This window comes from Phocoena sinus, chromosome 6 (assembly GCF_008692025.1).
Source record: "Phocoena sinus isolate mPhoSin1 chromosome 6, mPhoSin1.pri, whole genome shotgun sequence".
NCBI classification, from domain to species: Eukaryota; Metazoa; Chordata; class Mammalia; order Artiodactyla; family Phocoenidae; genus Phocoena; species Phocoena sinus.
In genome coordinates this window covers 22,223,015-22,348,559 of record NC_045768.1, presented here as the reverse complement: position 1 = coordinate 22,348,559, position 125,545 = coordinate 22,223,015, and the positions used below count along the sequence as shown (strand labels likewise).

The window sequence follows — 125,545 nt, the reverse complement described above, 5'->3', positions numbered from 1 at the left end:
CCTTTATCAAAGACAAGGTGACTATATGTGTGTGGGTTTATCTCTGTGCTTTATATCCTGGTCCATTGATCTCTATTTCTGTTTTTGTGCCACTACCATACTGTCTTGATTACTGCAGCTTTGTAGTATAGTCTGAATTCAGGAAGCCTGATTCCTCCAGCTCCGTTTTTCTTTCTCAAGATTGCTTTAACTATTCAGGGTCGTTTGTGTTTCCATACAAATTGTGAAATTTTTTGTTCTAGTTCTGTGAAAAATGCCATTGGTAGTTTGATAGGGATTGCATTGAATCTGTAGATTGCTTTGGGTAGTATAGTCATTTTCACAATGTTGATTCTTCCAATCCAAGAACATGGTATATCTCTCCACCTGTTTGTATCATCTTTAATTACTTTCAGCAGTGTCTTATAGTTTTCTGCATACTGCATAGGTCTTTTGTCTCCTTAGGTAGGTTTATTCCTAGGTATTTTATTCCTTTTGCAATGGTAAATGGGAGTGTTTCCTTAATTTCTCTTTCAGATTTTTCATCATTAGTGTATAGGAATGCAAGAGATTTCTGTGCATTAATTTTGTATCTTGCTACTTTACCAAATTCATTGATTAGCTCTAGTAGTTTTCTGGTAGCATCTTTAGGATTCTCTATGTATAGTATCATGTCATATGCAAACAGTGACAGTTTTACTTCTTCTTTTTCGATTTGGGATCCTTCTGTTTCTTTTTCTTCTCTGATTGCTGTGGCTAAACTTCCAAAACTATGTTGAATAAGAGTGGTGAGAGTGGGCAACCTTGTCTTGTTCCTGATCTTAGTGGAAATGGTTTCAGTTTTTCACCCTTGAAAACAATGTTGGATGTGGGTTTGTCATATATGGCCTTTATTATGTTGAGGTAAGTTCCCTCTATGCCTACTTCCTGAGAGTCTTTATCATAAAAGGTGTTGAATTTTGTTGAAAGCTTTTTCTGCATCTATTGAGATGATCATATGGTTTTTATCCTTCAATTTGTTAATATGGTGTATCACATTGATTGATTTGTGTATACTGAAGAATCCTTGCATTTAAACCCCACTTGATCATGGGGTATGATCCTTTTAATATGCTGTTGGATTCTGTTTGCTAGTATTTTGTTGAGGATTTTTGCATCTATGTTCTTCAGTGATATTGACCTGTAGTTTTCCTTTTTTGTGACATCTTTGGTTTTGGTACCAGGGTGATGGTGGCCTCATAGAATGAGTTTGGGAGTGTTCCTCCCTCTGCTATATTTTGGAAGAGTTTGAGAAGGATAGGTGTTAGCTCTTCTCTAAATGTTTGATAGAATTTGCCTGTGAAGCCATCTGGTCCTGGGCTTTTGTTTGTTGCAAGATTTTTAATCACAGTCTCAATTTCAGTGCCTGTGATTGGTCTGTTTATATTTTCTGTTTCTTCCTGGTTCAGTCTTGGAAGGTTGTGTTTTTCTAAGAATTTGTCCATTTCTTCCAGGTTGTCCATTTTATTGGCATATAGCTGCTTGTAGTAATCTCTCATGATCCTCTGTATTTATGCAGTGTCAGTTGTTACCTCTCCTTTTTCATTTCTAATTCTATTGATTTGAGTCTTCTCCCTTTTTTTCTTGATGAGTCTGGCTAATGATTTATCAACTTTGTTTATCTTCTCAAAGAACCAGCTTTTAGTTTTATTGATCTTTGCTATCATTTCCTTCATTTCTTTTTCATTACTTCTGATCTGATCTTTAAGATTTCTTTCCGTCTGCTAACTTTGGGGTTTTTTTGTTCTTCTTTCTCTAATTGTTTTAGGTGTAAGGTTAGCTTGCTTATTTGAGATTTTTCTTGTTTCTTAAGGTAGGATTGTATTGCTATAAATGTCCCTCTTAGAACTGCTTTTGCTGCATCCCATAGGTTTTGTGTCATAATGTTTTCATTGTCATTTGTTTCTAGGTACTTTTTTATTTCCTCCTTGATTTCTTCAGTGATCTTTTGGTTATTTAGTAGCATATTGTTTAGCCTCCATGTGTTTCTATCTTTTACAGATGTTTTCCTGTAATTGATATCTAGTCTCATAGCGTTGTGGTAAGAAAAGATACTTGATACAATTTCAATTTTCTTAAATTTACCAAGGCTTGATTTGTGACCCAAGATATGATCTATCCTGGAGAATGTTCCATGAGCACTTGAGAAGAAAGTGTATTCTGTTGTTTTTGGATGGAATGTCCTGTAAATATCAAATAAATCCATCTTGTTTAATGTCATTTAAACCTTGTGTTTCCTTATTTATTTTCATTTTGGTTGATCTGTTCATTGGTGAAAGTGGGGTGTAAGAGTCACCTAGTGGGGCTTCCCTGGTGGCGCAGTGGTTGAGAGTCTGCCTGCCAATGCAGGGGACGCAGGTTCGTGCCCCGGTCTGGGAAGATTCCACATGCCGCAGAGCGGCTGGGCCCGTGAGCCATGGCTGCTGAGCCTGCGCGTCTGGAGCCTGTGCTCCACAACAGGAGAGGCCACAACAGTGAGAGGCCCGCGTACCGCAAAAAAAAAAAAAAGTCACCTACTATTGGGCTTCCCTGGTGGCGCAGTGGTTGAGAGTCCACCTTCCGATGCAGGGGACACGGGTTCGTGCCCCAGTCTGGGAAGATGCCACAAGCCGCGGAGCGGCTTGGCCCGTGAGCCGTGGCTGCTGAGCTTGCATGTCTGGAGCCAGTGCTCCACAACGGGAGAGGCCACAACAGTGAGAGGCCCGTGTATCGCAAAAAAAAAAAAAAAAAAGTCACCTACTATTATTTTGTTATTGTCTTGCTAATTGTTTGGCATAGGGTGTCCAGCACTGGAGCTTGCTGGTCATTGAGTGGAGCTGGGTCTTAGCAATGAGATGGAGATATCTGGGAGAGCTCTCACTGATTGATATTACGTGGGGCCGGGAGGTCTCTGGTGGTCCAATGTCCTGAACTCAGCTCTCCCACCTCAGAGGCTCAAGCCTGACAGCTGGCCAGAGCACCAAGACCCTGTCAGCCACACAGCTTTTGGGAAGTCTGAGGTTTTCTGACAGTGTTCACTAGGTGTTCTGTAGGAGTTGTTCTACATGTAAACGCATTTTTGATGTATTTGTGGGGGAGGAAGGTGATCTCCACGTCTTACTCCTCCACCATCCTGAAGGTCCTCTCTCTTCACACCTCTTGTTGCTAGAGGATCCACACTTCTTCTGGAAAGGACATAAATCTGGCAGTCTGACTTCAAGCCTAGCCCATTACCTTTTTTCCCTTTGTGTTTAGTCTGTTTCACTTGCTCATAGCGGGCCCCATGCAGAAGCCTTGCCCCCTGCCCTTCAGACCAGAGTTCCTCGTGAAACGGCTGAGCCAACACCTTAGCTTGGGACGTGCGCTGAAGCTCTTCACAGGACACTCCCACAATTTTTTTAGAATGAAAAATCAGCCCCGTTGCCTGCAACTTGATATTTTCCACTGTTTAGAAATAGTAGCCAAGAAAAATTCAATTCCCTGTCACAAATTCCAATTAAAATATTGTTTATGATATATTTCATAAAGTTAGCTATGTGCAAGAAAGAATGAATGCATCCATGTTAAAAATGTTAAACATAGTACATGAAAGTCAACAATGCAATTCATTTTTTTCAAAAATATTGACTATTGGGCTTCCCTGGTGGCACAGTGGTTGGGAGTCCGCCTGCCGATGCAAGGGACATGGGTTTGTGCCCCAGTCCGGGAGGATCCCACATGCCGCGGAGCGGCTGGGTCCACGAGACATGGCCGCTGAGCCTGTGCGTCCGGAGCCTGTGCTCCGCAACGGGAGAGGCCACAGCAGTGAGAGGCCTGCGTATCGCAAAAAAAAAAAAAAAAAAAAAGTATTGACTGTTACCTCAGTAACTAAAAATACCAAAGTATAACAACTGAAATACTATGTAAATTTAAATCATCTGTTGTTTTGGGGAAACACCTGTTCTCCCTGAACAATTAACAGTTCAGCAGCTATAATACGCACAGGTTTGAAACTTCAGCTCCTTCAGGGATAATGTCCCAAAGATCCAATTATATCAAACTTTTAAAAATTGAGACAGAGTGAACCACAGTTCCCCCAAAATAATTTCAAAGAACTCATAAAAACAGAGTCTTCTACTCCTCCCTGTCCAAGCTAGCTATATCAAGAATTTTTTTCTTGAAAGATTACAGTGTAGAATACTTAACAGTATATAGAGAAAAGGTATCCTTAGAATTCTAAGACATGTATTTTTTTCATTTGTGAAACTACATGTATTTTTTTTTTCATTTGTGAAACCGCTCTCTAGTTTTCAGAGACTAAAGGAAGCAAGTTTACTCGTTAAGTCACTTGTCCCAACAAGTGATCAGAACTTTTATTCAATTACACATATTGAGAGGGCCTTTAAGCAATGGAACACCTCCACCCACACCTTGGTTTCTAAATGAATGCAATTCTCAACTAATAGGAAACATATCGTAGCTCCTTAGAGAAATGGCTGATGCCAAGGCTAGAGCAGGAACAGGACAAGATTAGCTGGGAGTACCTTATTGCACTAGAACATAAGAAAGTATGCAAAGAACAACTGGGATATTTCAAAAGGCTATAGGAGCCCACTTGATGAGGCTCCCATTGGCCAGGTCTGGGAGAGATTATTTCAAGCATCAAAATAAATAATGGTAAAAATGGATTATAGTCCATAGAATGAAATAAGAATGCATGAATTCTTTTAGAAGGAAGGAAGGGAGGGAGGAAAAGAGGGAGGGGAGGGGAGGGAAAGGAGGGGTCTGCCTTACAGTAGCATGCCAAAATATAAACATAGAAGAATGATATAGTTAGAAAATCATCAATCAAGGTTTAGGTTGTTATAGTAATAGATTATCGTAGGTAAAATATTACAGTAGGTAGATGTAAATATCATAGTTGCATAGGTAAAAGCTGGATGAGAGACAGGATATTTACATAATGTCAAAGTATCTCACCACAAACTACTTATTAATTTCAAAAACAAGATGATAATAGCTTTACAGCAGAGAGCCACCTTAACATCACCAATAATGGGACATATTGACTCCACATGCCTCCACTAAGGACACAGTATCACTTCTGTGGGATTCCTCTCAAAAACACATAACCTGAATCTAATCATGAGGGAAAACCAGACAAAATTAAATTGAGGGATACTCTGCAAAATAACCAGCCTATACTTTTCAAAAATGTCAAGGTCGAGAAACAGAAAAACAAAAGGGCTAAGGAAATATTCCAGGAGACTGAAGAGACATGACAGCTAAAGGCAATGCATGACCCAGCATTGAATATTAGACCAGGAAAAACTTAGCTCTAAAGGACATTATTAGGACAATGGACAAAATTGGTATATGGGCTGTGAATTAGATAACAGTATGGTATCAGAGTTAAATTTCTTTTTCTTTGAGTTAAATTTTTTTTTTTTAATTTATTTTTGGCTATGTTGGATCTTAGTTGTGGCATGCAGGATCTTCACTGAGGCATGCAGGATCTTTTGTTGTGGCGTGCAGGCTTTTCTCTAGTTGTGGCATGCGGGTTTTCTCTCTCCAGCTGTGGCGTGTGGGCTCCAGAGCACATGGGCTCTGTAGTTTGTGGAACGTGGGCTCTCTCCTTGAGGCACGCGAGCTCAGTAGTTGTGGCACGTGTGCTTAGCTGCCCCGCGGCATGTGGGATCTTAGTTCCCTGACCAGGGATTGAACCCACATCCTCTGCATTGTAAGGCAGATTGTTTACCACTGCACCACCAGGGAAGTCCCTAAGGTAAATTTCTTGATCTTCATAACTGCACTGTGGTTATGTAAGACAACGTTCTTGTTGTTAAATACTGAAGTATTTGTTATTAAAGTGGCGACTTACCCTCCAACTTATCCTTAAATAGTTCATTAAAAAATATGTTTTCTAACTAAGAATAGAGTTGCCATATGAGTCAGCAATCCCATTACTGGGCATATAGCCCAACAAAACTGTAATTCAGAAAGATACATGTACCCCTATGTTCATAGCAGCACAATTCACAATAGCCAATTCATGTAAACAACCTAAATGTCCACTGACAGATGAATGGATAAAGAAGATGTGGTACATATATACCATGGAATACTACTCAGCCATAAAAAAGAAGGAAATAACACCATTTTCAGCAACATGGATGGGCCTAGAAATTATCATACTAAGTGAAGTAAGTCACAAAGAGAAAGACAAATACCATATATCACTTACATGTGGAATGTAAAATATGATACAAATGAACTTATCTAAGAAACAGAAACACACTCACAGACACAGAGAACGAACTTGTGGTTGCCAAGGGGAAGGAGGGTGGGGAGGGATGGATTGGGAGTTTCAGATCAGCAGATGCAAACTATTATTATATAAACTGGATAAACAACAAGGTCCTACTGTAGAGCACAGGGAACTATATTCAATATCCTGCAATAAACCAAAATGGAAATACAAAAAAGAATATATATATATATATATCTGAATCACTTTCTCGTATAGCAGAAATTAACACAACATTGTAAGTCAACTATACTTCAATAAAATAAAAAAATTTTTAATTTTTTTTACTAAGGTATTTTATTTTTCTTACAGAAATATTAAACTTTTTAGTCACTGAATTATCAATGGCTGCAAGAATCTCCACAATATTTTTATATTTGGGGCACCTAAAATGCCTAATCATAAATATGTTTTTACAAGTTCACTCCGGAGGGGCTTCACCTGTGTGTCACGCCCCCTGTGCCTTGCCAGGAAAACGGAGGTGGAGCGTGGGGACCGGCTAGGCCTCCCAGCGGCTCAGACGCAGCTAAGTCCGCAGAGGCGGGGTGGCAGGGTTCTCAGGAGCGGGTTCCTGGTCCCCACAGGCGCCCTAGCGGCTGGATCGCAGTTTGCATCACCTTCCCCACCGGGAACATGATGACGAAGGTGCAGCCCTACGCGCGTTCGCACAGCCGGGTCCCTGGGCACTGGGACTGAGTATGGCAGGAGGTCGGCCGTCCTGGTGCCCCGGGCTGCACCGAGGCCTCCTCCCCGCTCTACGTCTCCTGCCCCAAAGCAGCCATCACATCCAGGATGGTCGCATCCCTCAGCACCCACGCGCAGGATGCCCAGGGGCCGCTGGACAGCACGTGGGCTGCTGTGTGGCCTGGCGTCCGCGAGGCCGAGGCCGTGGTGGTCGTGCGCCCAGGGAGACCATCGAGGTGAAATTCATACACGACCAGATCTCCCCTAAACCCACAGTACAGAGGATTCCTCCACGGGGGTCAGGGAGATTGTTCGGGAACAAGGGCTGAAGAAGACTTACCAGGGCCGCCAGCCGGCAGATCCCAGCAGGCCGTCCGTTTCTTGGTCAGAAGCTGCCTGCACAACTGGTACTCAGGGCCCAACTCCGGCAAGCCCGGCAAACTGCTGATCACGGGGTTTTCAAGCTATCGCGAGCGCAGCCAGCGTCTTTGGGAACACGCCTCTGGACTAGGTCAAGACCGGATGCAGGGCCGGGAGGCGGAGCAACACCAAACACGGACGGGTGCTCGGACGTCCTGAGGGATGAGGAGCTCAAAGCGTTCTGCAGTGGCATCGTCCCCCTACGGGGCCGAACCTGCCTGGACGTGGCCCTCGTGTTCATCATCTACGATGAGGTAGTGACGCTGCTCAACAAAGGGTGGAAGACGGACTGAGCCCTGAGGGTCTGGGTGGGAAGACTAAGGATCTATAAAAATAGTGATAGGGGCTTCCCTGGTGGCGCAGTGGTTGAGAGTCCGCCTGCCAATGCAAGGGACACGGGTACCTGCCCTGGTCTGGGAAGATCCCACATGCCGCGGAGCGGCTGGGCCCGTGAGCCATGGCTGCTGAGCCTGTGCGTCCGGAGCCTGTGCTCTGCAACGGGAGAGGCCACAACAGTGAGAGCCCCACGTACCGCAAAACAAAAAAAAAAAAAAAAAAAAGTGATAGCTCAAATTGAATTATAGGTTGTTGGCTGGTCTTAGCTATTCTCTATTATTATTCTTGGATAATTGAGCTTTGGCTAATGGGGGAACAGGAGTGGCTGCCAGAATGGGGAGCTTCTTGGTGCAGTGTATTCAAGGAAATCTCTGTCCAGTCATTAGCTGACCATTCAGCTGAGTAGAGACTTCATTGGTCAGGTCCAATAAAGAATTGAGACTTTACAGAATTAGTTCAGGAAATCACTAAAAATAGAACACACCAACAGCAACAAATTCTGGAATGGGAAGGGAATCTGATTTCGATTTGCCACAAATATTATTTTTAATGTCCAGTTTTCAACAACAACAAAATATGATGTATGCAAAGAAACAGGAAAATATGGGCCATATTTAGTAATGATAGAAAGGTCAACCCATCAAGAAGACACAACAATTATAAATATATATGTGGGGACTTCCCTGGTGGCAGTGGTTAAGAATCCACCTGCCAATGCAGGGGACACGGGTTCGAGCCCTGGTCCAGGAAAATCCCACTTGCCGCGGAGCAACTAAGCCCGTGCACCACAACTACTGAGCCTGCGCTCTAGAGCCCACGAGCCACAACTACTGAAGCCCGCACGCCTACAGCCCGTGCTCCACAAGAGAGGCCACGGCAATGAGAAGCCCATGCACCGCAACAAAGAGTAGCCCCTGCTTGCCACAACTAGAGGCCGCAAGTAGAGAAAGCCTGCACACAGCAACGAAGACCCAATGCAGCCAAAAACAAATAAGTAAATAAATTTAAAAATAATAAAATAAATTTTTTAAAGCCTAAATAAAATAAATATATATATGCACCTGAAAAGAAGAGCCCCAAAACACTCAGAACAGAAACTGACAGAATAAGAGGGAGAACTAGACAATTCAACAGTAATAGTTGAAGACTTTAATACTGAACTCTCAATAATTGGTTAAAATAAAAAACTAAATAGGATGCCAACAAGGATACAGGAGGCTGGCACAACACTATAAACCAACCAGATTTCACACGATCTGTAGAACACCTGCCCAACAAAATATACAAATACACATACACATTTTTCTCGAGGACACACAGAACAGTACCTGCTGATTTTATGCCATCAGATTATGCATTGTGGTATGTTTGGCTTCCTTCCCTCCACAGTATGCTTGCAAGATCTACGTTGATGTGGCTGCAGTTTGTCCATTTTTTATTACTATATGATAGTCCATTTTATGATCATAACATACTTTATCCACTGTTCTGTTGTTAGACATTTTAATTGGCTCGCTCCACCTTTTGGCTACTTCAACTAATGTTGTTACGAACCTGCACGTGTACCTTTTGGTTCATGTCTGTGCATGAGTATATACTTAGGAGTGAAAGCAATAAGTGATAGAACACGCTTAAGTCACCTTTAGTAGATTTTTTTTTAATACTTACTCTAGCTTTTATATATTTATTTATTTATTTATGGCTGCATTGGGTCTTCATTGCTATGCACGGGCTTTAATTGCGAGTGGGGGCTACTCTTCGTTGCAGTGCGCAGGCCTCTCATTAAGGTGGCTTCTCTTGTTGCAGAGCACAGGCTCTAGGTGCACGGGCTTCAGTAGTTGCGGCACGCAGGCTCAGTAGCTGTGGCTCACGGGCTCTAGAGCACAGGCTCAGTAGTTGTGGCGCACGGGCTTAGTTGTTCCGCAGCATGTGGGATCTTCCTGGACCAGGGCTCAAATCCATGTCCCCTGCATTGGCAGGTGGATTCTTAACCACTGCACCACCAGGGAAGCCCACCTTTAGTAGATTTTAAGTGATTTCCCAACATGGTATGAAAATTTACTATCAGAAGTATCAGTTTCCTGTTGCTACATAACAAAGTAACCAAAACTTATTGCCGTAAAACAATTGCCATTTTCTCATATCCCATGGAGTCTGGGTCAGGAATTCAGACTATTTAAGGGTAATATTTGTGAGAGACTGTGTAGTGTGAACTTGGTAAGGATTTTGGATTTGAGACTTTCTTTCCTTTAGGCAGGAGTTTATTCAAGCTGCGGTCAGAACTGGTGAGCTGATCTCAGACTAAAAATCTTCGGTAAAACCAATTAAAAGATAGGATACATTCTGTGAGTAAATATTCTTTAGGGATTCAAAGAGAAAGTTATTTTGTCAAGAAATTTAAAGTGTAATATTGGGAGCTACATATAAAAAAGAACACCTAAAAGCACTCAGATTGTATACATTTCATGACGGAATTATGTGAGCAGAAATGTACAGAGGGCCCATGGAGGCTTCTCCCCAGATGACTCAAAAAAGATTCCAAGCACACACTGGAATTGTTGGTGAACAAGGAGGTCTCAAGAAGCCTGATTTTCTAAACACAGAACTTCTAGATTAGCACACTCTTGCATCTGAAAGTTGTTTTGATTAGCCAAAGTCAGGCAGAAGCATAAACTTACAAGTTGTTAAGACTAGGCAGTAAGAACATCATAAATGGGTTTTTTGTTTGTTTTTTTTGTTGTTTTTTTTTTTGCGTTACGCGGGCCTCTCACTGTTGTGGCCTCTCCCGTTGCGGAGCACAGGCTCCGGACGCGCAGGCTCAGCAGCCATGGCTCACCAGCCCAGCCGCTCCGCGTCATGTGGGATCTTCCCGGACCAGGGCACGAACCTGTGTCCCCTGCATCGGCAGGCGGACTCTCAACCACTGCGCCACCAGGGAAGCCCCATAAATGGTTTTTATGCCAGACTAAGTAGGTTAAATTTAATTTTGTGGACAATGGGGAGCTGTTTTAAATAAGTGAGAGCCATAATTTGTTTTATGGCCATAATCAAGGTATAGAATATTACCAACAACTAAGAAGTTCTCTTGTGCCCATTTGCAGTCAGTCTCCCCTGAGCTCATGCCTGAAACTACTGATCTGATTTCTGTCACTATAGTTTTCCTTTTCTAGAATTTCCTATAAATAGAATTATATAATATACAGCCTTGTCACTTAGCAAAATGTTTTATATTTGTATTGGTCATTTCTTTTCATTACTGAGTAGTATTCCACTGTATAAATCTGTCACAATGGTTTATTCACTAGTTGATAGACATTTGGATTGTTTTCAATTCTGAGCTATTATGAATAATTTATGCTCTTCACTTACAAGTTTTTGTGCAAACATAGGTTTTTATTTTATTACTCCTGGGTAAATACTGTGGAGTAAGATATCTGGGTCATAATGCAAGTATATGCTTAACTTCATATGATATACCAAAATGTTTCTTAAAGATGCTGTACCAGGGGGCTTCCCTGGTGGCACAGTGGTTAAGAATGCGCCTGTCAATGCAGGGGACACGGGTTCGAGCCCTGGTCCAGGAAGATCCCACATGCCACGGAGTAACTAAGCCCGTGTGCCACAACTACTGAGCCTGCACCAGAGCCCGTGAGCCACAAATGCTGAGCCCGCATGCCACAACCACTGAAGCCCACACGCCTAGAGCCCGTGCTCCGCAACAGGGGAGGCCACCACAATGAGAAGCCTGTACACTGCAATGAAGAGTAGCCCCCACTCGCCTCAACTAGAGAAAGCCCAATGCAGCAACGAGGACCCACTGCAGGCAAAAATAAATAAATTTATATTTTTAAAAGGATGCTGTACCATTTTGAAACTGCATTAGTAATATATGACAATTCTGTTACTCTATTATATCTGTGCCAATGCTTGGTATTGTAGCTCTTTTTGATTTTAGCCATTTCAATGGGTATCTAGAGGTATCTTGTGCTTCATTGTGTTAGGGAACACAATTTATTAACGTATTTTAACAAATAGTGTGTATGGAAAAATAATCAATACATGTTTCATTATCTATAACTTACAAATACTCTAAAATGCCCCGGTTACAATGGATTGTCTTTTTTTTAAAACAACTTTACTAAGATATAATTCATATACCATACAATTGCCCCCATTTAAATTGTACAATTCAATGGGTTTTTTTTAGTGTGTTCACAGAGTCATGCAAATATCAGCACAATCAATCCTAGAACATTTCACCATCTATTAAAAAAAATTCAACACTGAGAAAGGAGAACCCTGTGCACTGTTGGTGGGAATATAAACTGGTACAGTCACCATGGAAAACAGTATGAAGTTTCCTCAAGAAATTAAAAATAGAACTACCATATGATCCAGCAATCCCTCTCCTGGGAACATATCCAAAGAAAACCAAATGACTATCTCAAAGAGATATATGCACTTCCATGTTCATTGCAACATTATTTACAAGAGCCAAGATATGGAAGCAACCTAAGTCCCCATCAACAGATGGATAAAGAAGTTGTGATATGTATATATACGTATATGTGTGTATATGTATATATATACATATATATACACACATATATACATATAAATACAATGGAATATTAGTCTTAAAAAATAATGAGGGCTTCCCTGGTGGCGCAGTGGTTGGGAGTCCGCCTGCCGATGCAGGGGACACAGGTTCATGCCCCGGTCCGGGAAGATCCCACATGCCACGGAGCGGCTGGGCCCGTGAGCCATGGCCGCTGAGCCTGCGTGTCCGGAGCCTATGCTCCGCAACAGGAGAGGCCCGCGTACCACAAAAAAAAAAAAAAAAAAAATAATGAAATCTTGCCATCTGCAACACCATGGATGGACCTTGAGGACATGATGCTAAGTGAAATAATTCAGACAGAAAAAGACATACACTGTATGATTTCACTTACATGTGGAATTTAAAAAACAAAGCAACTGAACAAACAGAGCAAAAACAGAGTCACAGATATAGAGAACAAAGAGGTGGTTACCAGAGGGGACGGGAGTTGGATGCATGAGAGAAACAGGTAAGGGAGATTAAGAGGTATAGACTTTCAGCTACAAAATAAATGAGTCATGGGCATAAAATGTACAGTGTGGGGAATAAGTCAATAGTAATATAACATCTTTGTACAGTGACAGATAGTAACTAGACTTATCATGGTGATCATTTCGTAATGTACAGAAATACCAAATCATTATGCCGTGCACCAGGAACTAACATAGTGTTGTAGGTCAATTTTACTTCAAAGACAAACAAACTCACAGAAAAAGAGATTAGATATGTAGTTACCAGAGGTGGGGGCTGGGAGGTAGGAAAATTGAATGAAGGTACAAACTGACAGTTATGAGTTAAATAAGTACTGGGAATATAAAGTACAACATATAAATATAATTAACACTGCTGTACGTTATATATGAAAATTATTAAGTGGGGTGTTAAAATCCCCTGCTCTTATTGTGTTACTCTTGATTTCTCCCTTTATATCTATTAAGATTTACTTTATGTATTTAGGTGTTCCTATGTTAGGTGTTTTAGGTGTATGTTATGTATTAGGTGTTCCTTTATGTATTGAGGTGCTCCTATGTTGGGTGCATATATATTTACAATTGTTCTATCTCCTCTTGGATTGATCCCTTGATCCTTATTGTAATGTCCTTGTTTCTTGTCACAGTCTGTTTTAAAGTCAATTTTTCTGATGTAACTATTGCTACTCCAGTTTTCTTTTCGTTTCCACATGCATGGAATACCTCATTCCATTCCCTCATTTTCAATCTGTGTGCATCTTTAGATCTGGCGTCTCTTGTAGGCAACATATATATGGGTCTTGTTTTTGTATCCACTCAGCCACTGTGTCTTCCAGTTGGATCATTTAGTCCATTTAAAGTAATTATTGATGGGTATGTACTTTTGACATTTTGTTTGGGGGTTGTCTTTGTAGCTTTCTTGTTCCTTTTTCTTTTGCTCTCTTCCCTTGTGATTTGATGACTATCTTTAGTATTATGCCTGGATTTCTTTCTCTTTTCTGTGTATCTATTACAGATTTTTGGTTTGTGGTTATTATGAGGTTTATATATAGCAACCTGTATATATATATATGTGATTAAGTTGCAGGTCCCTTAAGTTTGAATGCATTTTAACATCCTTGCATTTTTACCTGCCTCCACGTTTACTTTTTTTTTTAACATCTTTATTGGAGTATAATTGCTTTACAATGGTGTGTTAGATTCTGCTTTATAATAAAGATGCTACGAGAAAACTATTAGAGCTAATCACGTTTACTATTTTTGACATATTTTACAGTTTTGTGTATCCCTCAACTTATTGTGGATATAGATGATTTTACGACTTTTATCTTTTAATGCTCATACTAGCTTTATATGTGGTTGATTTACTATCTTCACTGTATATTTGCCTTTACCAGTAAGATTTTTCCTTTAGTGATTTTCATATTTCTAGTTGTGGGTTTTCCACTCTTTAAAAACCAACTGTTATTCTAATCAAATAATCTGGTACTAGCTTGAAGGGAAAAAGGAGGAAAAGCATAGAAGGGAGTAGCTTAGGCTTTTTAGCTGCTATGAGAGAAAAAGCAAGGTATCTCTCACCTTCAAGCATATCTTCCACAGACTAAAAATATTTTTTTTATTTAATAAAGTTTTATTTTTCAAAATATACAGTTGGTGGGACCTGTTCACGCGTCTTCATCAGCTGCTGGAGCATCTCCACCCTTGGTATTTCTGGTGTAAATTACTTGAGCTCTGTGCTTTGAAACCAGTTTAGTAAGTCCTTTACTAAGGAGCTCCTGAAGGGCTGCCCTGGCCAGGGAACCACAAATCTTCAGTATCTCAGGGACAACAGCTGGAGTTATAACCTTATAGTTGGGTACTTCTTTAGAGTCTGTCTTATGTTGCTTTGTCAAACAAGACTAGGTTATTGAGCTTGTCCCGAACTTTGCCTTTGGACCACTTCTTCTTTTTGGCCTTGCCCCCAGATTTGTTCACTGGGTCTTTGTCTTTCTTGGCTGACTTTCCGGCATCCTCCTTCTTCTTGTCGTCCTTGGGCGACACAGCGAAGCCGGGAGAGCAGCTGCTACCACTGCGCCTCGCTGGGATGTCGGACAAAAAGCCACAGCCTAAAATCTGTTTGGCTATTTACAACATAGGATGTACCTATAGCTCTGATGTTTTATGTGCATAGCCATGTATGTTAATCTTAACCAAAAGCAGAACTGCTTGTTGTTTCTATGTGTTCATCAGGGATTACCTATATCAAAAAATCCAATCTTTCAATGATTGCTTCTCTCCAAGCATTTAACAGTAATTATTCAGGTGCCTTGCCTCTGTTTGTGTTTTGCCTTGGAACTCCCAGACACTTAAGCCAACAATTTCTGCTTGGTAGAAGTAGCTCAGAATACTGCACGCAGTAGGGCTTTTTTTTTTGGTCTTTAAAGTATAACCAGGCAATGCCTTGGAAGTTAACTATTTTCCCAGAGAACCAGTAAAAATTAATGCACCACTTCAAAGCACTGATCATGCAGCTTTTATTTACCACTTAATATCTTCTTGGGCATGGGAAGGATTTTTCCTTTCAAGACTACCACATGCTTAGCTAGCTTAGTACATATTGCAGCGGATTCTATGAAGACTTTGCATATAAAATACAAAAATCTGTTACATATACATCCATTTAACAACAGTTTGTACATTACAATGAGTGCCAATGTCAAAATAACTCCCTGTACTTCGCAAGCAGCATGAATATATTGTGGCAGCAGCAGATAGAAACTTCCCCCAACGGGCAGTGTTCATACAGGCAAATGCTACTAGAGCACAGACCAACAAGGTCACATCTTTTTTTCTTTTCTCTTCTCATTAGTGAACACACAAGTAAAAGACGGAAGGGTAAAGCAATGGGGATTTGGTGGCAATCAGTTTTACTGTGCAGGTACACTGTATTACAGGCAGACACACCGGCAATTGTAAATTAGACACAAACATTAATTAAAGAAGTGGCTGCTCTTTATCACCAAAAAGACAATTTGATACTTTGTTTTGATTTCCAATTGCCAAATTTCAGGTACCTCCTTTTCACATATCAATAGATTTGTGACGATATATATTCCAGGAATAAGGAATTCAGCAGACTCTCTAAATCAGTTGCCTATATGACAAGTAGCACTGAATATTCCTAGGGAAAAAAAATAATAAAAATCTGTTCCACGTAGCTTTGGAAAATGAAGGCCAAAGATATAAATGTTCACGGGTCCTTTTGCCATCTGTTCACTAATATCAACATTCCACAATGACAAACTCTCAGTTATTAACTCTTTTAAATAAATACGTGTGCCCATGCACACCAACACAAGCTGCATTGGGAGACCATAGTTAACGTTACTAGTTGTACAAATGACTTGGCTGGTCAAGATGAAGGCAGTTAAGTGTAAAACTTAGAAATGTGCTTAGAAAACTAAAACAAATTAATTCAACAGCACTAAGCACTAAGGTTCAAGTATCTTAGCACCTCTCTCAGCACCATGGGAAATTCCCAATATTGAATAACAAAAAGTTTAAAAAGCATAAAATCTGATGAGGTTTTAAACTTGATACAGGCCAAGAGCACAATTCTTGCCCCTGCACTCTTACCTTCCAACAATACCTGACCTACATGGCACTCTTGCCTAGGAAGAGTATCCCAGGTACTGTAAATGAAAGTCAGAGAGCACTTCACGGATGGGGAAATACAGATCTGGAAAACACCAAGTCCTATGAGGACGCAAGCTTTCTGAAAAACACCCAGAGTTGATTTTTTATCCCCAAGCAAACACCACTCTCAAGTGGAAGTCCACGATAGTTTACTTAAAATTCATGATGCTACTAAAACTCACAATTATGTTTAGTACCAGCTAAGAGGATGTTTTGGTAATAAACACTTAAATTTTCATTTGTAAACCCCTTTTCCAAACAGAAGCAACCCCAGAACACAGCATATGCAGCTAGGTTTAGGTACTATCTATGGCAGTGTTTTTCAAACTGAATAACAACCCATTTATGAGTCAGGAAATGAATTTAGTGGGTCTGAAAGAGCATTCAAAACGGTGGTGGGGAGTTGGCGGGGAGGGATCAAAGCAGATCACACATAGGAATGTACCATTTCACAAAACATTTTATTTCAGTTAAAGATTTTATATTCGTTCTTTGTTTCTCTCTCCCTCCCTCCCTCCCCTCCACCCCACACACATTGCTCTGGGTCATGATGAAAAAAGTTAGTTTTACTATGGGTCACAGTCAAGAAAATTTTAAATACTTTGGTTAATAGAGACCACAAAAAATAATAACACGGAGTTTCCACCCTGGTGTTAATGTCAGTAAGGGGTCAGTATTGAGTGTAAGCCAATTTTGTGCTTGTAATCCAAGGTGAGCTAGAGAGTTCTCCTTTTACTTGAATAAACACTTGTGTTAAATTTGTTTTTTCCCCTTACCCCACATCCTCAGGCAGGGGCCTGAGCAGCATAAGGAAAAGAAGAAACCCTATAGCTGCAGTTATTTACTTTGAATGGTATCAGGTTATTCCCAGATAGCTAATTAAAATGCTTTCCTTTCTATCCCATAGTCGTGACCGTAAGCATAAAAGTGGGTAGAAAATTTTAATTTGTCTTTACAGTTTTGAGATTATAAATGGTCTAAACCAAGCAGTCACGATTTCGTTGTTGGCTTGTGTTTTGCAAAATACGTAAGAGACAAAATGAACAATCTTGTCCTCATCTACCTTCATCTGCTTATAAAAGGAGGACGATTACATGGAGACCAAATTTTCCCTCCCTCTCAACCTGTAAGGTTGGTAGATAATCATTTTCTAAAAACCAATCATCTAAACAAATGACAAGACAATGTTCAACTTCTGCATTTCAAGCATCCAGTGGTGCTTACATCATGGGCCAGTTCAGTTCTGGTGCCAGGACTGCCGTACCATCTCATCTTGGGAGTTTCTCAGGTCGGCCAGGGTTAGCACTGATTAGCAGCAAGTTGTAAGAGAAAGTGTCCTTGGGCAGGCCATCCATCACACAGGTTCCAGCCTCGGCACAGGCCTCCGAAAGGAAGCTACGTCATCTCATAACCTGTTTCTTCAGATGTAAAGAAGGGGGTTAAACTAAGTAGTCGATACAGCCCCTTCCTGAAATAACTTTTTAAAATTTGGATGCAGTTCTAAGATTTTTATGCAGCTTCCTCTGCAACTTTGTCTATTCCTTTATTAACACCTTTAGCTCTTTCAACAGCTATTTCTGTCAGTTTCACCTACAACCACCTCTCAAATATCCAAGGTTCCATTTAGTTTATTCAGCCCAGATACTTTTAAAACATCAAGTAAAATAAAGCTAATAAAGAACAAAATTTAAGGCATTTTTTTTTTATTTCAGCCAAGGAATGATGCATGCTACAGATTAATCTTTACTTTCCCCCACAAAGAATACCACCATTTCAACCCCCAATGAACATGGCACTTGTTTGTTTCTTCCCCTTCTAATTTATTCCAGATTTTCAAGTGTTTTCTTCAGTATCGATGCTTTCTCCTGCAGCTCAGGTCTGCTGTCTGTCTCCATAGTTGCTAAAGACTCAATCAGGAGCACTCTGCATTCAGATGTCAAACTTTCCCACTGTTTAGATTCTGAATGGAAAGAGAAAGAGCAACAAAAGAATCCTTACAGAAGAAGCAAGCAGAGAATCCAAAACTATTCTTTTCTGCTTTCCTTCCACATATCCTATCCCCAAAATAAATGCAAAGCAACCCCGTGGTAACAGTTCTGTATACAATGATCACAGGTTTAAGAGTTGTCTCCAAACCTAATTATTGACAATAACCTGAGGGCCAATCAGGGAGTTTCATCCTCTGTCCCCAGAGCTGGTGGGACAAAGAGAATGAAGGGAGCCTGAAGCCAACTGGGAAGCAGGAAGGGCACACAGTAACAAAAAAGCTATTTCAGCAACTGAGCTGAATATATCTTTGTAAGATATGCTCAGTAAAAAAAAATCCTCAATAAATTTCATAACTGCAAAGACAGTTTGAACAGATGACACTTTATTACTCCTTTAAGAAAAGCATCAGAGAACTGCAGGCATACTCAAACTATTAGAAATTCATAAAGTACATCAGATCCTAAGTCTGCTTATGAGGTTCTGATACTTGCTGGTGGTGTGGTTTCAAGCACGTTATTTCACTGTTTAGCTTCCTCTTCCTCATCTAGAATAGAAGATATTCATACATATTTGGCAAACTGTAAGAATTTAGAGATATATCTAAGTGTCTAGCTCTTCTACTCCAACAAGGAAAAAAGGGATTATGACACACGTAGTGTTGCTGAGTCTAAACGGCCTGTTTTATGGAGCCCTGAGAGAGGTGCTTTAATTGCTAAGCAAAGACAGAGACAGAAGGAGAAACAGCAGATACACAATGCTCTAGAGCAAAGTGTTCCATATTCCCCATTCTTCATCCACGTGGTTAAAATAATAAAAAGAGGAAAATGAAAAAAGAAAAGAGGCCTCCTTTTGAAATCAGTAACAGATATACCACTGGAGAAAATGCTAACAGTCTTCTTTTACCAGTGATAGAACAGACCATTAGACGAAATCTGCTTCTTTGTAAGACGGTTTAGAAAAAGGAAAACAGAAAAAAAAAATAGGATTAAGAAAACTGCTATCAAATTTGATAACTCAGGTAGATAATTGTTAAATGTTCTCCTAACTCCACTTTTCAGTGTGTCATTCTGTTTATTTACATGTGTATAGTGAGCTCTGTTCTGCCACTGTCAGCCTCTTGCTGTAATTAACCAAGATTAACTCAAGATTCACGATGGAAACCAAAACTTCATTGAGATAACCACAGCTTCATACTGCATTAAAAGTACATAAAATAAAAGAGTACCGATTTAACACTTCATAAAATTGGAAGGTTTTAGCTATGTATATTCCACTTCCATGTACAAATATATTAATTTACATTTTGGAGTATATGCTTATTAAAAACAAAAACAGAAAATAAAAAAAATTCCTAAAACCTATGCCATAAAGTCTTCTGGCTTTCCTGTCCTCCAATGAGAAGTTCAAGAACTCACCTTCAAGTTTTTTAAGCAGCAATTCTATCACAGATAAAGCTTCTGTTCTCACAGATGAGTAGGTCTTATTTTCTAAGAAGAAAATCATATAGATCACATTATTTGTTTTATATGCCTTACAAACAGAACATCTAAGATTAAGTTAGTGTTAACGAAAGAAAGATGTTCGGAAATTATAAATGCAGGGAAAGATACATGTGCTCCTAAGTGAGCGTCCCTTAGCCAATTATCATCAAATACTTGAAATGTGCTATATGTCCACATTCCTTACTTAAAAAAAAAAGCTGTCAGCCAAATATACCAATCTCCGTAACAAATGGCAATATTTAAAGGACCCCTTTTAGAAGTCGACTTCACAGGATGCCTAAGAAAGGTCTTTAGGTTTGCAAGACCTCTTCATTTTACCCAAGAACATTACATCACCCAGGGGTAAGGCCAACTCAGGGACACCCGGCTGCGACCCGACCCTGGAAAGACTAGTTTCTCAGCTGCCAGTTATTTATCCAAAGGCATGTGGCCACCTCCAAGAATCACAACTGAAATACGCTTCCTTGGTGTCTACTCTAGACACTGCATCTAGTTCACAGTGAAACTGTTTACTGAAAAAACTAACACTCAACCAGACCCAAGACAAAGGAAGCAAAAGATGAGCTTGTAACAGGCTGTCATGCTACGAAGTACGCAAATGCTTGGAAGAATGGTGGCGAGACAGCAACAGGACACGGGAGACAGCTCGAGAGGCTTCCACTGGCCAAATCTGGGATAATTTGAGCAACAAATTAATTAAGGAAAATAATTATAAACAAAGGGGAAAATAAAGGAATCCATGAATCAATATGGATAATAGATAAATAAAGAGTTCGAGAGAGGGAAGGACCTTGCTTATGGGAGGATGCCAACTGTCAAATGGTAAATGTGGAAGAAGTGCTAGAGTTGGAAAATCATCTTAGTAAAAGCTGGTTCAGGAAAAACCCATCAATGCATGCTAAGTCTAGAGGAGACACTTTGAAGAGGAGCAGTATATGTGCATGGGCTTCAAGTGTCTTCTCCCAGACTGCTTAATAGACACAGTTCTGAAGAGGAGCGGGTTATCTGAATGGTCTTAAAGTGTGTTTCCACAGGCTGCTTATCAGACAGAAGGGGGGAAAATAGTAACCATACAGCAGAGGAAATTGACTAGTACCTTGACCAGGTAATCAAAATTAACACTGCCAACGAGGGCAGGTGGACACTGTGTGCCTCTTGATGTGAGAGGACATAACATCACTTATAGAGCAGCCCTACTGGGAATGCATAACCTGGATCTCATCACAAGGAAACATCAGACAAACACCAAATGAGAAACATTCTAGTTTTAAATGGGGGGAGGGGGAGGCTTTTCTTCAAAATCGTCAATGTCACATAAGACAAAGAAAGGCTGAGGAAGTGTTCCAGATTAAAGGAGACTACAACGGTATGACAACTAAATTCACTAAATGATTACGGACTGGATTCCTTAATGGAGGAGAGGAAAAAATTATATAAAGAATATTACTGGGGCTTCCCTGGCGGCGCAGTGGTTGAGAGTCTGCGTGCCCATGCAGGGGACATGGGTTCATGCCCCGGTCCGGGAAGATCCCATATGCCGCGGAGCGGCTGGGCCCATGAGCCATGGCCGCTGAGCCTGTGCTCCGCAACAGGAGAGGCCACAACAGTGAGAGGCCCCCGTACCGCCAAAAAAAAAAAAAAAAAAAAAAAAGAATATTACTGAGTCAACTGAAAACCTAGAATATGAATGGTTAAAAAATATTGCATCAATGTTATACTATCTAAAGTTGGTATGTAAAAGAAGGCACACTGAAGAATTTAGGAGAAAAGCGGCAAGATGTAAGCAATACACTTTCAAATGGTTGAGGAAAAAGTATGTATACAGAAGTGCAAGTAATAAAGTAAGTGGTGCAAAATGTTAACAGGTGACTTTGGGTAAAGGATATACAAGTATTACATGCATTATTATTGTAACTTTTCTGTAAGTTTGAAATTATTTCCAATTACAGGTTTTTAAAAAATACTGGTCACAAAGGTTTTTCTAATCTAGGTGTTGAAATCCTAAATTACAGTTCCAGATTAATACATTCCAGTTTGGGGGCACATATTGAGTATATTAAATAGGAGAGTTCAGTAGTTGTTCCATAAATGTAGTTCCTAGCACAAGGCAGGGAATGTTTGAAGCTTAACTCCTTGAGCTTTAAAATGAACACTCCTTATCTATGTCAATTTACCACTCACCTAAAGAATATGTGATTGATTTACAAGTTTCAAGGAGAATTTCAGCCAGGGCCTCAGGATCTGCATGTTCTTCTTCTAAAAGCATTAATCTGTACAAATCAGAAAGCAAGATACAAATATTAGTTATTAAGAAACATTCCAAAACCTTTCTGGCACAAACAATTTCTATCTGTATATATTGCTTTATGATGTCACTTTAGCTTTTAGTTTTAAAATTTAAAAGAATTCCACTGCAGGAGAAACTAACACAGCATTGTAAGGCAATTATACTCCAATAAAGATGTTAAAAAAAAGAGAGAAAAATTCCACTGATTATATATAAAATGCTAAGGGGTAGGGGAAGGTTAAATAAATGACTGAACTATGAAGCAAATTACCCCTGAAAAAAGGCATTCATTGACTGTAAGACTCCCAGCTGCACTTTCCATGTGCTGAGTTTTAGCTGGTCACACATCAGTTTGCAAAGCTCTTGACGATAACAACCTGGAAAAAAAGAATGGGGCAGAGCAGGACAGAGCATGTGAAGGAGCAAGAGACAGAGCAAGTGAGGGGAAGACAGAGAGACAGAGAGAGACAGGGACAGAGAAGGATAGACGGAGAGAGAGAGGGAAGGGGAGAGGAAAAATTAAAACAACAAATGCCTTAAATTAAAGCCATGACATTTCAGAAACACTTCAGCATGACTTTATGCCCAATTCCCACAAACTTCCCTGATCAGAAACCCCCCCTCCCCCCAAAATCCTATATATCTGTTCGTAAGTGTTCTTTGTCAAGGCAATATCCTTTTCTAAGGAACTGACACAGAGTCTAAACCACACTGCCTTTTCCCCATAAAACACCCTGAATGACAGCCAAAGAGAGCAGAACTCTGGAGGCTCACAAGCTTCTGCATGCTGTAGGCTTAACAAGAGTCAACGGTGCTTTATCCAAACCTGTTATGCCAACTGCACTTGTTATTATAGTTATACAATTAACATTATGCTAAGTGATGAAACAGGAGTATAAAACTCAACAAAGTAGTTGTTTTTTAAATGCTGCAGAATTTAGTACGGTTCACAAATGTAAAGATGGATGAGGGTAAAAAATCTAGAATTCTGCACTTGAATTGCTTCCTAAGAGACTGTAATTTCTTTCTCCACTATAAAGAAACAAAACCAGAAACTGAAGACGATACATTATGAGTAAGATGTATACGAGAAGCCAGTGTGGAACGAATCCTCAAAGGCCCTGGCCCTTCCCCCAGATGACAACCAATCCAGCAAATGTACATTTCTGTTCCGTATACTAAAACTGCTTTGTGTATGTATCATCTTTTTATATAATTCCCTACTTTAACTTCTTCTACCTATCAAGCAAAAGTTAGTAGTCCTAATGATGTCAAATAAGTGGACTTCCACTGCAGTCCATAACACAATACCAAGAAATAAGACCTCTTACAAATCTGTATCTTTTGGAAAACCCTCCCTATACATAGCAAATATACTTTCTGAAGTTCACACAAAGGATGGCAAGGCTCAGAGACAATCTTTGAGTCTGATTTTAGAAACCTCCAATCACAGTCAACAATACTTTTCATAACATTCATGAATAATAAGATGTAGGATGCCCTGCAGGAACCAACACAAGGCAAACTCCTACTAACTACAACCCAATCCAACAGTAAAGGTTTACTGTTTATTTACTTAATCCTTTGGAAAGATATGTTCAATTCTGAAAAACTCGCAGAAAGTTTCAAGTTTCTCAGGGAAATACAGATTTCATTTGCTTATTGAAGGTTTGGCAACAAGGCCATTAATTCTGAGATGAAGAGACCCCACTAATAAGTTCTGTGGATTCCTCTGAATACAGCACCATAAAGAAGAGTGAAAGAATTCTTTTTGTGGTCAAACTATCTACATAAAATGTATCATGGTTGTTATGGGCTGAGCTGTGTCCCACAGACTCTCATGTTGACATCCTAACCCCCAAGTACCTCAGAATGTGACTGAGTTGGGAGACAGGGTTTTAAAGAGACCATTAGGGTGGGCCCTAACCCAAGACGACAGGTGTCCTTATAAGAATGTACTGGACACAGAGACACGGATGGCCATTTACAAGCCAAGGAGACAGGGCTCAAAAGAACCAACACTGTTGACACCTTGATCTCAGACTTCTAGTCTCCAGAATTGTGAGAAAATACAGTTCCCTGGTTGAAGTCACCCAGGCTGTTGTACTATATGTTACAGCAACCCTAGCAAACAAACAGTCAAAGAGATTATCTGCCAGCGCAGGAGTAAAATTTATACTGGATGATTCTCGCCGTTCATCAGTCGGGCTCTACAAGAAACGGCAGCTATAACTCGTCACACCGAGCACCTTCGCTGTCATGAAGTAACCCCTGGCCACAGCACTTCTTCAAAGGCAGGTTCTGCTGCTTACGTTGGGTCTCCACATTTCGGGGCCAGGCTTTGCCCAGGCCCTCAAAGGCTCCCAGCAGAGATTCCAGCTGGAGCTCCTTTTCCTTCTCATTCTCATCTTCATTTTTGGTTGTCTGGACTCCAATGCTTTCAGGTGAGTTCTAGGACATGTCAAAAAAAAGGAAAGCAAATTTTAATTTTTTTTTCCTTCAAAGTTACAGGCATACTATTAAAACAATCAGGGTACCAGAGTAGGAGATGTTAACCAAGAATTAAATGCTACAGTCTCTACCATGAGTTTTCCTATTTGTGAAAAGATTTTGTAACAGGAGTACTACACCGCTCCAATAAATTTCGGAAATCCTCTAAAGGAATCTGTAAGCAAAGGTGAAAAAAAATACCATATATGTAGTATTTTGAGCACAACATAAAAAAGACCTGCATTTGAATCACAGAATTAAAGGAGGAAGAACCCAGTAATAATCTAAATCCAAACTCCTTCTTAATAAGATATGGAAACAGGCAGAGAAGTGACTTGTCCAGCAAGCTGATGATACAGACTGCCAAATCCATACACTATCATTATGTATGTAACAGAAATTTTTTTTGATAGTTAATTATTTTACTTTGAATTTATTTTTCTCACTGTTTTTATTTTTTTTACAAATCTTTATTGGAGTATAATTGCTTCACAATACTGTGTTAGTTTCTGCTGTACAACAAAGTGAATCAGCCACATGCATACATATGTCCCCAGATCCCCTCCCTCTTAACAGAAATTATTTAAACAGCTTTTTTACAACAGCAAATTCGCAGCAACACAGGAAACAGAATGAGAATGCTATTTAAAAATTTTCATGTTTCACAAAAAAGTAAGTAGGTAAACCATACTCTTCTTTCTTTGAACCAGTGCCCAACCTTTAAAAACGCGCACTTCATTTTCCAAATGAAACCAAAGTCTGCTTTTGATCAAAGTCCCCCAGCATGTGGCAGAGTCTATCTTCTCTCTGGGGTGCCTGGGGTGGCTGCAGCACACGCTTTCAAGGCAGAGCGTATCAGAAGCAAGACAGGGACTGTTCGCCCACTCCAACACCACTTTCGGGAACTCACCGCTCCCACGGCCTTGAGGTTCCCGGCTCACAGGATGAAACCCTTGCAACAAACTCATCATTCTGCTTTTTTAAAAAAACAAAAAACAAAAAACAGCTACCCTTCTCCCACGGAGGGGAAACGGATACCTAGAATGAAGACTACTATTCCCAGCCTCACCTGCAGCCAGGTGTGGCCACCCGGCTAAGCGCTGGCCAGTGGGATAGAAGTGAAAGGGCCTTGTAGCAGCTTCCAGGAACTCTCCTTAAGAGAGAACTGACATACCTACTTTGATCCTTTCTTCATCTCCTCTGCCATCACCCACCTGGAACGCAGATACACGGTGGGCCGTGAAGACAATGGCCACACCCCAGGGAAGGCAGAGCCGGGAGCTGCAAAGAGCCAGACTCCCTAAACTCTCCTGTGAGAGACTAACGTCTACCTTGTGTGAAGCCATGGTATTTGGGGATTTTTCTGCTATATGCAGCTACATGAACCCTCCTAAAATATTCAAACAGGACACAGGAAAATCTCTTCCTTCTTTTTTTTTTAAATTTAAAAAAAATTTTTAAAAGTATAAACCAGACCTGAAAGGATATGGCGATCATTACCTTCTTGATGAGAGGTATGACAATGTCAGCAAACTCCTGGAATCTGTCTTCTTTGGTGGCCTTTAAGACATCCCCTGCACAGCTGATTGCTGCAATCTTGTATTTGGGATTCTCTTTGCAACACTCCTTCAGAACAGCCTGGAGGATTTCACTGGTGCCAGGCTGACTGGGCACAGGCTTCTCCAGCTCTGCACTGCAGGATCCATACAAAAGCATCACAACAGTTAATAAAGGCTGCAGCTTTCAGGTGCAGTGTAAGAAATGGCATCTTCACTGAAGGAACATTTACCTGCAAGCTGTCACCACACAGGCAATGGCTTTCAACAGTTCTTCCTAAAGGGTTGAAAGATGAGGAAATACTATTAAGCAAACGTGTCATTTACATATGCTGTACATGACTATAATTACCTCATAAATTTTTAAAAATTATGACAACAAAAATTAACCAGAGTCACCATATCTTTGACACACTTAACTGTTTAACAAGCACATCCACAGAGTTTTACTCCAACCACGGAAGCAGGGTAACTGTCTTCCTCTCCATTTCATAAAGCCTAGAGAACTAACTTGTCCAAAGTCACAGAGGCAGAAGCGTCAACAATGGAATCAGAACTGTGTCTGACTCCTAGACCCGTACTTCGTCTACTGTTCTGAACTGGCCACTACTGGCTTCTACCACGTCAACCAGACTGTACGTGATGCCACAGTCTCGCGCTCCCCACTGAGTAGTCACTGTGTATAACCCACCATCACCCTTGTATAAAAAATGACTTTTACTAACTCAGAGGCCCCAGAGATGGGCATCCTCAGCCCGGGGTTTAGCCACAGCTTGCCTTGCTACTCAATTTCACATGTGCCCAAATTCTGATCTGTTCATGAGGTCAACAGGGACAAAAGGGTGACCACTTGGTTTAAGACTTCTCTTGGAAAGATGAACATGATAAATAAAAATTAACCTCCAGCATTACTGTGCAGTATTCAAGGACACATGGGTTATACTTTGATGAAATATCACATTTAATCAGGCAAAGTTTACCCAAAGCTTCCCAACTGCCTAGGAAATCTGCTTTACAAAAACAACCCATCTGATGTCCCACAAAACAACATTCTAATTTTTATAGAAAATGAAAGATGAAGTCATAATCCTTTAAGGATACCTTAAATTTAACTGGGCATGAATGGTTCCTTTACCTTTCCTGCCCATGTTCGTCCAGCCAGGCCTTGCAGTAATGCGGTCAGTATCATTCCCAGATACGGAGGTACCAGGGAGCTGGTTTGTTTTGCAACTGATGCCATGGCAATTGCACCCTGGGCTTTCATTTTCCAGGACTGAGACTGTAAAGCCTTCTGGGTGATAGTAATCAACTCCTGCAGGTATAACCGAATGCCACCAAAGGAACCTAAAACAAAATTAAAAGCAACTCTTAAGTGACCAAAAATTATATGTGTGTGTGTGTGTGTGTGTGTGTGTGTGTGTGTGTGTGTGTGTGTATATGTGTATATATATATGTAATCTAACTGATTTTTCTTTTCTAAGTCTGGAATAAAAGTCAGTGACCATCAATCTAAAGCAGTGATTCTCAATGGTTACATCACATCACTCTCTGCAAGGGAGAGAAAGTGGGTGGTGGTGTGAGAAATCTTGACAACAGCAGGACGTTATGAACTTGGATATGTCCACGGGAGGACTCTCGTCCATTAACGTGTGTCAAGATGGAGAGCAGAGTGGAGAAGCACTACTCTAAAATAATACTCAAGGCAACACGAAAATCACTGTTCATTCTCAACTGAAATAAGCAAAGCTCTGCATCGCTTGGGCAGTTTCTATTCTCTCATATGGGCAGCAATGAGAGCTCTGAGCGCCAGCCTGAGAACTTGGAAATGTGGATGGGCTGAGAACCCAATGGGACACACATTGTTAAGGTCCCGGGAAAGTAACTACAGAAGTTTATGAATAAAAAAATATGAGTTAAAAATTTCAACTGTGGTTCTTAAGAAACAGGTTTAATTCACAGGCACTGTTTACTAACCAGGTACATTTTCCTGCCACACTTCAGTCCATAAATTACATTCTTCTTTTTCTGCTTTCTCCTCATCAGCAATTTCATGCATGCCTAGGAATGCCAAAGGCAGAACTTCTTTGGCATGGTTCTTCAGTACATCAGGGCTGTACCGTCCAATAGCATGAACAGTCAGAGCACAAGAAGTCTTGTAGATGGGTTCTAAAGAGAAGTAGAAAAAAACAATCTTTATGACACTTACTGTGTTTAGGGTAACTGATCAAAACAGACCACTGCTCTGGGCTTCCCTGGTGGTGCAGTGGTTGAGAGTCCGCCTGCCGATGCAGGGGACACGGGTTCGTGCCCCGGTCCGGGAAGATCCCACATGCCGTGGAGCAGCTGGTCCCGTGAGCCATGACTGCTGAGCCTGCGCGTCCGGAGCCTGTGCTCCGCAAAGGGAGAGGCCACAGCAGTGAGAGGCCCGTGTACCGCAAAAAAACAAAACAAAACAAAACAAAAAACAGACCACTGCTCGACTTGTACCACAGCAAAACAAACCAGTAAAATCAATCAGAAATGTTCCTAGCAAACCACATAAAATCAGAAAGGTTAAGACCTGATTTGTATTGTTTCATTAGGTTGTTTACATCTAACTTAACAATAATTTAAGTAGGAAGAAAAAAGGTACCTTCTTTCTCCATATACCAGCCATTGAGTTTCTGCAGGAGTTTCTCCGTGCTGCTATCCCGTGACGTCTGGAAGAGAAACAATCCTGGTCAGTTCTTCATAATTATCAAAGTATAATTACTTAACTAAGTAAGAAATTCAACTCACCCGAACTAAATGGCCCATGGCAAATGCACAGGATTTCTGAATTACACCATTCCGATCTGTCAGGCCACTAAGCAAAGCACTCATGAGTTTACCTAGTGGAAACAAAGAAGAAAAATCTGATACTTGGCTGACCAAATGCTCTGCTCTGTTCGTAGGACCAAAACAAACTTAACCCTATAATTAATATCTGATTTATTCCATAGTAGTCTAGAACCCTTGCATGTTACATTTGTATATCCATTTGCTTCTCTTTCCCTGGTATAAAATTAAAAATTACTCTGTTATTAATTAATTAATCTAGACTATTATGGGGACAGTTGCAAAAACAAGAGTTAGGTACATGAAGTTCATCAGCCCCATCTAGAAGCCAATTCAAGAAAAGAAAAATGCTGATGTAAAATTAAATATAAATGGTAATAAACCATTTATACAGTACAGAATAGCAGATACTCTCACCTCCTTATACCACCAAGAAATAAACACTTATAAAACAGTAAAAACTTGCTAAGCTTGATCATCCTGTACCTCTTGCAAACAGAGATAAAGGTAGAAGTGGGAGAGTTTGAGGGAAGAAAAAGTACACGATACCACAAGCATGTCTGAATGATCACTGTTTTTCCTTTTAAAACCTTGTCATACAAGACATGGCCATACAAAAACATCACCCCAGTGGTTTTGACAAACTCACCTGAGTAAGGTGTTAGGTCCTGGGGACACTGAGTGGTTAATGACACAATGACACTGGCACAGCCTCCCTACAGGGTTACAAAGGCAAAGGTCTAAATTTGATGGTCACAATGTTCTATCAAACCCTTGGTCTTAGGAGTCAAAGATTTAAAGAAATACACAAAGCCTTACAGCCCCTCCAAGATTCTATCTAGAAAGAGTAAAACTCTTATTTTAAACTATTAACACAAAGATTTCCTTCAAGACTTCCTATAGAGGTCTTGCTGCAAGTATACACTGCTCTCATACATTTCAAGCTAGAAGGAGACTCGTACAATCTTTTGGGAGGGCAACATGTCATCCTGTCCATCCTTGTTCTAACATTTCCCATTCTAGGAATTTAACCAAAGGAAGCAGCTTCAGATGTGTCCAAAACCATTCATCACAGCGCTTTGTTTAGTATCAAAAAAGCTGAAAACAAATCAGGTATTCCTTGATGGGTTAAAATAAATGATGTTTCAGCCACATGAGAGAGTATATGGCCATTAGAGAGGACATCGTAGAAGACACATGCACAGAAAGAGACCAGAAGGAAACATTTCAAAATATCAACAGCAATTAACCTATGGGTGGTAAACTTACGGACAACTTTTAACTTTCTTCTGATCTATAAATGCTAAGATTTTAAAATATAAGTAAATGTTAATTTTGTCAGGAGAAATAAACGTGAGTTGTTTGTTTTCAAAGTGTACGGTGTGGGATCTGATCCTTGAAAAATCTTGGAAAGGAAGACTTTTTCCATCTAAATACCTACTGATTCCTCTGTGAAAAATGCTCATCACCACCTTAAGCAACCGTGACTTGGTAACTGGATGAGCATTTCCACTAATAACTGATTATGAACGAGGACCCAGAGGGCATGTACCTGGCAACCAGGGGACAGAAATGATTCCACTAAAAAAGTAAGACAATGTTTACTGAATATAAGTCACATGTTTTATATTCTGAATGAGTTACATGTTTTAAGTTATTAGTGCAATCATAGAAACAAAATAGTTAACATAAAATAAAGTCAGGTTTTAAGAAAAAAAAATGAATTTCACACATGACGGCTGTTCTATTTTTGTGGCCCAAACTAATGAAGATGCAAATTCCTCTTACGAAAAATACACTTGCTTACCTTAGTTCCAAGACCTACACCACTTCTGATCAGTTCACATAACCTAGGAACTAGCTCACCCAGCACCGACACATCAAGATACTGCAGGCACTTTTGGAAGAGAATAAATATAAAGTTAACCTTGGCAAATAATTAAGTCAGTACCACATCTTCAATTAAAAACTGCCCACGTCAACTATGTACCCAACTGGTTTTGACATGAAGTGCAAAAACCACTGGTTTGATTTTGCTCCAATTTCAATGTTAAAATCATTATACTACAAACAAGAAAACCATTCATCAGTGGATCAACATTAAAAATAAAACAAAAATAGTAAAAAAACATTGATTTATAAAGGAGAAAATAAATAATGAGTACCCAAGAAGAGAGGATCTCTCTGGGCCTACTTCCTCTTTAACAATCCATGTTTAGTGTAAAAGACCTAGATTAAAACTGACCTTCTTCCGTGGGCCTGCCCTATCAAGCCACCTGATTAAAGTTGACATCTTAGCTGAATTTGCTATACTATACTTTTGAAAATGTAATGACGTATATTCTATTACTGATGAGCATATCTATAAGGTGCTTGCTAACTATTCCTATTTCTTTAAGCTTTCTTTTGCCCTCATAATCCAACGAAGACATCCTTAGACCATATTTTGGTAATAGTTCCCCAGTAAGCACTAAAAAAATTCCTTCTTCTCTTGTCTAGTCCTGTGATCTGCCCATCAAAACAATTTCCAGTAGCTCACAAGCTCTCATTTAACCACTCCAGGGCATGCACAGCAGAGTCGGCTTTTGTGACCTTAGAGACTCTTTAACCCACGATTCCAGAAACATTGGAATTTCGAAACTTGGTGCCAAGCAGCTCTTTTCTGCAAATCCCCTTCCTTTAACTGAACAACCTACCAACATTGCTCAGTTCTCTCTCCCTACCTTTTATGCTTCCTACTTCACTAACACCTCCAGCTTACACCTTCCTAGGTCCTCCCAGAAACAATGCTCAGGCAGAGACAAGTATCCGAACTTTCTAAATAGGCAGGCCAAAAGATATACAGATTTATAGGCAGACCTTTTAATATATTGTTCTCCTGTGTAACACAAATCTGGACTAATGCAATCTAGTATTGGGGAAAGTATTCCATTTAGTAATACAGGAAAAGAAAAAAGAACTATACTAAGAATAAAACTAGAGTCACAACAGCTGCCTTGACTCATCCCTTAAACCTCTACTTCATTTAATGTAACCTGAAGACTTTGAACAATTACACTCTAAGGTAAGCAAACATAAATGTTCTCATTACGTGAGGCACTTACCATGTTGATTGTTTCCATCATGGGAGAGGATTTGGCAGCATTGAGTCGGGCACTGTCCATCGCAGCCTGAGAACACAAATGCAAGCACATTCAATCAATTAAGAAGAACCTCCAGGGAATTCCCTGGCGGCCCAGTGGTTAGGACTCTGCGGTTTTCACTGCTGAGGGCATGGGTTTGATCCCTGGTCAGGGAACTAGGATCCCACAAGCTGCACATGGCACAGCCAAAATAAAAGAAGAACCTCCACACACTCAAATTGGGCTTTACTGACAAGTTAAGGAATATTTTAAAAAATAATATATAGATACAACAAATTCAAACACAAGTCTAAATAATTTCTTTTGTTCTACACTCAACCATATATATGTAGAAGCAGCATCTCACTGTAAGTGAGAAATGCAGACAACGGTTAGAAATTAACTGCAGTTAGAAAATAACATAGTATGGCTCTGAGCAAGTTATCCAGCCTTCTCGAGCCTCAGGTTCTCCCTCCATTAAATAAAGAAACAGACTAAATAATTCTCTATCTAATACACGATTTTTAATTTTATACATGTATTGTTTTAACTTTATAAAGGACCCTCCTATCTATTGATACAATAGCATTTTAATCAAATAACTATGGTACAGGAGAGGTTGACACTATCCAGACATAGTAAGTGAGAAAACTCAGGCATACAGAAGTGACTTGCCTAGGGCTGCAAAGTTTGGACTAGAATTTCTGTTTCCTAATTCTCAACACCTAGTAGCTGAGAACCTAAGAAAGGCAAGATTACTGCTGAAAGAGGAAAGAATGATGACTGCAGAAGAAACAGCAATATCAGAGGCAAAGGGAAAACAGAGTAAGTGATTAGAGTATAATAGTTTAGGTAAGTTGAAAACCAAATAGTGAACCGAGAGAAAACTTTTACAATCATATAACAGGAGTTTGACAGTTCTAATAAAGACAAATGTAAAAACATAAACAAGTGAAAAACAGACACAGAGTAGAAACATACAACTCACAGAAGAAATATTTATAAATGGATAACATAATAGGAAAAGACAATGGACAACACTAATACTAATACTAGGAAACTAAATTAGAATAATGAGATTCTTGCTTATCAGACTGGTATTATTCAATGTTGGCAAAGATGTGGAGAAAACAGAACATTCATAACTTCTGATGCCACAAAATCTCTCACACTGAAGTTCAAAATAATCTCACTGTAGAATACTATGCATGCACTAAAAAGAATGAAATAGATCCATATATACACATGGTATTTTGTTAAAAACAAAAATCAAGTTGCAGAACAATATTTGCAGTCTGATTCTATTTTAAAACTAGTATGTTTGTTTGATTTTGAAGCCTATGACTACAAAAGAACTTGAAAAAAGACCCAGGAACTGCTGGCAGTGAGGACTCCTCAGGAAATGACACTGTACTGCCACAGCAGAGGGGCCTCCTAGGGGATACTTTCTACTCTTCTGTGTTGTTTTAAACTTTTCACAATAAATGTTTCACCTGTAATTAAAAAAAACAGAACAAAACTCTGATCAGAGACTAGGGAACTACAGTACACCTAAAGGGCAGAATAATTTGGGACTATGCAAAAGTCTAGCTACAAATCCTCTTGATTTGCAAAGCAGGAATGGTCCATAGGAGGACTCTGAGGGTGTAGACCCAACCCCTAGAAAATAAACAAACATGTACAAAAAACCGTGTTAAATAAATGTATTGATGTATTTTTTTGGACGGAAGTGTCATTCTTCATTCACTTCACATAACAGTGTATGAGCCCTCTCCACCCCCACTAAAGAAACACTGCATGTGGTTATAGAAGCTGAGCTGTTTCAAAAGTGGTGAAAGTATCATCTGAGTCATGGAGTTTGTCTAAGGACCCTGGAAGGCCTGTTGAGTATCTTAACAGGACTCTCCCTTCATGATAATTACCAACATGGCTGTGTTGTCAACTCACCTTTTCTTGGTCTGTAGCCCGGAGACTCAAATAATTGAGAACTTGAGGCTCCAAGACACTTAAGGATTCTAGCAGAGCTGGGATGAGTTTTGGTGCATGGGGTTTCAACATGGCTCCTGCACTTTTGCTGATCTTCACGAGGGTGTTAATGCTACAGACACACAAAACACAACTCCTGAGTCCTTCTAACAAAGCAAGAAGCCCTACAGGTCTAATCATGAAGAGTTTCTGCACTTTATTGCATTAAGGAACATACTCCCTTGGGTACAGAGCCTGGCCTTAGCTCTGTGTTGGTTTTTTTTTTGGTTTTTGTTTTTACTTTTTATTACAGAAATTTTCACACATATATGAAAGTAAAGAGAATCATAAATGCAATTCTGTATGCTCTCCACCCAGTTCAACAAGCAGCAACCTTTGGCCAATTCTGTCTCACTTAGGCATCCACCATACATACAGACCATTCATATACTTTTCCCCCTGCCACTGTAGTATTTTGAAGCGTATTCCCTAACTAAACTTCTCCGTGTATCATGAAGAGACCCAGACCTTTTATCATAATCAAAATACCATTTCACACCTAAAAAATATTAAGAATTTCTTTCATATCATCTAATATCCAAGTTTCCTGATTGCTTCACAAGTGTCCGTAAGAGTTGGTTTGCCGAAATCGAATCCAGAGTCCATCTACACATTGCAATTTACTGCATTTCTTGAATCAACAGTGCTCTCTCCGTCCTCTTTTTTTTAAGCTATTGATTTGTGTTCTGATGGTGTCACTTAAGAGGTTCCTCTGCAACTTATACAGATCTGCAGGCTAAAATCAAGTTCAGTTCAATTTTTTTAAAAACAAGAATCTTTCACGGGTGGTCTTCACATGTCCTGTCTCATCACATCAAGATGCTTATCTTTTTTTGTGCTGTTAAAGAATGAACAGCAGGTTCAAGTTTGGTCAGCATGAACCAACCATCCATTATAATGCTCCTCCCGTCAGCCTTTACCAGTGGACTCGGGAGCCACTTATGATCATTACCTGGAGTATCTTAGTGAGGACAGCAAAATGGTGATATCCTAATTTTATCATTCCTTTGCATTTGTTAGGTGACTCCTTCTGAGAAGAGCTTTCCCATAGCAACTATTTAGTTACCATGAAATAGTGTTGGTACTATTAATTTGAGCTAATTTCAAGAGTGAAATAAAAAATGGAACAGATGAAGTTCCCAGATAGCACTCTGGTTAAAAAAAAAAAAAAAAAAAAAAAAAGAATCCTTCACTGCTGATTTTAACTTAAAAGAGCCATATATATCTAAATGTGTACTACTTGAATATTTCACAGGCGGTAAACAGTTTATTTTAAACATAATAATCTGTGAAACATTACTAAGTGGTATAACCAACAAGCAAGCTCTCAAGGACCTGAGGCATATAGCAGAATAGGAAGATGTGCCTGCTGGGGGCAGAGGCCAATGACAAGAAAAGAACACACTTTACTCAAGGTTGAGGCAGAGTGGCAGAAGGCTGGACAAAAGCAAGGCTCCCATGAGAATGTCTCTGCAAAAATGTTCTGACTCACCACTTCTCGCATTTGCTATTGGGTCACCCCACTGGATTCTCCTCAACTCATTTCTCCATTCTTTCAAGAATCTAACATTCAAAGAAACCCAATTTCTACTGGGTGGCTAAGAACTAAGTAAATCCAATGCATTCAGTTTCATCAGCTGATTCAAACCTGAGGGCTCGAACTTCTGTCACAGGACTCATCACTCCTTTGTCCAGAAGGCAGGGCAGGAGGACAGCAATGGTTCTCTGGCCAGCGGCTCCTTTGGCAGGGTCACACATTTTCACACAAACCTCACATACAAAGAGCATGGAAATTAGTGACACTGACCTCTCACCCAATAACGCGTTCATCTGACAAAATACTTCCTACTTCCTATATCCATAGAAAAGGGTAAGTGACTCTACTTTCTACGACATCACAGGAAGAAAAAGAAGATCTCATGATCTGGGATTGAGTCCTATGTCTGCCAATAACTAAACAGAAAATTTGGTAATGCATTTTACTTTCTAAGCTTTGGTCTTCTAATTTGTGAAACAGGAAACAGTTGAAGATGAAACGAGAAAATGTTTAGAAAGCACTCTGAAGAATGCTTAAGGTATTATTATCAATAACTTTGGGTGGCAGCATAACACAGAGGTCAAGAACACAAATGTGGAATAAGAAACACTTGGATTTAAAACCTTCTAATACATTAGAAGGCCCTGATATACCACGAAATCAAGTTCAAGTGGGGAACCAGTTTCAAAAAGGCTGCCAGGGCTTCCCTGGTGGCGCAGTGGTTGAGAGTCCGCCTGCTGATGCAGGGGACACGGGTTCGTGCCCCGGTTCGGGAAGATCCCACATGCCGCGGAGCGGCTAGGCCCGTGAGCCATGGCCGCTAAGCCTGCGCGTCCGGAGCCTGTGCTCCGCAACGGGAGAGGCCACAGCAGTGAGAGGCCCGCGTACCGCAAAAGACAAAAAAAGGTTGCCAACTTCATAAGTATGAAAGGCAGATTAACATATAAACGTAGCAATAATAAAGAGAACAGATGTTGCTTGATCTAAATGTAATGTGTACTTCAGGGTCAAGAGAAAGTCCTATCTTATATAAAGGCCTAGGAAAGCTCTCCATTTAAACAGCCCAGAGACACACTTCGTTAAAAATACTAGCATTCTAATGTAATAGCAACCAGTTTCCCATTTATTGTTAAGAAGTGGGCTGTAACATGAAGCCAGTTACAGTGCAACTAAATGTCACTTTATATGACAAAAAAAAAAGTCATAATTTTCACTGTCACATAGAATCCTGCCCCACTTCACCTCCCAGTATAAGACTAGAGTTTTCACCTTGCTCAGCGTTTTCAGAGCTAGTTCTGCTGCTTTTCGTACAGATTCCTAAAAATGAGAAAAATATGACATTATACAATGTCAGAGTTTCCTTCTCATCTACCCCAAAATGTGTATGTAAACTGCCTCCAAATCTACACAAATTGGTGGAAAATCCTACTTTCATTACTAGGTAAAAAATGGTGTTTCACTAGGCTCTTTGCCCGTCAAGGAACATACTACCATTCCATACTACTGTTTTTTAAATTAGATACAACCTATTTTGACCTTACAAAAATATGGATATTAAGTATAACAGTTTAGAAACTAAATGTATTATAAAAGCAAATATATAGAGATTTATGTGAAGATTCTGAAAGACTTAAAAAGAACTCCGACGAATAAAGCAAAAAACTGAAGTGCCTAATTTTAATGGTAGGATGAGAAAATTTTAAATTTAGACTGCCGAGGCAAAAGAGAAACTGGTCACGTTATTTGGGAATGACTGATCCAACTTACGAAGCTGATCTAAGTAGAGTTATTTTGGATTATTTCTAAACTGTTATTTGTTCCTCACAACAGCATCACAAGATCTCTACTAAAAGAAAATCAGGCAGTAGTTACCCTTTTTTTTTTTTTTTTTTTTTTTTAACTTTAATTAAATTTAGATCTAAAGATACCTAAACTTGCCACTTCACAGACACATCAAAACTGAAACTTTGGGGCTTCCCTGGTGGCGCAGTGGTTGAGAGTCCGCCTGCCGATGCAGGGGACACGGGTTCGTGCCCCGGTCCGGGAAGATCCCACATGCTGCAGAGCGGCTGGGCCCGTGAGCCATGGCTGCTGAGCCTGTGCGTCCGGAGGCTGTGCTCCGCAACGGAAGAGGCCACAGCAGTGAGAGGCCCGCGTACCGCAAAAAAAAAAACAAACAAAAAAACAAAACTGAAACTTTGGAGGAAAATTCTGGTCTTTTAAAACAAATTGTCTGGATATTGAATTTTGAAATATGTAACATACATATTTTAACAATTCCAATTTATGCTATTCTATAAATAAATGCAGATTTATGTATATAGTACCTTTATATCATCTTGTACTCTAAAGAGAGTTTCCCAAATTTCTGGAAGTTTATCAATGATGTCATCTAGGGGTCTTCCTCTCAATAAATCATTCAGAGCTAAACAGCTGAAAATAAACAATTTGGTTTCAAATATATGATCAAGAAAGCTCAATATTTTACTATGAAACATTCATATCAAACAAGAATATGGATTCTGCCTATATTTCTAGTCTTAACCCCCTCACCCCAAAACGGCAATGACTACTCTCTGCTTGGTGCCTCAAATATACCCCAGGCATATGGCATGTACACTCATCAAATGTCTATTTCCCACAACTATAATATAATCTCTTTAAGATGATACATCACTTTTTACTTACCAATATACCTCCAGGGCCTAGCACATTGCCAAGCATATAGCAGGCACTGAATAAACATAAATTATATATGTATAAATAAATGCTACCCTACAAAGTCATGAGAGTATATAAATGTATCTTGATGTCTAATTTAACAAGTGATCTACTTCTGTTATTTCATACTTACAAAAACTAAGACAACTTAGGAAAACCACTGACTAGAGCTTAAATATCATTAACTGTCTAACCCAACCAGAAATATGCTTTTTAGTGGTTTTAACTTATTCCTTTTGCACAAAGTATAAAACTTGGAAATTTGAAGGGAAAAAAAATTCCGTTTTATTTGACTAGTCTTATATTTCCAAAAATGGTACCTGGATTCTCGAACTCGCCACATATTGCTGGTTAGATTCTTAACCAAATCTTGAAGAATTTCCTTCAAATACTTATCCACCTAATGAAAGCAAAAGGATAAAACTGAGAACGCAAAATCCATCAATAATCAAATGATTCATCTCTACCACACTGTGTTTCTGTACGTAACAGCCTAAGTGTCTCCCTAGGCCTCTCAGTCCACAACTCTCTCCCCACTTTAGCTGCTGAAAGCTGCCCAGCTGATCATCCTGAAATGCAAACGTGATCCTCTTATTTTCCTCAGTGCATGAGAATAAAGTCCAATCACCCAGGCGTGGATACGAAGCCCTCCTGGGACCGCCTAGCTCCCAAGTTCTTATATGCCCTGCCTCACCTCCACTCCCTAGCACACACTACCTCTACCTCTTCCGTCTCCTACTTGTTCAAGATTCAAATCAGGCATCACCTTCACAGACAGGACTGGCCTACTCTGCCCTATGTTCCCACGGCACCTGCTTAAGCACATTGTATCAGACAGCACAGTAACTGTCCTGCCCCCTCACACTGAGACCTCGAGGGCAGGGACAGTGTCTCACTTGTCCTTCCCTCCCTGGTAGCCTGCACCACGTCTGGCACATAAAGAAGCACTTGATTGTTCAGAATGAAGACGAATTTAATCTTTTAAGCCTCTTTAGTTTTGATATACACTTATCCATTTGGTAATAACTACACACACCGATAGTAGATTCACTTTTTATGCTAATCCAAAGAACTTCAAGAGTTATGGCTTTTCCACTATTACTCTTGTAGGTAGGAGAGGTTTTGTTATCCTCACTTACATTTAAGAAAACCAAGACAGGGAGGAAATAACTCACCTAAGATTTAAGAAACTGATGCCTTTCTATGTCCATGTCTCTAGACAGTCTCCATAGTGATCTCATCCACATCTGTGGCTTCACCTTCCACTCACACAGAGGTGAAACTCACATCTCACGAGCCTAAGCCTGGGCCCTGAACTCGACCTATTAGATCTCAAGTTGACCCAGTGGTACCAAGTACTCTCCTAGAGCAAACAGAACTCACTGAACCCTCAAGGTGGAACCCTCCAGTGCCCACCAGCATCAGACTGGAGACAGGAAAGGGCTGCATCATGCCCAGGCATGGAAAGACAGGGTAAGGGTCATGGGGTTTATTTAAAGTGAACTAGGAAGCCAACAAAGGATTTTAACCCAAAATGCAATCCAATTTGCATTTTTACAATCACTTTTACTATCGGTAATTAAATGAAAGAAGGCAAAGAGAAGAGAAAGATGACAACCTGTTCATCAGGGAGGAATAAGGAAAAAAGAGAATAGATTCAAGAAATACTTTGGAGGGAATTCCCTGGAGATCCAGTGGTTAAGACGCAGCACTTTCACTGCTGTGGGCCCGGGTTGATCCCTGGTCAGGGAGCTGAGATCCCGCAAACCACACAGTGGAAGGAAGGGAGGAAGGGAGGAAGAACGAGAAAAAGAGAGAGAGAGAAAGAAAGAGAGAAACACAGAAAAAGAAAGAGAAAGAAGGGAAGGGAGGGAGGGAGAAATACTTTGGAAGCAGAATCAACAGAATTTGCTACTGGATTCAATTGAGGGTGAGGGTGAGACAGACAATAATCAAGGATGATGCCCATTACCCCAGCTGGGGTAAATGAATGAACGCTGAGGAGAAGAGAGGGGGAAGTTTGTTTTTTTTAAGTCCCGTTCTGGACATATTAAGTCTAAGGTATCTTGAAACAACATCCAAGTGACAATGTCAAGCAGGCAGTGAGATAGACAAGTCAGGAGCACAAGTCGTGCCTGGGCCAGAAGTAAGGATTGGGAACCATCACAATCAAGATGACACATAAGCCCTGGAACTGAGGAGCTCATCTAAAAAGAGAAAGTGGAGAGAGTCAATGGTACTCAGAGGCAAGCCCTGAGAAATCCTAGTATCTAACAGTGAAGGAGAATATGAGAAGCAGCCAGATGAGAAAAAACCAAATATGGTAATTGCCTGATTCCTTATCTACCTCCCCAACTACGTGAACTCCTTGAAGGCAAGAACCACGACCTGTTCTCCACTACATCAGTGGTTAACTATCGACATACAGTTTTCCATTTGTGTGGATACACTGCCACTTCCTTAACCATCCACCCAATGGACATTTAGATTGTTTCCATTTTTGAGATTTCAAAAAATGTTGCCATGAGCATCTCTGATACCTTGAAAGAAGGAAGAAAGCAAGGGATGAAAGAAAGTCTGTTTGTTTAAACAAAAAAGTACACAAAGTAGTAAGGAAGAAGAGCATGAGTTTACATGCCATGTGTAACCTGGGACAAGGGTTCACAGATACTTGCCATTGACTTGTCAGTGACCAGCGCATTCCAAATACTTGTCATGGCCTGTCGAATGCCAAGGTTGGGATCAAACTGATAACGATAAAGACGAGGAACTAGTTGAGGCAGGAAAGGAGCTAGCTGCTCTCCAGCTCTGGTAGCAATTACATTAAAACCAAAAGCAGCACCCTAAAAAAATAATAACAAAGTGGCTCAGATATAATATCCACATATGAAGTATCACAAAATTCTTCCTCCTATCCTTGTCCCTGAATAGAGCCTGATTTACTGGGTGTCCAGCTTTACCAATCAGTAATAGCAGCTATGTGGTGATCTAGATCTCTCTAATCACAGACTTTTACAAAACACACTGTATAACAGTTGTCCTGAACTCGACAGGAGGTTTGATTTGGAGGGAAGAAAAAAATAAAATGTCCAGCAATAGCCACTTACCTTCCTAGAGTTCCACATTGCGTGATGGTTGGCTAGATTCATAAATTTATACACCAGGTCCGGCTGACTAAGATCACTTGCCAGAGAACAAAGCTCCTTGTAAGTAGAGAGGCCCTGGCTTGAAAACAAAAATGAAAAAGTATGCTGTAATGTATCTCTCCACCTCCAGACTATTAAAAATTACATTACCAATATTGCTAGGGCATTTTAAAATTATGTTTTCGCTCGATTTCCAATATTGCGTTATCTCATTACCACAGAGGCAGAGAACCAGGGTGACGAGAATATAAAAAGTCGCCTACTTCAATTCTCAGCAATGGCTGGTAAATGACCTAAGGCACCTCTGATGCCTATGAGGGTGGAGCCCTCATCACCTCAGGAGACAGCAATAATTCTTCGGTACACTGTGCACCAGTCTCTCTCAGGATCCTGAGAGCCGTCTGAAGACAACTTCTGTCTTCCCTACACCTTTTCTAAGCTACAGCATCCCAATCCTGATAACAACTTCTTCAAGTCCTGTTAACTTCTCTCTGTATTTGCTCAACTACCTGATCTTTTTCATTATTTTGTGAAAAGTGAGCACTTCTTTTAAAACTCAGAGGGAGTCTAGAGGGAGGGTAAGTGGAATGAAACAACTTCAGTGTGAAAACATGGAGCTACGGGAGAGACAGCCTGAGGCAGGGCTCTGGGGACTCCCCAGCAAGGCCCAGCAAGCTGCAGCTGGACCTGAGGGTTTTCAGAGGAAAAGCAACAGTACAACCATGACGGAATAGTGATAAGACAAAAGAGGTAAGGCTCTATGAATTAATTTGAAATGCCAAGCTGGTGGACTCCAAAGCACCAAGTAGAGATGCCCCTCCAAAAACCTAGGTGCAGTGCGTGCTGACTCCTCCCTGAGGACCCGCTGGCTGGGAGCTGACAGAACTCCCCTCAGTCCAAGGTCAGGTCCTCCCCGAGAGCAGCCCACCACCAACGGCTAGTCACTGAGGGCGTGAAAAGACCTGAGGAGGTGACACAGAGCAGGACCTCCCTGCAGGCCCTCCCAGCCCAGTCCCAGAGCTCCGTGACGGGTCACGGTCTCGTAAGCGGGGGCAGCAGGTCACCTCCTCCTCGGCCACTGGACCTGTCCTGCCTCCTCAGTCGCCCAGGGTGACGACTCCAGGCACCCTTCAATAAACTTCCAGCACACACACCTCCATCTCAGTCTGCTCCCCCAGGAAACCCAATCTAAAACACTAGGCTTTTTCACTGACATTTTCTTCTTCCACTAACACACAACACCTCCCACGAGGCTGGAAATCAACCTGGTGAGCACCCTTCCCAACGGAGAGAAGATGTCTACAGTGACTGACCAATGGATCTGGCACACTTACCCATCAGGGGTTTTGCCAAGGCCTCCTCCTTGAAACACCACTGTCTCTCCAGAAACTTCATGCTTAGCTCTAAACAAAAACAAGACCAAGAATTTAAATTAGCCTCGAATTTTTCATACCACCATTCAACTAATGCATACATTTCATCTGTAAACTGATAAAATCAAATTCCCTATCAAGTATCTACAGTGTGCAAGATGTAAAAGTCAACTAACCCTTCCCATCAGCCAGAGAATTTTGTAAAATGAAGTCTAGGAAGAACAAACAGATATAAAAGACATCCCACATAAAGTTATACTGAGTTAAATGTGGTCACACATTGAGAACTATTCTTCCTACAAGGAAAGTAACATAAAGCAGAAACCAATTACGAGAATGACTGCCCGCCTCTCCCTCTTCACAGATCAGACCTGCATGACACACTTCCTCTCCACACCTTCATTCCATTTAGCCAACGGTAATTACGGTACTTCTGTAATCCAATGCTTTACCTGTCCCAAGATCATTCAATTTTCGAAGCCTGAATTACTGGCCTGTTTCTAAACAGTATACACTGGATAATTAAATTGCTATCCACAGCATAACAATCGATGATTTGCAATTTAGAAAAGGCTTAATAAACAGGAAAATCACAAGCTGAACTTTCCTTCCTCCACTTCATATTCTCAGTATGTGCAAAACTTGCCCTGTGTGTTCAAATCTGAAATTTTCAAGTTCACTGTACCTTTTGCCAGTCATCAGTGTTTCTACAAGAGTAGAAACCAACTCCTGTTGATCTTGTTCATTGCCCAGTTCATACACCAACCCAAGGCCTTTTGAGGCAACATCTTGGCTAAGTTCTACACAGAAGTCAGACAAAACAATATTAAGAAAAATTTGTCCTCTGGGCGTCAAGTTAAAAAAAAGTTAAACTTGTAACATTAACCCAAAATTATATCAAAGTAAAGATATGAAAACATAATCAACCTGCCTATTTTGTTAAAAACATACTAAATCATCTGAGTGGACATGACACCAGCAAGTCTCTGTAAATGAGAACTACATTCACAGAACATCCAACTCACAAGCCAAGTCAACCCTGCTGGGCCTTAGTGTGCAGTGCATGGTGACAAAGGGTCAGTGGAGGCACGTCACACACATGAGAGGTAATCACAGGATTTAAGGATGCCCACGAGCAATTTTTTAAATGAAAAGTCAACATAAGACCACATGTTTAAAACAATTAATAAAACAAAGCTACTATTTAAATGTCTAACAAATTATTTGCACTCTCTCCTGGCTTAAATCACAAAGAGAAAAGGAATTCTAAGTATTAAGAGAAATAAGCTATTATTTGGTACAAGTATGAGTTAAAGAAGGCCTCGGCTCTACTTTTAAATGCAAAACTGATCTAATGAATAAATAAATACATTAAGAATCAAGTTTCCTGTAGCCTTCTTTTACGTTCATTAATCCAGGTTTTTCAAAATTTAAAATACAAGTTTAGGGTTTCCCTGGTGGCGCAGTGGTTGAGAGTCCACCTGCCGATGCAGGGGACACAGGTTCGTGCCCCGGTCCGGGAAGATCCCACATGCCGCGGAGCGGCTGTGCCCGTGAGCCATGGCCGCTGAGCCTGCGCGTCTGGAGCCTGTGCTCCGCAACGGGAGAGGCCACAACAGTGAGAGGCCCGCGTACCGCAAAAACAAACCAAAAAAAATACAAGTTTAAAGAAGTCTGGAAATCAAATATTTACCAATTACTTACCATCATTTTCTGACAAAACAGAAACAAATGCACTCTGAATTTCTTTAAGATGAGACTGAAAGAAGAAAAAAGGCATTCAGAACACTGAAACTCTACCTCCTTGGGAGAATAAAAATCTTGCTCTCAGGGTACACGACACCGGTGAGGTCTCACGACCAGAGGCAGTCACAAACCCTGCTGTGCTCTCATCTTGGAAGGTGGCCAAATTACCTGAAGGTTGTGGCACTTACAGGTGGTCTAACGCACACAGTCTGAGCCTCCCCCATCCTCACCACTTCCTCTGACATTGTACCTTCAACTTAAGAATCATCTTCCAGCCCATATATATCAGGTACCATCCTTCATTCCTTCATGTATAGCTTATTTCAAAATATGTGTTACTGGTTAGTGGCCCTCACCCTCATACACTTCCCCTCCTACCACCTTTCTATTATAAATACTTCATAAACAGTTTCCAACAGAGCTGGACCACATTTACAGAATGGCTTACCTTCACTTCTTTATGGGTACTTAGCTTCCTCACAAGGGAAAGGAGCCAGATGCAGGCTGCTTGCCTCACATGTGGGTTGGAGCTGATGATATGTTTATTTAAAATCACATCCAGCACCCAGGGTACCACATCATTAACTTTAGCTCCTAGGGAAAGGGAAAGAATGATAAAAGAAGCAATTAACATAACTGAACAGAGCTCCCTGAAAAAGATAAAATTTTAATCAACATTTACTCAATACAACAATCCTACAACATATTAAGATCTAAATGATTATGGTGTTTAAATAAATTGCTGAAGGAACTGATAATCATTCATTTCAGAACCTAGCATAAACTAAATAACATTTCAAAGGTACTCAGATAACTTTAGTTCCCTAGAATGAAAAATTATCACTATCATGGGGGAGGCTAGACATGTGTAGGGGTAGAGGGTGTGGGAAACCTCTGCATCTTCCTCTTAATGTTGCTCTGAACCTAAAACTTCTCTTTTTAAAAATCTGTCTTAAGTTTTTTTAATACTCATATGATTAATGTAATTTTACTCATTTAAACAGTGACAGCAGGAAAAAAAAGTATTTCTCTTCCTTTATATTTCCTTTTAGACCTTAATTGCACATGGAGTTTTTAAAATAAATATTTTTTCTTTTATTTGTTTGTTTTTAAATTTTTATTGGAGCATAGTTAATTTACAATGTCTTAATTTTTTTTAATTATCCCCATTCCTTCTAGTGTCAGCAATTTTTCTTTCTCTACCGTATCTTTCCCATCTCCATCTAAAAACTAACAGGCAAACCAACCTCTATTAACCTCACTTTCCTCCTCCAGCTACTACGCCATTGTTCTCCTTTCCTTTGTCACTTCAGAGTTCCTCAACCTTGGCATTACTGAGGTTGGCAGGACACTCTGCTGTGGAGAGCCATCCTGTGCCCTGTAGGATGTTCACAGCATACGAGACATGTGAAATCACAGTACCTGTAACATGTCATCAGAAAACGCATGCCCCTTCACCTATGTGGTCACTAAAAGCCAGAGGGACTTAGTGAAGAGGCACCTGCTGCATGACCTGCACTGTGTGATAAAGGATTAGGGGACACAAAACTTGGGAACTGCTAGGCCTCAACCTCTAACACTGGCTAACCACACCAATCCTCAAGAATAGAGCACAAGTCTGAAGGTAATCGATAGCTAACTCCCCTGGCCTGCTTTGCCAAAGGACTAAAGAAACAGTTCTCATTCATTTTGTGCTCAGTCTCCTTTAACCAACTATCTTTCTCGACTGAGCCAAACTGATAAATACATATATAAATATTGGAAAGGGAGTTAAAATGGAATGTATACGTTTTTTTCTTTTGCTCAAAGGTGATAACAAGAACAGAAGAGGGTTACTTGGTGGTAATAAACTGATTAGCTGACTATATGGTACCGGCAGGGGGCGTATATTCTTCTTCAGCCACCAGCCAGGCATCCCGGGCGGCCACAGAACTAGTTCCTATCGCAGCGCTGGTGATGGCTTCGCCGATAGTGAACTGAAGCTCTATCTGCTTGGCCTGCAATGAAGGGGACAAAAGTGAGGAGTCAGAGAGAACATTGCCCCAAAACATCCGTTTCCACAAAAAGCCTGCTTACTGTCCTGTTTCTCGGCATGCTTTGCTTTCACGCTTTTGCCTGCAATGCTCTCAGCTAACAGGATGGTTGGAAAGTGAGGCAGGGTGAGGGAACGGAGAACCCAAGAATGACTTGAGGATCTTTTCCCAAGTCTGTGTTGCACTCTTCACCCTCAGCAGAGAACCACTAAGCAGGGATTTTTAATCTTTGGAAGAATGGAACCATTTACTTGGGGGAGAAGGGCATGGACTGTGAAGCCATATGGATCTTGGTAGAAATTCTGTTTCTCACCAGCTACATACACTTATTTAAACTCTGAGACTCAACTCTGTCATTTGTAACATGAGCATAAATAATACCATCATCCACCTCGTCAGGCCGTAGGGATTAAACGAGGTTAACGTACATAAAGCATCTAGTAGACATTTGATTGGTAGTAACTGCACCCTTAACAGCGGCCTTTATCATTTACTAACAGCTCCTCCTCTCTGCACGCTTAAATTACATGATATCTGCAAGTTCCTCTCAAATGGTTCAGGAAAAAAACCAGAGAATGACAAAGCAAACATGGTAAAATATTATAATTTGGTAAGTCTGGATAAAGGGTATACAGGAGTTCTTTACATTATTCTGACAACCACACTGTAAATTTGGAATTGTTTCAAAAATCGAAAGTTTAAAAAATTCTAAACTATACATACTCAAATTTTTAAAATCAGATTTAGAAGTTGACACATCTCACAATTATGAACCACTGACTAATATGGAATTGGGCCAGCCTCAGCTCCCTTTGGCATTTTTCTCTAATGTTTGCTGGGAATCAGAAAAGACCTAAGAATAGGAGAGTAAGAAGAGACTGAAGAACAGAGAATATGAGGGGTATGGGAATATGGGCCTTTTGGGAGAACACTGTAAAGCACACAGACAACAGTCTAGCCATTTCCAAGCTTAATCAACTAAATGCTCTAGGCTTGCTGAGGTGTTAAGTGCTGATACCACACACTTCCTACTCTGAGAAAAAGTATTTGAAGGCTTCAGTCCTACAGCTTTCCTGGTCAAAGTTTCTCTTGGCAACTCTAAGCTGAGAAAAGGTTATCTCAACACAGAGGATCCCGTATTAGGGAGTCATTTTATGTGCCTGTTTTTACCTGTTTACATGTTAATAACAACATAGTTGGCATTACAAACAAAACTCCCTAACTCTATTTGTGAAGATAATATCCAGATTTTGCTTTAAATATTCTAGAAATAAAGAGTGGGTAAATAGGGATCATTATATTATTATTCTCTCTACTTCTGTGCATGTTTGAAATTTTCCATAATAAAAAGTCAAAAGAAACAACAAAAAAAACCTTTAGGACTTTGTCCTAGATGACTGTGAAGATATTTTGCTTCTCTTGATTCCTGCTTTTTTAAAATTCTCCTCCTTCAGTCTCTCTAGCATGTTTCAAACTTTTCATATAGTTCTGTACTTCTAAACTCTTAAAATAATGTCTTCAGTAGCAAGTTGAGAACCGAGAAAACCTTCATTCATTTAAACAAAACTGGAAGAAACCCATCTCTATCATAGATATATAAAAAGAAAAAAGATGAGAAAGGAGACATCACAAGCTTTTCCCCAAGACGTTACAATGTCAGTGACATCCAGGGAGAATGAGATATGGTTATAATTTCTTGTCAAAAAATGTCACCTTAAAAATACTCCATCAAGAATCCAGAGACCTGCATCCTAATGTCGGCTCTATCACTCAGCTGCCTTATTCCTCAACCACAGCTCTCCTCTCTCCATCCTCTCTTCCTTCAAGGCCCAGCAGCGACTTTGCCACCAAAAAACGTGCACCAGCTCCCCCAGACAGAAGTGCTCACGCCCGCCTTCGTGAGTCCACTGCCTTACACGCAAACATCTCTTCATTCAGTTACGCTTCCAAAAATGTTTGAGGTCCTGCTACTACCAATTACGCTGCCAGGCCCCTGTTTTATAAGGGGGTGAGGATGGGGGTGCAAAACAGCCTTTGCCTTCAGCCTAGTGGGCAATTAGCAACTGTGATGAATGTTGTGAAGCAAAGTATGGAGCAGCATGAAAGCACAAATAAATAAAGAAATCTACTCTAGTCTGAAGGGTCAGGAAACTTTTCAAAGACCTATAGCAACAACCTGAGAAAGAAGGAAGCATGGGTCTGTCAAAAGCTCAGAGCAGAGAAGGACTAAGAGGCTGGTGAACAAAAGTGGCTGGTGAGTAAGTGACAAGAACCAAGGCCCAATCAGGGGCCACATCAGACTGTGTTAGGTCACTCATCATATTGGCTAGCAGTTGTCTACTTATAGGTCTTCTCCACCACACTGGACATTTATCTAGAAGACAGAAGCAAAGTCATCAGACTCAAGGGCAACCAGAACACTGGCACCCACTCCCCACATCTAGCTGAATAGGTACGTTTCCCCTTCCACCTACACGGCGCCACGCTTTACTCAAAAATGATGAGAAGGGCTTCCCTGGTGGCGCAGTGGTTAAGAATCCGCCTGCCAATGCAGGGGACACGGGTTCGAGCCCTGGTACGGGAAGATCCCACGTGCCGCGGAGCAACTAAGCCCATGCACCACAACTACCGACCCTGTGCTCTAGAGCCCGTGACCCACAACTACTGAGCCCGCATGCCACAACTACTAAGCCTGCACTCTAGAGCCCGTGCTCCACAAGAGAAGCCACTGCAATGAGAAGCCCGCACACCGCAACGAAGAGTAGCTCCCGCTCACCACAACTAGAGAAAGCCCGCGCACAGCAACAATGACCCAACACAGCCAAAAATAATAAATAAAAATAAATAAATTTATTTTTAAAAATCATGAGAAAAGGACTTCCCCACAGAAGTGATGTAGCCAATGCTACGATTACCACAGTGATGGACCCACAGATGGTACTCAGTAAGTACTTGGTGAATAAATGAATAAAGTTTTAATTTAAAACCTCACAGCACGCAAAATTCCAAGTTAAGAAAAACGCCTTTTGTTTGAATGACTAACAACCAGATAGCAATATAAATACCTCCACAGAATCCATCAGACCTTGCAAAAGGAGTTTCTGGTGAGGAAAATCTCCATCCCCAACTGGAAAATACCCCAGTGTTTGGATAGCTCTTTCTTTCATCTGGAAGAACACAGAATTTTTTTTTTTTTTTTAATGAAGTATATAACAGCTTGGTCCCAGAAACAATGTTTCCAAAATGAGAAAGCAGGGAAGGGGAGTCTGTCTAACTAATGCATCAGCACAATTTTTTTTTTTTTGTAAGTATCCAATTTTACAGAATTATGTCTATAAGACACTGGAGGTAGAAAGACATAAAACTGAGTTCATTAAGGGTCCACAGCTGCAAAAGAAGGAAGAACAAAGTCTTTAACTAGTTCATTATCCTACAAGCAATAACAGTTATAAATGTAGATTCTGGGCCCAGAGGACCTAAGATCAAGTCACAGCTCGACCATTTTAATAGCCTTTACAACTGTGTGACCTCAGGCAAGTTACTTAGCCTCTCTGTGACGCTATTTCCTCATCTCTGAAAACAGAGATGACAACTGTACCTACTTTACTAGATCTTCTGGGGATTCAATTAATTAATGCATGTGAAGCACTCAGCATATGCTTGGCAGATTGCAAGTGCTCAACAATGGATGGTAATGAGTAGTTGCTAACATCTAATAAAAACTACTGTGATCTCAGAAAGTTTTAAATAGTCCCTAGATCAAGAATAAAATTACATATTTATTAAACTTGTAGTAAACTGATTTTTCTGTTCATTAAATCATCTTATACTTCAACACTGAGGTGTTCTTATCCCAAAGAAAATTTTTAAAGTCTATGAAAGTTTTTATCTAAAACTAAAAAAAACGTAAGTGTCCTTTTCCTCAGAGATTACTCACACTGCTTACGAATGCCCAGATTTCTTAAAACCAAACTAAGTATAGGAAGTTAAGATTTAGATTTGGTCTGAAATTACAAAAATCGTTAAACTATTTAACACTTTATTACCCCCCTTTTGCATGACACAAGAATTACCTGATGCGTTTAATATTTACCCAAATCTTAACAGTTATGGGCCTCAATTGGAGTAACTGGGTCAAACGGTACACACACGAAAGCAGTGCACAAATCATCCCCAACTCAAAATTAAACAGTCACCAAGACTTTCTTCTTTACCACTCTTTTTCACATTCAGTCCTTCCTCCAGCTGTAATGCCATCTATCCTGACTATGATTCTGTTTTTATTCATTTACTTATCTATGAACAGAAAGAACTTCAGAGAAGAAGGATAAAAGGAAGAGACTTGCCTTATTTGTTTCTTTACTGGAGGGTATTCTATTTAGCAGGCTTTCCACAAGATGCAACTTAGTAAAGCCAGACCCCTCACTGGGGACTGGGAGTGGACCGTTTCTGCCAATTTCACCCAGGGCTGTACAGGCGGCAATTGCCAGGAGGGGTGATGTACTGTCCAAAAATGAGCCTGTAAACACATTTAGACACAAAAGAATTTTACATCATCACCCCTGGAATCCAAAGCAACCAGCAATGCACTCAAGATTTTTTTAAAGACAGCAAACCAAAATCAAAGTCTACAAACATATTTTCCAGTTGATAATCTGTTAGCATTTCTTTACTAATAAAACACCAGAGTCATGTCCTTTCTTAATGTTTACAATTTTTCCCATAATGGAATCATCTCTGTTAAATAGAAACATATAGAAAAAAATATATATAGAAAAACTAGAGTACTTGCATTGTTATTAAAAACAAAGAATTTATTCAGCATCAAGATTTTGTGGAAAAACCTCGTGTATTTAGAGTGCAATGCTACAAAAAGAAATTAAAATGTTACAATAAATTTTAACCTAATTCAAAAAAACTGTAACCTACTTATGCGGACATCCAAATCAGCATAAACACATTAATTACCGATAGTTTCTGTGGCACTCTGAATGAGTTCCTCTTGTTCGGGCAGAAAATCAGCATTTGTCTCCACGTCTTGCTGCTCTGCCATTTTCATTTTCTTCTTAGCCAAATATCTTCCTACTGTGAATCCCAATGCAAGCAAGGATCCGTGCTGTATCTCCGGGCTCTGGATTTAACAACACAGTACCGTATGTCTGTCTCTCTCACACGTGCGTGAATGCAGTGAAACAACTGTGTGTTTACTACAGTCATCTCCCCAATAAAATATAAGGCCAAAGAATAAAGTGATCATGTGAGGTTCCACTGGATGTTAATAAATAGGTTAGGGAACAAGAGAAAACTTGAGTTTCAAACACAGAATTCTGAGAAGTTAAGCTGAGTCCTGACTCACTTGGATGTAGATTCCTTAATCCCATACCCAACTCCAACTATGGGTGAGGTGACTCCATTGCACGCTCTTATAAGCACCCACACTTTCTTCTAGCTTGTAAATAACACTTAGGTAAATACACCGTCATAACTTTCAAGCATAATTTTCCTCTACTGCCAACAAAATACAATGAACGGATCCTATTTCTAATTGCTAAAACCTCCAAATGCAAATAAAATATTTGAAAGCACATGGTTTCAACAGTGTTTCCTAACAGGACAGGTGCAATGAGAGGTGGCAGCAGATGGGGAGGAAAAAAGGAACTAACATTTCTGAGCACCAAGCACTACTAGAGCTTCTCATATATCCACTCCCTGCCGTATTCGTAAAGCTTAAAACAATGCCTATGAGATACAAGGCACTCAAATTTGTTGACTGAACTGACTGAATCCACGTATTACCTATCTCATTTAATCTTTACAATCATAAAGGCAAGAAATTTATGAGTTCGCTTTACAAGTGAGAACACAAAAACTAAAAATATATTAGATGCTTTTGTAAAACTATTTCCCACAAAAAAGGACAGAGACAAAACTGATAACATACATGATTGTCTTTTGTAGTCTTTACAAGCTGTTCTATCATTGACTTCAACTCGTTTCCTGACACTGTAGATACCACCACAGAATAAAACAATGCTGCCAGTTCACGCATCTCTTCTTTACTGCTATTCATCAGACTCTGAGCAGTGTAGAAAAAGAAATACACACATAATATATGATCATCTCCCTGCTGACAACGTCTAACAGTTAAAACGTTATAATGTTCAATTTACTGGTAACTATGAGAAAAGAACGCAACAAGCTATTATTTCAAAATGAAATAAAAGCGGAGGTATAGACCAAAATCTTACGTGCATTTTCATCAGATACAAAGTATAAAACAGGTGGAATTAATACACAGCTGATCTGAAACAGAGGTCAGCATGTGTTTTCTGTAAAGAGCCAAATCTATCGCAACAATTCCACTCTGCTATTGTAGTGCAAAAGCAGTCATAGACAACAAATGGGTGTGGCTGGATTCCAGTACAATTTTACAGACATGCTAATTTTCACATGTCAGGAAATTTTATTCATCTTTTAATTTTTTTTCCAACCCTTTAAAAATGTAAACAGTATTCTTGGCTTGCAGCCCATACAAACAGGAGGCGGGCCAGATTTGGTACATGGACCACAAGTTAATGACCCCTGATCTACAAGATCAAAGGTCAAAAACTCTAAGATCATTTTAAAATCAGCAAATATTCACAAAGAATTAAAAAACCTTTTTAAACTAGAAGCAATTTCCTGAGACTAGATTTTCCAGAAAAGTACAAAACTCACTCCTCTTGGTAAATTACCTTCATGCTTTCACACTTAAATAATTGGTACATTTTACCATAATTCAAACTGCATTTTCCAAAAAGAACTACATTATGCAGCACAAAAGGTATACAAAACTATATGAGCCAGATATGTAATAAAAAAGATTATTCACTGTTTATCTGAAATTCAAGTTTAATTGAGTATCTTGCATTTTTATTTGCTAAACCTGGTAACCCTTTTGGTGTGACCACGGGACAAAAATACTCTCCAACATGGCCGGTGGGAGTGTGAATTGGAACTACTCATATGGAGGATATGCATTATCTCTTAAAATTGCATCCATGTGTCCTCAATTCCACCTCTGGGAAATCTACCTAAAAATAAACCCACTCATATTCAAAATGATGGATTGTTCACTGCAGCAGGCTGGAAGTACCCTAAATGACCATCAATAAGGACCTACAATAGATTATGGCACATTCATGCAGTGGAAAACAATGAAGGTGTTAAAACAAAGAGGATGTTCTCTCTGTAGTTATATAGGAATAACTCCTTGTTCTAACACTAAGCGAAAGAAGGTACAAAACAGTGTGAAAAGTATAATACCCTTTTGTGTGAAAAAAGGAAGAAAAATCAAAAATGCTAATTTCACTTGTGTGTATATGCGTAAGTAAACTCTAGAAGGGACACCATATACAAATAAGTGATGACCTGTGCATGTCTGTCGGGTGAGAGAGGAAGAGGCAGGAAGGTGAAGGGATCTGGGTAGCTGAGAGACTATGCAAAGGAGACGTCTTACATAATTGTTTACTTAAGTGATATATATTTATTACTTTTTTAAACTTTTAAAACAGAAAAATAATTTTTTCTTACTTAAAAGACTCCCAATTCATCTCCCCCTCTCACCTAAATGGATCACTGCAATATATGGACCTACTTGCTTCCCAGTAAGTGTTTAATGATGAGAGTTTCAAAATGACCTAAAGGCAGAAAAGGCCACAGAAACACTGGTAGGAAGGCGACATCATGAGACCAAAGTTTAAAATATACAGAATCAAAAAGAAATACACATGCACAGGATATACCTTTATCCATTCGGTTTTGTCTACAAATTTGGTAGCCAGCTTTTCTGGATACACTGAGACAGCTTCCAATAGACAGTACATGACTGGCAAACCTAAATAAGAAGGAATTCAGAACCATTCTGATTTCAAGAAAAGCAATAAACGTACAGGGATCACTAACTTCCTTTAAAGCACAAGGCTACAGCTTTAGGAGGCATTCCCCAGTTCTACAAAACAAAAGTTAACCTAAATACAGTACGTGATTCAATACACAAATTTACAGACTTATTGTCTATAAAAAGATGCCCTGTTCTTCACACCCACTTCCAAAGTAAAAATATATTACCTATTGTTAAGCATTTCTTTCTGAAAGAAGAAATAGTGTATCAAAGATGAACTCAGGCAAGTTTAGAAAAGAAACAGAGATTCATGTTCAGTTGCAGGAGAGAAGACAGAAAATAATTTTGCTATAAATTCTCAGCTGAGTTTAAAATTAGATTTTTGTTTAAGTGCTTTAGTATAATCCTCAGCGGCATGACCTCCTACCTCCAACACCTGCTAACAGCTGCTGAAGCAGGCCGATGTAGATCTGAACAGGGTTGGTTTCCCCACTCTTGGAAGAAGACGAGGAGGGTGTTGCCTGGCTGCCCGACATTAAAGTCCGTATATAGCGTCCAATGGCTGGGGCATGATCTTGCATATCAGCCAAACTCTGAGAGGTGGGCACCACTCCCGCACTGTGAGCCAGGCACATGCGCAAGTACAGGACTATCTACAGACAGAAGGAAGAAGGACACCAGATAAGCGTCTCAAAAAATCAAGGCAGGAGATGTTCTTCAAAGTGACAGTTCCCACCTTCCTTCAAAAGCTATTCAACAACCCTCACAGAAGATGGAAAACACGACTCAACGTGTGAACTGAAATTATCACAAGGGAGCAGAATTTATATAACCAGTTTTATAATCCAAAGAGTGCTTTTTAACAGAGTTTAATGGAGTTAAAACACAAACTCCACTTTTAAAGTCTAAAATATAACAAGGAAAATCTTTTTTTTTTTTTTTAAAGATGTGTGTGTATGTATGTGAGAGAGACAGACAGACAGACACTGGGCAGAAACCCGGGACCAATGATCTGTTCCTGTGGAACTTGAGCTGCATTTAATCTCCACTGACACGAGAATTTGAAAAAATGGGTTCAAATCATCTACAGAAGAGCAGCTACGACGTCATTAAAAACCTCTGACATAAATTAGCTACTAAGGAGTCCTCTGGAAGCTCTTTCCTTGACAGCTAGAACAGGACAGGCAGTAATTTCATCGTGAGTCTTCTTACTCTGAACAAGATTATCTCTTGCCATTTAATTAGTGCAAATCAATGACTAAAACAATAGAATTTCCCTTAGCAAATGAGATAAATTAATCTAATTCTCCAACCTTCAAAACTGGATAATCCAAATAACCTCAATATATTGTTGGCTTTAAAATTCAAATCTAATTTGCTGTAAATTCCCAATAGCAATCAAGGCAGAGCATCTACTTCTTTCACGAAGAGAATCTCACTGAGACAAATGTATTTCTAGACTCCACTATGATTTAAAATAATACCAATTACTAAGTACCGTTTTCGTAATAAACAACCTGGTATAAAACAATGACGTCACTATATGGGTTTACCTAGAACACAAAAAATTCACGGTCATCTCTTTGACTGTGACATTATCGTTAAGAACCTTTAGCGAAAGCAAAATAGAAATATATGTCAGTCCTACCTCTCCAAAGGCTGCTGGGTTAAATGGAAGGACAGTGGTCCCGGTCATGTACTTGGCTGGTGTTTTCATTCGATGGGAAGCCTAATAAAAATAAACCCCAAAAATCAATTACTGGAAAACAAAGCACGTGTACCCTTTCTCAACTCAAAAATAACTGTATTTCTAGCTACATTATTGTCTGTTACTGTTTTTTTTCTAGTCAAAACATTTTTCCATTAGTCATGCTTGATTGTGCATGGACCTCAAACCCTAAGTTACAGATGTGTTGCCTTTTGCCTGGCTTGTTTAAAAAGAATAAACCTGGGCTTCCCTGGTGGCGCAGTGGTTGAGAGTCCGCCTGCTGATGCAGGGGACATGGGTTCATGCCCCGGTCCGGGAAGATCCCACATGCCGTGGAGCGGCTGGGCCCGTGAGCCATGGCCGCTGAGCCTGCACGTCCGGAGCCTGTGCTCCGCAACGGGAGAGGACACAATAGTGAGAGGCCCGTGTACCGCAAAAAAAAAAGAATAAACCTATAAATCAACTATACTTTAAAAAGAAAGGAGAAAAGAAAAAAGCTGCAAAGATGACACAGTAGCAAGTAAAAAATATAAAATAAAATAAAAAGAATAAACCTACTCCAGGCATCTACTGACAGTCACCCCAGGGCACTGCATTCCAGTTATTTTCATTAATAATAGAGGTAGAAGGAAAATATTAGCACAAAAGCATCTTCTGCCCACAAATATGACAGTGTTATGGAGAAGAGAATCCTGGCTGCTACATACTGACCTCCAGCACCCTTAAGATGTCTATCTAAGCCAAAAGCTAAGACCACCAGTAGAAGTGAAAGGCTGTAAGGTATCCCCCCAGCACACTAAGAGAAACATCAATGTAAAAAGTAGGATAGTGTCAGGGTGGGGGGTCATGACTGTCAATACTCTGATCTACCAGCAAAAACAGGAGACTTGCAAAAGCAGATGCAATGCTCTCTTATGATCATGGTGGGAAAAGTCTCAACTGCTCCCTGAAGCATTCTTAAACTTATGTTGCCCTAAATAACGCCCTTAAAAATTAAAAAGGTATATTTTAAGCACGTCATGCCAAGGGGAAAAATTTTAAACACAGCCAATAAAAATAATGGTACAAATGAACTTATTTACAAAACAGAAATAGAGTCACAGTTGTAAAAAACAAACTTATGCTTACCAGGAGGGAAAAGGGGGGAAGGGATAAACTGGGAGATTGGGATTGACATATACACACTACTATGTATAATATAGATAAATAATAAGGACCTACTGTATAGCACAGGGAACTCTACTCAATACTCTGTAATGATCTATATGGGAAAAGAATCTAAAAAAGAGAGTTATGTATAACTGATTCACTCTGCTGTACAGCAGAAACTAACACAACAGTGTAAATCAACTATACTCCAATAAAAATTGTTTAAATAATAATAATAAAAAATAAAATAAACACAGCCAAAATGTTGAAAAACATAAAAGGAACTGTAAGTAATTTAGATTTGGGCAAAACAGATTAATTACATTTGAGATTTATATTTTTCTCCTCACTTCGTACCTTCCTCTTATTGTATTAACATTGTTAGAAACTTTACTAACCATTCAACATTTAGTGATTAGCATTTTTAAATGTGTCACCTAAAAAAAATGTAGGTTTATTTTCATCATTCATTATATGACTTAAACTATTATCTGAAGTTAAATACCATACCTTTTCCTGGATATAATATACCATTTCTGGGAAAGATGGCATCTGCTTAGAAGCACTTTCTTTTCTGTTTCTACCAGGAAGACACCTTAAAACTCGTTGTGCCTCTCCATGAACTTCCTCCCGTCTTTCAGAAAGATAAATAAGAAACATAAATAAATTTCACCAACTGGAGAATGATCATATGAAGACTAAGAACAGCAATTTTATTTGTCATCTGTCTTAAATATATTTTTGGCTATCTATGCAAAGAGGCATAAAATACATGATAAGCAATCGCTTCTTTTTGGAAATTTCATTAGATGTGGAGAGTCATGTGGCTTTCATCTTTGAATTTTACCCACAGGAAAAAACAAGACAGGATATGACTACAGGTCTATATATTGTATCAAGGGAGCCATATTTTTAACTCTAATAAATTGCTCCTAAGTTCCACAGACGAACACTGCAAACAACATAAATTTTATTCAATTTTCAACCAAATTTTAAATGAACCCAAATTCAAATTAACACTTTTGAAACTTACGGATCTCCTGCAGCTAATAAGAGCAAATATCTGGACGGTATATGGTCTGAGGGAAACACCGTGCTGGCAAATTTCACAGCCACTTGTCGAACTTGAACTTCAGGCTATTTGACACATAAACGCACGAACACACACACATACACACACACACACACACACAGAGATTAAAAAAAAAAGAATTCAATTACCAACAACTCATTCCAGTCGAGTCATTTTAATTGTAAACAATCAAAATTTAAGTTGATATTTCAATAAATATATCTAAATAAATAAAACATCATTTAGTCAAGATCTTTAATCATGTTGTTTTAAAAGTCTCTGGACAATGACATTATTTAAAGAATACTATTATGATCTAAGAGGACACTCCAAGTAGAGCAGGAAACCCCACCAAGACCATAACCAGAGAATCTCTCTGTAGATGTACATCCTCAGCCCAACCATCAGACCAAGGTCACTGCGGCAGTTTCTAGCCACCACCTCTGCTTCTCCAACTCTTAAACTCTCAGTCACATGAGTGAAATTCAGATATTCTGCAGGGAACACAAACAGAGCTTACTTGGAATCCCTACAAATTTAAAGCAAAATACCACCAACGCTTTCAGATTAGCTCTTAAATTAAAACTGACTCCAAAGCAAAGCTTCAACTACATAAATATATCCAATTAACTTAAATAGATTAAGACTGTAATCTACGAATAGGAAGTTCAACCAGAAAAGCAGCTGTAGAGTCTACTGATGATTAAGCTTTATTCTCATGTATCTTCCCCCTGGGTCATTCCTCCAGTCACAACGTAAGTGAGATGAGAGATGCTTAGAAACATGTACTACCTCGTTTATTCAGGTGTTCTTGCTCTTTAGCATTTTTGCAGCTACTGTAAAGGGCAATGATATTAAGGACCAGTCTATATGATTTAGCCCAGGGTCTGGCTGCCTTACATGTAGTCCGAGAAAAGAAAATAAATTACCTTTGGCTTCGTAATACTGTTACATGATTTGATCTGCATAAGTATAACCAGCACCCATGTGCATTATACAAGCATTCCATTTCCTTGTAAGGTTACCTACAAAAAGTTTTAAGTATTTGACTCTAATGAGCTTCCAAATAAGCCTATACTTCTTTGTCCATGTTATATGATCATGAACCAGGTACACTGGACACCAAGAGCATTTGACAGTGGGACACTATATATAATAAGCCTTCTGAGTGTACATAATTATCCTGTCATATTTCAACAGAAACCAGATACCTTTCTGAACCTTTAATAATTCCTCAATATAAATGTGTTAATAAACATGGCTGAAGACCTAACGAAGACCCAATGCAGCCAAATTTCAGTTAAGATGCAATTCATATTAATCTCACCAATATTTGACATCATTCCCTCTTTAATCTCCCTCTCTACTCCTAGAAATGGAGGACAAAGAATTGACTAAAGCAAATACATAATGTATTATTTTATATTGCATATTATATATCATGTATACATATGTGTATATAACCACAGATATTAAAAATTCTCCTGCAAACTCCCATGGCAGGCAAATGAAGAGGACTAGAAGGAAGAAGAGTATGTTTGATGGTACTGGCTTACTTCCTACAGACTCATTTTGATCCATAAATTGTGTCTTTCTTTCCTTCTGCTTTTCTCCCCCAATGTTACCTACAGAACTCCACCTCAGTGGACTGTAGTGCTCAGCTACCACTTAAAACAAAACACTTGCAACTGGGAGAGCATGATATTAAGAACAGTTTTCCAACAAGGAAGGCTTTAAACATAAGGCCTCTGTGAGTATCACTACTCTTTCTTCCCTAGAATCAGATTCCAATAACGAAGAATTAAAAGCAGATCATAAATCACAGTCCAAGTGAAAGCAAATATTCCTCTTCATTATAGAGAGTTAAGGCAAAAAGCAATTCAAATTTTGATCTTAAAAATGTAGGGGGCGGGCTTCCCTGGTGGCGCAGTGGTTCAGAGTCCGCCTGCTGATGCAGGGGACATGGGTTCGTGCCCTGGTCTGGGAAGATCCCACATGCCGCGGAGCGACTGGGCCCATGAGCCATGGCTGCTGAGCCTGCGCGTCCGGAGCCTGTGCTCCGCAACGGGAGAGGCCACAACAGTGAGAGGCCCGCGTACCGCAAAAAAAAAAGTAGGACTTCCCTGATGGCGCAGTGGTTAAGAATCCGCCTGCCAACGCAGGGGACATGGGTTCGAGCCCTGGTCGGGGAAGATCCCACATGCCATGGAGCAACTAAGCCCGCGTGCCACAACTACTGAGCCTGCACTTTAGAGCCCGTGAGCCACAACTACTGAGCCCATGAGCCACAACAACTGAAGCCCATGCACCTAGAGCCCGTGTTCCACAATGAGTAGTCACCGCAATGAGAAGCCCACACACCACAACGAAGAGTAGCCCCCACTCGCTATACCTAGAGAAAGCTTGCACGCAGCAACGAAGACCCAATGCAGCCATGAATAAATAAATTAAAAAAAAAAAACTGAGAGCTTAAAAAATATGTTTAAAAAGAAAATGTAAAATGCATATACCACCAGCCATTGTAGTTCCCATAGTTGGACCTACCTTTATTAAGTACGAAGCCACAAGTGCCTCCATGAGAGTCCGCTGTGCTCCTTCCAAAGTGCTATAAGCTCCAACCATCATGGATAGTGCTTCTTGAATAGCGAGTCGCGTCTCGGGCTCTTCCTACGAAGATGATAAAAACAGTGTTTCCCTCCCTGTTGGGTTTCCAAGTGAGCATCCAAACAGAAAGCATACACTTGCCAGGTGTTTCCCTACCTTACATAGGGCTTCAAAGAGCTGCTGCACAAGAGCTATATCCTTAGTAAATAAATGGGGCATTCGACTGTAAGAGAATATGAGGTCATCATTACTATCAAAAATTTCCATAAGATGGAAAAAAAAAAAGAAACTAAACACAAGCTTTCCTAAACTTGCACTTTCACTTCTGAACCATGTGAGCATCACTGGATTACCTCTCCCAAAGAACCAAACACTTTTTACAGTAAATATTTAATTCTTCAACTGTCTAATAATGTAATTCTAGATTAATATACCTATTATCCAGATATTCTCACTAGAATATTCCATGCATTCAGTTAACATTTCTGATTTTAAAATAAAGAAAACAGACGAGGCTAAATGCTATTTAAACTAATGACTCAGGTGACAAGGAGCTTTGTCACTTCATGCCAACACACAAGGGACAAGGTTTGTTGACAACCCTATGCTGTATCCGCTGATCTGAAGTGGCTGTCTTCTGAGCCCCCAAACTCCTTCCCTACACAGTGCAGAAGAGCAAGACCTAGTCTACACAGGCCAACACAGAGCCTGTGTGTACCAGGGTGTAAGCAGCACCTAGTACCACTGAGGATGCTGCTCCTCTATCTCCCTGCTCTGAAATACAGTGAAGGAAGAGGAAACCAGGAGGAACTGGGTACAGGAAACCATACTAAGCAGAAGAAAAAAAAATCCAACTTTGGAAACAGGGCCGCTCAGAATCATAATATAATGCTATCAGAAAAGAGAATCGCTAGAAAAACTCTTGATTATAGAGATTATAAACACTGGTAGTAAGTAGCAACAAGAACACTTAAGGTCAATCAAATGTCTCTAGGGTACAAGAAAACTGTAACACATTATGACACAATCCAGTTCAAAATCTCATTTCAAGACTGCCATTTAATACGGTAACACATCTTCAGATGTTAAGTTAAAATGTCTCACATTCATTATCCTTCTACAAGGAAGACATTGCTAAACAACCTATGACCCTTTCAGAATCATAATAAGTTTATTCTCCATCCATTATTAAATGCCACAATTTTTCTTAGTTTACCAACAGGAGGATATCTCTCACTGAAAAAGAGTTTACTCACCTGGAGAGTTTTCCAACAGCTGAATATGCCATTGACAGTAGCTTAGGGTCCTTGAAATTAAGGGAAAAAAAAAAAAAAGAACAAAAAGCAGACAGAACAAAAAACAGTAAACAGCAAAACCTTTTTGCTGCAATTAAATGCATTATTTTACTCCTTGTTAAACCTAGGTCTCACCCTGCCTAACTATATGATATCAGCATCTGAACAAAACAAAAATGTCCAAACCCAGAACGCATCACACTACTAAAAGGAAAAACAAAACAAAACTTCACCTCCCCAACTTACTCCAAAAGGAAAATGCAGTGGTCATATATGAAAAGGTTCTCTTAGCTGGTGCTAAGTTCAGGATAGTTTCAATACTATATAACCTGCAGAGACCAAAATTCACCACCAACGTACTAGGAAAACAGCTTAACTTATTAGAAAATTCACCTGCCCAACAGGCTAGGATCCACTCTCTCTCACCCAAAATTGTAGTAAGCTGGGGAGCAACTGTCTAAAAATCTGCACCATAAGAAACAGCTTCTTCTCATATCTTCCACCATAAAAAATTAAAGGGATCATAGTATTCGGGTGAGTTAATGAGGTTCCCACTCAAGATACAGATAGAATTTTATGTGGTTTTATGAAAACCAATAGTCTGACATAGTAACACTTCTATGAGCTGAAGTTTATACATTTAACATAGGATTCACACACCTACATGGCCACTCTTACAGACTCATCTGTTGGGAAGACATGCAGTGTCATCTGAAGGTAAAAGGATTACAGCCCTGTAGTTTATCTGGCCTCTCTAACCCATCTTCAAATATACAGTTCCTCCCCTAGAAGCCCCAAAGCATTTTTATTTCTACCAACCATCCAAAGAATCTGACTATGCCATAAAAATAATCTGAAAGTTTCCCAAGGCCTTATGAACCATGCAAGCTCTATTCAATCAACAGAAGAAGACAGGAGAGTCAGGCCTAACACTGCCCCAAAGCACAGCTGCACAACAAATGAATAGCTTTTCATTAATGATATCTACTAATATGCCTTTACTGTGCTGAAAAATTTACATGAATTATCTCATTTAATCTTCACAATAATCCAATGAAGTGATACTATTATCCTCTTTTTTGTGATAAAGAACAGAGGTCCAAAGAATTTAAGTAACTCACCAAGGAACAAAACTAGAATTCAAACTCAATTCTAAATCCAAATGGCAAAATACTGGTCACCATACTACTGCAAACATGCATTCATGTTTAGCTAAGACTTAGGAAGAAATACTAACTAGAGTTCTTGAAACCTTACCTTTTTTAGCAAATTCCCCTGAAATACTAGAAATGGTAGGAGTAATACAGCAAGGAAAATCAGGATTTGAAAATCTACAATCCAAGGAATCCTCATTCCACTTAGCTTAAGGAATCAAAAATTTACTGAATGCATGTTCTGACAGAGTTTGTTTGTTTGTTTTATCATCTTTATTGGAGTATAATTGCTTTACAATGGTGTGTTAGTTTCTACTGTATAACAAAGTGAATCAGCTATATGTCTACATATATCCCCATATCTCCTCCCTCTTGCGTCTCCCTCCCACCCTCCATTTCCCACCCCTCTAGGGGATAAAAAGCACCGAGCTCATCTCCTTGTGCTATGTGGCTGCTTCCCACTAGCTATCTATTTTACATTTGGTAGTGTATTTGGTAGTCTGACGGAGTTTTGAATCAATAAAATCTCAGTCCCTAAGAATTAACACTTTCTCAAAACAAGAAAATCCAAATAGACCTATATGGAAATAAATCATAAAGTAAAATTTAATTCTTTTCATTCCATTTTTGCACAGTGCCTAAAAGTAAAATAAAATGTACTAGCTTTTTAAAATGTTATTTAAAGAAATGATAAGACAACCTCAAGATCCATATCAGTTTTTAATACTTATTTCAAAAAAAACAGGGCAAAAGATGGTGGTAATTTCTGAAATTTGCACCACTTCAATTAAAAATGTTAAGAAATGATGGAACAACAGCAAACTTTAACTATATCAACATATAGACCAGCAAAGTTTATAACAGAAAATACTTTAAAATATAAAATGTTAACAAAAATTTTTAAAAAGTCACTTACTTCTTTATATTCATTGATTAGCTTGGTGAGGCCATTCAAAAGCATTGGACCTAATGGCTTAATCTTGATTTCTGGACAGCTTTTTGAAAAAATAACACATACAAAGCAAGATATAAGAATCTCATAATTACATATCTTTGCAGATTATTACTTAAAATAGAGACATAACTGAAGTAAATTTAAATAATCTATTAAAATATGAAATATTTTAAGATAAACAAACACGATTTCTTTCTAGGTAAGACATACTTGCATCACTTCATCACTCCAACAGCTTGAAGACTTTATAAATAGTTCAAAAAACTTACGTTACACAAATGTGATGCACAAATTGCAGGGATAATGTTCTTAATTTTGAATTTGTATTTGTACCAAAGAGCCCATCATACACCACCTATGAAAAAGGAACAAACGTCAAGAATACCAATTAACAAGAATAGCAATTTACTATCTTCAAATACTATTAAGTATTCAACAATAGGTCTTTTGCACTACGCCTTGTTCTTCGAAATTAATGCAGTTCTCTTTCATACAAATATTTTAGCTGACGGCCTTAGGAAGCCAATCAGTAGCTTCAATTAACAGTCTGTGGAGTAACAACAAACACAATGGTAGATGTTACAAGTCTGCAAAATTCGTGGGGCTACCACTAGGAAGCAACACAGAGTGCACGCTACAGTGGGCTGCCACTCTCATGCAGGGGACGTGAGCAGAGAAGATTATTTTGGGGGTATTAGGTTTCTTAATTACATGTGGACTCATTTTGAAAACATAAATAACTATAAATAAAGTGTACACCTACAGGATGTCTATGAATATTCTGCCACAAACTTCTAGCTGCTTATTATATAATGTAGTGTTACTACAACCAAATTTTCTGAACCAAAATTATCAAAACACTGTCAGGGAAACAGTGCCCGGAAAATGAAATAGAAGAAGCTCTGTGATTATTTTATGTTTATGGAAACACAGAACAGAGTACTTGAAATCAGTCAAATATTAGAGAGCCAGATACTGGGAATAAAAGTTGTATCATCTAAAAGGAGGAAACAGACACTTAAACAAATAAGCCTTAAGAGGGAAAGATGCGAAGGCAGAAGCCAACGTCCACCACACACATACAGGGAGCAAGAGGACAGTGTTCTTACTTTGGGACTGAAAGAGATGAGAGGCAGGAAATGGGAACATTTCAGATAGCAAGGGGCACACCGGAGCAAATCCTGAAACTGGAGTAGATGTTTACCAGGCTACAGGGGGGAGGGCCACTATGCCAGGAGTGGAGACACAGAGCCATGAAAACAGCATACTTAAACAGCAACAAACTCTGTTGGAGCATAAGGTACAGGGCAAGGGTATGGTGAGATAGGAGACCAGAAGGGACATAACTGCTGCCTTTCCACCATTTACTGAGAACTTGCTAACTGAATGAGTACTAGCCACCCTGCTCTAAAGCTTCTACCTGTTAACCCACTCAGTCTTTGCAACATTGCTATGAGGTAACCGCTATCACTACATCCATTTTACAGATTTTTTTTTTACGTTTAAAGAAAAACAGGAAAAACCCCGAGGCTTATTTAAGATCAAAAGTAAGTAACTAATGACAAAATTATGCTCAAATGAATCTGTCTCCAGAACTGAGCTGGTCATTACTTGGACCAAAAGGCAAGAGCTTTTCCGGAGGGGCTCATATCCCACACCAACAGAGTACAAGGGTTTCCAACTGCAAAAATAACTCTGGTGGCAACACAGAAATCAGACTGGCTGTGGGGAAGACTAGAGGCAGGGCAACAAGAAGACGACTGTGGCAAGCAGAACAAGAAGTGACAATCTCCATTAACATCAGTATTCGGCAGACGGGGGTGAAGACACTGAGGCAGCAGCATCCAGAGGTTGTGGCCGCTGCCTTCACGAGGGATTCCAGTCAAGGATGACTCATTTTTCCACCTAAGTGACTAAGTTTCTGGTGCTACCATTTTTGGAAAAAAGCCACTCAGAAAAGCCCTAGTTTGAAAGGAATTATCACCATATATTTAGGGAGAATGGTAACCATATACAGCATATATTCTATAATAAAATTTTATAATATATATTATATATAATATATACATTAATATATTGATAAAATATATATTTTATTATAGCTATAATTAAAAAGTATTTTCTGCAGCTCAACTTGAGAAAGAATCTCATTAATCTTGTTATACATATCAACCTACTTCCTGGATATCCATTAATGCAGTTCTTTGTCTAGTTAAACAAACATGAAAGTTGTAAACAGGCCATTTTTCTCTGGAAAGAATGAGTTACCTGAATGTTAGCCGGGAAGGTTTCAGCAGCTTGTCTAGAACGAAGGAGGTGGGGGACAATCTTTAACTTAACCCTTGTACTGACTGGGTCCCTTTTCAGCTCTGGCTTCAGAACTGCTCCCTGTTGAAAATATGTGTGATTATAACTCAGCACTTCAAAATTATTGTGAATTGAAAAAAAAATCATGAGAGATCGTCTAAATCAATGGTCGCTCAAACTTTTGTCTCAGGATCCCTTTATACTCTTAAAAATTACTGAAACTTCCAAAGAGCTTTTGTTTATACTGAATACCTATCAATATTTAATATACTAGAAATTAAAACTGAAAATATTTTAAGTACTTATTCACTTAAAAATTGGGCTTCCCTGGTGGCACAGTGGTTGAGAGTCCGCCTGCCAATGCAGGGGACACGGGTTCGTGCCCCGGTCCGGGAAGATCCCACATGCTGCGGAGCAGCTGGGCCCGTGAGCCATGGCCGCTGAGCCTGCGCATCCAGAGCCTGTGCTCCGCGACAGGAGAGGCCACAACAGTGAGAGGCCCGCGTGCCGCAAAAAACAATAATAATATTAAACCCATTATATACTTTCATAAATAACGTATTTTTAAGAAAAATAAACAACTATATTTTCCAAAACAAAAAACTGCACTGAGACAGTGGCATTGTTTTATATTTTCTGTAAATCTCTTCACTGTCCACCTTAATAAAAGAAAGCTGGGGGGCTTCCCTGGTGGCGCAGTGGTTGAGAGTCGGCCTGCCGATGCAGGGGACACGGGTTCGTGCCCCGGTCCGAAAAGATCCCACATGCCACGGAGCGGCTGGGCCTGTGAGCCATGGCTGCTGAGCCTGCGCTCCGCAACGGCAGAGGCCACAATAGTGAGGCCCGCGAACAGCAAAAAAAAAAAAAAAAAAAAAAAAAAAAAAAGAAAGCTGGATTCCTATATCTTTGTCAGCGTTTAATTTGTTGTAATATGTTGTTTTGTTTTAAGTATGTTAAAAAAAAACAGCTTCACAAAGATATGTGACCCGAAAAGTGGGGATGGTTTCAGCCTTTTCAGGTAATTTCAGATACTTGCTGTCACCCCCAAACTTGTTATGCAATAGGTTCTTAAAGGTTAACTGCCATGTGGATTTGAAACCGTATCAATGGAACATCTGCATACTGTTCTACTAAATTCCACCAGTCTATCTGCATACTGAATGGCTCCCTTACCCTGTATGCTTCTGTAACATCACTGGTCATTTGGAAAATACTGGCTCACCGAGTTAAGCAAATATTTCATTACAAAACATAAACGCGTACACAAAAAAATCACATTAATATCATGACCAATCTCATCAGAAAAGTCTGTAAGCACTGACAAGGTGTCAAGCTCATCGTGATGAATACAAATTTCCCAAAATTCTAGCTTTTGCTTAAAAGTTCAACTTTCATCTTTGCCGATAAAGCATGTTAACTGCTTTCTTGAAGCCTCATTTTTTCATTTTAAAAGAGAAAATATATGCCAAATACCCATCTCAATAACGAGAGTTTGCCTCTCTACTATTTTTTTTAAATAAATTTATTTATTTTTATTCATTTATTTTTGGCTGTGTTGGGTCTTCGGTGCTGCGCATGGGCTTTCTCTAGTTGCGGCGAGCGGGGGCTACTCTTCGTTGCGGTGCGAGGGTTTCTCATTGTGCTGGCTTCTCTTGTTGCGGAGCATGGGCTCTAGGCATGCAGGCTTCAGTAGTTATGGCTCACGGGCTCTAGAGCACAGGCTCAGTAGTTGTGGCGCACAGGCTTAGCTGCTCTGCAGCATGTAGGATCTTCCTGGACCAGGGCTCGAACCTGTGTCCCCTGCATTGGCAGGCGGATTCTTAACCCCTGTGCCACCAGGGAAGCCCAGTTCTTAGTTTTTTAAGGAACCTCCATATTGTTTTCCATAGTGGCTGTATCAGTTTACATTCCCATCAACAGTGCAGGAGGGTTCCCTTTTCTCCACACCCTCTCCAGCATTTACTGTTTGTAGATTTTTTGATGATGGCCATTCTGACCAGTGTGAGGTGATACCTCATTGTGGTTTTGATGTGCATTTCTCTAATGATTAGTGATGTTGAGCATTCTTTCACGTGTTTGTTGGCAATGTGTATGTCTACTTTGGAGAAATGTCTATTTAGGTCTTCTGCCCATTTGTGGATTGGGTTGTTTGTTTTTTTTGATATTGAGCTGCATGAGATGCTTGTATATTTTGGAGATTAATCCTTTGTCAGTTGCTTCATTTGCAAATTTTTTCTCTCATTCTGAGGGTTGTTTTTTCGTCTTATTTATGGTTTCCTTTGCTGTGCAAAAGCTTTCAAGTTTCATTAGGTCCTATTCATTTATTTTTGATTTTATTTCCATTTCTCTAGGAGGTGGGTCAAAAAGGATCTTGCTGTGATTTATGTCATAGAGTGTTCTACCTATGTTTTCCTCTGACAGCTTTATAGTGAGTGCCTGGCCTTACATTTAGGTCTTTGATCCATTTTGAGTTTATTTTTGTGTATGGTGTTAGGAAGTGTTCTAATTTCATTCTTTTATGTGTAGCTGTCCAGTCCTCCCTGGAGCTAATATGGCTTTTTAAACAACTATTAATGGTTTAGAAAGCAAACAAATAATCTTGTATTAGAGTCTAGGTTTCTACTTGGAACACTTTTAAACACAGCTAACTAAACAGAACCTATGTTATTAAGCAAACATCTTATTTCCAGAATTCAGAAGAACCCACCTATTGTTCTAGATTCTAGACCACAGGTCAACAAACTACAGCCCATGGGCCAAGTCTGGCCTACCATCTATCTTATTAAGGTCTGTGGGTTAAGAGTAGTTTTTACATTTTCAAATGACTTTTTAAAAATCAAAACAATAAAAATAATGATAATAAAAAATAAAAAAACAATATTTTGTAAAAGTATATTTCATGAAAATAATATGAGATTCGCATTTCTGTAATGATAAAGCCTGACTGGCACGTGGCCATGCTCATTCAGTTCTGTTCTGCCTATGGCTGCTTTCATGCTACAGCAGAGTTGAGCAGCTGCAGCCTCAGAACGATATATCCAATAAAGCCTAAAGTATTTACAGAAAACGTTCATTGAGGCATAATCTGGACAATCGTTATTTAAGCACCTGAATTGAAAACACCAGATCAGGTAAACAAAGGTACCAGGAGATTTTAATCCACCTAGACTAGTACGGCTTAAAACTAGTATCAATATTTCCCACAGCATAGGTTCAGCTTAAATCAAAATAACCTGGAGAAAATGTTCAAAATACATAGAGCCATGTCAATAAAATGCTTTTTATGATGATGTGAGAGTAAACCAAAAAAAACCTACCTCTTTTGTCTTCAGTGGTATATCTCCAAGGTATACCTTGTACATCTTATTAATGATGGCAGGATTATTCCAGTCTATCAAGCTACAGAAGGTTTCAACAAAGCTTGTTAAAATTATTATTTTTTTCTCCCACTCCAATAATTTCAAAAAATCATAGCCTCAATATGTGTTACCAAAGAAAAATATTATAATACACAAATGAAATGGGCAATTGACACTGCCCATTAAAGAAGAGAAGGAAAGGGATTAACTTCTATCAAAGTTAGTTTTCAAACAGAAAAAAAAGTCACTTATCCCACCATGATTCAACGTAAGATAGATCAGTGTATCCAGTGGCCCAATTTGGTACTATTCAAGAAATCTGGACTGTCTTCCACTCTCAGGGCCAATGCCACAGAGCAGTTACAACACAGCAGAGCCATACTACACTTGTTTAAAGAGCCCTGAGGCATGATTCTTCTGTTCAGCCACTTGGAAATTCAAAAGTGATACAGAAAGTGACAAAAAACATTTTACCCATTAAAGCCACAACCCTAGGAAGCTTTCAACCCATGGCATTTCTTAAATACCATGTCACTGTGATCCCCAGTATCCCCCCTCTTATCTCCCAGCACCCACTTGCAATTTTAGCACCTAATTCTACAGAGCAGTCCTGCTGCCATCAGTCACTAAGACTTATTCCTAATTGGGGACCACAATAAGGTGACTTACTATTGATGGGCACCCACCCTCTGCAGCAGCCCCTGCCAGTCATTTTATAAACCCAGCAATAATGCAATCCTGCATTTCACTTGATTAGTGAGATTTAACCATACTCTATTCTCTTTTGACATTGATTCTGCTTTTAAACTATGTTGTATTTGTGCAAACATAATTTATCATGCTGCTTTGACTGTTTTTCTAATCCATCTCTTCTTTCATAGCTTATCAATCCACCTCTTGTCTGGATATCCACAATTCCACTAGCCTCAAAGACATTCTATAATTCTACTTATTATTTACCTATCTTTCCTCAGCTGATTGCTACTAACTAATCCTCAAGCTCCATCTCTGTTTCCTTCCTATAAATACTTCAGGTTTAGAGATTTTTGACAAAACACATACACACTTTAGTAAAACAAATTAAAAACTTAATAGTGATTAACTAATAAGGATAATTTTCACTGTTTCTTGTACTTTTCCTCTTGCTACCTTTCTAGTTTTAGTTTTCTGATTACATGCTTGTGAAAATTCAGAAATGAATAACACAGAAAATAAAATTCCTTATAATCTGCACCATAACCCTCTCTATTCCTTTTCAGTAACAACTAACTTTGGTGTACATTTTTCTAGACTTCTTTCCTATGCATGTAAAATAGCTGGATGGGCATGGCAGGTAGATAAAGAAACAGACGTATCACTTGAAGAGATACTTTTATTTAACAAAATGGGATATCTACATATTGTTCTCAACTCACTTTTTACCTAACAATGTTATGCTATTTTTGGGAAAATACAATTGTTTTAATAGACAAAACCAAAACTAATTAGAATACTTCAGCACCACATTTATAGTTCCAACAATCCAATCTACTGTATGGTGTAAAGAATGGAGTCAGTTCAAGCACAATGAGAAGTTTTAAAGGAAGATTTTTTGGAAAACAGAATGGAGGTTCCTCAAAAAAATAAAAAGCGAGTTGCCAGTGAGATCCAGCAATCCCACTGCTGGGCATATATCCCAACAAAACAATAATACAAAAAGATATATGCACCCCTATGTTCACAACAGCACTATTCACAACAGCCAAGATATGGAAACAACCTAAATAAATGGCCATCTACAGATGAATGGATAAAGAAGATGTGGTACATATGTACAATGGAATATTACTCAGCCATAAAAAAAGAATGAAATAATGCCATTTGCAACAACATGGATGGACCTAGAGATATCCCATTTTGTTAACTACATTTAGCATTAAATTCAAAAAAGAACTATTCCATAATCTGATTGTTTAACGAAGTATCTTCCATTTTTCATGTATTCTCCAGTCTTTGCACATGTCATTTATTAAAATCAGTACGTATATCATTTTATATTATGCTTTATTCATTTGCCATTACTTGGAGGCAATTTACATGTTGCTTTATTATTTTTATAATTATTTGGGCAGATATATAATATTCCATAGAGGTCACATAATTTATTTATTTACCTATTGTGGAAATCTGAATTTGTTTCCTTTCTTTTGAACAACTACAGGAAATGGTATAATGAATGAACCTGTAACATTTTTCTAAATATTTTTCTTCTTTGAATGATTCTCTTAGGATAACTTCCCAGAAGATTCAGATAAAAGATTGTAAATATTTTTATGATTCATTACCTACTACAAACTGCTTTCCAAAAATTATTTCAACTTATAGTGTCAATCAATAGGGTATAAGAATAGCAGTTTGAACAGAAACTTAAATGGAGTAATCAAATGTTGCACAAAACTGTACCAACTGGCACACCACTGCTTTTTTGTGCATGATTTGATTTCTTAAACACAGTATTTTCTATGAGCCTATTTACTATATGTATTTCCTCCTGTGTAAATTAAGATCTATTCAACACCTCTTTTCACGGGACCTGATTTTCATCATATTAACCATAATACCTACATATTCTTTATTGAAAGCCATCTCAAATAATTTGAGATAGAGGAAGAATCAAAAATGAATAACTTCCAGGTTTTGACATTTTTCTTAACATCAGTTCTTTAAGTTCACTTACCTAGACAAAGGTTTCAATTCTTACGGTTATAATCCTAACCCACTCCAATTTTAAACTACTTCTCCAAACAGCTTTTCTTCTTTGTCTTATACAGAATTCTGCTCTTTAGCAAACTGTCTTTCATACAAATTAGGTATATTTCACAATCTCATCAACTGAATGTCTCACTACACAAAACCCAACATGAACCAATGTGTGCTAGGCAAGCTTTTAGAAATCTAGCCTCTTTTTTAATTTCGAAAGTTTAAAAGGGAAGCAGTTTACCTTTGCTTGCTTTTCAACTCCAGGTCCGCCGCTGTGGCTACACTGTGGCGTGTGTCACTAGAAGCAATCACCAGGTGGAGAACAGCTTCGAGCTCAGGCACCTGCTCAGCTTCTATGAATTTCACTATACCCAATTTGCACTGTAGATAAATGAAGGGAAGGAAAACCACTTATCAGAGAAACAAAGACCACCAACCTATAACATCTGTTTCACATATCAGTATGCTCCTAAACCAAAGATTAATAAAACAATAGTAGCCACTCCTATTTAGGCTTACAATGTGCCTGGGGCTATACTAAACCATATATATGCATGATTTCATTGAACCCTCACAATCTGTGAAATGAGTACCATTATACCTATTTTTCTGATAAGGAAAACTGAGGCAAGGCTGAAGAGATTAAGACACAGTTAGTAAACGATGAAGGCCCAATCCAAACCCAAGTCTTGGACTCCAAGGCCATTATGATACGAAGCCTTCCTACTTAGGTTACCAGCCTCTCTAAAATGATGAAGCCTTGAACTGAAGTCCAAATCTGGAGTCTCCAGGTAGAAGTGGGGGTACATCAGAAGTACTCCATGGATTCTTCTGACAGTTCAAAAAGAACTAAACTCACACTCCATGAAGTTCTAATCTATTGTTAACATACTAACTCTGTCCTCAATATTCTTACATGCTGAAAAAAACATGATTTCAAACATATGCAAGAATTGCAAATGCAAGTGAAATTCTAAACAAAAAGTATTCAATCTAACTGGCTAAAATAAAACACAGACTGAAGAGAGATTCTGCTTAGAACTTCATGCAATGTGAAGGAGCTATGAATTTCAATACAAATAACTCTATTTAGGATAAATATACCTGAAAAATGAAACTTTACCTTTAAGAATCAGTTACATGATAGTTCTCATGTATATGAACTAGGACTGATAAAGTTTGCAATAACTAAATGACAAAGGATCCAATTAAAAAGGATCATAAAAATGCCTGCCTTCCCTCCCCATGTTCAACACAACTGACCTGCAACAAGAGTTACAACAGAGAAGATGCAAGCATTTACTGCACCCACAGTTATGGAAGTCAACTACACAAAGATGTACACAAAAAAGTGTGCAAAGGAGGGGCTTCCCTGGCGGCGCAGTGGTTGAGAGTCCGCCTGCCGACGCGGGGGACACGGGTTCGTGCCCCGGTCTGGGAAGATCCCACATGCCGCGTAGTGGCTGGGCCCGTGAGCCATGGCCACTGAGCCTGCGCGTCCGGAGCCTGTGCTCCACAGCGGGAGAGGCCACAACAGTGAGAGGCCCGTGTACCGCAAAAAAAAAAAAAAAAAAGTGTGCAAAGGAAACTGAGAACAATACTCATGTCCAGCAATAGGAGACTAGTTTAAAAAATATGTGGTTTACACATAATTACATTTAATACAGACATTAAAAAGGACATTATTTTAAAACCTGATATACTATTAAATGAAAAAAATGAAGTTCAAATAGTGTTATGTGATACGTAAAAATGTATTGTGTAAAATTGTATTTGTGTACACACACATGTACACAGAGCAGGCTGTAGGTGAATGACAAACTAGGGTGGCAGGATTCCAGGTAATTTTTAATTTCTCGTTATAATGTTCTATATTACTTGAACATTTACATTACCACTAACTTTTATCATTTGAAAAAAATAAAAGCTGTCTTATCTGAAAGAAAAAAATGTAAAAAACAAGAGATATTTAAAAATTAGAGGAAAACAGCTGTCGCCCTTGAAACTAAACTGTTCAACACTAGATCATGAAATTGACAAAAAGCATACAGAAGCCCTTAGAAATCAGTAAATAACGACCAACGTAAGATTACAATTTATAATGTTAACAATGATTCTCCAGCACTTATAGCTTTAGCCCTCAGACAGACCTAGATTCATAAGCCTACTACTAGGAGTGAGACTGTGGTGAATCTCAAAACCTCAATTCCTTTTACAAAATGGAACTAAATTTCTATACCTTCTCAGGCTGCTGTGAGGATTAAATGAGATAATGTATTCAAAGTACTCAGTATAGTGCCTGTCACATAGATCACACTCAATAAAGAGTAGCTTCCATTACTATTTACCCTTCTTTCTTACTTACATCATGGTTTAAGAAGAAAAAATATCTATAAAACACGAAGATGTTAATCTAATCAAATAGAGCCCCTGCTGAACAAATCATTCTATAAATTTGTTGAGTGGCAAGAATGCCCACTTGCCTTTTTCCCTTTCCTGGGAACACTGTTTTGATCAGTGATCACTTACACTGCCAAAAAGAAAAGGATCAAATCATTTAGACTGCCATGGAGAGATAAAGGAAGGATTGGAAGACTAACCCATGTTGCTTGAATTCCAAAATAATTACATACTGATCTCATCTGTTCTTCCCTGAGGTGCCTGATGACACAGACACAGTGAGGCACCTTCTCTGTAGAGCACCAGTCTTTTTTAAAAGCTGCTCAGAGAACATCTGTGTCCTGTTTAAATCCAGAATAAAATTCTTAATGCCAATTTTTCAATTCCCAGGAAGAAATATAAAAGGGCGTCATGCTTTTCCCCCATATGGTCACTTGTTCCTCACTTTACACAAAATGTACAGCCCTAAAAAGCTGAATAATGTAAGATAAATTGTATTTCAACTGCACCAAAGCAGCTAGATAATTATTAAACCTGTAATTAAAAACTAAAATGAAAGTTACTCAATTTATAAATGGGCTGTATTTTATACTTGAAATATGTAAGCAGTATTAGAAAAACTAAACAGCATTTCCCACTCCTCCCTTTCCCTGGGGCTTTAACCAATAAATGACACGATGACCAGAACACATTACATCAATCGTATCTCATTACAGAGCCTGAATACGCTGGAATTATGTAACACATGCTTCCACGGACTTCAAAGGGGCAAGTGTGCAGGGTTAAGCTCCATATGAACAAGCAGTGTGTGATACCTGTTCCAACTGTTCAGGTGTCCACGGGTTATCTCCAATAACTCGTTTAGCTGCATAAAAGCTCATTCCTGGGGGAGGCTGTGGTATTCCAGAACCTCCCCCACTATTTGAAGAAGAACCCTGTGCTGAAGATGAATTTTGGCGACTCTGGGATTCATTTAACACATATCTGGAAAAGAAATAGGAATTTAACCTCTCTATAAACACATACAAACACATGCATATATATAGCACATTCAGTTACATACTTTCCTCCCACAGAATGTTGTTAGAAGAATAAACACTTGAAATTAAAATTTTATCATAAAGAAAAATTTTAGAACTATCTAAAAAAGGTATCTACATCTTCAGCAAATTAACCATTAGAGTACATCTGCTCAACCTGGTTACAAATGAACTGTAACAGTTACCAACAATGAATATAAATATTCTGTTCACTCTCAATCTATAAATAATCGTTCTAAAAGCCACTATGGACCCACTACATTTTAAGTTTTTCGTTGACAAATACAAAGGTTTACTGACTGTAATGGGGTGGAGGGGGAACTACTGTTTTATACCCAAAGCAGAGAATATTTATAGTCATTCCCATTTCTGTCCAATTCTCCTTGAACTCCTTATATTTCTGCATTAGAAAACCCACTGAGGGCTTCCCTGGTGGCACAGTAATTAAGAACACACCTGCCAATGCAGGGGACACGGGTCCGAGCTCTGGTCCGGGAGGATCCCACATATCACGGAGCAACTAAGCCCATGCATCACAACTACTGAGCCTGCACTCTAGAGCCCACGAGCCACAACTACTGAGCCCACGTGCCACAACTACTGAAGCCCACGCACCTAGAGCCTGTGCTCCACAACAAAAGAAGCCACAGCAATGAGAAGCCCGCGCACCACAACAAAGAGTAGTCCCCGCTCACTGCAACTAGAGAAAGCCCGTACGCAGCAACGAAGACCCAACGCAGCCAAAAATAAATAAATAAAATAAATTTATTTTTAAAAAATAGAAAAATTCACTGAAACCTCCAAACCACTTACCATACAAGCACATACACCCCAAAAATGAAAAAATTCAAAAGGATCCAAAGAGGAAAAAAATCATAATAAGGACCAGCTTTTTCCATTATATGTTCAAAGCATACAGCTTTGCAGCTAGTTATTAATTTATCATCCCATTTCTTTTTTAGCTTCTATAGATTAAAAATAAGATTTCTGATAAATTCATTTTGAACCATTAAACTAGCATTCCTCACCTACAAAATGAAAATTTTGATATGAATATTAATTCAAGTCCCTCTGAACTCTAAAATTCTATGCTGACAAATTACCAGACTGGATATTAAAATAAAATACCTGTTATAATAAAAATTAAAGAAAACACCTGAAGCCTAATGGCACAGTAAATTATTCCACATTACTATATACCATATTTGTTCCATTCCTAAATTCATCTAATTTTTTTTAAAAAACCTGTTAAAGAATCGTTTTAATATTTTTATATAAACAAGGCAAATTCTCACTGGTAAGAAAAATGTGAGGAACTACTGGCTTGGGTACATTGTGTGCCTAAGTTAAATTTGGATTTCAAAGTTAAATTACCAAAGCCATCATCACCTGCCAGTTCTGGCTGCCTCCTGATTCAACAACTATAAAAGGAGGTTTTCATGTATTTCTCAGTTATAGCAAGACTGGCAGCAGCAAGTAAATCAACTAATAACTACTGAACAGCTAACATCGTGCAAAACACCATCCTAAGCACAAGACAGGAACAGCAGGAGGTGTAAGACTGAGTGTCTGCCATCTGGAGCAAGTTGAGACAATAACAACACAACAAGTGCAACAGCATATGATATGTTATCAGATGACAAAGAAACTGCAGGGAAGTAAGAAATGATATGACAGAGGAGTGGAAGGTCCAGAAAATAAAGCCGCCAAATTAGAGGAGTGGGAGGAGAGCAAAAAGGAGAGGAAAGAAATCGTACAGCGTGAACTCTCGTGGCTGGATGGAGGGACAGGTGATGTGGAGCCCCCCCATGCCACGCTCATAGTGTATACTGCATTTTTGGTCAGGGAAGAAATGTAATGAAAGCAATACATTAGAAGAATCTCTCTGGCAGCAGTACAACCTAGAAAAGGAACAGGCTGGAAGCAGATGACAACGTGGGCACTATGCCAGGAACCAGAGCTAGAGTAAACAGCTCCTGACTTCAAAGAGCTCCCAATCTATTAGGATGGGATAAGCCAACAACGCAATAAAAGCACAAAGTGGCACTTCAGATGGGTGCTTAGCCTTATGAGGACAAGGAAGAGTCCTGTGCCTAGGGCAGGGATTTAGTCAGAGACAACAGAACTGGCCTCTAAGCTAGTTTGTGAGGCTTTTTCAAAGTGGTTTTCCTGGCTGTCGTTTTCTGTTGTTCTCTTTCTTTCCTTCTTTCTTTCTTGATGGGGAAGCATTCTAAGCAGAGAAAACTATCTTCTCTTAAAATGTAGACAGGCAAGGAGATACAGAGTACATGAAATGCATGAGTGCATGTAATGACTGGAAAATAACAGCCCAGGGATTTTAAGGGGTCACTGATAAAATCTGTGTTTTAAAAATCAGGAAACTCTGTGGCAGTGTAGAAAGTTTTGAAGAAGAGCAGCTGGTGAGAAAGTCATGAAAAGACATGAAAAGAGTTGAAAAGAGCCGAAACTAGAATGGCAGCAGTGGGAATGGTTCCAGGACACATGGAGGAGGAGGAAGGAGGTCTTACGGAACTGATACTGCAGCAACGAGGAAGAGAAAGCTAGAGGCAATTTATAACTGAGCGCCTACAAGGCTAAGAGAATCATCACAGCACTGATGGCAGTTAATGAAGAGAAACTATGTTTACTGGGAAGCCTGATTTCAGCTTGGACGGGGCAAGTCTGAAAGCACAGCAGCAGCTCCACACCCATAAGGTCAGTAAGCAGCGGCGCTGCAGTTTAGAAGAGGTCAGGGCTGCAGCAAAGCAAATCTGAGACATTCATTTTCAAGTGAAAGTTGAATCACTGAAAAGAGTACTTGACTGCACACAGTAAAAGCAATCAAGAACAAGGTTGCTTTGTTTTGGTTTGGTTTTTTTTTTACTTACCCATAAGGCATCAAAAGGACATCTAGCATGAAGTCCAAAAGCAGCTGCACAGTCTTTGGTTTCTCAGCAAGGTTAAACGGAGAAGCTGATTTTGATGATTCAACAGGGTATTTCATGTGAAAAAGGGTTGGTATTAAAAGATGCATTAAGCTGAAAAAACAATTACATTTATTGCAACTATTTAAAAAATAAGGTTTTTTATACATGCAAATAACAGACAAAACCAAAAAAAAATAAAATCACGTAACAAAAAGTAGCAATCGTAGCAAGGGCCATTCATTTTCAATACCACTAATTTACAAAGTCCTAATCTAGGGAGTGGCCTAGACTTCATTCTTATTTCTTTCTTATTAAAAGCTCAGGATATTGAGTAATAAGTGACATTTAGCCAATCTGGCTCATCACCAAAAACACCTGAGAAAAATGTACATAATATGGGCTCAGTGTTAATATCTATTACCACAAGAGATTTAATATTAAACCTTAGGTAAAGTTCAACTTATAACATGTCCTGTCAATCATTTTTTTCCTTTCCACATTTAATTAAAAATAAAGTCATTTTAAATCTAAAGAAATTAAACATCAATCATGTCAATATTTGGAATACAATATTAAATTTCCACTGTGTGAATTTAAGTAACAGATTCTTTTCTTCTTTCACTGTACCTGTTGCTATTAAAACATGAAAATTTCAAACAGTGTTTACAATGTCTACTAATTTTACTTGTAAACATCTGTATTACAATCTTTTAAAAATGTTTATGCTCTAAAAAGTGAAGTGAAAACATGATTTAAATCCATCTTTCCTCCACAACTTCTTTTCATGGTTGTCACCACAACAGGGCTTAGGATACAGAAGTTTTGAGCTAAGCCTAGAAACTAAGGATGATATTCCTTTTCACCTCTCCAATTCCCATATTAATACAAACGAGTAATTAGTTCCTTAAGAAAACTGCTCTGAAACTTTATATCCTCCAAGAAAGAAATGTCTGATGAAAGGCATATTAGATCTCAAATTTTTGCAATCACAGAAAATCAGTTGCTTCAAAATAACTAACCGAAATAAAAATGCATTTAGATTGAGAAAAATGTTAGTTCTACACATTTTTTGATATGCTCACAAGAAATTTTATAATTTATAAAATTAACAAAACAGTAATGTTGAGGTAACACAGAGCTGTCAACTCAAAGAGCTCAACTCAAGCCTTTGTATTTGCCCAAGTGAAACCAAATGTGTGGATCTATTTTTGAATGGCAGTTGTTGACTCTCACAGGTGGGCAATAAGGTAACTGAGGAAAGCATACCTGTCCTGCTGGGGCTGAGGCTTCCCTTCCATGGCAGTAAGAAGTGTAGGAGCCAGCTCACATTGTTTTTCCACTGGTAGGCGAGGATAGCCCATCTTAACATAAATTATAGTAAAATTCTAATGCAACAAGAGAAAGTCAAGTAAGTATGAAAGAAATACTCTAGGATTTCAACAAAAACACATGACTAATAACCTAGGCAGCTTTGTTATAACAAAGAAATTGAATCCTCCTTCCTCATGTTTATCACCTGTTTGTTACAGCTTGACCAACTAGTATATCTCAGGAAGAACTCGAGCCCCAATTACTCAAAATGCTTACTTTTAAGATGGGCTGCATATGAGAGAGCATGATCTAGTCTAAAGCACTTATACGTATATCAAATCATCACATTGTACACTTTAAATATAGACAATTCTATTTGTCAGTTATGCCTCAATAGAGCTGGGGAGAAAATAAAGTACTCATATGTGCAATTACTTTTCACTGAAAAGAAAAAAGTAATCATCTGACCTACCTAAACCTACATACTACATACACATCAGTATCAGCTCTCCCAGTTTGTTACATTAATCCTTTCAAGCTAAGTGGAGACCCCATGTTAAATCCTAGGCTGCCATTTCCCAACTGGTCAATTACTAAAATAACCTTCTCTTTCTAATTCAGACTGACCTCTCATAATCTTTTACTAAGAATCAATCATTCTTTTTGTAAATCAACATACCTGACAAGTCATTACACCAACATTCCTTTGCCCTGTGTAAACGGCCATACATTATCCTGTTCCTACCATTTCCTCCAGATCAATACTCAGGGGAAAAACAGTGTGTCCTTTTGAAGAAAAACACCTCACCTTTCATTTAGTCTAAGGTGAAATTCTAGGCTGGCCAATATACTGATGACATCTAATAAATGTTATGAAAGAAAACTTACTGTAAGTCAGAAAATATTCCAAGATAACACTCACTGTGACAAAGGAAACTGCAGCAGGGTCCTGGTACTGAACCAAGAGTGTCTCTACTGGGAGCTGTATCTTGGGGCGGCTTTTTATACGCTTATTCAGATGGACCAACAGTTCCATTACCTAAAATACAGGAAGATATAAACTGAAATTATTGATCATATCTTAAAAACGAATTCATTTCTCAGATATTACTTATTTTAATGAATAGTAGCTACTTTGTTCTCTTAAAGGAGGTAAATTTGACATCCCAGAAAGGGAGTATACAATAGTTAAATCGTGTTCCAAAATGTTATCCCCAAGAATCCATGCACCAGATTTGTAGCAGTGAATTTATTTTTACAATGTCCTTTAGTTAATTAAACTTGAGATTCCAGATGGGCCTACACTGAGGCACAGTCTCCCAGAAGACCTGTGAACAAATGATAGCAACACACTATGCTACAGACTGAATGTCTGTGTCTCCCAAAATTCACACTTTAAAGCCCTAAACCCCACTGTGACGGCTTTGGGAGGTAAACAGGTTTGGAGGAGATCGCAAGGGGGGGGCCCACGATGGGATGGGTGCCCTTCTAAGGGGATGAAGGTATCAGAGTTCTTCCTCTCTCTGCCGTCTGAGGATAAAGCAAGAAGACAGCCCTCCATACACCATGAAAAGCTCCCGACGAAGAGCCCGACCATGCTGGCACTCTGATCTCAGACTTCCAGCCTCCAACACTGTGAGAAACAAATGCTGTTTATGTCATCCCGTCTGTGGTATACTGTTATAGCAGCCCAAACTAACTAAAATACAAAGTGAACACTACAGCAAGAGAAATATACAAGGTACTGAGAATTTCAGGAAGAAAAAGTTATCTACTAAGATCAAGGAGGACTTCCGGGAGGAACTGACAGGAAACTAAGTCCCAAAGAGGAGATGAAATTCCAAGCAGAAGATCAGTTATAAGAAGGTATAAGAGGTCTAAAAGAACATGGTGCGCTGCATCTGACTGAAACACAGAGTGGTAAGAGATAAAAGCAGGACCTAGATTACAGAAGGATTTGGGTAAAATGCTGAGAAATTTTTACTTTATTTTGAAGATCATCTGGTTCTACTAAAAAGTTTTAAGTAAGTAATATCAAACTTCCTCTCCTTTAAGTGGGAAAAGACAGAAACAGAGGTCAATAAGTCAACAATACCCATGGGTGGAAAGGAAGCTACAGAGGTTTACATCAAATGACCTAAGCTTACGATGAAAGTGGGATTATCTTGCTAAGAAAGGAGCATTGAGATATAGGATTTTTAGAAAGCCTCACCTAAAGACTCAAGAATTTAAAGTGACTACTCCAGAGGGCCAGGCTTACACTATTCTCCATCACTTCTGAAATTTGAGATCTAGCTTCAAAGCAAGTATTAAGGAGAGCTGTAGGGATGTTCACAGCAACAGCGAAAGTTCAAAGTTATCTACAGCAATCATGAAATAAGTGAATTTTTAAAATAACAACAAATCTAAAAATCAATGTTTATTAAATGAGTGATAAGAATAATCGTAAAATAGCTGACATTTATTGAGCAGTTTCCACGCAGGACAGCTCTTTGCATTCCTTATCTCATCTGATTCTTACAACAACTGGAGAGGTGCTATTTGTCATTCCCATTTTACCCTGTGAGGAAGCAGAGGGTCAGGAAGTGAAGTTAACTTGTCCAGCAACTTACTGAGCCAGCAAGTGGCACAGTCAAGATCTGACTCCAGAATCCATATTTTTAACCTTATCAGACACTGACAGTGGAGCTTAATTCAGCTAAAGTGTCTGTCACTGTGAGACACCCTCGGGAGCCCTCAAACATTACAAAGACCTAGAAACTTGCATTACCACACATACCTCACCCAACCTCCTGCCTGTCCAGACCTGTGATTCAGCTGGATGACGGGGGAAAAAATCAGGAGAAGCCAGGCTAAAGGAAAACAGCCCTCTTCTGATGATCTAAGCTAGGCTGCTTCCTAGAAGGAGCCTATGGAAAATCATTATTGATGGTGGTAGACAATCATGCCCACAATTACATACTTTCTTTTTTATGATAATTTTTAAAATTTTAAGTAGATTAACTACTTAATTTTCTTCTAGCAATATTATCACCTTAAATATTGACTCATTTCCTATATTTGGTTATCCACTGCCTGCAATCCTCTATAAACCCATAAAAATTAAGAAATCCGCTGAACCAGTCCCTCCCCCAGCTAAACTGACAACAGTTAACCTCTGTCAGTAAGCCTACAGAATTACCAGCCTCGGGTATATAGTATTTTGTCCCTATCAGTTCCCCTTATTACTCATTCATTTATATTCATTTACTCATTAGTAAACTTTTTAATTGAAGTATAACATATAGCTGAAGTGCAAAATTGAGAATGTATGGCTTAATAAATTTTCACCAAGTAAACACACCTTTGTAACTACCAGAAGTACAAAGGCCCTGCACCCCACTGACTAACCCCTCTTCCTGACTTCTAACACCATATTTAAATTTATATAAATGGAACAAATAGGATGAACTCATGTGTTTTTCATTCTATATTATATCTGAGATTCATCCATGTTGTTGTTCACTTTCACTGCTCTAGTAGGAAAAAAACAGAATTTATCCATTCTCCTATATCATGATAGATATAAGATTATTTCCAGTTTGGACCATTATGAATAATGCTATAAACATTCTTAGCTATGTCTTCTGGTGCACAGATATACACATTTCTGTTGTATACAAACCCAGGACTGGAAATGCCTGGTCATGAAGTATACATATGATAAGCCTTAGAATATTTCCAGTTTTCCAAAGTAGTTATACTAATTTACACTCCCACCAGCAGTGGTCAGTTTTTAATTTTTACCTATTCTAAGAAGTCAGAATATACAAGGTTCGCTGTAAAAGAGAATTCTACATAACATATCTCATTTTCCTTAAAATAGTGATGTCAGTAGAAGTCTAAAACTTATTTCTCTTGGGAATTCCCTGGCAGTCCAGTGGTTAAGACTCGGCGCTTCCACTGTCACGGGCCAGTGGCCGATCCCTGGTCAGAGAACTAAGATCCCACAAGCCACGCGGGGTAGCCAAAAAATAAATAAATCAAAAATAAAACTTATTTCTCTTTCACCCAATTTATCCACAAATTATCAGCTGCTACTTTACAGGTATCCTGCTTAAGCCTAACAAACATTATGAAACTGACAGTCAGGAGCCCTAAAATTACAGAACTGAAAGTCAATACTAGATTAATCCCTAGTGTCACTGACTACAAAATTTTACATAATGAAATTATTTATATGTAAGCTTTTATTAAAAAATACTCTGCTTTCACATGACAGTCTTATTTTATATGGTAAAAAAAGGTCTCATAATTGTAACTGCATCTAGATTTGTGATCAATATCTACATCCTTTGTTTTATTAACAATTATATAATAACCAAAACTCCCAATTATCATATTGGTTCTATTTGCAAGAGGTATTAGTATGAGTACAGGACTGTACAAATCATGAAAGTCTGACCAGGTAGCTATATTTCAAAGTAAATAAAAGTCTGACCGAGTATCTATACTTCAAAACAAATAAAAGGGAAACACACATCAAGCCTCTACTACCAGGAGTCAAAATAACATGCAGGCAAAATTATGTTCTTGCTTTCAGACATTCTTTTATCCTCAACTTTCATTCACTGACCCCTCATGTACTGAATTCACTTTCACACATAAGCTAAAGAATGAACGTGTTTGCCATCATGTGAAGGCAAAGCCTGGCAGAAATCACTTAGTCTTGGAATTATCTCTCATGTGTAAAGTCGCTTGTTAGTCATGTGACACAAAGCAAGTTATTTAACTTCTCTGAGCCTCAGTTTCTTCCTAGATAAGATGGGAATAACATGAGCACCTATACCCCCCAGAGTTGTTAAATGAGTTGCAATGAACTGAGACAATGTCCACATAGGCATTTAATGCTTTGCACTATTATCATTTTCTGAATCACTTTCCCCCATTTGCAGAAATCAAATGATAACATTTCACAGGCTATTATGAGGATTAAATAGAAGGATATGTCAGAGTCTAGCATACTGCTTGGAATGTAAACAGGTGTCTCAGCTGTTAGATCTCTTTTCCCTTATTCCAGAAGTTTTCAAACTTACTTAACAACAAAACCCCTTTACCAAGAGAAATCTGATATGTAAAAAAAGCAAAGAAAATTAGTATTTTACAATATAAATTAAATATACAAGTTCACAATGATTATATCTCTTTCTTTATTCTATTTTCTTGCTTTTTCAAATTATAATAGAAAAACACATTTATTACAATAAATTAAGTGAAAAATCATAATTATCCCTTTTCCCTAGTCCATTCATAGCCACTCGAAGACACCAGTATTAATACTTCGGTGTTCATCTTCACATCTTTCTCTGTATCCACAAAAACTTCTACAAACATATTTACATCTTTTTTTAAAAAATAGATCTTTATTGGAGTATAATTGCTTCACAATACTGTGTTAGTTTCTGCTGTACAACAAAGTGAATCTGCCACATGCATACATATGTCCCCATATCCCCTCCATCTTAAGCCTCCCTCCCATCCTCCCTATCCCACCCCTCTAGGTCATCGCAAACCACAAGCTGATCTCTCTGTGCTATGCTGCTGATTCCCACTAGCTATATCTTTAGATTTTACTTGTTTACTTTTTACAAAAATGAGCTATATATCATTCACGTGAGCACAGAGTCCGCTTTGTTTCCAGTTAAGAATATATAAGCTTCTTAATTTAGATCTAACTCATTCTTCGTAGTAGTTGCATAATATTCCATGGGATTCAAAGTTGTTTTTAAAAAATCATCTGTACGACTCATCACAGTAAACACATTTTCGTGTATTTCCTTCAAGCTTTTTGTAAAAAGGTTAGAAAAATTCACCAATAGATCAAAGTCAGCATTATTTGGAATATGAGAAGAAAATCAAAGGAAAATTTCTAGGGAACAACCTAGTAAGAAATAATAAGAAATATGGGGATATACGTAAATGTAGAGCTGATTCACTTTGTTATAAAGCAGAAACTAACACACCATTGTAAAGCAATTATACTACAATAAAGATGTTTAAAAAATAGATAAATAAAGGACAACATGAAAAATAAATATAAATGAAAAAAGAAGAAATAAGAAGGTAATTACTATTTCTAGTAAGAAATATAAGGGAAGGGGGAGAAGGAAGAAATCTGAACAAGATAAAATAATTTACTTGATGGTAACTGAGTAAAACATCTTGTTTACTTAGATACAAATTAATGACTGAAATGTTAAGAATGTGGATAGAATTGCTTGATTAATCATTATATTAAAACAGAATATAGGTTATCAAACTCTTAAACAGAAAATGTATGGCGGGAAGAGGAGAGAAGGGAGAAGAGGGAGAGATGGAAAGAATGAGAACAGATCAAGTGATGAGAAAGGTTAATAACTGGAACTGATGTACATGCCCTCAATCCAAACCTCAAAAAAAATGTGACATCTCAATTACATTGATGAAGATATGCAGCTAAAGTAAATAAGGTTAAGATTGCTGGCTGGGGCAAAGATTCCTCAATCTAACTTACACCAAAGGAAAACACTGGCTACAATACTAGTCTTAGATGATAGAGGTATTGGGGAAAGAAATCTTAAATGAGATTTGAAAGATAAGAAAAGTAAGTAATACAATACAAATTACTAAGAAACACAAGATCCTAAACTTGTGCATCAAAACACATCAAGGAGGCGCAAGAGGGAGGGGATATGCAGATATATGTACGCATATAGCTGATTCACTTTGTTATACAGCAGCAACTAACACACCATTGTTAAAGCAATTATACTCCAAGAAAGATGTTAAAAATAAATAAATAAATAAGGACACTTAAAAAAAAAAGACGCATCAAGGTGAAACTATTAAAACTAAAAGGAGGGCTTCCTGGGTGGCGCAGTGGTTGAGAACCTGCCTGCTAATGTAGGGGACACGGGTTCGAGCCCTGGTCTGGGAAGATCCCACATGCCGCAGAGCAACTAGGCCCGTGAGCCACAACTACTGAGCCTGCGCGTCTGGAGCCTGTGCTCCGCAAAAAGAGAGGCCGCGATAGTGAGAGGCCCGCGCACGGCGATGAAGAGCGGCCCCCGCTTGCCGCAACTAGAGAAAGCCCTCGCACAGAAATTATAGACCCAACACAGCAAAAATAAAAATAAATAAATAAATTAATTAAAAAAAAAAAAAAAAAAAACTAAAAGGAAAATCAGAAAAACTACAACAGCGGCAGGAGATTGTAATTCACTATTAATTTACAACAGGACTGGAAGATAGGTTTCTTGAGAAATGAGAGCAGTGTTGAGTGGCCTATCCACACACTGAGCTCCATATTCCACCAATAGGAAATATTTTTTTAATCTTATGAATAGTTTTTATGAACATCAGAAATAATATGCTTTAAAAGACTAGAACATTTGCTCACTGTGGTTTCAAATCAGAATGCAGTAAAACCAGACAAATTTTACACTATTTTAAAACCAAAAACCATGTTCTTATAAACTAATTAGTAGGTCAAAAATAAAATAACCTAATACTGCTCACCAGTGTAACTATGGGGTATAACCAAAATAGTAATCAAAGAGAAATCCGGAAACTGAGGTTATTTTCAGTTCTGTTTTTCTGTTATCTGACCTTAATGAAGTCACTTAATCATTCATTCCAAGCCTCAGCTTCATCTATAAAATGGAAATAACAACTATACCTCACATAATCTTGTGAGTATTTAAGTGATTAGCATTTTTCCTGGCACATAATGACCTTTACCATTACGTACTTTACAAACTGAAATCTTATGTGAGAAAAACATATCAAAGGAAAACAAAAAAAGGAGTAATCTGAATAAAAATAGAAGAAAAATACACTTGAAAAAATTAATATAAAAGCTCTTTTTCCTTTTAAATTGGCCCATTAAAAAAAGCAAACCTTTGGTAGTAACAAAAAAATTAGAAACAAGAATGGAATTTCTCCACTTGAATGGTAACAGAATATTAAGAATAATAGTATGATAGACGTGAATAATATACAACTGAACATATAAAGTAGATGGTTAGAGATGAATGATTTTCTACAGAAGATAAAATACAAGGAAACATAAAACTCCTAAGTAAATAAGTTTTAAAAAAAACCAAAAAACCCTACTGAAAATACTCAGCCGAGAAGCCTAGACTAATGCAAAAACTTCCTTCTATTTACTCTCCTTTTCGCCACCCCATAGCCAGAATGATTATGTCACTACCACCAATACCCTTTCAAATGGCTGCCGCTGGAATCCCCATGCCTGAACTCCTATCACTCTTCCTCTGGTGCACAGGGTGCATCTCTGTGGCCTTGTTCAGCTCCCTGAAGGTTTTATACTCAGTTCCGGCTCAGAATCTCTACACAGGGCCTTCTCTGCCTTTAGTGGTCTCCCCATCTCTATGCCTGGCTACTTCCTACACACCTCCCTTACACCCTATACTTAATTTAAATCAAGTCCCCAAATATATTCTTTCATACAATCCTTTGCCATCTTAGCATTTATTGCCATTTTAACTCTATACTCTTTGCCTTATTGTTTAATACTCATCTCCCCAAGTAGACGTTTCTTTCCTTCACCAACGTATTCCTAACACCTGGCATATAGAAGGTACCCAGTAAATATTTGCCAAATAAATGATGAGACTGATGAAGCTAAATAAGGAAACAGAAACCAACACATGAAGGCCTTTTATACCTAGTTACTCTTAGGGTAAGAAAAGGCCATCGAAGAGTTTTAAACAGGAGAATGACGTGATCAAACACGTTATCTATCTTAGCAAAGCAGTATTAACAATAGGCATGTCAAATACGTGACAAGAATGCCCTATTTCTTCCTGTAAACATAACAGACATTCTTAAAGATACTCTTTCTCCACGGAACTCAAATCAGGCCTCAGAATCCCTCTCAGGGCAGACCTCCGGGAAGGTCACTGCCAATCAATTACAGTGGCTCAAGGACTGAAACCTGATGATAGCTCAAAAACCCAAAGGTCTAGTATAAATACACGAGAAGACAAATGAATTATTTTAAAGGTGAAGCATCCAAATGTTCCATGTAGAACATTAGGTTAAAAAAGAAACTCTTGATGTGACAGTTACCCAGCTTTTACTAACAGTTCTTCAAAAAATTCTAAAACAGGAGCTGTACAACAGTATCTTGCTTTTAAAAACATCTCTTTTGCTTACTTTTAATTAAGGCCATATTCACCGTCAGCCAATGATTAAAGAATATTTTTGACCCATTACCACCTGACTTTCATATTGGACTCAAGGGCATAGATTTTAAATCAGACCTCCATACATTCCAGAATAATTATCTCAATTATGTCATCCAGTACTGATGCCAAGTGTACAGCTGGAACTAAATGCAGCTGTGCTAAGCATACAAAAGGTACTTTTAAATCGTGGAAGCTGGTCCTAGACTTACTGTCCATTTTGAAAAGCCTAATTGGGATCATGAAGCTAGATTTCAATAATGGGAACAGAAAACTCACTTCATAAAATACATCCATTTATTCACTATTTAATTCCCCCAACTGTCCCAGCATGCTTACCTTTTTACGTACTCCTTCTTGGGTGCTGGACAGCTTGAGCAAAACAGGAGGAAGGAATTTAGATATAATATTCTGTAATTGTTCATCTGTTTCAGCATGGCCAAGTCGTAAAAAGACTCGTTCAAGCTGGTCTACAATATAAAAAGAGAAAAGGATAACTTAGCACATCAAACAGAACTAAGACTAATCACTTTTATAGCTTAATCCTTTTTTCTATACTGCAGATCCTTCAGCCAGAACTTTAACCATAGCTAGCCCTGTATGCAGATGATTTTGACACAGCAATGAAACAACACTAAAAAGGTTTACTAGCTAATTATACTGTCTTACAACTGTTCTGGTCATTTAACCTCTAGAAGAGAGGAAAACAAAGACAAGAACAACAAATTTCTCTCCTATTTACAAGGTTATTCAGTTTTTCTAAAGGATGTGGATACCAGAAAAGATACAAAAGTTTTGAAGAAATCGTCTAGACCTAGCTAGCAGAGCCATGCAGGAGAACTTTAATCAGATACCAGGGATAATATTTTATCTTTGGTGAAACCATCTTACTGATGAAATTTCTTCAAAGACAGAATCACTGCCCATTACTGCTGGAATTAGCCAACCAGAATGTGAGAGACAAATTTCCACAAAGAAAGCCACTGAGAAACACATTAACACCAAAGGGATGCTCTCAGCAAAACCCAGGCAACTACAGAACAAGCAACTAACACACTCAGAGCTTCTGTCTCTTCAATCAATACATTGCAGGGGAGGGGAGAGTACTGAGGTGAAAGGGGAACCTACCAAGGGCAAATGACTGGATACTTGATTTTTTTTAATTATTGTTAATTTTTTAGGTGTTACAATGGTATTGTGGTTATGTTTGTTTTTTAGAGGTTCTTACAAAAATTATCCGTAAGTGATTAGGGAGCATTCTAAGGCACTGGAAACGTCCTACATCTCAACCTGATTACACAGCTATATACATTTATAAAAATTCACAAGCTCTATCCTTTCATACTTTCTACTGTATCTATTATACCTTAATTTTAAAATTTAAAAATAAAAAACAAATTTATTTAAAGGAGTCCTTTTTTTCAGAGATAAAGACTAAAATATCTACAGGTGAAATAACAGTTACTTAGATTTACATCAAATAATCAGGGGTGTACTGGAAATCTGCTGAGAGTAAATTTCAGACGTTCTCACACACAAAAAAAGGCAACTGTGAGAAAAAGACATCTTAATCAGCTTGACTGAAGTAATCATTTCATTATGTATATGTGTATCAAATTATCACATTGTACACCTTAAACATATATAATTATTTCAGAAACTAAAAATAAAGTCATGGCCTCATTCAGGTCCTCATTTTAAAATAATTAAATAATTGGGGGTGCTGGGGTGAGAAATGGGGAGGGGCCATATAAGTGAAACCAAGATTGGTTACTAGCTGATAACTGTTCGAGCTATGTGACAGATACTTAGAATTTGTACTTCTGCATATGCTGGAAATTTCCATAATAATTTTTTACAGGAAGAGATATATAGATATAGATACATAGATATAGATATGTGTCTCCAGAGGGAACCTAGAAGCAGTCAAAACCTGGCACAACCTAGTAGCAACAAGCACACCCAGCACCCGGATCTTGGGTTTTTAAACACCCTTCTCCAGTAAAAGGAGCCAGACTCTTGGGGAAATGGCTGATTCTAGGGCTGGGGCAGGGAAAAAACAAGATGAACCTGAAGCATCCTGTAGGGCCAGAAAGGAAACAGGGCCTGATAAGTCAAAGGGATGCAGGAACCACCCTGAAAGAGCTCCATTATGGCCAAGGCTGGAATAAATTTGAGGAACAAAATAAATAACATAGTACTGTATTCTAACCCAAAGTATAAAATAAATTTACATGACTCCATGATAAAAATAAATGACTGAAGGATTAAATGCACTGGGGAAGAGACAAGTCTTTCTTACAGAATTCCAAATAATTATGTAGATACCTCCCCCTACAGGAGGTAGAGCTTAATTTGTGCCTCTACCCACCCCTTGAGGGTAGACTAGATTTAGTGACTTGCTTCCAAAGAACAGAAGAGGGAAAGAGGAAAATGTTAACTTTATTTACAGTGGTGAAACCTGATAAACACTGTTTTAACCAAGCGATGCCATGTGGTATCAGGATCACTAACACGACAAGAGAGGCATTTCAACTCTGTGGTATTCCTTCCAAAAACTCATAACCCTCATCTACTCATGAGTAAAACAAAAAACCAACAGAAACACCAAGTTAAAATACATTCTACAGGCTACCTGGCCAGGATTGCTCAAGACTTTCAAGATTGTGAAGAAAAAAAAAAAAGAAAGACTAAGAAACTGTCACAGACTAGAGGAGTCTGGGGAGACAGGACATCTAAATGCAGTGTGGTGCCCTGGACTGGATCCCAGAACAGAAAGAGGACATTAACGGAAAAACTGATGAAATCCAAATAAAGTCTTGAGTTTAGCTTTTAAAATTAATACTAAGGGAAGGAAGGGAGGAAAGGCAGGCAGGCTGACTGAGATTAGCAGACCAAATGCTTCTATTTGCTAATAGTTGAATGCTACTATAAAAGGAGCTCCTAGGAACAGTGGATTCAATCACCAACATCCATGGAAGTTACAGGTAAGGAGTCTCTGCCCCAGCGCCTTATAGATCTTAGGCAGTGGAAACTGCCTACAGATTTTAGCTACAGAAACTTAGAAGAACCATTCTGCGGAAGAAGGCCGAAAGTTAAATTCTTCATAACAAACTGACCTGCAAAATCTGTGCCCAAGGCTTAAAAAAAAAAAACCAAGTGATATCTGGTCCTTTTCATTTTTCATACAACCATTTGGGTGCTTCCTATGTATCCCCAGCATAGCACCTAACACTTTCTACTCTCCCTCACTAGAAAGGAAAAGATAACATCCTCAACGCAGTAAAACTGTTTATGATGGGAATGTGGGAATGGAAAGAAAGGGCACCAGACATCACACGGGGGTCCTTGTCAAACAGGTCAAGCATACCCAAGGAAGAGGCAAAGGAAGAGGATCAATGTAACACTGCTGCGTCATTCTGACAAACATCTATACTTTAAATAAACAATCATCAAACATGTTCAAACTTTATGAAAAGAAATGTAAATACAAGTGCAGATATAATCAACCACTAACTTTTTCAGCCTACCAAAGTTAGCAAAATATGGGCAAAGATTTAGCAACAGTATGGTGCCTGAATCCTGCTGTTAACGGCACTGAAGGGTGAACCCTGTGCCTTTACCCTCAACCCTGGAAACTGAGCCCCGTGAAAGTGACAATCCAAATTAGGCCTTTGCCCCCAAACGTGTCTATTCAGAAACAAGAAGGGATGTAACCAAAAGTTCTGAAAATTCAAAAGGAATCTAAAACTCAAGTTCACCTTTCACAAGGACTCAGTGTTTAGTTGTAGGAACTGAGATCCTCCAGGTCATCACCAAAGTATCTGAGGTATGACAAACATTACTTTAGAGTCAGGGGCAAGTTCTACCCTCTCCACAATTTTGATATTATTCCTCTTATTCAAACTCATATTGAGTTAATTTCACTTACAAGAAAATTAAAGACATCACTATAACCTCAGATAGTCACTGTTAAATGTGGGGAATATATTCTGAACTATTTTTTCCTATTCATACACTAACATTATTTTAACCTAAAAACTGGAATATGACACATACTATTTTACAATTTGCCTTTTTTTTCCTTTTAGTTAACACATTATCTAAAACCCTTGGAGCAATAGATGTCTCAGGACTTTTCAGATTTTTGAATTAAAATAAAGTGTATATGCTGTGTATTTCAAATAACCCTATCCACCCTGTGTGTTCTAGGGCAGTTCCTATAATTAAATACATTCAGATTACTGCAATAAGACATATGGATGCTCACACTAAGTGGGATAGTCAAAGATTTTCAAGAACCTCATATCCATTCAGGTCAGGTTTTAATACCCAAAGAATTACACTAAAAAAAAAAAGTGTGGATATGTATAAAATCATAAATATCTTTGCATAGCACTAAATAAAGATCTAATTGATAAAACTATGCCTACAGAAGTAGTATGATTTATTTAACTATTTGTGCTATTACCAGATTTACAGTACCACAAACGATGCTCCAAAGAACATCCTTAGATATGGGGATATATGTATATGTATATGTATAGCTGATTCACTTTGTTATACAGCAGAAATTAACACACCACTGTAAAACAACTATACTCCAATAAAGATGTTAAAAAGAAAAGATGTTAAAAAAATAAAATAAAGAACATCCTTATCCATGTGTATCTGTGCACTTGTATGCGTTTCTGTCAGCTAAAACCCTAGAAATGAAACTGCTGAGTCAAAGGGTAGGAGTGTCAAGTTTAAGAGATTTTGGAAAAATGTCCTTCAAAAAGGCTGTGCTCATTTATACCACCAGCAGTATATGTAAGTACCAATTTCCCTATACTCACTCCTACAATGAGTAATCAATCTTACAAAGATTGTAAGTAATCAACCTTAGCTGACTATGATAAATTTTTAAAAATCTCACTGTTGTTTTATATCTTTTATTACTATGGCAAAGTTTGTTTATTTATTTATTTATGGCTGTGTTGGGTCTTCGTTGCTGTGCGCAGGCTTTCTCTAGTTGCAGCGAGCGAGGGCTACTCTTCATTGCAGTGCACGGGCTTCTCACTGCGGCGGTTTCTCTTGTTGCAGAGCACAGACTCTAGGGCGCGTGGGCTTCAGTAGTTGTGGCACTTGGGCTCAGTAGTTGTAGCTCGCGGGCTCTAGAGCACAGGCTCAGTAGTTGTAGTGCATGGGCTTAGCTACTCCGTGGCATGTGGGATCTTCCCGGACTAGGGCTTGAACTCGTGTCACCTGCATTGGCAGGTGGATTCTTAACCACTGCACCACCAGGAAAGTCCCTTATTGGTCATTTGAAATATATTCTTCAGCAAATTACTTTATTCTTTTGAGTTGCTGACTTCTAAAAGCTTTTACACAATATTGAAAAAACTACCCCCTGTTCTTTCATACATTAAAATACTTTTTTCCTAGTATGCCTTGTGACTCTACAGCACATTCTTTCTTTTCATATTTAAGTTTTTTAAACATAAATTTACCATTCCTTTGTTTTATGGTTTCTGAGTTTCTAGTCATGCTTAGAAATGCCTTTTTAACTCTAAGATTATAAAAAATATTATATTCTGCAGAGAAGAGTTAACACAGCGGGCCTGAGACTGCTATCCTTACAAGGCTTTGTTTGCCAAGGCTGGTCCTTGTCTGCCATCTGGAGACTTGCATTTCAGGAGGGTTCCCACAGTTCCCAGAACTGATGAGAGTTACTCGCTGTGCCTGAACTGTTTGTGCAAACAATATGCTTTATGCTCAACCGTGCTTTCCTCCTGAGAATCTAGAATTCTAGTACGTGTTAGGCAGAAGGTGCCAACGTTAGGCAGAAGGTGCCAACGTGACCAGCACCAAATAAAAACCCTTGGTAATGAGTCTCTAAAGAATATCCCCGGTAGACAACATTTCACATGTGTTGTCAAAACTCATTGCTGAAGGAATTACGCATGTCCCATGAGCCTCAGCTGGGAGAGGACTCTCGGCAGCTTGCACCTGGTTTCCTCCAGACTCCACCACATGTGCCTTTTCCCTTTGCTCATTTTGTTTTTTATCCTTTTACGGTAATAAATGTTAGCCATGAGTACAGATATGTGCAGAGTCCTGTGAATCCTCCTAGCAAGTCATGGAACCTGGGGGTGGTCCTGGAAACCCTGACATACATATTTATCTATGTTTTCTTCTAGCTCTTATGATTTTCCTTTCTGTATTCAAGTCTTTAATCCCACTGGAGTTTTTTTGGCACATGAGGGATATAAGAAACCTAGTCTTTTGTGGGTTTTTTAAATCTTTTTCATTGTGAAATAAAACATTTAGAAAAATGCATACAAAACGTAAGTGTAGCTTAATGAGTTATTATAAACACCTATGTAACTATTGCCCAAGTCAAGAAAAAAAAATTTATTATGAAACTTGTACAAAGAAAGGTTTCTACTCCACTTGGAGTTGGAGAGGACTGAAAGACTGTTGAATATAAAAAAGCACAGTGAGTTTTAAAGTCACGGAGGTAATTACAGCCAAGCAAGAACTAGAATAGGGTCTTCTGACCTTCAGTCTAAAAACCCTTACCTACCCATGCAACTGTCTACAACGTTGACCCTGTATTTTATATGATACTATCCCTGTATACTGCACCTTTTACAGGGAGCCCTGTTTGAGAGAATCACCAAAAGGTCATAAGAATTTGCCTCATTCAAGTGGTATTTATGACAACAGGAAAATGTACAAATTCAAAGGTCAGAAAACACCACCAGAGAAAGCTCACTACTATGAATAAGAAGCTAAGACCAAACATGTCAAACTAAATTTACCCTTCTTCCTTCTCCCTGCTCTGCTCCATCAAGGCCCAGCACCCTGCTATCTTCACCCTGTGAAGCACTAATTCCCCTATCTAGATCACACATTCACTCACACACTCATTCAAGTATGTACTGAAGCCCTACTGTGTGCCAGAGCTTGGTGGTCATGGGTATAGAGTAGAGAAGGAAGAGGCAAGGCTGGTGTCCAGGTTTAGCACACGTGTATGGTAACTGCAGTAGAAAGAAAACAACAGAAGGCCTGAGATAGACTGCTCAAGACAAGAGCATTTAAGGATGGAGGAAGGAGAGTCTGAAAAAGGGAAGGATAGGCAACAGACAAAAATAGGAAGAAAACTGAGTATGGAGTCATAACAACTCAGGAAAGAAAAAAATGAACTAGTCAGGAAGAACTGGAAAAAGTTCGTTTGCCCATTTAAAAAAAAAAAAACCTAAAAAATCCTTGAAGGTAAATTAATGACACAAGTGTAAGAAGCAAGATTTTAAAGCTTTTAAAAGAAAAATGAGAAGGGAAAATCAAAACTCAAGCACAAGGCATTAAAGACTAACAGGTTAAGATTTTAAAATATCATAAAACACACCATAAAGTAAAAGAATAAGCTATAAATAGCTACAATGCTTTTAAATGAAAAGAAATTGAGTACAAAATATACTTTTAAAATTCCTACAAATCAAGAAAAAGCAAACTAATCCAAAGATTTTAAATGGACAAAGAATATAAGCAGGCAATTCACAGATGAGAGTCATATATTTAATAACACATAAAATGATGCTCAATCACACTGATCAGGAACACGTAAAATTAACACAATAATGAGATACAATTTTGCACCCTACACATTAGAAAAACTCTTCAAATGTTGGCAAAGACTGGAAACCAACCAAGAGGAACTCAGGCTCACCACTGACGGGGTGTACACTGATACAATCTCTGAGGAACAAAGCTCTAGTTCAGTAGCCTCTAGTGAGGTTCAAGAGACACATCCCCTTCAACCCAGCACTCCTGCTCCAGGGGAACATACTCTAGAGCAGTGCCCAGCTGCAAAGTAGCGCAGCTGCAAACTGTTTGTCACCAGCCCTCTAAGAGAAAAGGAACACTTCTTGCTTCACTGAGAAAGTCTTACCAGGATAAGAAACATTAAATAAATTAACAGTGAGAGTTGATTTACATTCTGCCACAAGTTCCCTATTTGCAAGACATAATTCCCCAGTCCTCAGACCACACTTTTTTGTGTATCACTGTCCTGGAGAAAAACTCCCAGGGCAAGACAAGCACAAGGACACTGTAAGAAACTGTTCATAGCCACGGGGTCAGTAAATGCAAAAAAAGGAAACAATCTAAATGTCAGTCAACAGGAAAATGGATAAAGAAAATGTGGCAGGGTCATAAAACAATGAAAATAAGCAAGAGTCACATGTCACATGGACCAACATGACAATATCTTAAAAACTAAGATCAAACAGAGAAAGCAAGTTGCAGGATATGTACATTATGGTTCCACTTATGTCAAGGTTTTAAATGCAATATATACATTGCTTATGATATGTACAGCACAGGAATGACAACCCTTGGTCAAGGAGATAAAAGAGAAGAAAAAATGAAGGGGAGAGGAGAGGAAAAAAAAAGAAAGAAAAGGAAAATTTGTAAGGGGTAGCACAGGGGTTTTGAATTGTATCAGTAATGTTTATGCCTTTATAAAATAAAAGACCTGGAGCTTCCCTGGTGGCGCAGTGGTTAAGAATCTGCCTGCCAATGCAGGGGACATGGGTTCAATCCCTGGTCTGGGAAGATCCCACATGCTGCAGAGCAACTAAGCCCGTGCGCCACAACTACTGAGCGTGTGCTCTAGAGCCCACAGACCACCACTACTGATCCCACATGCCACAATTACTGAAGCCCGTGCACCTAGAGCCCATGTTCCACACCAAAAGAAGCCACTGCAGTGAGAAGCCCGTGCACCGCAACGAAGAGTAGCCCCTACTTGCTGTAACTAGAGAAAGCCTGCATGCAGCAATGAAGACCCAACGCAGCCAAAAAATAAATAATTAAAATTAAAAAATTTTAAGTTAAAAAATAATAATAATAGCTAAATAAATAAAAGACCCGAAGCTAATAGCAAAAAATGTACAGATTTGACAAATATGAGTGGGACATACCTAAGTGTTCCTAAGATAATTCTCTATACTTTTCTTCATACTTGAAATATTTCATTAGTTAAAAAGAATATATACACCATAATAAATGTTTTATGATACTATATAAAACAAGAAAATACATCAGTAATTTTTCTTCTTTATATTTTCATGTACTTTTCAAATACTCCAGTAAAAATACATTTCTTTTTAGAAGAAATAACATACAAATTTTTTAAATGAATCCATGTTTCAAGGATAAAGAAATTTAAATCACAGAATTTTACAACTTGAAAGGAACCTTAAAGAACATGGAAGTGGACTTCCCTGGTGGCGCAGGGGTCAAGAATCCGCCCGTCAACACAGGGGACTGGGGTTCGAGCCCTGGTCTGGGAAGATCCCATATACCGCGTGGCAACTAAGCCCGTGCGTCACAACTACTGAGCCTGCGCTCTAGAGCCCACGAGCCACAACTACCGAAGCCCGTGCACCTAGAGCCCATGTTCAGCAACAAGAGAAGCCACCACAATGAGAAGCCCGTGCACCTAGAGCCCATGTTCAGCAACAAGAGAAGCCACCACAATGAGAAGCCCACGCACCACAACAAAGAGTAGTCCCTGCTCCCCGCAACTAGAGAAAGCCCACGTGCAGCAATGAAGACCCAATGCAGCCAAATAAATAAAATAAATACATAAATAAATTTTTTTAAAAAAGAATATGGTAGAATAAAAATAAGAAAGTTTACTGGTAGAAATGCAAAATAGTATAGCCATTTTGGAAGACAACAACTTAGGAAAACTAAACATACTCCTACCATACAATCCAGCAATCATACTCCTTGATATTTACCCAAGGAGTTGAAAACTTATGTCCACACAAAGACCTGCACATGGATTTTACAGCAGCTTTATTCATAATTGCCAACACCTGGAAGTAACCAAGACGTCCTTCAGTGGGTGAATGGATAAATAAACTGGTACATATAGACAATGGACTATTACTCAGCGCTAAAAAGAAATGAGCTGTCAAACCATGAAAAGACATGGAGGAACCTTAAAGGCATATTACTAAGTGAAAGAAGTCAATCTGAAAAGGCTACATACTGTATGATTCTAACTATATGACATTCTGGAAAAGGCGTAACTATGGAGACAGTAAAAAGATCAGTAGTTGCCAGGGAGGAAGAGGAAAGGAAGGATGAATATGAAGAGCACAGAGGATTTGTAGGGCTGTGAAAATACTCTCTGTGATATTACAATGATGGCTATATATCATCATACATCTGTCCAAACCCACAGAATATACAACACCAAGAGTGAACCATAATGTAAACTATGGATGTGCGGTGATTATGATATGTCAGCATAGGTTCATCCTTCGTAAAATATGTACCATTCTGATGAGTGATGTGGATAATGAGGGTGGCTATACAAATATGGGGGCAGGGGGTGTATGGGAAATCTCTGTACCTTCCTGTCAATTTTGTTGTAAACCTAAAACTGCTCTTAAAAAGTAGTCTTTAGGGCTTCCCTGTTGGCGCGGTGGTTGGGAGTCCGCCTGCCAATGCAGGGGATGCGGGTTCGCGCCCCGGTCCGGGAGCATCCCACATGCCGTGGAGCAACTAAGCCCGTGCGCCACAACTACTGAGCCTGCACTCTAGAGCCCACAAGGCACAACTACTGAGCCTGCATGCCACAACTACTGAAGCCTGTGTGCTTAGGGCCCGTGCTCTGCAACAAGTGAAGCCAACTCAATGAGAAGCCCATGCCCCCCAACCAAGAGTAGCCCCCGCTTGCTGCAACTAGAGAAAGCCCATGCGCAGCAACGAAGACCCAATGCAGCCAAAAATAAGTAAATAAATATTAAAAGAAAAAAAGATTTTAAAAAAAGAATAAATATATTCATTTACTTTCCATTAAATAATTCTCTAATTCATATTATTCGCTTGTCTTTAATTTCTCTATCTAAAGGGAAAGATAGGACCTTCCTTCCTTCTACCCCACAAGGAAGAAATAACCAGTAAAGGTTTAAGGACTTCACTTCAGTGTTATCTACCATTGGCCACTGATAATTCTGAAAACATATAATTATTCCTGAGAAATAAAACTGTCCACGTAAATCACTCATTCTTCATATCTCTCCAAAAAATACAACTTTGGCTTCTGAGTCAAGGAAGAAAGGCTATTTTTTCACAGGATTATAAAAGGCAAATACTGGCTTTTCACTCATATCATCACTTACGGAAAAAATATTTTAAAAAATAAAAAAGAAAGAAGGAAAGAGGGGCTTCCCTGGTGGCGCAAGTGGTTGAGAGTCCGCCTGCCGATGCAGGGGACGTGGGTTCGAGCCCCGGTCCGGGAAGATCCCACATGCCGTGGAGCGGCTGGGCCCGTGAGCCATGGCCGCTGAGCCTGCGCGTCCGGAGCCTGTGCTCCGCAGCGGGAGAGGCCACAGCAGTGAGAGGCCCACGTACCGCAAAAAAAAAAAAAAAAAAAAAAAAAGAAGAAGAAAAGAAAAATAAATCACTTTCCTCAGATGAATCACCTCTTCATGACAACTTGAACATCAAAACATTCCTTAGAAAGTATGCAAGAAAAACATTACTGTCAAAAAGGACTAGGGAAAGGGCTATATTTAAGGTAGTGGTTATCCTTATGTGGTGGAATTTCAGGATTCTTTTTTGGCTTACTGGTTTAATTCTATGTCACTACTAACTTATTTCATGAGCGTGAATTACTTGTGTGAATTAAAAAGAGAAAATGGTTATTTCAGTGTGACAGCTTTAAGATTTCTTTACATTTGTTTAAATTTTCTACAAAGAGCATCATTTTTTTCTGAATGTGAAAGTAAATTTTAAATTATAAATCAGGTTAGAAGCCTTAAGTGGAAGCTGAGATTGAAAGGGAAATTTGAAAATACTTGGACCACTGCCCATTGCATCATAAATCAATTAATAATCTACCGTTACAGGGTATTTTGAGAAAGATCTGTCAAGTTACTACCAAAATACACTCGACTATAACAGAATAATTTCACAAAGAAAACAGTCTCCCTAATAGTATTTAACTTCTTCTGCTTCACACATATGTAAATACATTATAGTCACAAAGCAGTTTCACATGGCCTTCTGAGCCTCAGAAAAACATTGTGAGGTGGGCAGAGATTATCTGCATTTGTAGATGAAAAACTAGGGCTCAGGATCTGACTGACTTGCCAAAGGTCACCAAGCTAATGACACAAAGAATCACAAGTTGAACCTAGAGAGGTCTTTATCCTCTAAGTGCACAACAGAACACAGTACCTCCCTCTAAAGTACTATTTACTAAAGTAGGTAATATTAGCTTCAACTTACAGATGAGGAAACAGAGCCTAGAATTCACTGAGAATGTTGACGAAGATTACAAAGGTAGTAAGTAAGCGGCAGGGCTAGGATTCAAACTCCAGGCGGTCAACTGCAAACCCAATGCTCCTTCTAGTATGCTGAATTACAGCACAGCTGAGGCAGAGAAAGTAGGCGGGGATGACACTAAGCCTTACTAGGTAACTATGCACAACATGACTTTGTACCCTGACCACAGCCAATGTGACAGGAATGGTCCCTGACTCATTTATCCTTTCCTCAGGAACTCAGAATTGGGACCAAAGAGTCAAGTCTCCCTTGAGTGCCTGGACCTCTAAGAGTAAGCCAGGAGATATGACATGGGCATCTTCAGCCTACGCCATGGAGCACAAAATCACAAGAAGCTGGTCTGAAGAAAGAATGGCAGGGGGTGCAGAGAGAAGGTGGAAGAACTGGAGGACATCTAGTCCTTAGTTCCAAACCCCTCCTGAGGGTCCCTCTTATTTCCATAAGACTCCATGATTCCTTACAGTAAGTGCCCCATTTTTGCTTATACCACCTTAGCACTGTGTCCAAATGCAAATGGAAGGTTTTTGCCAAGGGGGAAAAAAAATCTACTTCCATAAAAGTACATTAAAAAATAAACAGCTAGCACATGTAGCATATGCCGGAGGTGAATATCAGATGAGAGAGGAAGTCCTTCCTAAGAGTTGACCAATCTAGCCACAAAGCACCTTCTTGACCATGCATCACACTGCTCCCCAACAGGTGTCCAAACTGCAAGAGCTTCTTAAGTGCACCATATGTTCTTCTTGCACAATTCTTTTGATCAACCAAGTCCCTCATCCAGGAATACTCTACCAACCTCTCCTGACCATTTCTCCATCTCCACATATCCAAATCCTCTCCATTCACGATCCAGCTCAAATACTACATGCTCCACACTTACACATCCCATCCTGGCCCTACAAACTCCCACAGACCTTTTCTACATCTCTCCTGGCACTTGTTATCTTTTGCTGTACATTATTTAACTGCCTGATCATCCCTTCCCTAGACCGTAACAGCTCTTTGAGGTGTGACTCCACCTGAGTGCCTACTCATTTGCTCCATCCATCTCCAGAGCTCCTCAGGTTGAGAAACTGACGTAGTCTCTTGGTATCCCAGCATTTAACTCAGTGCCTTACAGAAAGGAGTTGCTCAAATTTCTGTTGAGTGTATGAAATGTTAATTCCTCATATTTGGAAAAGCCATTTAGAAGTTTATACATCTAACATCTGTGGCAAAGGAAATGAGGGGATTAGTTGCAATTCATAACACCTGACGTCAGAATCTCTTGGACTACATGTTTTTATTTTTCAATTTATTTTTATTTTTGGCTGCGTTGGGTCTTTGTTGCTGCGCGTGGGCTTTCTCTAGTTGCGGTGAGCGGGGGCTACTCTTCGTTGCGGTGCGCGGGCTTCTCATTGCAGTGGCTTCTCTTGTTGCACATTTGTAGGCACACAGTCTTCCGTAGTTGTGGCTCGCGGGCTCTAGAGCGCAGGCTAAGTAGTTGTGGCACAGGGGCTTAGTTGCTCCGCAGCATGTGGGATCTTCCCGGACCAGGGCTCAAACCCGTGTCCCCTGCATTGGCAGGCAGATTCTTAACCACTGCACCACCAGGGAAGCCCTATGTTTTTAAAATCATGATAAGTGCTTAAGGTTTTTTTTAAAAAAAAAGAAGAGGAGGAGATAAATTCCGGAAGGTCTGACTGTGTGACAGAACTATTCTGCTCCAAATCAGGAAGGGTGCAGTGGTTACTGCAAAGAGAAGGATAGGAGAAAAAAAAAAATGGAAGGGGAAGACAGACCAGGAAAGGGCAGAAAGTCAAGCCCTTTCCCCATGACTCACCACATCTAAGAGCTAAGAGTTCTTGAAGAGCTAAGTGAATTCTTGAAATGCTTGGGAAAAGAGGTGTGTGTGTGTGTGTGTGTGTGTGTGTGTGTGCGCGCGCGCGCGCGCGTGCCAGTGAAACAAGCGGGTTTCACGTCCAAACTGACATGGGTGGAACCAAAACACCATTTTCAGAAATGGGAGCCCAGAAGCTAAGAAAAGCGTAAGTTAAACTAAACTAGGAAATTCACAAAAATTGGATGCGATAGATTGCAGGGGTAGGTGGGTGAGTACCTCTGGACTTTGACAATCTTCAATTAGGAGTCTGAGGCTAAAACTATGAATAAGGAAGCCCTAGCTGGCATCTAGATTTTCTATGTAATACTCAATCTCTTCTGGTAGATCAATCTACCAGAATTAGAAATCTAGGACTTCCCTGCTGGCGCAGTGGTTAAGAATCCGCCTGCCAATGCAGGGGACATGCATTCACTCCCTGGTCCAGGAAGATCCCACATGCCACGGAGCAACTAAGCCCTTGCGCCACAACTACTGAGCCTGCGCTCTAGGGCCCACGAGCCACAACCACTGAGCCCACACACCACAACTACTGAAGCAGGCGCGCCTAGAGCCTGTGGTCCGCAACAAGAGAAGCCACCACAATGAGAAGCCCACGTACCGCAATGAAGAGTAGCCCCCGCTCGCCCCAACTAGAGGAAGCTCGCGTGCAGCAACGAAGACCCAACGCAGCCAAAAATAAATTGATTAATTTTTTAAAAATCTAACCAAATAATAACTGGTAGTTAAAGTCCACATCATGTATTGGTTCCTATATACCATTTCAATTCACTAAATGCCACTCTAATACTTGGCAAAATCTAAATGAAGCCAGTAGGATACTTCTTTAGGAATTAATGCTTAGAACTGTGATGTCTACTTCTGTGTTTTTAAATATAGGCTTGCCCCCATTCCCCACTTTTTTTAAAAAGAACTCATTAAACACCAATGTATTAAAAGGAAAATGTTGAAAAGTCCAGCAGTAAACACAAATATAGTAAGTCAGGGGTTGGGGGAGGATTCATTCCCAGAAAGAGATAATCCATCATGGTTCCTGCGGGAGTCGCCTCCCTCCACCCAGGGCAGTCCAAGAACCAAGGGGTCAGTAGATAAGAACCTCTGCAGGCAATGAGGTCCTGAGCAGGAGGTTCCTGCTGACAAAGTCCCTGCTGATACTCCTTTCCCCCAGAACTAAGGCAATCAGACAAGCCATTTTCCTGTTCCCTAGCCCACCAGTCTTACCCCAGGGCCCAAGCAGATACCCCAATGTGGAAACCCCTGCATCAGGATGCACTAGTGACTAGACTGTTTTAGGGAAGGGGAAAGAAGCCTTTCTTCTGCCACTTCAGAAGTCCTAGCCATTTGCATATGATGTCAGGCTACTTTAAGCCCCCTACCAACCAAGTATAGCCCAAAGTAAGGCGATGCCTCCCTGTTCACACACGGCCCCTGCCCATCACTCCTCAACCCCCCGCAACACCACACACAAAGGGGGAGGGACGGAAGACATCACAGCGTTAGCCTGGCAGGGCTGGGTCAAGTGAGGAAACAGCAGCGCTCATCTGTACCCTAGATTTAATGAACAAGTGCCAGACTCCAGATGCACTGAGGTCCACAAACACTTCCAACTCCCAAGGAGGCCCTTTCCCCCAGATACAGCAGCTGGCAGAAACCCAATTAGAAATCAGTGTTAGTAAACTGATGAGCAGAAAGAGTAGTTCAGCTTATGAAAGTCAGCTTAAAGGAGATGATACATTCTATGCAAGAGTTCAGACTACATACAAGTCAAATGTATGATAGCTAAGATCCACCCAAAGCGGCTAATTACCTAGAACAATGCTTATCTGGATGTGTAAACTCTAGAACGTTTTTTATTTAAGTCACTATTTAAATCCCAGCATTTGTGGTTTGACCTGCTTGCCTTCGGTATATCGCAATTAACACATCTATACAGGTCCAAAAGCTCTAAAAAAGAATCTAGGTGTAAATAATGTCACTTCTCTTCTAAACACTTTCTCTAACCTTCCAATTTTCCATTTCTCTATAATGGAATGAAGATATGTGAAATAGTAAAACTAAGCCAAAGTTTATTCTAAAGTTGAACTTTGGTTTATAAAATATTCCATTCGTTCCATCACTCAAAATTCCACCTAATGAATTAAGGCATCATACACCACTGGCAGCAACATACACACCAAAAAACAATAGAATGCACTGGGAGAAAGGGAATCCAGTAGTTAAGCTGAAAGACGGCAACAAAATGCACCTTTGGATTGAAGCTACAAAATCTCAGGTACTCCCTGGATACTGAGCTCATGGTATCAGAGAATTACAATCTGAATTTACAGAATTTCAATCAAAGGACCATCCAATATCATCCAAGAGTGAAACTGACATCATATTCTTGTTTAGCCTCAGAACAAAGTAGAATTAAGTGGCTTTTCCATCACAGTGCATGTCAAAATGGCAGAATCAGGAATATCCAAATACCATGATGCTGCCTTTCTCCTTACCTCTTTTCACAAATAAAACAATTAAATCCATGATGACATTCCTGGAGCACATAACATCATACTTCATGGTCATGGCAGACAATACTACTTGTAAACTAACACCCACAGCCTTTTCCTTGCACACACTGCTAAAGAACATCTTCAAGTTTTATCTTTTGCTTGCTAATTTTTTTAATTAATGTTTATGTGATGACAGTGAATAGAAGCTTCACGCATATATAAACTAAAATGAACTTCACTGATTCTCTCAGGATAGCTAAAAAAGGAGAAAAACCCATGAAGATCTTGGCGGGAAATTGCTACTTGATAACCTATGCATTTTTAAATGTTACTACAAAAAATGCACACATCCTAAGGAACTAAATCTACTAACCTCTACAATCAATGTGATACATGGTTTATCCAGTCTTGACAAAAATCCTCTGGATCACCAATGGTGTGTTCATCCACTCGTACATATGCAATTGTATAAAGAATCTATTATTTAGAACACCAGGGGAAAGAAAAACAATTAAAAGATTTATACTCATAGCTACCATTTAAAAAAACAAAATAAACACTTTTCATTTCCATGCTAAGAGCTCCTAATTTGATGCCCTGTTTTGCAAATTCAGAATAAGGGGGGCAAATCATAGTGATTACCAAATTGGAGAAATAGTAAGGAATATGTCCATAAATAAAATCTGGTGTGTAGAAACAAGGTCCTACTGTACAGCACAGGGACTATATTCAGTATCCTGTAATAAACCATAATGGAAAATGATATGAAAAAGAATATATGTGTATATATATATGTGTGTGTGTGTGTGTGTGTATAATTGAATCACTTTGATGTACACCAGAAACTAACGCAACATTGTAAATCAACAATACTCAATTTAAAGAAATTGAGTGTGTAGAACAAATATGTTAATACTTAAAATACATATACTAATAGTTATTCACTGAAGGCTAAAAAACTCCAATACAACATACATTGTGTGTGTGTACATATATATCATAAACATACAAAACCTTACATTAAAATTAGAACAAAGTGTCTGATTTACATAATAATTTTATAAGAAGAGTATTAGTGGATGGGCACACTTGATTAACACATTATAACAACTGAGAATGCAAACATTTGATAGTCATAACCCTGGGAAACCTTTGCCCTCTCTAGGCACTTCTGATCCCCTTCCCTGGTTCTTTTCTGTCTTCTTCTCATCCCTATATATTCATAGCCCCCAGACAGCTGTCCTCTGGACAATCCGTCCACATCACCCCACACTCGCCCAAGTTTCAGAACCAAAGCTCCCACACACCTGTAATCCACGTGCCCAACACTATACCAAGTTCTTAACATGCATTATCTCTTCCTATTCTTATAACAACCCCGTAAAACAGTTTTGTTATCCCATTTTACAGATGAGAAATCCAAGGCTTAAAAGTTAGATCCCTTGACATTAAAACTAAAAGGTGGCAGAGTCAAGATTCAAAATCAGTTCTGACTTCAACACCAGAGGTTTTAGTCACTATTCAAAACTGTCTCCCTAAACAACTCAACATGGATGCCTCAATAATTCAACCCATTCATTCAACAAATGATTTATTTCTTGAACAAAACCTGCTCTCTCTTCTCTCCACTCTTACCTCCCCAAATCTGTCTAGAAGCTGTACTCTCAACCCCCTTAATCTCTAGGTAGATTCTGGGAATCCTCTCTAACTCCTCCTTCTGTTGAATAACTCCACTACTCAGCCAATAGTTTCTGCATATCTTAGGGATTCTAGATTATATTACCTATATTACCTATATTACCTATATTACCTATCAAATCCACTTCCACTACCCCAGTTCAGACCCTAGGTTTCTTCTAACTTGGCTACTGTAATATCTTCCTTTTAGTCTTGCTGCTCTTGGTCTCTGGACCCGTGCAATCAATGTTATATCACTGCCACCTGTTATCCTTATAAAAAGGGTCTACTCAGGTTACACCCCTGCTTGAAAGCCTTTGATGGTCCTCTACTGTCTACAGAACAAAGTTCAAACTAGTTGTGGTGGGCTTCCCTGGTGGCACAGTGGTTAAGAATCCACCTGCCAATGCAGGGGACACGGGTTTGAGCCCTGGCCAAGGAAGATCCCACATGCTGCGGAACAACTAAGCTGGTGCACCACAACTACTGAGCCTGCACTCTAGAGCCCACGAGCCACAACTACTGAGCCCGCGTGCCACAACTACTGAAGCCCACATGCCTAGAGCCCATTCTCTGCAACAAGAGAAGCCACCGCAATGAGAAGCCCACGCACTGCAACAAAGAGTAGCCCCCGCTCGCCACAACTAGATAAAGCCTGCGCACAGCAACAAAGACCCAACGCAGCCAAAAAAAATAAATAAAAACTAGTTGTGTTGGCATTCCTAGACAAGCTGGTCCCAACCTTATCCTTAGCTTTCTCTCCTACCACCCCCTCCACTAAAAATAATAATCTATACAGAATTTAATTGTTTACACAGTGCAGTAACATGCACATTAAGCCTAACAACACTATGAGTATTTCTAATTATCCCAATTTTATGAGAAACTTAGTGAGGTAAAATAATCTGCTCAAGATCCCAAATTGGAAAAGGCCAAGTCTCAGACTCCAAATTTTAACTCCTTTCCTAGTACTTCATGCAGCCATAGTACCCCCATTCTAGCATATCAGACTCATTCCAACTTTCCCTGAAAATGCACAATAGTTTTCAAACTCTATGACAGAGCTCAAGCTATTGTTCCCTTAGCCTGGAATACTATCCTCACTCCTTGACATTTCTAAAGAACTGTGTTAGGCATTTTTCATATCATACTTCCTATTAGCTATTTATATTTATATATAAATCTGCCTCTACACTGAATTATAAGCCCTGTGAGGCCAGGACCATAAGTTAGTAACTCCATTTTTTTTTTTCTTTTTCCTTTCTCTGCAGCACGCGGGCCTCTCACTGTTGTGGCCTCTCCCGTTGCGGAGCACAGGCTCCGGACGCGCAGGCTCAGCGGCCATGGCTCACGAGCCTAGCCGCTCCGCGGCATGTGGGATCTTCCCAGACCGGGGCACGAACCCACGTCCCCTGCATCGGCAGGCAGACTCTCAACCACTGCGCCACCAGGGAAGCCCAGTAACTCCATTTTTAAAGACTGTTTATTGAATTGGAAAATGTGTGGGGAAAACAAGTCATATAAGATGGCAAGCCCAAGGCAGAGACCGGCCAGGCTTGACAACAGAGACCAACAACTTAGATCAGACCATTTGAGCACACTGGCAGTGCCTACAATTTTAACATCTATCTTCTGAACAAGGTCGAAAGTCCCAGTGCCAACTGTTCTCACCAACACTGGCCTTTATTAAATATTACAATTTACTGAAGGCATAATTCAAAACAAGATGGGGTAGAAGTGGAAAACTAGAAATTATAAAAAAAACAGAAATATCATCACTATTTTCCATTTTAACCTCCCGATCTGGCTAAATACCCAAAATTAAAATAATACAGGCTTGATGTAGCCTTTCTACATAGCTCAGCTCAGCTGCATATTTGGCTGTCACTAAAGCAATCTCTCTGGGGCTGTTTCAGTATGCTCACAGAATCACGTTCACCTACACAGCTACACACACAGCTTCCCCATCTCATCCTCTAAAAGAGCCACTAGGATGCCTGTCACCGGCAGAGACTCTCAGAAGACACCTGACATGTTGATTACCTGGCCAACTTTGCAAGTGAAGTGGCTGTGTCGAATGGTCAAGTTGAATAGCATCAATGTGCTTTAAGATTATATAGGCTGTTGCTCCTTCATGAGCTGTCTTTATCCCAATGAATATCAGATTCTAAGGATGCCTTAGAATTATAAAGCCCAGAACATGAAACCAATGAACAGCTGACCAGGTGAAAAGTCTCAAATGCTTCCTTCCCTCTGTCAGAAATCTCCCTACCCATTGCTGAAATATAACTACAATGTCAACTTTTCCATGAACTGGCAGAGGATAATATTAGAAGAAAAACTAGCCCACATGCCTTGCATTGAATTTCATTCCATTCCAAACAGTTACATTACCCTAAATATAAAGAAAAACTACAGACTATGACCTTAAGTAATTTACAAACTAGATTTCAGAACTGCCTTTAACAGTCAGAACTAATTGTTCTCTATTTTGGCATCTTACCCCCAAATCTAATATGCCCTATTGGATGAACCAGAATATTGCCACATTTTATACACTATAGCACGTTTCTTCTGCAGGCTAGCAAGACATGGGGAAAAAAGCCATGTTGATCTTCTTATAAACTATATTTCCCTTTCAGAGACACTAGTACAGTAGCAGCACAGAATTAACATAAACTTTGGAGTCAAAAAATTTGAGTTCAAGCCCTAACTCTGTAACATGAGGGAAGCAACACCAGACAACAATAGTACCAAAGTCACAGGGCTGTTGTAAGGATTCAATCAATTAATTCGTACAAAGTGCAGAACACAATGGTAAGCTCTCAAAAACATTAGCTTTACCATTATTCTATTACAATCACCTGACTCAAAGTGACAATTACAGGATATTTTTGAAAGGATGACAAACCCCAACGCAAGATTATCCTGCTTACCTTTTGACAACTTTCATACATGATACTACTCCATGATACTACTTGAAAACAAAAAAAGAGAAGAAGAAAAAGAAAGAAAAGAAAAGAGATAAGTAAAAGACAAACCTGTCCGTTCTGCTTCTCAGGAGCTCCTACAGAGTGTAGTATCAGATACAACTGAAAGCAGCTACAGATTTCATTTAAATTTATGACATGTATATCACTTCAAATGCAAAGGTAAAATGCATTGATTTAAAATCTATAGAAAGGCAGTGTTACGAGTTATACATCTCAAAATAACAGACCTGGGAACCAAAAATGATAATATTACTCTAGCATTACTAACTATAACAAATCATACACTTTGGTCTTTACATATCTGTTTATAAGTATTCTTCCTCTTTCTTCTCAGTAGTATTATAATTCCATCAGTAGAGTTTTCATGCTTCTTTTGTACACCACAGCAGTGTTAAACAGCAGTCAAATAATTGGATTAAAGTAACAAGTAGCTGAGAATTTAGCAATGCATCTGATTTGATCTCTTCATCAGCATGAACACTCTATGGTACACGGAGGTAACCCAGCCTAAAGACTGGTCATGAGTGCCTGTGAGCCACCTGGAATCCAGTTCCAACTCCACCACTTACTAGCTGAGGGACCTTGGGAACCTAAAATGTCTGTTTTCCACTCCATAAAACAGCAATAAGAACTTTACCTACCTCTTAGGATTATTTTAATGAATAAAAGAATATAGGGGCTTCCCTGGTGGCGCAGTCGTTAAGAATCCGCCTGCCAGTGCAGGGGACATGGGTTCGAGCCCTGGTCCGGGAAGATCCCACAAGCCACGGAGCAACTAAGCCCGTGCACCACACTACTGAGCCTGCACTCTACAGCCTGCAAGCCACAACTACTGAGCCCGTGAGCCACAACTACTGAGCCTGCGTGCCACAACTACTGAAGCCCACACGCCTAGAGCCTGTGCTCTGCAACAAGAGAAGCCACCACAGTCAGAAGCCCGCATACCGCAACAAAGAGTAGCCCCTGCTCACAACTACAGAAAGCCCGCACGCAGCAACGAAGACCCAACACAGCCGAAACTAAATAATAAAATAAATATTAAAAAATCTTTAAAAAAAAAGAATATATACAAAGCATTTAAAACAATGCTAGTGCTAAAAAAAAATGCTAGTGCTGAAATATTTAGGGGGAAGGGTACTGATGTCTCCAATTCACTCTGAAATGCATCAAAATAAGATGGATTTAGTACTTAATGCCACTGAACTGTACACTTAAAAATGGTTACAATGATAAATTTTATGTTATGTATGTGTATCTTACCACAATCTTTTTTAAATAATAAAATAAAATAAAATTTTTAAATGTGGCTTGAAAATGGACACATATGTGATAAAGCTAGTAGTAAAATATCACATGTAGAATCTAGGTAGTGGGTATATGAATGCTCACTTTCAATTTTTCTGTATTTTTGAAGAGTTTTATGATAAAATATTAGGGGGAGAAACAATGCTGGCATCTAGTTGCTTTTTTATCATCTATTAGTCAGAAATAATAGCCAGCTAATATTCAGATACTTAGCTCCTTTCTCTTATAGCAGAATTCTAAAAAGCACCTTGTTACCAGCCATCTCTCCTTTTACTATAACCTTTCTGAAACTGAAAATGGCTTATTTGAAGTTCCTTATATACATGCTCGGTATATATGAGTGTGATTTCAAGTTAAATTATTCCAAGGTACCAACTGCCAAGTATTTAATCTCCCCTGAAGAAATGCAGAAACCAAGTTAACAGACATCTGTGGCCAAAGACTGGTGACTTGACCAAACAAAACAATGAAAAACCAAGCATTGGAATTATTTCTTCCTAACTTTTCTAGTAGCTGCTAAAGCCAGTAAATTCCTCAACCAGAAGAACTAAAAACGTTTTAACAGGTACCTGATGCACAGGAGCACAATGCATATATACAAATACATCAGCCACTTAAGAATGATATCCAATTCTTCCTCTAGTTTTGTTCCCCATTCCAACTAGTAATTTATATTTTAATGTGTTTAGTGCTACAACATGAACTCAGATATCTTGCTGTGGAACAACTTAAAACGTCAGACCACCTCACACCCACTGGGATAGCTACTATCAAAAATATAGAAAATAGGGCTTCCCTGGTGGCGCAGTGGTTGAGAGTCCGCCTGTCGATGCAGGAGACACGGGTTCGCGCCCTGGTCCGGGAAGATCCCACATGCCGTGGAGCGGCTGGGCCCGTGAGCCATGCCGCTGAGCCTGTGCGTCCGGAGCCTGTGCTCCGCAACAGGAGGGGCCAAAACAGTGAGAGGCCCACGTACCGCAAAAAAAAAATAGAGAGAAAATAACAAGTGTTGGCGAGGTCCTAGAAAAACTGGAGCCCTTGTTTACCACTGGTGGGAACATAAAATGGTATAGGCACTGTGGAAAACAGTATGGCAGTTCCTCAAAAAATTAAAAATAGAATTACCATATAATCCAACAATCCCACTTCTGGGTATATATCCAAAAGAACTGGAAGCACAGTCTCAAAGAGAGATGTGTACATCCATATTCATAGCAGCATTATTCACAATAGCTAAAAACATACAAGCAACCCAAGTGTCCCTCGACAGATGGATGAGAAAATATGACATATGCATACAGTAGAATACTACTCAGCCTTAAAAAAGAAAATCCTGTCACATGGTACAACACCGATGAACCCTGAGGACATTATGCCAAGTGAAATAAGCCAGCTACAAAAAGACAAATCCTGTATGAGTCCACTTACATGAGATACCTAGAGATATCAAAATCATAGAGACAAAGAGTTCCCTGGTGGCGCAGTGGTTAAGAATCCGCCTGCCAATGCAGGGGACATGGGTTCGATCCCTGTCCAGGAAAATCCCACATGCTGTGGAGCTACTGAGCCCACGTGCCACAACTACTGAGCCCGTGTGCCACAACCACTGAGTCTGCACTATAGAGCCCGTGTGCCACAACTACTGAAGCCCGTGCGTCTAGAGCCAGTGCTCCACTACAATAGAAGCCACCGCAATGAGAAGCCCGCACACTGCAACAAAGAGTAGCCCCGCTCGCCGCAACTAGAGAAAGCCCGTGCACAGCAACAAAGACCCAACGCAGCCAAAAATTAACAAATAAATTTATTTTTTAAAAAAATCACAGAGACAGAAAGTAGAACAGTTGCTGCCAGGGGCTGGGAGGGGGTGGGGGAAGGAAGAGTTTAGTGGGCATAGAGTTTCTGTTTTGCAAGATGAAGAGTTCTGGAGATAAACAGTGGTGATGGTTGCACAACCATATGAATGTCCTTAAGACCACTGGCCTGTACAGTTAGAAATGGTTATGATGGTAAATTTTATGTTATGTGTATTTTACCACATAACAAAAAATGGAAGAAAAAAGATCAGGGAGCTGATCTCCCCAAAAGGCCTCGTGGTGCTCCAGCTTGGAACTGACACACAAGCAATCAACTCTGTGGCTATCAGGCCCTGTCTATCTCTAACCACCGCATGAGATCTTGTCTACTCAAGACTCTCCATCCTGCCCAGGGTGACACCAATTCTTTATTTCAGCCTCAAAATGAGCAAACACCACTGCTGCTACACCAGTTTTGTGTCAAAGCAGCAAGGATCTTATCTCTCTAAGCCTGCCTCCTCTTTAAAACAAGGATAATTACTACCTACCTGCATTACTAGGCTGTTAGGAGGACAAAAGTGAGATCATGTATATAAAAGTATCTTTAAACTGCCAAGCACCAAATAAACAGAAATTATTGTGCGTATAGCTACTTTCACATGAAAATTCAGAGGGGGCTGTAACAACAGAAACTTCACAAGGCTTGAGACACCTCACCCAGGCTTCATTCCATTTAAAACCCACCTCATCCCTAAATAACACCTTTCTTGTTCTTCATAAACTGAAGGGCAGCGTTGAGGAAACACCTCAGCCTAAAGCTTTTCACCTAACCACCCCAAAGGCAATCAGAAACTGTCTTGCATGTCTTAGGAAAATTCAATTTTTATGACCCCAGCGTGGGCCTGCGGCGCCCGGGGACTACACTTCCCACAAAGCACCGAGGAGAACCCGGGCGGCGGGCGAGGTGGCCTGCGATTCAGGGTGACCACCGCTCTCCCCGAGCGTGGATCGCCGTCCCCCGGAAAACTGCAACGTTTAAGGTCAAGTGTGCACTGGCTCTCCTTTCTGAAAGCGCTGTCACCCCGAGGTTTCCCCTGCGGCTAGCGCCGCGACGCTCCCTGTCCGCCCGTCCTTCCTGCTCCACCTGAGGGTCACCGCCTGTTCCTGACCTTTCCGCTGATTTCTGGTGTCACAACACGGCACCTTCTCCTCCTCCCCGAAAGCTCCACTTCTAGAACTCGCCCAACAGTTGGGCCCGGGGTCCACGGAGGGGTCTGACGGGACGGCAGACACAGCCCGCCCCCATGGGGCCCCGGCCGCCCAGCCAGCCCAGCCCCTACGGGCAGGGGGCTAGGCTTCCCCCCACCCCCGGGCCGGGGAGGATCGCACACAGAGGTGGCTCCGCCCGGGGCTCCGGTTTCAATTTCGCAACGTGACGGTGCAAACCTGAGGCCTACAAATGCCGGCGGCGGCCACCGCCCCGCCCGCCCGCCCGCCAGGCCCGAGCGCCCCAGCCCCCCGCACGCCGCGGCCGCCGCCCGCCCGCCAGCCAGGCCCTGCTCCCCTGCCCTCCCGCCCGGCCCCGGCCGCCGCCCCCGGCCCGGCGCTGCGCCGGCTCCGGCTCGCTGCCGCAGGCTCGCCGTGGCACTTACTCAGCTCGTCCTGGGAGGCGGAGGCGGCGGCCGCAGCCATGTTGCGCCGGGGAGGGAGGGAGGGGCCGGAGGGGGAGGGCACGGACGGGCGGCACTGGGGGCTCGCCGCTCTCGGTGCAGCAGAGGCCGGCAGCCGCCTCTGGTAGTTCGGCGCGGGCCGAGCTGCGCCCACGAGGCCCGCCCGCCGTCGCCGCCTGCGTCCTCCTCGCTGCACGCGAAGTTCTCGCCGTCCCCCGCGAGCTCGCGACTCGGGCGCTCCCGCAGTCCGGCGCCTCTGCGGAGCCGCCGCTGTCCGTCGGCCGAGGCCCGGTACGCCCGGCCCGCGCGGCGGCTCTGCGGCTCAGCGCCGCGCTCGCCCAACTCACGCCGGTTTTATATTTAGAAAGAGCTGAGCCATCCTCCCAGCGGCCCCCCCGCCGGGCCCCTCGCGCGCCCGCCCGCCCTCGCTCGCTCGCTCGCTCGCTCGCAGCTCGTCCTGCCCACCTGCCGCCGCCCGCCCCGCGCGCGGGAGCCGGCCCGCGAGCGCTCCCTACGCGGACCCGGCACGCGGCGGCCTTCACCGGCGGCCCGGCCTAGCCGCTCCTCGCCGCCCCTCCTTGCCCGCGCAGCCTCCGGCGGCCCCGGCGCAGAACGGACGCGCAGGCCTCTGACCTGAGTCCGAGCCGGTCTCCATGCCGGGGATGCTGCGCTCAGCGCCGCGACGCGGGCGCCCAGAAGCGAGGCGAGAGGCGGGCTCGGCCTCGGGGAGCCGCGCGCCGCAGTCCGTGAGGGGCTTGGTCGAGCTGGCCCGGGCTGCCCCGGCCGGGGGAGGTCCTCGAGGCGGGACGGGAGGTCTTTCTGTAAAGGTCTGTGGTTGTCACGTTGGCTGGTCCCGACCTGGAGAAACACGCCTGTCCGAAGTTAGAGACGTGGACTCGGAAAAGTTGAGCCGGGTTCGGAGTCGGCGGGAGGAAGCCCCGCCCTGCGCCTCCCGCTGAACTTCTCGGCCCCGCCGCTGACTCAGTCCCGGGCGAGCCCGGGTGCCCAGGGCGCCTTCTTTTACTTAAAGATGGTGATAAACTGAAGGTTTCTGATGCTCTTCGAAACTAGAACTAGGACTACCGAGTGAGGGAAGATCACTAAGTCCCACTAAAGTTCAATAAGCCAAGATTTTTAAAGTTGAATTTCAAGTATATATGCTTATAGGGGTTGTTGTCTTATATTTTAATCCCTACGTTCTTTTTGGTAACCCGAGTGATTTATTTTGAATATAGCGATTTTAACTTTATGCCTTCAGTTTGTCCGTGAGTTCACTTAGTGAAAAACACTTGCAATATGGAATTCAAATTAAGGGGTTGCATAATTGCTGTACTTTAAGTGACAGTACTGTCATAAATTAGGTACAAGGTCAGATACACTTTTTTTTTTTTTGGTATAAGAGGAAGAAATCAAGATCCTAACTGAATTGAAATTGCCTTTATCCCTAAAAGAAATCTGTAAAGCCCTAGTTAATGTCTTGCAAAATGAATATATGTCATTCCAGATGTAACTTGGGCAAGTACAAGGTACTTACACAACATTAAAGACATTTATGTCCTTTATTGCTTTTATTATAGAGATTATACATGATCTTTGTAAAAATTGCAAGTGGTTCAGAATTTAAAAATGAAAGTGAAAGGACTTGCTTCCCCTCCCAGCATCCCACTCCCCTAAGAAAACTATGGTTAACAGGTACAGTTGAGCATGCACCCTCCAAGGCCTTGTTTCTGTGCACATGTGTATATGGCCCCCAAAATAACGAAGTGGGGAGGGGGTTCAGACTCATGATAAAGTTCTGTATCAGTGTTTTTCGTCCATAGACATTCTTCCACGTTAACTCAAAAAGCTCTACACCACCACCACTCTTTTTATTAATGACTTCATAGTATATTAAGTTAACCAGTCCCTTCTTTTGAGCACATTTTGGCTCTTTTTGTTTGATGGTGACACAAAATCGATGCACAATGAAGTATCCGCAAACAATACTGAAGTGTATAAAGTAAAGGTTGTCTGCCACCTTCCTGCTCACCATCCCTTCATCGTACTCCCTAGAAATAATCCCTGTTAACAGTTTGGTGCATACAACCTCTCCTGACCATTTCTATGAATGTATAGAGTGACTGTACCAAGGACTAGTATGGGGAAACTGACTTCCCGTAATTTCCAATAGATCCTTCTAAAGCCAAGCCACCACCACCCCCCACCCCCAACCCCTGCCAAAAGTATAGAATCTAAGTTAAAAAAAAAAAAGTTCGTTTGAAATTTTAACTTCCAGACAATGCCAGTTAGCAACTCATAAATTCCTCCTATATAGACATTCCAGAATCCCACATGTGTGCAAATCACATATAGGTATTTACACGCAGATTCTGTTTGACAAAAATGGAATCCTACTATACATTTTACTGTGTAACTTTACCTTTTCACCAAACTATATATCACAAGTATCCTTCTATATCAGTAATAATAGCTAATACTAATTGTGCCAGGCACTATTTAAAGTATTTTACTTGGATGAATTCATTTAATCCTTACAACAATCTTATGAAGTAGGGGTTTTTATGATACAGAATGATTGAGGAACAGAACTAAAGTGCCACAAACTAGTAAGTGCTGAAGCAGGAATTTGAATCCAGACAGTGTGGATCCAGAGTCTACATTCTTTTTTTCTTTTTTTTAATGAATTTATTTTATTTATTTATTTATTTATTTTTGGCTGTGTTGCGTCTTCGTTGCTGCGCGGAGGCTTTCTCTACTTGCGGCGAGCAGGGGCTACTTTTCGTTGCGGTGCATGGGCTTCTGATTGCAGTGGCTTCTCTTGTTGTGGAGCATGGGCTCTAGGTGCGCGGGCTTCAGTAGTCGTGGCTTGTGGTCTCTAGAGTGCAGGCTCAGTAGTTGTGGCGCACTGGCTTAGTGACTCCGTGGCACGTGGGATCTTCGCGGACCAGGGCTCGAAACCATGTCCCCTGCATTGGCAGGTGGATTCTTAACCACTGCGCCACAGGGAAGTCCCCAGAGTCTACATTCTTAACCATTCTGATCTGTATGTGCAGAATTACCTCATTCTTTTAAATGACTGCATGATAGTCTTTTCCAAAGACTTGCAAGAGAAAAAAAAAACCATTCATGATAAGTACATGACAAAATTTAATCATTCTCCTATTGATGAGCATTTAAGTTTTTACAATTTTTTACTACTGCAAACAATGCTACTGTAAAACATTCTTATATCTTTATGAAGTTACATATTTCTATATGTAGACATGGAATTGTTAGGCAAAAAAAAAGATGGCTTTAACATCTCATTATATACAGTAGTTTATAGCAGCTTACAATGCTGCTTCTAATCACTCTCTTCAAGCTTTTTTATAGTTGCTTCTTCCTTCAAACTACTTATAGTTTATTTTTCCCACTAAATAACATCATCATCTTACTAGGCACTATGGTTTTAAATAGTAGCCTTGAGATACTTCCCATCTAAAATTTATTTCAACTTTAAAAAACAGACAGGACACTTCCCTGGTGGCACGGTGGTTAAGAATCCGCCTGCCAATGCAGGGGACACGGGTTCAAGCCCTAGTGCAGGAAGGTCCCACATGCTGCAGAGCAACTAAGCCCATGTGCCACAACTACTGAGCCTGCACTCTAGAGCCTGTGAGCCACAACTGCTGAGCCCACATGCCACAACTACTGAAGCCTGTGCGCTTAGAGTCCATGCTCCCCAACAAGAAAAGCCACCACAATGAGAAGTCTGTGCACTGCAACGAAGACCCAAAGCAACCAAAAAAAAGAAAGAAAAAGAAAAATCCACAAGAAAGTCCCTCATGAACCATTGGTAGGAATGGTAATTGGTGCAGACACTAAGGAAAATAGTATGGAGGTTCCTCAAAAAATTGAAAATAGGGGAATTCCCTGGCGGTCCAGTGGTTAGGACTCCGTGCTCTCACTGACGAGGGCCTGGGTTCAATCCCTCGTCGGGGAACTAAAATCTCACAAGCTGTGCAGTGCGGCCAAAAGAAAAATTTGAAAAAAAAATTGAAAATAGGACTACCATATGATGCAGCAACTTCACTCCTGGGTATTTACCTGAAGAAAACAACACTAATTCAAAAAGATACACGCACCCCAACGTTCACAGCAGCATTATTTACAATAGCCAAGACATGGAAGCAACCTAAGTGTCCATCAGTAGATGAATGGGTAAAGAAGAAATGGATACATGTATACAGAATATTATTCAGCCATTAAATGAAAGAAATCTTGCCATTTGGGACAACATGGATGGATCTAGAGAACATTACGCTAAGTGAAGTAAGTCAGACATAGAAAGACAAATACCATATGATCTCACTTATATGTGGAATCTAAAAGGCAAAACAAAGAAAACAAAAAGGATTTCCCTGGTGGTGCAGTGGTTAGGAATCCGCCTGCCAGTGCAGGGGACATGGGTTCAATCCCTGGTCTGGGAAGATCTCACATGTTGTGGAGCAACTAATCCCGTGTGCCACAGCTACTGAGCCTGCGCTCTAGAGCTTGTGAGCCACAACTACTGAAGCCCATGCGCCTAGAGCCCATGCTCTGCAGCAAGAGAAGCCACCTCAGTGAGAAGCCCACGTACCACAACAAAGAGTAGCCCCTGCTGGCCACAACTAGAGAAAGCCCGCGCACAGCAACGAAGACCCAACCCAGCCAAAGATAAATTAATTAATTAATTAAGAAAAAAGAAAACAGACTCATAGATACAGAGTACAAACAGGTGATGCCAGAGGGGAGGAGACTGGAGGGTAAAATGGCTGAAGGGGATTAAGGGGTACAAAGCTCGTTATAAAATAAATAAGTACAGGGATGTAAATATACAGCATAAGAAATATGGTCAATAATATCATAACTTTGTATGGGGACAGATGGTTACTAGACCTATTTTGGTGATCATTTATTTCGTAATGTATGCAAATGTCAAATCACTATGTAGTACGCCTGAAACTAACGTAATATTGTACACCAACTAATTTTCAGTTTCAAAAAACAGACAAGAAGTAATTGGGGGAGGGTAAGAGGGGGCCAAGAAAGGCCAATGAGAAACCAAAATAATATATCACAAAATCCAAGAACTAAAAATTTGTATTTTACTCCTTAGAAGTCCCCTCTCCCTCTTGTAGGTCCTACTCACACTGAATATCTGCATGATTCTGATAAGGTGAACAATCTTGCTTCCATCGTCAGTCAAAGCAGAGTAGAAGCAGAATATTAGAGGGCACTCTTCTGGGCAGGTACATGGATGACCAAAGTACTAACGGACACACTGAAAACAAGGGAAGAAGTAGGAAAACTATGAGAAGAAGCTATAAGAACTCAAAAAGCAAAGCATGCTGGGGTTATTTATAAAGTACTGAAAGCACTACCCACCACATAGGCCCTGAAATCATTTCACTTGAATAAGTGATGTTTATGGTGCTAATCCTGACATCAAGAAATGGTGAAATAGGGACTTCCCTGGTGGTCCAGTGATTAGGACTCCGTGCTTTCACTGCCAAGGGCCTGGGGTCAATCCCCTGGTTGGGGAACTAAGATCCCACAAGCTGCGTGGCGTGGCCAAAAAAAAAAAAAAAGAAATGGTGAAATTATGTCTAATTTCAAGCAACAAAAATCGAGGAAGTATGAAGTATATTTTACAAAGCTTTTCATCTAAAATGATTATAATAAGTAAGCAACTTCTGGTGCTTAAAGGTTTAATTCTAAGCTATCTAGAAAATCCAGCTATCCTAAAAGATTCAATTATCCATTCCCAAAGAGCCCCAGACAAGCCAAAATTCTATATAAATAAGTCTAATATAAATAAGACTTTATATAAATAAGTCTAATTGTTTTGGTTGCTGAAAAAGTTAGGGACTGGATCCAATCTGCCGACAGAGGCATAACCCTAATGATCGTCTCTGCTCTTTTCGGTCAGTTATTGACTGAAGACATATTTCATGACATATAAAACCATGTCATGACTCAAAACATTCCACTTTCTAAAACTTGAACTCAGAAACATCAGTCTCTAACCACCATATAGAATCTTTCCTCTCTTTTCCTAATTCCTGTGGATTGGAGTACATTTTTTAAATCATTGAACATTTTATTTTTAATTTTAATAACCAAGTAAAACAGTAGGCTTGTCACAGCAAACTAGAGAATTAGCAAATTGGGAGATAGAGGAATGCTAAAAGTATGTCTTTCAGAAGAATTAAGACATAGAAAATACAAAAAATGAGTTTGAAAACATAGAAGCTTCAAACTTCTCTATTAGAAGACTAGGTGGAAAGAACATAGAAAATTGTGGAAAAGCAATTTTTGAAGCAATTCCAATTGTGGAATGGCTGACTGCATCTAGAAACTAATGCAATAGCTGTAATTTGTTTAGAAGGGTCTGAGTCAACAGATATGTCATTTTTGCTTCCTGCCTTTTCTGTTAATTCTGCCTGGAATTTAGACAAGTCTGGAGCTCCAGTGACCATGTTGTGAATATGACATACCTACAGGCCATTTAAGCAGAAACATAGCACAAGGCCAGGTCTCTGAATGTATTGTGAGAGCTGCCATACAAGCTATGGTCAACCTGATTCCGATTTTATTACTGAATGAGAAAAACGAAATCCTGATTAGCTTAAGCCTTTATTTTTAGGAACATAGAGTACACTTTAGATCCTCATCACCTCGAAGTTTTTGACCACTTTATGTTCATGGCAATGAATCCTTATTAGCACCTTCAAGTTTTTCTTTCCTTGATTTCTCTCTTACATACAGTGCCAATCAATTCCCAACCTTGGGCAAACCCCATCATTCATTTTATTTTTCCCCTCCCAAATATCACTGGAGAAAGGCAAAAAGCTGATCTGGTCCAGTATAATACTACATCTTGCATTTCGGAGAATGAGGCAACCTGTCCCCTATCTTCTAGAGATAGGATTTATCCCTATACCAAAAGATTCTACCTCCTCTGATTTCCTTAGGACAGTGACTTCACAGGTTTTTGTTCAGGTCTCCCCCCCAAAATTTTTTTTTGAAAAACAATGTAACTCGTTTGCACAATTTTAGGTTGGCATCTAAAATTTCCCCTTATTACTTAAATAATTGAAAAGAAGAAATTTTGACAATGAATTCTACTGTAAATAGTAGCATTTTAAATAAAGGCCCAGGGACTTCCCTGGTGGCACAGTGGATAAACTCCACAGTCCCAATGCAGGGGGCCTGGGTTCCATCCCTGGTCAGGAAACTAGATCCCACGTGCATGCCGCAGCTGAAGAGCCCGCGTGCCGCAACTAAGATTCCACACAAGCAAATAAATAAATAAATATTTTTTTAAAAATAAAATAAAATAAAGGCCTGGGACTTCCCTGATGGCGCAGTGGTTAAGAATCCACCTGCCAATGCAGGGGACACAAGTTCGATCCCTGGTCCGGGAAGATCCCACATGCCACGGAGCAGCTAAGTCCGTGTGCCACAACTACTGAGCCTGTGCTCTAGAGCCCATGCTCCGCAGCAAGAGAAGCCACCTCAATGAGAAGCCTGCACACTGCAACAAAGAGTAGTGCACAACAATTTACACTAAGGCAATATAGTTTTAACCTTGAAAGGCTTATTGTTTACTTTATCATCCTTTTCTTCAACAAAAATATGTATATAAATTTAAATATTTGAAAATTTTTCTATGGTTATTTAAAAAATTACTATGACTGAATAATCATAATTAATAGTACACAACTTATCAAAAACAACATAAATACATTACAACATTTTTTAAGGTTTTAACTATTAGTGATTAGCATATTTTTTATGTTACAGCTTTTTTTGTTACAGCTTTTGAGAGTTATTAAACATGAAAAGTAAAATTTTATTGGAAATGTATCTCAATTGAAAGGACAGGGGCTGTTTTTTTAAAAAAAGAAAGATACCCAGTTGCTGTTATTCACTTCCTCATTACCTAATTTAATATATCACATTGTCACTTTGATGTCATCAAGTTCTTCCTCTGAAGACAATCAACCCTCTTAGTCGGGAGATGGCTGAGAGGCATGGCTTGCTTTTGTAAAGTGAGAGAAGGGCCACTGTGAAATAGGACATCCTGATTTTTAAAGGCATTCTTAGGCAAAGCAATTTGAAGAAACACTATATATGATCTAGAGATTGATTTTCTTAGTACTATCCATGCCCCTATATCCTAAGAAAATTTTCATGTACTCCTGAGGACCCTTGTTCCAGAACAATGCATCTTCAGTGTTCTTCCTTCTTATCCTATTCTGTCCCTAGTCTCTCTTTGAAAAAATAACCTACCCAATACCTTCTCTTTCCATTCTCATATTCAGGCTGCACCTTTATTCCTTCCTCAACCCCCTGGACTTCCCTGAAATTAATTGCCTGAGGATCAACCAACTGCAAACTCCCGTGGTCACTTTTTCATTCCAATCTCATTAGAACTATTGACTCCATCGTCCCTTTCAAAATTCTCCTCTGTTGGTTTTCCTTTACCAGTTTCTCCTGATTCTTTTCTACTTACCAGTTAACTTCACTGCCTTCTCTCTCTGCCACCCCCTCAAAGTCAGCATTTCCTTGGGTTTTAACCACAGACCACTTCTCATTCCACTTGCTCTTCATTGCAATCCTCATTCCCTCATCTTCAATTACTAAATGACTCTTTAATTTCTTTCTCCAGTTAAGTCATCTCTACCTAGATGTCCCACATGTGCTTCAAACTCAATGTAGCCCCAACTGAATTTTAATCTTCTTTCTCAAACCTTCTTCCTGTGTCCCTTAGTATATGTGGAACCAGCATCCAGTTGATCAAACCGGAGACCCTGGAGTAGCCTATAATCCTTTCTTCTCCCTCACTTTTATTCACTATCTACATATTGTCACTGAGTACTGTCATTTGGGGTTTCTCTGGTTCCTGGCACAGAAAAATCTCATGTATGTACAAAAATATTTGAAGAAGAGTACTGGAGTAGTTCACAGAAACAAAGAAAAACTAAACATCCTGAAGGATAGGAACTGGGCAGCTCCCAGGATCTCTGCAACAGGAATTGAAGATCATTCCCCAAGGAACTGCAACCAAATGATCCAGCAACAGCATAGCCTTTCATTTCTGGATGTTGCAGAATGAGAATCCGAAGTCCCAAACTTTGATTCAAGCTTGGTTGAAATTAAAACAAACCTTAGGGGGCTTCCCTGGTGGCGCAGTGGTTGAGAGTCCGCCTGCCGATGCAGGGGACATGGGTTCGTGCCCCGGTCTGGGAAGATCCCACATGCCGCGGAGCGGCTGAGCGTCCGGAGCCTGTGCTCCGCAGCGGGAGGGGCCACAGCGGTGAGAGGCCCGCGTACTGCAAAAAAAAAACAAACAAAAAAACCCCTTAGGTTGAAATGATAATAGATAAGAGGTAAATGACCTTGTTGACATAAATT

At 39.8% G+C, this 125,545-nt stretch overlaps 1 protein-coding gene and 2 pseudogenes across 6 annotated transcripts; 1 reads left to right on the top strand and 2 right to left on the bottom strand.

The window, feature by feature from the left end:
• The first annotated feature begins 7,075 nt into the window (after window positions 1-7,075).
• Window positions 7,076-7,680, top strand: LOC116755972 (annotated as a pseudogene).
• Window positions 7,681-14,457: 6,777 nt separating this feature from the next.
• LOC116754964 lies at window positions 14,458-17,740 on the bottom strand (annotated as a pseudogene).
• On the bottom strand, window positions 15,891-117,070 carry ECPAS (Ecm29 proteasome adaptor and scaffold). 6 transcript variants are annotated; one of them, XM_032634220.1, is made up of 50 exons: window positions 116,738-117,042; window positions 107,040-107,143; window positions 90,281-90,411; window positions 81,637-81,753; window positions 80,670-80,788; window positions 79,365-79,514; window positions 76,252-76,420; window positions 73,278-73,417; window positions 70,256-70,337; window positions 66,900-67,019; window positions 64,901-64,986; window positions 64,593-64,671; window positions 62,484-62,533; window positions 61,384-61,450; window positions 61,168-61,290; window positions 58,585-58,688; window positions 58,062-58,185; window positions 56,343-56,423; window positions 55,122-55,347; window positions 54,597-54,688; window positions 52,754-52,888; window positions 51,781-51,943; window positions 51,159-51,331; window positions 49,878-49,979; window positions 46,653-46,776; window positions 45,228-45,373; window positions 44,738-44,792; window positions 43,719-43,833; window positions 42,995-43,063; window positions 41,622-41,739; window positions 41,190-41,357; window positions 38,835-38,914; window positions 38,121-38,226; window positions 37,063-37,110; window positions 35,905-36,026; window positions 34,179-34,329; window positions 32,214-32,279; window positions 30,917-31,006; window positions 29,759-29,825; window positions 29,071-29,162; window positions 28,925-28,991; window positions 28,267-28,458; window positions 27,428-27,636; window positions 26,526-26,569; window positions 26,237-26,429; window positions 24,559-24,697; window positions 22,518-22,623; window positions 22,141-22,229; window positions 19,873-19,944; window positions 18,151-18,428 (listed from the first exon to the last, which is right to left on the bottom strand). In XM_032634220.1, the coding sequence occupies exons 2-50, from the start codon at window positions 107,059-107,061 to the stop codon at window positions 18,289-18,291; spliced, it is 5,523 nt and encodes a 1,840-aa protein (XP_032490111.1). In that variant the 5' UTR covers window positions 107,062-107,143; window positions 116,738-117,042; the 3' UTR covers window positions 18,151-18,288. The 6 variants fall into 6 exon arrangements, with proteins under 6 accessions (XP_032490109.1, XP_032490111.1, XP_032490112.1 ...); XM_032634221.1 differs by lacking the exon at window positions 116,738-117,042 and adding an exon at window positions 116,087-116,489; XM_032634222.1 differs by lacking the exon at window positions 116,738-117,042 and adding an exon at window positions 115,604-115,861 and having other exon boundaries at window positions 18,164-18,428.
• Between the last annotated feature and the right edge of the window lie 8,475 nt (window positions 117,071-125,545).

What these genes read in the sequence shown, in the direction of transcription:
- ECPAS (XM_032634218.1), bottom strand. Translation starts at nt 116,126, where the DNA reads ATGGCTGCGGCCGCCGCCTCCGCCTCCCAGGACGAGCTGA. An exon ending in GAGTTGAAAAGCAAGCAAAG is followed by an intron (nt 70,338 to 73,277) that starts GTAAACTGCTTC and finishes AACCTTCTGTAG; the next exon opens with CTTGATAGACTGGAATAATC. An exon ending in TAATCAATGAATATAAAGAA is followed by an intron (nt 62,534 to 64,592) that starts GTAAGTGACTTT and finishes CTTAATTTCAAG; the next exon opens with GACCCTAAGCTACTGTCAAT.